Source organism: Mirounga leonina, unplaced genomic scaffold, assembly GCF_011800145.1.
Source record: "Mirounga leonina isolate KUSES-001 unplaced genomic scaffold, KU_Mleo_1.0 Mir_53, whole genome shotgun sequence".
NCBI classification, from domain to species: domain Eukaryota; kingdom Metazoa; phylum Chordata; class Mammalia; order Carnivora; family Phocidae; genus Mirounga; species Mirounga leonina.
This window is the reverse complement of record NW_023270807.1, coordinates 60,957,381-61,079,276: the sequence shown is the minus strand read 5'-3', so window position 1 is coordinate 61,079,276 and position 121,896 is coordinate 60,957,381. Positions and strand designations below refer to the sequence as shown.

The 121,896-nt window shown below is 37.1% G+C and overlaps 1 protein-coding gene and 2 pseudogenes across 6 annotated transcripts; 2 read left to right on the top strand and 1 right to left on the bottom strand.

Annotated features, from left to right (window-relative positions):
• The first annotated feature begins 752 nt into the window (after positions 1 to 752).
• HACE1 (HECT domain and ankyrin repeat containing E3 ubiquitin protein ligase 1) lies at positions 753 to 99,398 on the top strand. 6 transcript variants are annotated; one of them, XM_034991672.1, is made up of 25 exons: positions 1,008 to 1,044; positions 6,737 to 6,791; positions 7,874 to 7,962; positions 8,385 to 8,474; positions 9,235 to 9,339; positions 14,248 to 14,323; positions 25,708 to 25,839; positions 34,148 to 34,230; positions 37,863 to 37,959; positions 39,160 to 39,261; positions 40,367 to 40,473; positions 47,341 to 47,491; positions 54,033 to 54,367; positions 54,875 to 54,943; positions 55,187 to 55,274; positions 68,873 to 68,984; positions 69,074 to 69,171; positions 69,339 to 69,426; positions 73,415 to 73,564; positions 74,084 to 74,280; positions 82,430 to 82,561; positions 89,594 to 89,692; positions 89,969 to 90,039; positions 97,893 to 98,006; positions 98,549 to 99,398. In XM_034991672.1, exons 3-25 carry the CDS (start codon positions 7,934 to 7,936, stop codon positions 98,649 to 98,651), a joined length of 2,628 nt encoding a protein of 875 aa, XP_034847563.1. In that variant the 5' UTR covers positions 1,008 to 1,044; positions 6,737 to 6,791; positions 7,874 to 7,933; the 3' UTR covers positions 98,652 to 99,398. The 6 variants fall into 6 exon arrangements, with proteins under 6 accessions (XP_034847561.1, XP_034847564.1, XP_034847565.1 ...); XM_034991671.1 differs by lacking the exon at positions 7,874 to 7,962 and adding an exon at positions 2,848 to 2,890 and having other exon boundaries at positions 1,023 to 1,044; XM_034991670.1 differs by lacking the exon at positions 7,874 to 7,962 and having other exon boundaries at positions 753 to 1,044.
• Positions 99,399 to 101,088: 1,690 nt separating this feature from the next.
• On the top strand, positions 101,089 to 103,201 carry LOC118001262 (annotated as a pseudogene).
• Positions 103,202 to 115,026: 11,825 nt separating this feature from the next.
• Positions 115,027 to 118,901, bottom strand: LOC118001343 (annotated as a pseudogene).
• Positions 118,902 to 121,896: the final 2,995 nt, after the last annotated feature.

The following is a 121,896-nucleotide window of genomic DNA, read 5'->3' as shown; positions in this document are numbered from 1 at the left end:
CTCATTTCCTCATGATTCATTTCTTCCACACTTTGTTGGTATTGTCAAATTTTTTTGCAACTCACAAAAGTCTGGATTCCCCACTGGGATCTGTTATCACCTTGACGCTTCGGCACTGTACCAAAGAAACCATAATTTTCTTTCAGGGTGTCATCATCTATATCTTCCTTAAAGTTTCTTCTTTTTGTCAGGTGGTAAGTATGGGAGTACAAGACACAAGATAGAGTGGTGTTTTGCCCTCATGAAGTCACCCAAAAGGGGAGACAAATAATTAAGCTACTTGCAGTGAGAGAAAATGTGTATTCTACTTTGCATTTGTTTGAGTTTATTCTTTTTTAAGTTTGACATATAAAAATATACTCTTTCAGCAGTTCATGCATCTGGAAAACAAATGTACCCAAACTAGAATGAAGAAGAGGATGGATTTATTTTAAGAACAACTGTGCAAAACCCCAATCTGCTATATAAGAGAGTGACAGAATTAAAAGAAGCTGCTCCTCTCCTGTACAACTTTGGCGGGCCGGAGAGGGCGTGGGGCCACACAGCAAGTCTCTCCTCGAACTTGGGGGTACGCCCAGTCTCGGCCTCGCTTGCCGCACTCATTTCTCTACCACGGCGTCTGCGTCGTCTGGGCGCGGAGCCACCGGCGCACCCAGCGTGGCCCCGCCTCAGGCGCGCGAGTCCGCCGGCTCTGAACTACTGTTCCCAGAAGGCCGTGCGAAACCGGGAGGGAAGCGGCGGCAGTGGCAGGAAGGGCGCGAGCGGCAGCGGCGGGTGTCCCGTCAGTGGTCGGTCCGGCAGTCCCTGACCCCCGGCGGAGGACGCGGCCTTGAGCGGCCCGTGCAGCTCCGGGCGTTATCCGGGGCGAGCCGGTGCCTCCGCCCGCCGAACGGGCCCGGGGCGGGATGTAGGGTGTTAGGCGCGGAGGCCGCCGGCGCGGCGGGGTGGGCGCGGAGGGCGCGCCGAGGATGGAGAGAGCGATGGAGCAGCTCAACCGCCTGACGCGCTCGCTGCGCCGCGCGCGCACAGTCGAGCTGCCCGACGGTGAGCTGGGCGAGGGGTTAGGGGTGTCTGGGGCAGCCGTGGCGTGGCGGGGGCGGGGCTCGGGCTGCGGCGAGGTCGGGTGGGTAAGCTAACCCGAAGCCGAGAAAACGCCCACATTTACTTTCTTTAGCTGGGAGGGGCCAAGCTGGAACCCCGGCTACCCCTCTACCGCTGCTCCCACCAAGGCAGGTGGGAGTTTGCTGGAGGGTCTGGGTTCTGCGGGCCCCGGTGCTGGAAGAAGCAGGGCAGAAGCATCTCCCGGGTGTGGATCTGGGGTTTTGGCAAAGGGGCAAAAATATCAGTCGGATGGCGGAGACCCGGATTCAGAAAACATTACAGTTGTGGGTCATTGTACAGTCGTTGCTAGCCGGGGCTAGAGAGATGCACCAAAATAGTATTTCTATTTTAAGCTGCAGAGCGGGAGTTAAGTAGCCTTTCTTTTCTTTTCGGAAATGGAGAGTACTGTATTTTGATATTTTGACAATAAACAGACAAATAAAAGGGTGTTAAATATCAAGTATGTACTCTTAAAGTACTGTGCGTGTGTGTATTTATACACTTTGAAATTATGCCTGCCTGTCTTCATTTATTCGTCAGACATAAGTGTGGGTTGGGGACCTTCCACAAAGAGGAATAAGGCATGATCCTTGTAGTTCAGGAATTTTAGTTCATTGTGCCAGGGTTTCTTTAGAACAGGCAAAGAAAGCACTAGCAATAAAGAAGGTGAGAAATAAAGCCGTTTTGTTTGCAGCCTCACGAATTGCTACGTTTTAGTGGCAGTGGGATATGGCCTTGCTGCCTCTAGGAGGCTTTCCGTTCCATTTGCCCGAGAGAAGGTGTAGGAGGTTAAGGCTGGAGATATATATATATTTTTTAATGCATTGTATTAGTGTATCTTTAATTTTTCAAAACTTTCTTTGAATTGCTGCTGGAGAGGTGATTTGTAGGTTATAGGAGACGTTAGGAGAGAGCCATCTAATAAATGTGGGAATGGGAACTTTGTGGATAATTTTCATGAAAAAATTTCCCCCTAGTCTCTATTTAGGATTAAGAATAGGGATGATTTATGTGATTTTCTGAAAAATAATTTTCTACTTGGTACTTTGCTAGTATGAAGTAGTTGACTGAAAATAATTATGATTTTAGTAACTATAGACTTCCAGCTTGAACTTCTTTCTGTGTTTTCTTTCCAACTTTTACCTTTGCGTCCATTTCTTAAGTGCTGTCCTCATTCATTTTCCACAAATTATTGGTATAGGTTAGTGAAGAACACAGCGTGCAGTTTCATTGACTTGGCAATTGTGTTGCTTAGTTTATATCCCACTATTTTTTACAGAAATATGATTTAGAAGACCTTGATAATGTTTCCTGGTCTTAAAATTAAGTGATATATTTTCATTGTAGAAAATTTCAAGAAGAAAAATTCAAAAATTGGTTATTCTACCACTCAGTAATAAACAATGTTAGTATTTTATTTCCTTCTATTATTTTTTTCTGTCTTTCTCTACCAAATTAAGATCATACGGTATATGGTCTATTATTTTGCTTTTAGAAAACATCACTTTTAAAATACCTTTAAATATGCCTAATAACCTTTCAGCTTTTCATAGGATACATGTAACAAATACTGAATTTAATTTTTGTTTTGATAATAGATTTTATGAGGAGCAGCTTTGTAGTTTTTAAGTCTTAGTCTTTCTCTAAGTCTTTCCTTAGGATTAGTAAGTGGAAGAAGAATTATAGATCTAATTATGTCAACATTTGTAAAGCTCTGAGTATCAGCCTCTCAACTTACTTTTTTAGAAGGTTCCACCAACAGTCTTGAGAGTCCCTGGAAACTAGAATAGTAAGTAAAAATGAAACATTGTCCCATATTGCTAGGCAAAAGTGGCATCTTGGCTTTCATTTGTTTTTTTTTTTTAATTATAATGAATTTGCTCATCTTGTTTCTTTAATTTGTCTTGGTCCCTAAGTTCTGATAGATCTTTCTTTTTGAATTCTCTGAGATTCGCTCTTTCAAGTGCGTATGTGTATGTGTTATAAAAATCTAGTTATAAAAATCCAGATTGTTGGGCTTGCATTTTAAAGACTGCACAAAAGTTCTGAGATCTCTCTAAATTTAGGAAATATTCAGATACTTATTTTGCCATGTTAGAATTCACTGATTAATAAGCATCTGATTGGAACACATTACTAAGGTTAGAAAGTTTTTAATCAGCTTTTACTCTAAAATTAACTTTGTTGCATAGGATTAAACTGCAGATTTGATTGACTGAATTGGATTCTGGTAGAGCACATTTATATTTCTTTGGGATGATGAAAACCTGAGTATTACCACCAAGTATTATCACTAAATAATGGAGTGCAGGTTGTTGAGTCATCCTAGGCAGGGCTAACATAGGAATATTCTTGTGAGAGAGGAAGTGAAGAGAAATAAATTACTCTAGGGATATGGATTCTCAGTGGACTTTAAAAATTGGTTTATATTGTTTGATTATGTGGAAAAAATAGTCTTAAATTACTGAATTTACAGTGAATGTAGCTTGTTTCATAAGATAATGGAACTTGAGCCCATATTAGCATATATTTGAGTGATGATGAGGGTGATAATCAGTTTTTAAAAAATTGTTCCCATTTGATGGTTTAAAGAGAAATAGTATATGTTATAATGAATCTGAGCTCCCTGTTCTTCAAGGTTTTCCTTTTAGTTGTAGAGTTCTGGAACTTTATCAACTAATCAAATGGCCAACATATCTGAAAAAGTGAGAGATTAAACTTTTTTTTATCACTCTGGAAGATTTTAATTATATACCTAGTTCTTAAGGTGTCTTCCTGAGCGTGGAGAAGGAAGCAAGTGAGAAAAAATTTTATTCTCTTCTTTCATAGTATACCTTTTCCTGGATAGTCTCCTTGTAGCATCATAGTTGTGGTTTTATTTATTTCCTCATACCATTTGGTGTATGAGTTATATTTTTATAGGGTTATTTGTGAATTAAAAAGTGAGATATATATCTAAATTTTGTCTAAATAAACACCCTATTAAAACCCATGCGAACCTTATGAAGCTTATGCTCACTTAAAATTATGTACGAACTTGATTTATAAGTTTAAATTAAAAATAAGGGTCCTTCTTGTTTATGACTTTGCTTATTATGGAGAGACTTAATGAAATTGTCATGGCTTGGAAGTTCAGATGTTTATTGGGGCGTGTATCATATGAGAGAGAAAAAATGTTGCCATGCCCAGGGAGGCTTAAGTGCAGTATTTTGAAAAATACCGGTGACTCACGGTAGTTAATGAGAACAATTTATTGCAGTCAGCATTTTAAAAAAGGAAATAGAAGAGAATAAAACAAATTAGAGGGGTGCCTGGGTGGCTCAGTCGTTAAGCGTCTGCCTTCGGCTCAGGTCGTGATCCCAGGACCCTGGGATCGAGCCCCGCATCGGGTTCCCTGCTCAGCGGGAAGCCTGCTTCTCCCTCTCCCACTCCCCCTGCTTGTGTTCCCTCTCTCACTGTGTCTCTCTCTGTCAAATGAATAAATAAAATCTTTAACCCCCCCCCAAACAAAAACAAATTAGAATGTTTTGCACATAAAAGACTATTGTATTGTAGACCTTTTGGATACTATATGTAGTATACTGGGTGTACTGTAAGATTTTTATTGTGTGGGCTCTGGAATCAGCCAGGTTTGAGTTCAAGCTTAACGACTTAGTGCCACCATCACACAGCTTGTTACTTAATTTAGTGCTCAGTTTTTTTGTTTGTAAAATGGGGATAATAATAGTACCTACTTCATAAAGTGGTTATGAGGATAAAAGAGATGATGCATGTAAAGCATTTAGAACAGTGCCTGTAAGATAATGGTTTAAAACATGTGGGCTGTTAGGACTAGGATTTTTTTTTTTTTTTTTTTTTTTGTAGTAAAAGAGTTGTTGCCTCTGCATGCTGAAACTTCAGAATAGTTCTACTAGGACTAAATTGCTTTTCATGAATATACTTACAAATAGTGAAGTAATGAACAAAGATGTGAAGAAATGTTGATAACTTTTTTCCTTCTTTTTGGTATATATTTCTTCAGTATATATTTCTAAATCTATAAACTGCTTTATTCAAACATAACCACAATACTATTGGTAGAGCCAGCACAAATGACAGTGATTTTTATTATCATCAAGTCCCTATTGAGTTTTCTTCTCCGAGAAACATCCTCTTACAGTTGATTTGTTTGGATCAGTACCCAGAGTCCACATATTATTACTTGGTTGATCATCTCTTAAGACTCTTTTAATGATAACAATTCCCCTTTTTTCTTCTTTTGATAAAACTTTTTATTTTTAAGTAATTTAAGACTTACAGAAAGGTTGCATAAATAGTACAGAGTTCCCATGCATCCTTCTCCCAACTTCCCATAATGTTCACATTTTGTTACAACCATAGTACACTTATCAAAACTAAGGAATTAACATTATCATAATACTATTAACTGCATTACAGACTTTATTAAAATTTCATGAGTTTTCTCACTAATGTCCTTTTTCTAATTAGCATCCAATCAAGTTACTACGTTGCATTTAGTCATCCATGTTTCCTTAGCCTCCCCACACTGTAATAGTTCTTCAGACTTTTCTTGGCCTTGAGACTTTTTAAGAGGACTGCTTGGGTATTTTTGTGGAATTCCCCTTAATTTGGGTTTGTCTGATCTTTTTTCTATTCCTGGTGGATCGTATCAGAGGCTACATGATATTACATGATATCAATATGTATTATATCTGGTGACATTATCCTTTATCAGTTGATCAAGGTGGTATCTGCTGGGTTCTCCACTGTAAATTTACTGTTTCCCTTTGTAATTAGTATTTTGGGGAGATACCTTGATACTATGCAAAAACTTCCTCCTAAAACTTTAATTTTAGCATTGGCATTAATGTTTTAAGAGTTGTTAGAGTTACTTCTCTGTAAATAACTTAAAAAAAACCCATAAACCTCTAAAATGCATTGAATTGAGATGACCATTAGTAATATATAAAAATAAATCCAAACAAAGCTGAAATTTATATAAGTATAGTCCAATATCATAGATATTGTTGACTTTTAACCTTTTCTTTTGGATCATATTTCTGTGAGCTTCATAAAAGATATGAAGGAAAATGTGCGTAAGTGTAAAGTAATGTGGAAAAGTAAGATTTTAATGCTGTTTTGTAAAAGCTTCTAAAATAATTCCCTTTGTTATAATATTGTCAAGAAGCAAGTATTATGTATATTTAATGTTTAAAAATTATTTTAGCATATATATATATCTATAATCGCTATATATGCTTAAAATTCCCCCAAACTACGTGTAAGTTTGATAAAACATGAACTCGGTAAACACTTTTTTGGAAGTAAAAGAAGTTTCTGTTGTTAAAGCTACGGAAAATACTAGGTCTCATTTTCCCCATCAAATCCAGAAGCTAAGCACTTTGGTGATGATGTAAAGGGGTCTAGCATTAGGATAAGAAATTCTGCATTGTTGCAGATTTTGAAATGCCTCTGGTATTCCACACTATCTTTAATCTTTCTCCTCTTCTCACTTTTTATATGGAATTAGGAAAACTCTGAGGTAGTTTTAAGTTTCACCCTTTGGAAAAACATAGGACATAAATTCTTTTTCTGTTTTTTGTTTAGTTTTTGTTTTGTTTTGTTTTTTACTCAGATAATGAAACTGCTGTTTATACATTAATGCCAATGGTTATGGCTGATCAACACAGGTGAGTGCCTATTTCAAATTTATGCTTTTTGTATAAATATAAAAAAGAAGGGCGTCTGGGTGGCTCAGTTGGTTAAGCATCCGATTCTTGATCTCAGCTCAGGTCTTGATCTCGGGGTCATGAGTTCAAGCCCGTGTTGGACTCCACAATGCATGTGGAGCCTACTTTAAAAAAGAAAGAAACAAACAAAACCTCTCAAAAACTAAAAAAAAAAAAAAAATACAAGAGAAGTATAAATTTACCTATGTTGTATACATATACATGCACAAACACAGTTTGGACATAGATGTTGTCCTGGGACATGCTGTTTAACCTCTTTTATAGTTTATTGTCTGTGAAATAAAAACCAAGATTTTCTAAGATCCATCTCAACTGTAAAATTCTATGGTAAGAGATGTTCTGAATGAATTATCAGTTATTAAGTCAGTTATTTGGTTGGTCACTGACAATTAGAACAACATTGTGATGGTTTCAGTTAGAGGTCACTACTGATCTTTATTGCAAAAGGTTAGGGCTGATGGAAACTTACTTCCTAATGTTCTGCTTTGATGTTCTTTTTATTGATGTAGTGTGGACACTCTTTACAGGGCGCATATGAGATACAGTTATCTGGCTGGGTGATGAGATGTTTATACTTGTAGCGGGCAGCTCTGCTGTGGTTAGCCATTGGGTAGTTGGTATAATAAGGTGACAAGGAAACTATTTTGAAACAAGTTTAAAATATAAATAATTTTTTGCTTTAAACTTCCTGTGTGATACAACTAAAACATGTTTAAATCTGATTTTTCTTTTTTTTTTTTTAAAGATTTTATTTATTTATTTGAGAGAGAGAATGAGAGAGAGAGAGAGCATGAGATGGGGGAGAGTCAGAGGGAGAAGCAGACTCCCCGCCGAGCAGAGAGCCCAATGCGGGACTCGATCCCGGGACTCCAGGATCATGACCTGAGCTGAAGGCAGTCGCTTAACCAACTGAGCCACCCAGGCGCCCTAAATCTGATTTTTCTTAATTGGCCAAAATTAATATAGGGAGGCTATACTTTTTGCAAGGGGAGCAGCTAGCCCAACTCTCTTTGTTTCTCAAGAATCTAGGGAGAACTGAAGCCAACTTAGGTATCTTCGGAGCAGATGATATAGATCAGCAGATGAGGAAACCTTCAACACCAGTTTATAGGTCAGTGCAGTTTTGTTTTTTGTTTTTTTTTAAGATTTTATTTGAGAGAGAGAGAGAGTGAGAGAGAGACAAAGAGAAAGAGCACAAACTGGGGGAGAGGCAGAGGGAGAACCAGACCCCCGCACTGAGCAGGGATCCTGATGTGGGGCTCCATCCCAGAACCCTGGGATCATGACCTGAGCCGAAAATCAGACACTTAACTGACTGAGCCACCTAGGCACCCCAGTGCAGTTGTTTTTTGGATGAAACTGTTGGCTACTATGCTGTGCTTAGAGAATAGTGCTTTGTTTTTTGACTGACTTGGGACAGAACTTTTTGGATAATTGGTTAGAGTAACTAAAGGGCAATTAACTTGAGTTACTATGTTTTTTAAAACTTTTTTTTTTTAACATATTGATTCTTTTAATTTTCTTTTGGCTTAGGTCTGTTTCTGAGCTACTATCAAATTCAAAGTTTGATGTCAATTATGCATTTGGACGTGTGAAAAGAAGCTTGCTTCACATTGCAGCAAAGTAAGAAGGAGGATATTTTGGATTAAAGTCTGGTCTAGCACAGTGATCAGTAAGCTTTGGATCAGTGTTGTCCCACAATAGTTATGGGAAGAGATGAGAATAGACTGCTGAACAGTTCTTTATTCTGTTTAGAGCATAGTGTGCTGTGTTTGCATTCTTTTTCTAGATACGTCAACCTTGAGATCAGACTCCAGTCTCACATCTACTATCTTAGCTTGTTCTAGGTCAGATCAGTAGTTTATCTTTCCTGGATGTACTTGAGAGAGTACATTCACTGAAAATTTTCTCTCATCCAACCAGTATGAAATTTTATATGTTAACTGCACATGAAGCCATTGGCTTTATATTTTTTACTTAGGTATGAGAATGATTTTAATCCATAATCTTCCAGTTACATATGTAATCAATCAATTAATTGATATCTAACTTCCTTTCAGGACTTAGGTAGATATGTTAAAATTAATTTTTCATAATGAGTTTGGCTTCTGGAAGGCCAAAGAATTGAGAGTACTATGTGGTTTCTTTTATGTATTAATACTTTATTTTGCTTTATTTGAACATCTCAAATACTTCATAGCTTTCATAGTAGAATGTACCTTCTTGAAAGTAGAGGATATTTACTATTTATGACAAGTTAAATCAAATTGTAGGTTAATAATGGACCTTAAAAATGTGTTTAATGGAGCTTTTTGTTTTTTTAATTGAGGTGTATGTCAACTGACTGTTGAATGTATCTGAACTGTTTTTAATATTGTTTTAGTTGTGGTTCGGTGGAATGCTTGGTCCTGCTATTAAAGAAAGGAGCAAATCCTAACTATCAAGATATTTCAGGTTGTACGCCCCTTCATTTGGCAGCTAGAAATGGGTAAATATTTTGTCCCTTGAGTAGCTTAAGTTGTATTATCAGTTATGACTGACAGTATTCAAGGCTTTGTGGATTTGGTGATTTTTTTTGACCAATATTTGCCTTGGGAAGAGGGTCGTGGGTCATTGTATTCAATATTTAAATAACTGTCATATTTAATAATTTATTAAATTGTTTACTAATATTTTTTCTTGAAAATATACTTAAGTTCATTTTTACTTGTATTATAATGATATTTTATTTTCTAAAAAGCATCATTGTCACCCTCTTTGTTTTGGTGTCCTTTTTCCTGCTCATTCTTTTTCACATCTATTTCCATACCTTATTTTCCAAATCACTTGTTCAGTTAATTTTATTAATGGAATTAAAGACGGAGTAAATATATTATACCCAGCTTATTTATATCTTTTTGAGAATGGGCTATACTGTAGTAAACTTTCTAAATTAGGGTAACTTACTCCTTTCAGTACCAAAACTTACCTTTCCTTTTAATTATGACAAAAAGTTTTCTAAATAAATAATGTATTTACTACCCTTCCTTTTGAAATTTTTTATTAAATAATTTTTCCCCTTATAATAGTGTTTCTAAAATGTAAATATATTTTTGCTTTTTCCTGATAACTCTGGTCTTCATTATGAACATCTTTATGTTATTCTATGCTGGTTTATTTTACTTTTATATTATATATATATATATATATATATATATATATATACATACACTTTTATATAATATATGTAATATAAAAAAGCTCTATTTACTTTTTTAAAGTTTTATTTATTTGAGAGAGAGAAAGAGAGATGCTTGAGAGATAGAGTAAAGGCAGAGGGAGAGAATATCAGACAGACTCCCTGCTGAGCATGGGGCTCCATCTCAGGACCCTGAGTTCATGACCTGAGTCGAAACCAAGAATCAGACACGTAACCAACTGAGCCTCCCAGGTGCTCCATTGTGTGGTATTTTAAACCCAACTATACTTTTTTATGGCTTTCTTTCTCACTTTTTTGTTGAGAATTTCAGATATCACATCTCTGTGTCTGCCTCTACTTACTACTATTTTTTACTATTTTTTTTTTTTTAAGATTTTATTCAGTTACGTGACAGAGAGAGAGAGCACACAAGCAGAGGGAAAGGGAGAAGCAGGCCTCCCACCAAGCAGGGAGCCCAGCACGGGGCTTGATCCCAGGACTCCGGGATCATGACTTGAGCCAAAGGCAGATGCTTAACCAACTGAGCCACCCAGGCGCCCCTGTTTTTTTATGTCTTAAAATTCTGTTGGACTGAGGGGTGCCTGGGTACCTAGGCTCAATCGGTTAAGCGTCCGACTCTTGATTTCGGCTTAGATCATGATCTCAGAGGCCTGGGATCGAGCCCCACATTGGGCTCCACACTCAGCAGGGAGTTTGCTTGAGATTCTCTCTCTCTCTCTCTCTCTGTCCCTCCCCCCCCATCTCCCCCTCCCCCCTCTCTTGTGCGGGAGTGTGTATGTGTGTGTGCTCTCTCTCTAAAATAAGTAAATCTTTAAAAAAAATTCTGTTGGACTGAGAAACCATACCAAATGGCTGGAATTATGTTTAAAATGAAAAAAGTAGTTTTTGACTCAGGGCTTGAAGAACTTATATTTATAAACATGTTTCAAATATATAAAAGTATATTCCTAGGGCACCTGGTTGGCTCAGTCAGTTAAGCTTCAAACTCTTTGATTTCGGCTCAGGTCATGGTCTCAGGGTCATGAGACCGCTTTTGGGCTCTGTGCTGGACATGGAACCTGCTTAAGATTCGCTCTCTCCCTCTCCCTTTGCTCCTACCCTATCTCTCCTTCCCCCTGTCTCTCAAAAAAAAGGTATATTCCTATGTCTCTTTTTTTTGTTTACTTTTTTTTTTTTTTAAAGATTTTATTTATTTGAGAGAGAGAGCATGAGTGGCGGGGAGAGAGGGGCAGAGGGAGAGGGAGAAGCAGACTCCCTAACGCACAGGGAGCCTGCTGCAGGGCTCAGTCCCAAGACCCCAGGATCATGACTTGAGTCGATGACAGAAGCTTAACTGATGGAGCCACCCGTCTGCCCCTCTTCTTTTGATTACTCTTGAAAATATTTTTGTTTCTTGTTTTGACCTGAGATTCTAGGTAGTTGAGGGAGATGCCTGACTGAGATATGGGGCTAAAATTGTGTACTGCATCATTCTGAGACCAAATTTTTGCATACAAGGATTAAAGTGGAACCAAAAATAAAAGAACCATAGTGATATCTAGGTTGGACAGGGAAAAGGCATACTCCTTTGACCCTGTTTGGTCTGATCCAGTTCTTGATTTAGCATGTGAACCAGTTGTCCACTGTTCTGATAGGTAACAAGGTAACAATGTGCTAATTAAACAACTATTTTTATAATAGCCACACTGGTGATGTTTGTAGGGTGTCACACCCAAGGTCATAGATCTTGTTGAATTCATTCCTTGCTGAATTGATCTCAGATCTAGATACGTTATCCCAAGGGTTGGTAAGCTAGTGACAAATCTCTTTCAAAAAGTTACACGTAGAAAAAAAGCTCAGTACTCTAGATCAACGACTGTAAGTGAAAGGAGAGATTGGTGCACAGTGGGGATAAAATGTCTATTGCCATTGTAGTCAGAGACTTAAGTCATTTAGGAGATCATTACTTTTTTTTTTCTAGTTTTGTTGAGCTATAACCAACAAAATTGTAAGATTTTTAAAGTGTACATCATTAAGATTTGATAGACATCTACATTGTGAAAGGATTCCTTTCATTTAGTTAGTAAACACATCCATCACTACTATCACCTTACATATTTATCTTTTTTTGGGTGGAGGTGTGAGAACATTTAAGTTGGAGACTTAATGTCTCCAAGAAATCGCTTGATTTACATGGCAAGTCAGTGAGGAGAGAAGGAATAAGAAGAGTTTGTAACCTTAACATAACATCTAATTTGGATACCTTTCTGTTTCTATAAAGATTGTGATATTCAATACTTGACTATTCTAGTTTTTGTTACTGGGTGCCTTGTACAACTTAGAGTGGCTCCATAAATGTTTACTGAGTGGCTTGAGTACATGTTACTCCTTGTAGCTTCTGATATTTTCAGAAATAGCTTTTTATTATAATTTCTTTATGAGTTCAAATTTGTCTAGGCTGAAGCGGAAGTCACAGGGGACTTATGCCCCTTTTGCTTGTCCATCCGTGTTTGGGAGTTTGTTTTTTGTTTTGCTCCCTCAGTTACCGTTAGATGAGTAGTAGAATTCTCCTGGCCTGCTTTATCATTCCTCTCATTAACTGGTAGTACTGGGTGCGCTGGTACTGAATTGCCCTCCTTCCCAGTAGAAGACCCATTGAGCTACCACAGAGCACTAGGATGATTTGCCCCTGTGTCATTTGGGTTACCATAAGCTTCCCGTAATTGTTGCAATATCTGGGCAGGAAAATAGTTGCTTCCTGTACAGGAGGATCCAGTGTTGCTCATGATTATATGAGATTGTTAAAAAAAAATAAAAGACTTCAGAATTGTTGTGTATTCTTAGGTTGCATGTTGGTCAGATTTGAAACACGATTTTTTTCTTTATATTTTGGGCTAGGTTGTGACCTCATAAAGGGCAGAGCCCATGTGTTAATTAATATTTTAGCTCTAATTCTTGGCAAAATAAGTGCTCATTTAGTGGATTGTTTTGACATCCTGAGATTCTATAAAATATCAATAATGATTGTTAAATGAGAAAAAAAGGATACATTTCTCATACTGCTGTCTGTCTTTTACAGTTCATTTTTGGTTTGGGAAGCATTATGGATTTTTGCTTTCCTTCAGCAGCTCCCTCTAAACACCTCCTTGGGACTATTTCCCTGGCCCATTTCCACCTAAGTGTTTGTTTTGGCAATAGGCAAATGGTCTAAGAGGCTCTTGAAGATGTTTTAGAAATCCAGCAATATGGGTATAGGCACACATACACATATTTTGAACAATGTATTCATTTTAATAGGGCTGTCTGGTCTGTTGTCTCAGGATTGTTGAAGATTTATTTCCTATGGTTTTCAGAACAGTTTATTAGATAAGCTTTATAAATGTTGAACTTACAAGTTTCTCAGAACTTTTTCTTTCTTTTCTTTGACTATAATGCTGATTTTAAATTACATTTAATTTCATTTCAGATACAAAAAGCAAAGCTAGAAAAGTAATTTGTTCCCTTTTAAAAAGATCTTTTCAGTTAATAAAAATTTTAGCTATTAACTTAAAGGATTGAATAATTAATAATCAGTCAATAAAGTTTTACTGAGTTCATTGAGAGCACCTAGCTATGCTTAATACTGAGTTTATTAAAGAAGTATACAATTCATGGCATGAGAAATTTTTTTTTTTTTTAAGATTTTATTTATTTATTTGACAGAGACAGCGAGAGAGGGAACACAAGCAGGGGGGAGGGGGAGAGGGAGAAGCAGGCTTCCGACGGAGCAAGGAGCCTGATGCGGGGCTCGATCCCAGAACCCTGGGATTATGACCTGAGCCAAAGGCAGACGCTTAACGACTGAGCCACCCAGGTGCCCCATGGCTTGAGAAATTTATGATCTAATTGAGTGAATGGTAACACATAAACATATATACTCTATTATATACTATCTATTTTGTATATAGCATATATAGTACTACAAATGTAGTATATCCATATGTTAATACTGTATATGTAACATATGGTATATAATACGCTATTACATATACACTGTTACATATTTTTTATATGTCACAGTTTTTTCATTTTATTTCAGATGTTAAAACATTTGTTTAAAAACCTATAGATTGATACTTGCCATCAACTAGTATTGAGTGTTGTCAATATTTCAGTAAAATAATTGTCATTGGCTTATTTTTCTTGTACCAGTTATCTCTGTCTCTTTTTTCTTTTCAGGCAGAAGAAGTGCATGAGTAAATTATTAGAATACAGTGCTGATGTCAACATTTGTAATAATGAAGGCCTTACAGCAGTAAGTGCTAAGAATTTATGTGAGAGCTTTAAAATACTTTTTAGAAAATAATATTGAAGGTGATAGTAATGCAAAGTGCAGTACAAATGTTTCTGCAGGTTACTTCTGTAGAAAGATTTGAGACATAGTTCTCTACTGTATTTATTAAGAGAAGTTATGGGTTCACTATGTTTCTCCTTTCTCCTTTTTGTTTGTGACCTTTCATTTATTTTGAAGCCTTTTTCCTCTAGCTTTTGTCACTGACTTTCAGGTGATTTTTTAGGAGCATGTTATGAGTTCATTATAGGAGAGCTATTTTTTATTATGTCCTTTAAAATTATTTTAATATGTACATTTCAGAAAAATTGGATGGCTAGGTAGAAAGGAAAAAGGTAATGAATGGAATGATCACTCACTATATCCTCTGCACTCAGAGATAATCACTGTTAATATTTTGGTCTATATCTTTCAGACTTGTTATATCTTACCTAAACTAGTATTTTTATCCATTTTGCTGTGTCACTTTCTTTTTAAAAATAAGTTAATATATTTTTGATCCATGTAGATGTTATTTGGAGGTAGTGTGGGATATTTCTGAAAAGATTGTTGAAATCCAAAAATTTTTTAAAAATTTATTTTTATTTTAATTCCAGTATAGTTAATATACAGTGTTATATTAGTTTCAGATGTACAAAATAGTGATTCAAGAGTTCTATACATGAAATCTAAAAATATTAATCATTATCATTATTTAATGGAGCTTTATTCATTTTAGAAGTAGATATAAAATAGAATTATGTGATTATTGAGAAATTATTTTGAAGTTGTGACAGAAGATGTTAAATTTTTTTTTTTTTAAGATTTTATTTATTTATTTGACAGAGATAGCGAGAGCAGGAACACAAGCAGGGGGAGTGGGAGAGGGAGAAGCAGGCTTCCTGCCAAGCAGGGAGCCCGATGCGGGCCTTCATCCCAGGACCCTGGGATCATGTCCTGAGCCGAAGACAGATGCTTAACGACTGAGCCACCCAGGCGCCCTGTGGATGTTAAATTTTATATATTAAATTTTACCTTCCTGTATGTGAGGTTACGCATGTATGAATTAAGTGGATGTTGAGAATCCTTTCATGATGCCTATCAAATCAATATGTTGTATCCTTTAAATATCCTACAATTTTGTCAATTATACCTCAATAAAGTTGAAATAATTTTTTATTAAGTTTTTAATTCTAATTCCAGTATAGTTAACATACAGTATTCTATTAGTTTCAAGTGTACACTATAGTAATTCCACAATTCTATACGTTATTAAGTGTCCATCATGATAAGTGTACTCTTAATCCCCTACACCTACTTCACCCATCCCCCCCCGCCCACCTCCCCTCTGGTAATCATTAGTTTGTTCTCTGTAGTTAAGAGCCTGTTTCTTGGTTTGAAAAAAAAAATTTTTTTTTTTTACCTTTCTTGGTAGTATTTGTAGATTCTGAATCTTTTAATTTGTGGATAAAGAATATTATTTACATACCATGCCAGTTTTCAAGGCTTTCTGACTAAAATGAAGGTGGGGATACTGGGCATAAAAAAACAGCTTCCCTAAGATTTGCTTTGTTCTCTGTGAATGACTTATTTAAGATAAAGAATAAGCTCAATCATTATTAATATGGAACCCACAATTCTTGTGATAATCTAGATTTTGTTTTATATATATGTGTGTGTGTGTGTATTAAGATTTTATTTATTTTTTTTGAGATAGAGAATGAGAGAGAGTACGAGCCGGGGTGCAGAGAGAGAGGGAGAAACAGGCTCCCCATTGAGCAGGGAGCCCGATGCGGGGCTTGGTCCCAGGACCCTGGGATCATGACCTGAGCCGAAAGCAGATGCTTAACCAGCTGAGCCACGAGTCGCCCTGATTTTTTAATATATTAACAACATAATGCCATCTGTTCTGTAAAGAAAAGCTGTAGAATGAATATTTACAAGATGCTTAGTGATATGCTACCTACTACTGAGGATTATAAAATTATGGAACTAACATAGACCTATCTTTAGGACACTATCTAGTATAGGCAAGATAAGATGTTCAATATTAACATAATCTAATCACATAAATTTTTATCTGCTAACTTCTCACTTTCACTCCTGAACTTTAGGAGAAGTAGAGTAGAAAAGTTTTTTACCTAAAATATTATTAATGCATCTATTTAAAGAGTCAAATGATTCTACAAAGCTTACTGTAGAAAAATAGTTTCTGCACTCTTTCTGCCTGGGACCAACCTTGGTGTTTTCTCCTATGGCCTGAATGGTATAGTGTGCTGCCTCCTCTTGGAAACTATTCTGGCCACCAACATGATTCTTCCTAGTCCCAGACCACCATGATGGAGTTAATTCAACAGCTGGGCCCATTGACCCGATCAGCTGAAGGAAGCTGGGATGGTGAAAACGTGTTGCTGCAGAACTGAATAGTTGCCACCAAACATGTGGGACAGTAAAGCCAATGGCTCCTGACTTGGAAGAAACTTTCAATGAGGAGCCAAGAGCCCCAGGATTTTTCTTACAAAAAGAGAGAACTGTTGAGTGCATGCTTTCTAGGCTGGTTATCCTCACAAAGGACTCCTCATATTTCTTCATTTGTTGTTTCAACAGGAATTTCTTGAATACCTACTATGGGCTAGGCACTTTGCTATTGTGGGATAGAGCCATGAATATGGTCCTTGTTGTCCCCAAACGTATAAGGAAGACAGGGAAGTTTTTTTTTCTTTCAAGTTCTTATTAAAGTTCAAGTTAGTTAACATTTAGTGCAGTGTTGGTTTCAGGAGTAGAATTTAGTGATTCATCACTTACATACAACATCCAGTGCTCATCACAAGTGCTCTCCTTAAAGCCCATTTAGCATGTCCCCTCACCCACCCCCCCTAGTTTGTTCTCTGTAGTTAAGAGTCTTTTATGATTTGCCTCCCTCCATGTTTTTATCTTATTTTTCCTTACAGGAAGACTGGAAAGTTAACAGGCAGTGGTAACACAGTGTAATGAATGTCAACATAGGAGAAGGAGATGCTATGGAAGTCTGGCAGGGGACCCATCCTCACTTAAGGCATTAGAAGAGGCATCCCAGGGACATATCACATGAGCTGAGGCCAGGACAAACAAAAGTTAGACTGGTTAAAGTGGTGGTTGTGGGGCTGGGGGGGGCGGGAAGAGAGTTCTGGCTCTACGGAATAGATTCGTGAATGCTTGGAGGTGAAAGAAGGCATGCTACATTAGAGTGGTGAGCTTAACTGGTGTTCAGGTACCCCAGGGGTTCATGGAGACTTTCCAAAGGTTTTTGGCATGGATAGTTACAGGGATCACTTTCCAGGTCTTTAGCTTCTAGATGTGCTTTTTTCCCCCAAGATGATGTGCTCAAGAACATCCTGCAGTAGAGAGCCTACCCTTCCCACATTCACCTTCAAAATCGCTCTCCCACCACTTTTTTTTTTTAAAGATTTTATTTATTTATTTGATAGGGGGAGAGAGAGTGAGAAAGCACAAGCAGGGGGAGCGGCAGAGAGAGAGGGAGAAGAAGGCTTTCTGCTGGGCAGGGAGCCCGACATGGTGTTTGTTCCCAGGACCCTGGGATCACAACCTGAGCTTAACCGACTGAGCCACCCAGGTGCCCTCTCCCACTGCTTTTTTTTTTTTTTTTAAAGATTTTAAAAATTTATTTGATAGCACGAGCACAAGCAGGGGGAGTGGCAGGCAGAGTGAGAAGGGTAAGCAGGCTCCCCACAGAGCAGGGAGCCCAATGCAGAACTTGATCGCAGGACCCTGGGATCATGACCTGAGCCGAAGGCAGACACCCAACCCACTGAGCCACCCAGGCGCCCCTCTTCTGCTGCTTTTTGAATGAAGTACATTTTATGCTTATCCATCCTGAGTATTACTAAGGCACATTGTCTAGGATGGCCTGGGGATAGTGACAAGCAAAAGAACAATTCAAAGTATTGGTGTCGGCAAAGGCTGTCATTCAGTACCATAAACCATAAAATCATGGTAGGATTTCGTAGACTTTTCCCTGCCTTATACATATTGCTTTTAGGGGTAAGGTCATTAGACTTAACTCGGTTTGTTCTGAACTCAGCAAAATTATAAAAGTGAAGAGGTGGGAGTGATGGAATATTTGGTTGGCGATGCCGCCTATATCATCCCCCAACAACTGTCAGAGAATTCATTGCCTCTAACAGAGATCTACAAGAACAAAGAAAAGAACATTAGTAAAAAAATACTGCAGGCAATGTTGACTTAATCAGGGTGAGACATGTATCTTACCTATCTGTATCAGGACAAGGGAGGAAATAGGCAGTGACTGCTAATGGTAGTGGGTTTCTTTTTGGGGAAATGAAAATGTTCTAAAATTGATTATGGTGATGAATGCGCAACTGTGAATATACCAAAACCGCTAAGGTGTATATTTTAAATAGATGGATTGTATGGCATTTGAACTGTATGACATTATACCTCAAATAAATACACATCTGTATTGTGATCCCACCCCACAAAAAGGACATATTCTCTTGACTTTCTTCCTCAGGCTCTATAAACTTGTAACTGTAGTTAGCTCTTCTCAACTATTTTAATAGATGTAAAAATACTGTTTCCTTACATCTAAATAACATGCTAGTATTGCTATTTTTTGATTTTTCAGTTTTAGGCATCACCAATTGACTTTATGGAAGATAAGGTTATTTGCTCTCTTTTTCAGCCCCACCTCCCCTTATCCCATCATGTACAATCACATTTCCCTCACACCTTTCCAATATAGTTGTAATTTTAATTAGATCATTTTTCAGTATTTTGATTTTTAAAAAATTATATACATACTGTTCATAGTTAGGCCAAATAGTTTGCTATAGTTACTTTATTACATAGCATTTTGATTTTCATGTAGTTAATAATGGCATTCTAAAAAAATTGAGATAATTTTACATTCATATGTACCGGTAAGAAATAATACAGAGGAATGCCCTCTATATATTGCCCAGTTTCCCTCAATGGTCACATTTTACAAAACGATAGTATAATATCATGGCCAGGATATTTATACTGATATAATTTGTCTTGTTCCAATTGCCCCAGTGTTACGTGTTTATTTGTACCCAGTTTTATCTGTGTGAGTCTATGTATAGTAAGTTCTATACAGTTTTATTACCTGTATAGGTCCATGTGTCCACTACTATAGTCAATATTCTGAACATTTCCAACTCTACAAAGATGTTTTGTGTTGTTCTTTTATAACCACACCTTTCCTCCCCTTCACCCCATGCCTAACCCTTGGCAACCACTAATCTCTTCTCCATTTCTAAGATTATGTCTTTTTAAGAATGTTATATAAATTGAATTATATTGTATGGAACCTTTTAGGATTGGCTTTTGTACATTCATCATATTCCATGGAGATTGACGTAGGTTACTGTATGTATCAATAGTTTGTTCCTTTATATTGCTGACTGGTATTCCTTGGTGTAGAGGTACCATTGTTGGTTTAACCATTTACCTGTTGAAGGACATCTGGGTCATTTCCTGTTTGGGGCTATCTTGAATAAAGCTGCTATAAATGTAAACAGTGTACAGGTTTTTGTGTGGATGTAAAACTTTTCATTTCTCTAGAATAAATGCCCAAGAATGAAATTGCTGGGTTGTATCGTAGTTTCATGTTTAGTTTTAAAATGTACTACCTAACTTTTCCAGAGTGCCTGCAACATTTTATACTCTGAGCAGCAATATATGAGTCATCTAGTTTTTCAGCATCCTCACCAGCATTTGATGTTGTTACTGTTTTTTATTTTAGCCATAATACGTGTGTAGTTGCTATCTCATTGTGGTTTTAATTTGCATTTGCCTAATTGACATCTTTTCATGTGCTTTTTTGCTATCTGTGTATCTTTTTTTTTCTTTTTTAAAGTTTTTATTTAAATTCCAGTTAGTTAAGCTACAGTGTTATATTAGTTTCAGGTGTACAATATAGTGATTCAGTGCTCATTACAGTAAGTGTACTCCTTAATCCCTATCACCTGTTTAACTCATCCCCTTACCCACCTCCCCTCTGGTAGCTGTCAGTTTCTGAATCTGTTTCTTGTTTTGCCTTCCCCCCCCTCCTTTCCCCTCTCTTTTTTTTTTTTGTTTCTTAAATTCCTCATATGAGTGAAATCATATAGTATTTGTCTTTCTCTGACTGACTTATTTCACTTAGCATTATACTGTCTAGCTCCATCTGTGTTACTGCAGATGGCAAGATTTCATTCTTTTTTTTATGGCTGAGTAATATTCTCTTATGTATATATATCACATCTTTATCCATTCATCAGTTGATGGACACTTGGGCTGTTTCCATAGTTTGGCTATTGTAGATAATGCTGCTATAAACATTGGGGTGCATGTATCCCTTTGAATTAGTATTTTTGTATTCTTTGAGTAATTTTGCTATCTGTATATCTTTCTATGTGAAAGGTTGATTCATGTCATTTGCTCATTTTTTAATTGGATTACTTTTAACTCTTGAGCTGTGAGAGTGCTTTATATACTGATGATACGGGTCCTTTATCAGGTATGTGATGTGCAAATATTTTCTTCTATCTCTAGTTTGCCATTTTAATTCTTTTTTTTAAATTTTATTGTGTTATGTTAATCACCATACATTACATCATTAGTTTTTGATGTAGTGTTCCATGATTCATTGTTTGCATATAACACCCAGTTCTCTGCCATTTTAATTCTTTTTTTTTTTTAAAAGATTTTATTTATTTATCTGACAGAGAGAGAGAGACAGTGAGAGAGGGAACACAAGCAGGGGGAATGGGAGAGGGAGAAGCAGGCTTCCTGCCAAGCAGGGAGCCTGATGTGGGACTTGATCCCAGGACCCTGGGATCATGACCTGAGCCAAAGGCAGACGCTTAATGACTGAGCCACCCAGGCGCCCCTCTGCCATTTTAATTCTTAACAGGATCTTTTGTATAAAAGTTTTCAGTTTTGATGAAGGCCAGTATATCAGTTTTTCCTTTTATGGATTATGCTTTTGGTATCAAATTAAAGGACTCTGTCTAACTCTAGATCTGGAAGATGTTTTCAGATTTTTTTTCTAAATTTTTATTATTTTATACTTTACATCTAAATCTATGATCTATTTTGAGCTAATATTTGTGTAAGATGTGATGCTTAAGTTGAGGTTCATTTTTTATTTTAAGATTTTATTTATTTATTTGTCAGAGAGAACACAAGCAGGGGGAGCGGCAGGCAGAGGGAGAAGCAGGCTCCCTGCTGAGCAAGGAGCCTAATGTAGGACTCGATCCCAGGACTCTGGGACCTGAGCCTGAAGGCAGATGCTCAACCAACTGAGCCACCCAGGCGTCCCTTTTTTTGCTCATCAAGTCCACTTACTCGAGCACTGTTGTTGAAAAGTCTATCCTTCCTGCATGAAATTGGTTTTTCATCTTTCTCAAAAATCTATGGGGCATATTTATATGGACTTTTTTCTGGGTTTTTAATTCTGTTTCAGGGATCTATGTGACTGTCCCTTTGCCAATACCACAGTTTGGATTACTGTAGCTATATACTAAATAGTAAGCCTTAATATCTGGTTGAGTAATTCCTCCCACTTTATTTTTCTGTGTCAGGATTATATTAGCTATTCTGGTTTCTTTGCCAGAAATTTATAGATAGAATAAACTTATTTATAGAATAAACTTGACTATGACAAAAAAACCTTGCTGGGATATTTACTGAGATTGTATTAAATATAGATCAGTTTGAGAATTGATATCTTTACTGGAAACACAGTATGTCTCCTCATTTATTTAGGTCTTTGATTTCTTTTTGTAAATGAAATTTTACCTCTTGTACTGTTCACCATACAGATCTTGTGCATGTTTTAAGTGTATATGTATAGCTAAGTTTCATTTTCTTTGGAGCAATACTGAATAGTAGTATGTTTTTAATTTTGGTTTCTGCATGTTCACTGATAGTTTGTAGAAATGCGATTCCTTTTTTGTGTATTTATCATGTATTCTTGTGACCTTGCTGAACTCACGTATTAGTTCTAGGAGTTTTTTATAGATTCCTTAGGGTTTTCTATGTAGACGGTCATGTCATCTGCAAATAGAGATAATTTTATCTTTTCCTTTCTAATCTCTAGGTCTTTGTTTCTTGTCTTATTGCAGCTTAAATTTTTTTTAAAACTTTTCTAAGTACTTATTATTAATTCATTGTGAAACTTTATCTGAGCTTTGTAAATATCCTCATAAGTATTCAGTGTCTTTCATCTTCTTGATTAATTTTGAAAGGAGTCTTTTATGGAGACTTCTGTCCTCTCTAAGCTGGTTTGGGTGATTTCTAGGCCTCCTTCACAGTTTTTGTTTAGAATATCTCTTCATCATCCTGGAGATTTCTTTTGCCTTTCTCTTGTTTTGGGTTCTTTTTTATATGGATTCTGTGTCTGCCTTTGCAGATAACTATTCTGTCACTTTGCTGGAGCACATTTTCCAGTAGTTAACTGACAAAGAGTTAATGGGAAGTAAATTCGTTTATACTTCGCATTACTTGAATTTTGAGTCTGATTATGTAATCATTAATAATGAGTTAGCTGGTAATAAGATTCTGGGCTGCACATTGTTTTCCCTTAGAATTTTGAAAACGTTGCTTCATTGTCTTCTAGCTTTCAGTTTTGAAGTTTGGTGCCATTTAGATTTTTTTTTTTTTTTAATTATTTGAGAGATGGAGAGAGTGTTTGCATGGGGTGGGGGAAGGGCAGAAGAAGAGGGACAGAGTCTTTTTTTTTTTTTTTTTTAAAGATTTTATTTATTTATTCATGAGAGACAGAGAGAGAAGCAGAGGGAGAAGCAGGTTCCCAAGGAGCAGGGAGCCCGATGCGGGACTCGATCCTAGGACCCTGGGATCATGACCTGAGCCGAAGGCAGACCCTTAACCATCTGAGCGACCCAGGTGCCCGAGAGAGTCTTTTTTTAAAAAAAAAAATTTATTTATTTGACAGAGAGGGAGAGAGCATAAGCAGGGGGAGTGGCAGGCAGAGGGAGAGGGAGAAGCAGTCTCCTAGCTGAGCAGGGAGCTGTTGGGCTCATTCCCAGGACCCTTGGGATCATGACCTGAGCCGAAGGCAGCCGCTTAACCGACTGGGCCACCCAGGCGCCTGAGGGAGTCTTAAACAGACTCCTCACTGAGCACAGAGAGGGATGTGGGGCTCGAGCTCATAACTCTGAGATCAGGACTCAAGCCAAAACCAAGAGTTAGATGTTTAACCGACTGCACCACCCAGGTGCCCCACCATTTAGATTCTTGACTCTTTATGAAACCTGTTGTGTTTTTCCTTTTTAGAAACTTATTGAACCTACTTTGTCTTTAGAGTTCTAAAATTTTAGGATTATAGGTCTAGGTTTGGTTTAATTATATCCATTTGGCTGGGTAATGCTGAGGTGTTATCCTGGAAGCTCATGTAATGGGAACTCAGGAAAAATTTTCGTAAAATACTTCTTTGATGATTTCAGTCTTCTGTTTTGCCTGTTCTCTCCTTTTTGAATTCCTGTTATTTGAATATTGGACCTCTTGGGCTAACCTTTTAATTTTCTTACCTTTTCTCTTGTTTCTCCCATTTCTTTGTCTTTTTGTGCTTCTTGGAAGGCTTCCTCAATATTCTAAATCTTTTTTGAGTTTGCATATCTCTGTCACAGTATTAAGTTCCAGGAGTTTGTTTGCTTTTCATTGTCCTTTTAAAAAAAAATAATAGCCTGTTCTTGTTTGAAGGATGCAGTCAGTATGTTTTCTCTCTGAGAGTATTTTTTTTTTTTTCTTTTTTTATTTGACAGAGAGAGAGCACAAGCAGGGGCAGCGGCAGAGGCAGAGGGAGAAGCAGGCTCCCTGCTCAGCAGGGAGCCCGATATGGGGCTCGATCCCAGGACCCCGGGATCATGACCTGAGCCCAAGGCAGATGCTTAACCGACTGAGCCACCCAGGCGCCCCTCTCTGAGAGTATTAAATATAGCTTTTTCTTTTGAAGTTTTTTCTTTGAATATTCATGGTTCCTTCTCTGCTTTTTTTTTTCCTTTCTTTTTTTTTTTTTTTTTGTATTTTGTGTTTCAAACTAGATGCATTTGTCAAATGTTTGGTGGAATTGGAAAAAGCTATTTGAAAGCCCCGTTTGAATGAATGAGGTTTATTCACTATGGGCTTCAGTGTTCTTGGGCATTTGCCTTTTGGATCCTTCCCGATACCAATTTCTTTAGGCATTTACTCTCAAGCTGGTTAGATTCCTCAGCGAAACCTCTAACAATTGCCAGGAGGGTGTTAGCATTCTCGATGTTAGGTCGAGGAGAATTCTTTGGGATTTCAGTATTCAGTATGTAAACGACTTTGTCTCCCTTTTGCAATGTGATATTCTTGCTTCATTGTGCCGGTTGTCACTTACTAGAGATTGTTTTCAAGATTCTTGTGTTCTCTCTGATTGGGAAGGGGCAGTTATTGGCCTGGAAGAGTTGGGGAGGGTTGGAGATATAAGGGTCTAAATCCACCAGTTTTCATCCCTACTTCAAGAGGTGCAAGTTGCTTATCACCGATTCTTGAGCCTTTTGGGATTTTAGTGATCTGAGTCACCTTCCTTGGCTTTTTCTATTACTGGTTTAGGATTCAGTTTTTTGTTCTGACAAGTCAGACAAAAACTTTTAACTTGGAAAACTTGTTGCTATTATAGTATCTTTTTATCTTTATCGTAATGGGTCTGTCTTTTGAGGAAAGTACTCTTTATTGTCATTTCAGTGGTGTTTGGGGAAGAAATAGAAGTCGATGCATGTGTTTAAGCTGCCATCCTAAAATAAGTTTCATGATACAGTTTTTAATGGAAAACAGTCAATTGAAAAATGCATGGATAGCATAGTCCAGAGTTTTAACATTGATTATCTTTGAGTGGTAGAGTTATAAATATTTTATCCTCCCTATGTATTACTATTTATGTATGATACATGAGTTATTTGGAAAATACAAGAAGTAAAGAATATGATGTCTGTTGTGTTAATTACCTTTTTATTCATGTTTACTTCTGGGGAAGGAAAAGTATCCAGTACCTTTTCTTTAGAGACAAGCTGTGCATAGAGTCCAGGATCATCTAGGAAGCAGGGTATTTGGTGATCCTAAGTCTAGGGTATTTAACTGTTGTGATCCATGAAATGCTTGATTTTGAAGTACATGGTGGTGTAATCTACATCTTGATGCATATTTTCCCCATATAAAAAATAGGAAAATATATGGGCTTTTATTTTAATCTTTAGTGTGTATATCATACTCACGTTTGAGAAATAATAGCGTTATTTATCTGCTGTTTTTATGAAACACTCCTTGCACAAATGTTAAGTAACTAAATGGCTGTACAGATACACTGGCTGGCCGTGAATGGGCGGACAGAACTACTCCATGACCTTGTACAACACGTCAGTGACGTCGATGTTGAGGATGCGATGGGGCAGACAGCGCTGCATGTGGCTTGCCAGAACGGTCACAAGACGGTAAATTCAGCCATGAGGACTTTAAGTTGCATGTATTTATTTTTGAAAACTTTGAATTCATGAAAAGTTTTTCACTGTGCATAATTGGGAACATGAAGCATCGTAGCAAAATCTTAAAACATTTTTTGCATCATATGGACTTATGATTAATATATATTTGTGGATAAAAAGAATAGAAAATAGTGCTTTTAAATCTGTTTAAAGTATTTGGATTTCAAATTTATTTCTGATTCATAGATTTTGATAGCTGAATATACTAAAATTTTAAATGTATGTTCACATGTAATTTTTTTTCTTTTTTTTTAATTAACATATGATGTATTATTTGTTTCAGGGGCACAGGTCTGTGCTTCATCAGTCTTAAACAATTCACAGTGCTCACCATAGCACATTACCCTCCTCAGTGTCTATCACATGTAATTCTAATAATGTTCTTATTCTCAATCTTATTATCACATAACTTTTTTATATTTTATTTTTTACCATTATGCCTCAGTTACTGGGATTAGGTAGTAAGAAAGTGAGCACGGACATTGCTTAAATATTTCAGCTTAGATTATCATATTTTTCTGCTGTCTTGGAATATGATGCAAGACTAGAGTGATGGTTGTTTTCTTTCTTAGATTTCTAAGATCATGCATTTGTTTTACGTCAGTACTTTCCTCTTGCTTCCATGTACAAACATTTAACTTTAAAAGTTGCTAATAGTTTTTCTTTTATTAGGAGACTGCTGCCTTATATAAAAATTGTTAGTTTAAAATTTAAAATCTGCCTTGTTATAGTTTCCTGTCCTGGTTACTTTTGAGTTTTTTTTTTCCCCCACATTTAACATTGTTGTTAATAGAAATTTATTTACTTGTTAACCGTAACAAGAACAACAAAAACCAGCCGAAAACAAAAAAAATCACCATCAATAACGGCAGATACAGAAATTTGTGTGTTTAATATGTATTTTTTTTAAAGATTTTATTTATTTATTTGACAGTGGAGAGCACAAGCAGGGGGAGTGGCAGGCAAAGGGAGAGGAAGAAGCAGGCTCCCCACTGAGCAGGGAACCCGATGTGATGTCAGGGCTCAATGTGGGGCTCGCTCCCAGTACCCTTGGATCATAACCTGAGCCGAAGGCAGAGCTTAACCGACTGAGCCACCCAGGCGCCCAATATGTATTGTTTTGGACACACTCTCTCTGAGTCTTATCTTTGTGTTCTGAGAATTCCTACTGGAATCTTGATTTTCATCTCTGTACTTTTTTCCTAATCTGGGTTCAGGATGTAGGATGCTACATGTTTAAATGGATTTATATGTGATTATAATTTAGAGTATTGCACTTCTTTAAGATAGTGAGGCCAAGAGTAACATTGTCTTATGTTTAATGAGTTGCATAAGAGGAGGGATATAGAGTTTTTTTTTCTTCCCTGGAATTTCTTCTGAAAACTAGTTGTTCATTTTTATTTTTTATTTTTTGTCCTTTATCATCTGAAAACTAACCCAATGTTTTCAAGTAGTATTTCCTTCTCATTAGTTTTTACTTTCTGAGAGTCAGCAGTATTAATTTAAAAAGTATTCTGTGTGAAAAAAAAAATGATCTGAAATGTCCTAATCTTGAATGGCCCAGGTTTTTAAACAATGGTTGCACATTAGAGGATGAGTCCTGCTGGTAGTTGTTACAGGACAGAAAAGCACCCACTTTAATATAAACACTTTGCCATAACAGGAGTGGAGTGTCATATATAAGATTATAAATCCTACCTGTTGGCCAAGAATTTTTATACAAAAAACTGGGATTCAGATCAGAAGTGATCTATGAAAACTAATTTTAGCTGCCTTGAGCCAGTGAAGAGACAAGAATTACTAAGAAAACCCTATTTCAAAACATGTGCATTACAGGCTGCATTGAAAATTTAGAATTGCCTTCTGAGGTCATTGAAGAATAGTTAGTATGAGTATAATATACTCCATATGCTTTACAACCTAAAGCAGGTGTGGTGAAGTAAGGGAGAATTCCTCATAGTCAGATGCCTTTGAAGAATTATAATCTCAAAAGATTTATAAGGGGGCCTGACTTCACTGCGATGATGAGTTTCACAGAGTGAGGTTTTGCAGATATAGTAGAGGAGGAAGGGTACAAAAAGCCATGTTGACTTGTGGTTGATTGTATTGGTGAGTGAGATTCCATTTTATTATAGTTGGTCAATTATAGTTATCTGTGAGGATCATGAACAGATAAAGAGTATGTTTAGTGTTTTATGAATCATTGTATGCATCTTTAATTCTTCCTCGATGCAGGAAGGAATCTTGAAAAATTAGTCTATCTTTTAGCCTCCAGGCTGAATTATACTCCTAAAAATCTTTGTTGGTAGTTGTGCTAATATTACCTATGCCTTATAATTACTTATGTATTTCTGGGACATGTTCAAATCTCATTGGATGAGCATAGATATGATAAATTATTACAGGATAGGGATTATTGATTTTTTTTTAACTCTTTGTATATCTTTCCATAAGTTGAACACTGAGTATAAAATGCTTTGTCAGGTATCCTACTGACTTACTTTAGCTGCAAGTAAAAATGGCCTTTTTATTGTCTCAAAGTCAGTTCATGCATAAATTCATTAAAAGGTCTTCAGAACTTGGTTCCATATAGACATGTAGCAGTGCATATAGGTTTCAAGATTTATTTTTAAGCTTAAAAGCTTGCATATTGATTATATATGTTTTACAAAATAAAATAGAAAACTTTAAAGGGAGAAAGAAGCTCCATTTAAAGAGGGATTCTTGGGTGGCTCAGTCGGTTAAGCATCTGACTTCAGCTCAGGTCATGATCTCAGGGTCTTGGGATCAAGCCCTGTAGTTGGGCTCCCTGCTCAGCGGGGAGTCTGCTTGTCCCTTTTCTTCTCCCTCTGTCCCTCCCCTGCCCGTGTTCTCTCTGTCTCTCTCAAATAAATAAATAAAAAATCTTAAAAAAATATTTTTAAAAGGTATTAATTAGTAGCACTTTTCAGATTAAAGAGATATGATAAATCCTCTTAAATTTACTTTCTAATCACTTTAGGGTAAATCTCAGGAGTGCATGAAAAGATTTTGATCAACTGGTTAAGAGCTCTAAAGCTTTGTAGAATTTGTAACTGAATACTGCTATTTTCGCTTTGGTAACAAGAAGTGCTGTTCAGATTTACATTATATTTTAAAAGACAAAAGATTTAGAAGAAAAATGCAGTTTTGTTGTAACTAAGAAATTGAATAATCTTTGCCATGATTTAATATAGATGTGTTGGTTTTGTTAGAGGTAAACCACGATAAAGGTCTTGTTGAAAGGAAGTGGTTTGGGTAGTTGAGAATGCATTTTGACCATTTTATGTCCTTGCAACATAATAGCACTATGAGTTTTTTTTATTTTTTATTTTTGAGAGACGGGGCTAGATCTCATGACCCTGAGATCATGACCTGAGTCGAAGTCAAGAGTTGGATGCTTAACCAAATGAGCCACCCAGGTGCCCCAGTAGATTTTAAACTACTCTCTGTTCCTATTTAAAAAGGATCAGATGAAAGAAATGAGCATAACAACTCCTTAGGAATTTAATTTTTTATAACTTTCCTTAGGTCAGCTGTTACTAGCTTTACAATAGCAAAAATTATGGTTTGTCTTGGGATATTGATTTTAAAAATCACTTCAGAGTTTGGTTATTTAGCTGGCCTATTATATAGTCTTTGGCAAATTTTTCTTCCCCTGCCCATACCTACCTCCTATGGTATATTCTGTTTACTGTTTATGTAATTAAGTAAAGCGTTGTGAACACTTTGGAAGACACTTAAGAGCAATAATAGTATTGGTACTATTACTTCCTCCCTCCCTCTCTCCTTCCCTTCCTTCCTTCCTTCCACCATTATTAATGTGTATGATGTGATTCTGCAAGGAAAGTACAGAGAGCACTCTATCTGGACCCTTAATTCATTTAGTCTTGTGCAGTAAGCTAGGACCAGTGTGTTACTTGATTTTTAATCTCATTTTTAGAAAGTATGGTAAAACCTAATATTATTCTACATGGATATAATTGACTCCAATTATTTTGGCCATAAACTGAACTTACTTTTTGGTGACTTTTTCGTTTGTTATTAGTTCTTTAAGATTTGTTAATGTGTTAAATTGCCACAAATGGTTGATTATTGTTTTCCTAGAATAACTTGGATTTAAAAACCCTAGTGAATTGTTGAATGGTTTAGTCATAGTTTGTGTAAATTAGAGTACACAGCGGGATTAGATGTTGCTAAATTTATATAGCTAAATATGAAGCTTCACAAACAATATAAAATGATAGTTGAATCCTGCTTAGGGTATATTTAAGCTCCTGAAACTTAAAAGAATTGTTTGACATTGGTATTACATACACTGTCTTTGAAAGAACTGACTGCATGTTTTACTGAAATTGTAAACTTGGTAAGGAACAGTGTTTACCTATGTTCATTCAGCTCTCCTGATACCTTTTAGTAAGCATTCAAGCTTTTCATCCAGAGAATTACAGGACAGCCACGCAAACTTAATTGAAAGCTTTTGCAAAAACATTTCATTGGATTCAGCCTTGAGGCACAAAGGTAGATAGACTAACATTTTGGATTGTATTTTTATGTTCAGAGTAATTTTATTTATTCTAATGTTAGAATTCTCCTTTAATCACTTCTGGGAAATGTGAGCAAATAATAGTTCTGTTACTGTAATTTTAGACACAACAATCATTATTAAATGATTTTTACTAGATGTTATATAATACTTCAAAGTTTTGATAGGTTTAGGTGGACAGGTTTCTATAGAAAAACCTATTTAAACCAGTCATTGATTAGTGAGTTGGCTATTTTTCTTAGTGGATAAGTAATTCGTGCATTGCTGTCAAGTCATATCAGAATTATTTTTAATAAAAGATAAAGATGCTGTTTTTGTTGTTTTGTCTTTTAGCAAGTAGAAATACCACAACTCAGATTTTTACTTGTAATTTTAATATTGAATATCTGTTCCTTTTTACTTGGATCAGTGTTACTTAGCGAGTTGACGCCGATAAAATAGATCTGCCTTGGATTTCTTGCTTTGTAATTTTTCAGTGTATTGGGCACAGGTGGTCTTGGTTAGTCACTGCCTTCAATTAAATGACTTTGGAGATTGACCCAAACATTAGCTTTGCACATTAGTTTTCCACTCAGAATATTGTTTTATCACTTGAAGGGTCACGAAGTCTGTTGAAAGTGTGTTGTTTCTTCTCAAGGGTTTCTTGAAGCCATATGAAAATACCCTTTCAGTGCTTTTCTTTCAAGGATCTTTCCTAGCAGTTTCTTATACTGTATGGAGGAAGGACCCCCCCCCCCCCCGCCCCCCGCCAGTAGATTATCTAGGAATAGGAGAATAGTTTTTTGTTGTTGTTTTTTGTTGGGGGAGGGGGGCAGATACTGGACAGTTTCCTACGTTAAGAGTAGAGAGAATATGTTTCCTCACAGGATGTATTAAATTTATTAGCACAGTGTCCAGGCACATGTTAAGGTTACTCATATTATTATATCAGTATGTATTTTAAACAACTATATAATTTTTGTAAATGCATAGTATGTTTTTTAATAATTTATTTCTGCTTCTGGGACAACTGGCTGGCTCAGTCAGTGGAACATGTAACTCTTGATCGAGCAGTTGTGAGTTGAAGCCCCACGTTGGGTGTAGAGATTACTTTAAAAAAAAAAGTCTTTAAGCTAATAGTAATAATTTATTTTGCTTCTATGTGAATTGCTTGGTTTTAATTGCATATTAGTATATGTTTTCAATATATATAGTGCTTTCATCTCTCCTGAGCCTTTTGAGTTACGGCTTTTTGTCTAATTTCTATAACAGCTAATGAACATTATTGCTGCTGTCCATCTCATTCTTGTTTTGGGCCATGCAGACACAGCTTCCAGGTCAAAACTCAGAAAGGAGAAGGCCATAATCAAAAGGCTCAAGTAGGCCTTGTCTTATAAAATAGTATTTTTCTTATATTTGAAAGCTGTGCTTGACCACTTGTCCTCAGTTTAAAGGAATTCTATAGCTGATAATAAAATTTTATGTAACAGTGTTTCTATTCCTCTTGGGTTAGAAGTGAATTCAAGTAGTAATACATGAATACTATATCTTAAAATATTTCACTTTTATCAGAATCTTTTCAATAAACGATAGTCCCTTAAACCATCCTTTTTTGTCCAGTCATGAATGCCAGGCAACAATTTTCAGCACTTTTAGTTTTCTTTCTGGTATCTATTTCCAAATAATATGCTTCTGTTGCTCTTTCTTAACTTTCAGATATCGCTGAATCATTTCTTGTCCTGGTGAGTGAGGATTTAACTCATTTAAATCCTCTTCCCATGCCTTCTTCCCCATTTCTAAAATTAAATTGTAAATTTTGACAGAAAAGATTAGGTGTATATATAGTTAGGTAACTATTGTTTACTGCTGAGTCAAGTAATGAATTATAACATTTTCTGTCTAGGGTGACTATTTTTTTTTTTTAAGACTTTACCCATTTATTTGAGAGAGAGAATGAGATAGAGAGAGCATGAGAGGGGGAAGGGTCAGAGGGAGAAGCAGACTCCCCACCGAGCAGGGAGCCCAATGCGGGACTCGATCCCAGGACTCCAGGATCATGACCCGAGCCGAAGGCAGTCGCGCAACCAACTGAGCCACCCAGGCGCCCAAGGGTGACTATTTTTCTTAACGTTAATAATTGGCTTTGTTCAATTTTCTTTTTATGAATTAGTAATTTTTTGTATATGCTCCTACAGAATATCTCAGGACTATTTTCTACAAAGAAAGATTCATTAGATAGTATCAGTTCCTTTTTTTTTTAACTTGGGAATTTCTTAGTTTTTCCACCCTTTCAGGTTTAGCCTGGCTACTGGATTTCTGGGAGCCTAGTGGAATGTGGGGGCTGGAAGTTTTCACTTAACTGTGTTCATCGTGGCTCCTTATCTCTGCTTTACCTAGGTATCTTGCTTGTCAGTCTAGAGCCTCCCTACTCACTTTGTCCAGATGATAAACCTCACTATTTTGAGACACTGTAGGGAGAGATAGTGGCTAACTCTGTGGCATGGGGATAAAGGGTCCAGTGGTAAGGTCCAGCTGTTTCTTTTATAGGCTTTCACTAATATTCCTGTTTAGGGCTCTTTGTAACTATTCCTGTCTTAGAAGGTACCTGGTACTTCCAATCCCTGTATTTTGTATGTGTGTTCTACAGGGAGAATTTGGTGGTGTGTTGGAATCCACGTTTGCAGGCACTTAGACTTCAGCTGCTTTTGATCTGCTGAGTTGGTTTCTATTCCTCCACTTGCTTGCCACTTTCCCAAAACTTACTGACTTGTCTTGTATGCTGTTGTGTTCTTTCCTGTTCTTCCTTGTGGGCTTATAGCCTTATTATTTTACTGACATTGTATTAGGTTTTAGAACAGCAATAATGAACATATGTGTTCAGTCCAGAAGTAATATTAAACAGTGTAATTCCAAAAACTTTTGGGTTTTTACATGTTTTCTTCCTTTTTGCAGGAGAAACCCAAATGAAGATCAAAGGAATAGAACCAGAAGAGATTCTTTTCTTTTTTTTAAGGCTTTCAGGAGAGCCACATTCTATAGATCTAGTTACCAAATATGTGATTTTACATTAAGATTTTACATTAACTTGCTTTTTCTTAATATGACTCAGATGGTTGCAGAAGTGAGCTTAGGAGTCAGAGTGTGTATAAATGAGACTATCAGAGAAACTGAGTTACCAGAAACTGGTTACTGGTACTAGCAAAAGGACTTCTTAGCTTTTTAACATTTTGAACTTTAATAATTATGATTAATAATTATGTTTGAGTTTAAGAAAGTGATAGTTCTGGTACCTATTTTTTGTTTTTAGAGGCAAAATTCTGGTTTCTAAATTCAAATATCTAGAGGAGCTGTGCTAACTTTACTAGCAATATGTGGCTATTTAAACTTAAGTTAATTATTATAAAATAAAATTAATTCAGTTCCTTAGTTATTCTAGCCATTTTTCAAGTCCTTGGTAGCTACGTGTGTCAGCGATTTTCTAGAGCCTTCCCGGGTTAACACAGGTTATATTACATTGATAATTCCACATATATTGTTTCTAGAGAGTTAACCAAAATATTGAAGAAGTTCAGCCATCATAATTGTCATGTTCCTACTTGTTCTACTTTAAAATTTCAGGTAGTGGCAGGAGCATTCCTCATATCTATTTAAATTGTGATAATTGTGTCTTTGTTTGACTTCTCTGGCTTTACTTTTTGTTTCTTTTTCCTCCAGACAGTGCAGTGCTTGCTAGACAGTGGTGCTGATATTAACAGGCCAAATGTATCTGGAGCTACTCCATTGTACTTTGCTTGCAGGTAGGATATTTTCTATTTCCAGATGCTCTCATTAATGTATTTATTGCATTTCCAAACACAAGCATTTCTGTATATTTTCTAAAGTTCTCTTGTTTTCCCACAAATACTGTGTTCACCTAACTGCACAAGGAAAAACATTTTCTATTATATTGCCAGTGTTTTTATATGTTATAGGTGGGAGCTTTTGATTTACTTGATTATTTAAATTTTAAATTTTAGACTAATTACTTAATAAGTAATGAAAAAAGACATCTCTATAATCCAGTAATTTCCGTTAAGTACTAGGTCAGTTCCAGAGGGATAAACTATTAAACTATGTTTTGGACCAGAGCCATCCATGTCTTTGCTTTCTTTGGATTTGTAACTTTAAAAAAAAAATCTTGAATTTGTCTTGTTAGATATTAAATTATGCATTAAGTTGTTTTTGTGCTTCTGTCTTGGTTCATTTTCTTGAAGCATGTATTTTCGTTGGTTCATTCATGTAATAAGCAGACATTTAGTTAGCACTCTGTGTGTGCCATATATTATGGCGTTAGTGATACAGTAATAAACCTAAGTCCATAAGGAACTAACAACATAACAATTATACACGTACTCCACCCCATACATACACACCCACATATATACATACTATGTTATATAAATGTAGTTTGCAGTTAGAAGCAGCTTACAGTAAACCACTGTTTCTTGTCTTTGGTTTAGATTATATGAAGTGCAGTATTTATTTACGCTCTTAAATGCAGATATGGAGTTCTCCAGAAAGCTCCTCTTTTCTTTTTTTTTTTTTTAAAGATTTTATTTATTGGGGCACCTGGGTGGCTCAGTCTGTTAAGCGACTGCCTTCGGCTCAGGTCATGATCCTGGAGTCCCGGGATCGAGTCCCGCATCGGGCTCCCTGCTCGGCGGGGAGCCTGCTTCTCGCTCTCATGTGCTCTCTCTCTCTCATTCTGTCTCAAATAAATAAATAAAATCTTTAAAAAAAAAAAAAAAGATTTTATTTATTTATTTGAGAGAGAGAGAGCATGAGAGGGAGGAGGATTGGGAGGGTCAGAGGGAGAAGCAGACCCCCTGCCGAGCAGGGAGCCCGATGCGGGACTCGATCCCAGGACTCTGGGACCATGACCTGAGCCGAAGGCAGTCGCTTAACCAACTGAGCCACCCAGGCGCCCCTGTTATAGGTTAGTCTTAATGTCGTGCAATATTGTCGGTGAGGCACTTGAAGCCCTAATTGGGTTATGCAGATTTTATATATATTTTAGTTCTTGTTTCTTGCTTTTAATTTATTTTTGAAATGAAATGTTACCTGATCGTAGATGAGATTTTAATGTAGTTTTAGAAATTACTCCAGCTTTCTAAAAATGTCAAAATGGTATTCTTTTTCCTTCATGATAATTATCCTTTTTGCTATATATGATAAATAAAATTATTTGGAGACTTTTTAAAACCACATATATTCAACAATGTCCCATTTGTACATGGTGATCTTGTCTGTCCATTGTGTGTGATCCCCATTTTATTTTTCTCATAGCATGTATCCCCTTGCACCTTGTACCATACTCTCTTGAGTACTAAATTGTTTACTCTTTGAGGGCAAACTCTGTTTATTCATCTTGGTTGAATAATATGTAGATGAAAGATTTTGGAGTTAGACTGACCTAGATTCAAATTCTCCTCTGTCATGTAACTGTGATCTTGAGTAACTGTGGTTTTCTCAAGTCATGGTTTTTTCAACTGAAAAATGGAATGAATACTTATTTTATAGTAGTGTCAGGATTAAGTCAGACTTTGTACAAAGAACTGAGCATTATGCTTGTCATTTAGTAGATCCTAAATAAACTGTGATTCAGGTCTTTTTTTTTTTTTCTGTAGTACATTACCTTATTTAATGCTTATTTGTCAAATGAATGGTACCTGAAGTTAAAAACTATAATTCAACATATGTATTGAATATATGTTATAAGCCAACTACTGTGCTTGGTGCTATGGAACAAATATATTGTGAAGAAGTTTATAGTTTAATTGGAAAGATTGGACACATGGATATTAAATAATTATAGAAGAAATGTCATTAAAGTTGAGCAGACTAGCTTTGCAATTTTGGGTTTTTCAGAACCAAGCATAGTAGCAAAGATAACACTCTCTCTAAATAAATTAATAAGTTAGTTTCTTTTCACTTAGCTTTCATTTTTAGGTATTACAAAGAATAGAATGGAGTTAATTATAAACTCTTGCTGTTAGCTTTAATATATAATGTGTTGACCAGTACTCCCAGCTTAATGACAAATGATGCTCGATGAAGACTTTTCTTGATGTACAATAGTAAAACTACCTACTGTTTCTTTTGGAGAGATTGCTGATTTATTTGGTTTCTTGGTTTTCTGGAATAAATTAGGTACTGTTCTTAAGCCAGTTTTGGCCTCTTGATATTTGTATTAAGCTAAGTAATCAGTATGACAATAAAGTATTGGGAGAGTGATGTATCTATAATATCTGCCATCACATTCATAGTAGGGTTTATTAAATTTAAAAAATTTTAAATTGTTTAATGCCATTTGGTTATAAATTACACCTTATGCAGTGTCATTTTGTGGTAAAGAATGAGTGGTATTTTTTTTTTTTTAACTCTGAGAAGTCTGTGTGTCTTTCTCTTTGGGAAATGACATACTGGTTTGGGTGTAATGGTATCGTCGAAGAGTCTTGTTTTGGAAGACGGGGATCTGAGTTCTAGTTTCACCTGTGCTTGAGTTAGTAGCTTTTGTCATCTACAAAATACAAATTTTTGATTAGATACTCTTCTAAACCGTATGACTTCTTTGGGCATTTCGTAAAATTCAAACTGTAGTGTCTGTGGATTGTAACTTTATTTTTTATTGTCTAGAGTATCTTGGATCAGATTAGCTCACTGAATAATGAGACCTAGAGTCTAGTGGTTACCATCTTCAAATTAGCTTCCTCCTAGCTGAAAGAATGATGGTTACTAATTTTACTCCTACTAGAAAGAGAATAAGTAGAATGGGCATGTGGATAAGAGCATTGTTCATTCTAGATCAGATTAAATAGCTGTCAACAGAAGCCAAACTGAGTGGGTTGATAAAATGAAGGTTGAAAGCTAGATAGTATTTTTGGATAATTAATCCCTACCCTTCCCTCATTCTCTTATTTTGATAGTTGTATTTTCTTCTTCCTTCCTTCCTTTCTTTTTATTTATTTTTTTGCCAAGTATTAAAGTGCCATAAAATATACTCTTGTTTTGAATATTGAGGTTTTTTTTGACTAAGAGGTCTAGAGACTTGGATGGGTGTGGTAGGAAGAAGGTTGGAAATGATTGAAAGAAAAAAATGGAGCATAAGCCTGAGTAGTAGCTGTTTATCCCTAAATGTTATGATTTATTGTAGGTAATGTGTTCTAAGTTCAGTTCTAAGATTTAATAAGTCAGTTTCCTATCTACATGGTGAAGGTATGATTTAACATTGGGAAATGTTTTCCTGGATGTTGAGGATGTAATTCAGATCTTCCTCTCAATTTTTAAAAATTGTTAGTCTTCTCTTGATTCATATTGACTGTCCATAATTCATAGAGAAAGACTTTAAATTAAAAAAAATTTTTTTTAACATGGTTTTACTTCTGTACAGTCATGGTCAGAGAGACACAGCACAGATTCTTCTGTTACGAGGAGCTAAATATCTGTCAGATAAAAATGGAGTAACGCCTCTGGATTTATGTGTACAGGTATGTTGTTAATGTATATTCTTAGCCCTTTACTTTATAATAGAGACTGAGACTGGTAAAATCACCTTTTTTCCTCAAATGAGAGGGTGGATGCAAAGATTTTTATTCTGTAAAGAATATGATTTTTTTAAAAGAATATGATCTTTTAAAGGAACTGTGATAGTATAAGAAATATATATTGGTCTTCATCTTAGTTCCTAACACAAGAGCTTCTCAGGCACTTGGAATCTCCAGAGTGATAAAAATGTCTTTTTGTACATTAATGAGATGGCTGGTGGCTTAAAGCCTCTGAGAGCTTCAGGATGGGTGCTGATTGCCTGGGAAGCCAGTCATGTGACACCCAGGGAGGTGAGAGGGACTGGAGGTTGAATTCAGTCATCAGTGACCAATAATTTAATCGATCATGGCTATGTAATGGAACTTCCATAAAAATCCTGTATACAGTGGGGTTCTCAGGGAACTTCTGGATTGGCAAATACATCAAAGTTGTGGGATGGTGGCATGCCCAGAGAGGGCATGGAAGCTCTGTGCCCCTTCCCACATACCTTACCCTGTGCATCTCTTCCATTTGGCTGTTGCTGAGTTGTATCCTTTATAATAAATAAAGTGTTTCCCTGAATTCTGTGAGCTGTTATCAAACAGCAAATAGCAGATTATCAAACCTGACGGGGTGGTTTATGGGAACTCCTGACTTAAAGTTGGTTAGTTAGAAGTATGGGTGGCCTGGACTTGTGAGTGTCTTTTTTTTTTTTTTTTTTAAGATTTTATTTATTTATTTGAGAGAGAGAATGAGAGAGAGCACATGAGAGGGGGGAGGGTCAGAGGGAGAAGCAGACTCCCGGCCGAGCAGGGAGCCCGATGCGGGACTCGATCCAGGGACTCCAGGACCATGACCTGAGCCGAAGGCAGTCGCTTAACCAACTGAGCCACCTAGGCGCCCTTGTGAGTGTCTTCTGAAGTGGGAGCACTTTCATGAGACTGAGCTCCTAACCTGTGGGGTCTGTGTTAACTCTGGGTTAGCGTCAGAATTGAATTAAATTTTATGACACTTAGTTGTTGTCCACAGAGAGTTGGAGAATTGCTTGGTGTGGAAAACCCACACCTTTAGTGTGAGACTGGTGTGTAGAGGAAATAAGTTTTCCATTAGGAACTTCTTTTGAACCTAGATAATTAAAAAAAAAATTTTTTTTTTTTTTTTAGGGTGGTTATGGAGAGACATGTGAAGTATTAATTCAGTATCACCCTAGGCTTTTCCAGACAATTATTCAAATGACACAGAATGAAGATCTCCGAGAAAACATGGTAATGTAATTGTACTAGTAGCTTGTAAATGAACAGGTTTTTTGTTCATGTTTGGCATATATGGCATTTTAAAATGTGCCTAGTAATTTTATTATTATAAATATTTTAATGATTCAGATTTGCTTGTCTGCGTTATAGGAAAGTATGAATTATATACTAATAAACTTTGTGCTGCTATTTAGCCCTACGAGTCTTCTGCCCTCAGGGTCTTTGTTTTGTTTTTAAAGATTTTATTTATTTATTTATTTATTTATCCATTCATTCATTCATTCATTCATTCATTCGCACACGCATGCGTTGGGGGGCGGTCAAGGGGAGAGGGTGAGGGGTAGACTCTCAGGCAGACTCTGCACTGAGCCCAGAGCCAACCTGGGGCTTAATCCCACAACCCTGAGATCATGATCTGAGCTGAAACCAAGGGTCAGATGCTTAACCAACTGAACCACCCAGGTGCCCCGAGGTCTTTGGTTTTTGCTTAAAATAATTGGAATTTTCCCCATAGGTAGGGGAAAATAATCTGAGGAGGAATATCATAATGTCATTGGTAATCACTTGTTTATTGAGCTCTGTATTATAATATCTTTTCTCTGAAAAATTGCGGAGTTTATACTTCTCTTATATTTTAGAAGTTTGGAATTAAATTTCTGTAAATGAACTTGGTGATTTCTTTTTTTTTTTTTTAAGATTTTATTTATTTATTTGACAGAGAGAGACACAGTGAGAGAGGGAACACAAACAGGGGGAGTGGGAGAGGGAGAAGCAGGCTTCCCGCTGAGTGGGGAGCCCGATGCGGGGCTCGATCCCAGGACCCTGGGATCATGACCTGAGCCAAAGGCAGGCGCTTAACGATTGAGCCACCCAGGCGCCCCTGAACTTGGTGATTTCTATTTGCATTTTTCATTGCTTTAAAAACTGGGTGATTTTGAAAGGATTTTATGTCATGTCTATATTAGCTTTTGAATTTATGCAAGGCAAAATAACTGTAAAGGACTTGATTTCAGCTAATTGGCTTTGGGATACTTTTTAAACTAATAGGTATATAATTTCTTAATAAAGTTTAATGGATTATTGTATAATCACATTTTTTTATTTGTAAAAAATTTAGTTGCGGCAAGTTCTGGAACATTTGTCTCAGCAAAGTGAAAGTCAATACCTAAAGATTCTAACAAGCCTTGCTGAAGTTGCCACAACAAATGGGCATAAACTGCTTAGGTAAGTGTTTCAAAATATAAGCAAATCAATAGGTAGCGGTATCTGTCACCTTTGTCTCCTTTCAGGCTTTTCTGGGAATGGTTTATTTTGTTTGATGTTTTTGTCAGTGCTAAGGTGTTTTAAAAATTTGCTGATTTATTATTGTTTCGTTTTAAAAGACCAGGGCAATCAAGTATTACTGAGAGACTTTAGTTTCTCTAGAGGGACTAAAAGTAGAGAGTTACTTAAGTGGATTTGGACATAAGTGTCTAAAATTCTATAAAATGATAGATTAGTCCTAAGTAAATTGTACATGAAAAATAATCAAGCAAGTTTAGGAGTCTTTTTTTTTTTTTTTTGGTCCTTCCCCCAAGAAAATAGTTTAGGAATGTTGATCACTAATTTATAGAACTCTGTGTATGGGCTACTATTCAGCCTCTCAGTATACCCTCATGATCCCTTATAAAGTTTTTGCCCTAAACTGTCCCCCTTCATTCAGTTCTTTATTCTTTCCAAAAGATGCTATGGTTTTAATGGCTCATTGCTATATCCATGGAGGTAATGCCTTTATATTACTTGCATTTATATGTATTGTATTTTCCTGCAACTATACTTCACTGTATATGGTTAGCTGCCCCAATTAGGAATAAACAGCCCCAATTAGGAATAATTGGGCACTTAGGGGCACCTGGGTGGCTTAGTTGGTTAAGCGTCTTTTGATTTCGGCTCAGGTTGTGATCTCAGGGTCGTGAGATTGAGCCCTATTTGGGTTCCATTCTCTGTGTGGAGTCGGCTTCGGATTCTTTCTCTCCCTCTCCCTTTGCCTTTCACCCTGCTTGTGCTCACGCACACATGTTCTCTTTCTCAAATCTTAAAGAAGGATAAATAGTCATTTAGAAATGGTTAATGTGTTTTTTCTTAGCTTATAAATTTGGCCTACTTCTAATTTGGATGCTTTCCCCTTTGCAGTTTTCTTTTCACTTTTCTTAAGACATTGACAGTCTTAGAATGGGTCATAGTCTTCTCTCATCTCTGTGGTTGCAACTGGAGTTTCTTCCTCCCAACTCCATGCTGTTTTTATAAATTGGCTACATTGTTGAGTCCATTATGATAGCCCTTTGTTTCTGTCTTCCTTTAGACCAGAATCACACTGGTCTGTTTATTTAAAAGGATCTTTGCTAGGCCCCTTACCCTTCATGATACCAGGGTCACCCCCATTACATCTTTCTTCAGCATTTCTACTCACTATACCATTTGCTGTTTTTTTTTTTTTTTTTTTAAGTTTCTACCTTTGAGACTACTTTAGGTTCTGTTTATGGAATTCATTGAATTTCAGCTTTATATAATGCTCTTGTCTTATTTAGTCATTTCTATTAATCCATTTATTTGATGAGGACTTTCTACAATTCAGACATACTAAATAAAGGCATGGCTTTTGGGACTCAGCCAGACTCAGGTTTAAATCCAGATATCACTATTTGCTATGTGATCTCAGCAAGTAACTGTTTTGAGTTTCCCTTTATCATTTACCCATATATCTAATACATGTTTCTGAATGCCTGCTATCCACCAGGCCATCTGGTAGGTGATTGTGAATAAAACAGACAAGATCTCTCCCTATACTTAATTTACAGCCTGGTCAGGATTTTAGTTCCTTGTTGGAAAATGGTATTAAATATCTTCTTAATGAATTATAAAAATACAATGGTAAGGTACTATAAAGTGCCAAGCATATTGTCTCGCACATAGTAGAGATGATGATGATGATTATATAAATGGAAAAATCCCGGAGATAATGATTATGGTTATTATAAATACTCTACATTTCTTTCTTTCTTTCTTTTTAAAGATTTTATTTATTTATTTGAGGGAGAGAGCGAGAGCAGGAACACAAGCAGGGGGTGTAGGAGAGGGAGAATAGGCTTCCCGTGGAGCAGGGAGCCCAATGTGTGACTCGATCCCAGGACCCTGGGATTATGACCTGAGCCAAAGGCAGACGCTTAACGACTGAGCCACCCAGGTGCCCTCGTTTTTTTTTTTAAAGGTTTTATTTATTTATTTGAGAGAGACAGAGAGAGCACAAGTGGGGGAAAGGGACAGAGGGAGAAGCAGACCCCCCACTGAGCAGGGAGCCTGACGTGGGGCTCGATCCCAGGACCTGAAGGCAGACGCTTAACCAACTGAGCCACCCAGGCGCCCCAGTACTCTACATTTCTTACATTAGAAAACTGACCTGTTTTTTTCTATTTAAGTCTTTGTCCTATTTTTTGCTTTTCCACAGTAATGAGAAAGCCTCCGTTTTTATGTATTTATGTTTTTAAGTTTACCTTTAATACTTATTAACCAGGCACTAGCTAAGGAACATTCACATTATTTCATTTAAACCTCACAGTAATTTTGTTATTTAGGTAGTTATTTCCATTTGACATAGAAGAAAACTGAAGTTTAACCATTTACCAAGCTAACACATAGAAGAACCAGGATTCCTATTCTCACTAATAGAGAGCAGATTCTGGGTTACAATCTAGCTCTTAAAAGAAACAAGGAGATTAGTGGAATGGAAATAGAATGGGAAAAAGGGAGCCATGACCATAACAGGTTTTAAAACTATTTTGCCAATATGTACTTGCCTCACTGCTTATAGTGCTACTTTTCGTATGCTCTGTGAAATCTGTTAATTATTTTAGAGCCATTTTGGGGCTCTAAATATCTTTTTTTTGAGATTGGTAGTGAGTATTGGTTATTAGTATTTTATTAGAATTTATTGTATTGTTTACTCTTTTGGGAAATCCTGTGTTTCTCCTTTACTCTCGCACTTCTGCCGTGCTCACCAGATGTGTGGGTTTTTTATTCCCCCATAGCAAGAAATTCTTTAGACATCAGCTGGTGTACAGTTTAACTCAGCTTTGACAATTGTCCATCTAGAGATATATCAGATCTCATAGGTTAAGGGCTCATTCCTGTGAGACTGCTCCCACTTTCAGATGCCAATTGCAAGTAGTAGGTCCCCAGGTTACCCACACCTTCTGTCTGACTTCACTTCAAATCAGAGATTCTCATGACCTCTTTCCTCTTAGATTTGGAAGCTCCCCGAACCCCGTATTTTGGCTTTTTGTGGAGGCTTTATCTTGTAGGCATGTTGGTCATTAACTGCATTTCCAGGCCCTCTCCCCTTTTTGGAGAATGTGGTGTGGCGCTGGAAATTCCAAGCTTCTAATCATGACTTCATCCAGGAGCCCACAAAGAGTCACCTCAGTAGAACAAAAGACACTGCTGTCACCCAGGAAATTACAAAGGATTTAGGAACTCTGTGTCAGGAAATGGGGTCAAAGACCAAATATTAGGACAAAAGATGCTCCTAGTGCTCTTATCACTTAAGAAATTATGAGGGTTTTAGGAACTCTGTGCCAGCAACCAGGAGTAGAGACCAATATATATGTTTTCTATTATCTCACAATTGCCAATGTATAGTCTTAAGAGGATCTCAAATATAAATTATTCTCCTCTGCCAGTTTATGTTTCATGGTACTTCAGCAAATTGTCTCCCTTTTGTTTATTCATTTGTGAATCATTTTATGTTTCTTAACTCACAATGTGATATAATTTTGGCCACATACTTTATTTATTTATTTATTTATTTTAAAGATTTTATTTATTTATTTGAGACAGAGAGAATGAGAGACAGAGAGCATGAGAGGGAGGAGGGTCAGAGGGAGAAGCAGACTCCCTGCCGAGCAGGGAGCCCGATGCGGGACTCGATCCTGGGACTCCAGGATCATGACCTGAGCCGAAGGCAGTCGCTTAACCAACTGAGCCACCCAGGCGCCCCTTGGCCACATACTTTAATAGAAATTTTAATTAAGGAAACTGATTCAAATATGTATTTAGTGATAACAGATGTTATTTAGCTTACTCTTGAGAAAGCTGAGCCTTTTGTCTAACTGATTCTAGGAATATTTACTAAAGATAATAAATATCTACTGAAGGCCCTTTTGCACATAATGTTGTGTTTCACTAAATAAGTTAGTTATCTTGCTTTCTGTATACTTTTGATTAAAGATAAAGATAGTTATCAGTGTGCAAATGAACAGAGAAATTATAGCTGTTTGCTTAGTGAGACACCGAATGAAAGTATACTCTTAACGTAAACCAAAGGTAAGTATATCGATAGGGCTTTGCATTAGGAAACTAATGTTAAAACTTTTACATTGAGACACCTCACGGCTTGGGAAGAAATTATCATTTTATAATCAATTGGAGAAGGATATAATGTTTGGATTTATGATCTTTTTGTTTAATACTAAAGAGATATTTCACTGGTTGTAAAGTGAAAAATAACATTTTTTAGATCCAGTGAATCAGCTTGGAAGAAGTTTAAAGGGTACAGTAAATAAAATTATTAAACTGTATTAATAATTGATAGTGATATTCAGATTCCACTGTGTAAGAAAATACTTAAGATAACTCATGATGTGTTTCCTAGATCAGTACTTAAATCTTTATGTATATGGTAATTTTATAGAGGAAAGTCAGATTCACCTCTTTCTCATGGAAGAATTTGAGTCATCATAGTTAACTTTTCCAGGAGTCACAACACAGAGAAGGAAATAGTTTCTATTTTGTCATTCTCATCAATCTTAGGATATAAAATTAGAAACACTTCATAAAGACAAATACGTAAAAATCAGTGCAAGCTAAAATAGTAATTCTATACCCATTTGATTCAAAGTTACTAAAGCAAGTTTTGCTAATGTGATAGAGCTGTTCCAATTCAATACAGCATGGATAGCAGTAACTGTTACATTTTACTAACACTTGTAACTGTTAGCTAATTTTTGTTGACCGTTTTTAACAATTTCATTATTCTTACAATGAGAAACAACATGAATATTGAAGTGAAAATGTCAGAAAATTGTGGGTTCACATGTCACCAGGATAGAAAATACCCTCTATTTGGCACTTACCACACTGGAATACTTTTAGCAGTAGGCATTTGCTATTTCCACATTATTAATTCCTTTTTTAATTATTATTATTGATGTGTAGTTGTCATACGTTATATTAGTTTCAGGTGTACAAGATACACAGTGATTCAGCAATTCTGTACATTACTCAGTGCTCACCATAAGTATAGTCACTATATGTCACCATATAACGTTATTACAATATTATTGAGTATATTCCGTATACTGTACTTCTCATCTCCTTGACTTATTTTTATAACTGGAAGTTCGTACCTCTTAATCCCTGTTATCTGTTTTGCCCATCTCCCCATCAACCTAATCCTTAACTTTTTTTCTCTCAAATTTTTTTGTTATGTTAATCACCATACATTATTACATCATTAGTTTTTGATGATTCCTTGTTTGCGTATAACACCTGGTGCTCCATTCAGTACGTGCCCTCTTTAATACCCATCACCAGGCTAACGCATCCCCCTACCTCCCTCCCCTCTAGAACTCTCAGTTTAATCCTTAACTTTTTTTAATGTTAAAGGATACCTAAAAATATCGTAGAGGAAAATTTTAGAGAGCTAAGTAAAATACACTTAGGGAAAGATAGGGTAAGCTTTGATAATTAATGTATACAAAGACAATCATACCATTCTGCCCAAAAGTTTATGTAACTCTTTACTCTGCTTTTGAGCAACTGTTGTAATACAAGATAACTGATTAGAGGGGCGCCTGGGTGGCTCAGTCGTTAAGCGGCTGCCTTCAGCTCAGGTCATGATCCCAGAGTCCTGGGATCAAGCCCCGCATCGGGCTCCCTGCTCAGTGGGAAACCTGCTTCTCCCTCTCCCACTCTCCCTGCTTGGGCGCCTGGGTGGCTCAGTTGGTTAAGCAGCTGCCTTCGGCTCAGGTCATGATCCCAGAGTCCTGGGATCAAGCTCTGCATCAGGCTCCCTGCTCAGCGGGAAACCTGCTTCTCCCTCTCCCACTCCCCCTGCTTGTGTTCCTGCTCTCGCTGTCTCTGTCAATTAAATAAATAAATAAAATCTTTAAAAAACAACCCCCCCCCAAAAAAAACCCAAGATAACTGATGTTAGAGATTTCAAAATAAAACCACCCTCTGAGCAACAACGAATACTTTTTTTAAGATCTGTCATTAGATTCAGTAAAGATTTAGCATAACTCCTACAGTTTCTCTGTGGAGGGGTAGTTGATTGATATTTGTAATGATGAACAATCCCCAGGCACTATAAGATTCTGAAGGGCTTTTTGATTTGTCAAAGAAGGTCGATATTATAGTCAATTGGATTTGAGTTTTTCTTTTTTTTTCATAGTGGGATGTATATCCTATATTTATGTAGAGTCATAAGACTCCCCATTATGTAGAGAACCACCCTTGCTGATAGTAACTTTAAGATTATTCAATTTGTAAATATTCTACTATACATGAACAATTGGTTACTGTTCTGGGGAGAGGTGGGGAAATGAGGTTATGGATAGGAGAGTAGAAAGTTCAGCTTCAGTTGAGTTGTGGGTTGACTTAAGAGCATAACATTTCTATCATTGTTTCTCTGTGAAATGTTCTCAGAGTTCTAAAGACTCAGTATAATTTACATATATACTTTTGGAAGTGGAAATTGGAGATTGCCTTAAGTTGGTGCCTCAAGAAACTGTTTAACAGTGGTCCTTTACTTCATATTTTTATGCTTTGATTATCAGTTATATTCTGGTTGCTTAAACATTAATAATTCATTCATATGCAATTCAAGTAATGTATAGCAACTTCCTATTAAAAAAACATTCGAACCCTATCATGATAGGAATTTTGCTAGTTATGTTAGGAAACCCATGGTCAGTGTGACAAAAAGGTCTTAAGTATTTTAAAATATAACTTGTTTTATTCCACCTAACCTGTTCATATTTTAATTTCTATTTTCAGCCTATCTAGTAATTATGATGCTCAAATGAAGAGCCTTTTAAGGATTGTGAGGATATTTTGTCATGTCTTTCGAATTGGTCCATCCTCTCCCAGTAATGGAATCGATTTGAGCTACAACGGGAATAAAACTCCAAGAAGCCAGGTGTTCAAGGTCAGAAAAGTACATGATGTTGTTAGGAAGATAACTGAAAAAGAGATGAATTTGATAAAACATGCATTCTTAGTCAGAAACCTCACAAAGTTCGATTCATACTCATACCACTTTTAAGTTAGGCACACCTTTCCCCTTTCGTTTCTGTCTAATCAGCAGCAATCTTAAGTGGTGAGTTTTCTATATTTTTCTTACAACTAACATTTTAATTCTATTAGTGTTGTATTCTAAAGGGTAAAGATATTTATTATTTAAATCTACATTTTTATTGGATTAAAGGTTTTAAATGTGACCGTATGCGGCGTCATGCTTTTTTTAAAAAAAAATTCTTCAGAAGGAAAGAAAATATCTAGTTTTCTTTTTTTTCCTTGTGTCCATTTATTTTTTAAGTTTTTTATTTTAATTCGAGTTAGTTAACATACAGTGTTAATGTTAGTTTCAGGTATACAATATAGTGATTCAGCAGTTCCATACATCACCTGGTGCTCATCATGACCGGTGCACTCCTTAATCCCCATCACCTGTTTAACCCATCCCTTCACCCACCTCCCCTCTGAAAATACCTAGTTTGTATTTAGAGGTTATTATCATATGTATGGTATGTGTGTGTGTCTGTGTATGTGTTTTTGAAGTAAGATTACTTTCATTTCCTAGGTTTACTACCAGTTAATTCTTGAGATCACTTCAAGGAAAAATCATTGAGATATTTTCTTTCTTTCTCTTTTCTTTTTTTTGAAGGGAGAGAGAGCATGAATGGGGGGGCGGTGGTGGCGGGAGGGCAGAGGCAGAGGGAGAAGCAGGCTCCCCACTGAGCAGAGAGCCCGTGGCGGGGCTCCATCCCAGGACCCCCGAGATCATGACCTGAGCTGAAGGCAGATGCTTAACCAACTGAACCACCCAGGTGCCCCATATTTTCTTAAAATATTTTGTATTGCTTCAGCTGTTTCCTGTAAGACCCAAGACAATGTTGCTACCCAAATTAAATTACAATTTTATGAATTAAGCAAAATGAACATGGCTATAATTGCTATTGTTAAGGCTTTTTTTGGTGGCATTATATTTTTAAATAACTCAGATGTTGGACAAATGTGTAACTTTATAACTTTTCATGTTATTTTTTTAAAGGTAATTTATCCTAAGAGATTTTCATCGTATAAAATTTGCTTTTGGGTTCACAAAGGCTTATATTTCTTTAGTCTTTTGAGTATAAATATAGGTTGTCTATCCAAAAAGTGATACAATTATTTTTATGTGCCAGTTCCTCAAAAACTAGTTATGATTGACAGCTTTACTGTCTCTAAAATTTGAAGTAAAACTAATGACCTTTGCTAAATGATTTTTTTCTTACATGGAAATTTTTTTGGCAGACACAAATAAGTGCTTTGTAAGCATTTTGACACTAGTAGATTCTTTAATAGAGTCTACTAAAATAGGTATGAGAGGCTTTTAGAAAGGTATGTGTAAGTGTCTTGCATCTGTTTGTCTGCTTCACTGTTTTTTAAAGAATTAGTGTAGGAAAGAGTTTTCAGCTGTGTGTGAGTGAGTGAGAGAGATTCTTTTTCCTTCCTTTTTTTCCCCTATTGTGCCACCTCCTGGAAGAAGTCAGTTATACATCTTCTTGCAATTCAAATTTTGGCTTTTCACATAACACTTCTTCAGCACTAGTTTGGAGTGATAATTTACTGTCTTTGCAAAATTTGAATCTAATTATTGATCTACTGTTTTGTCAGTGCTGTTTTAAGTGACTTTTACTGCTTAAACATTCACATTACTTGCAGTTGTTCTTAATGTATTCTGGTGTGGCCCATGCTGTTAGTTACTTAAATCTAGGCTTGATTGGATTTTCTGCTTATCCTTTCTACTTATCTGTAATGATGAATAGAAAATCAAATCAGGTGTAGATACAGTTACTCTTACCTAAATTGCGTGTAGATTATATATACTATTGTCTGATTTTTTGTTGTTAAAATTTAAGTCTGCTGTGTGTTTCCTAATGATATCAGAAAATAAGTAATGTGCTAATTCGTAGCCTCTGTATAGGAATTTAGTGCTTGATTTAAAATGTTAGTTTTCTATCTGGCCCATCAGTACAGGTATAACAGAGTAGGAAAGGGTGTCATTGGTTTTCTTTGAGCTTTTCTTTTATGGTATCTAAACTCCGTTTTGATTGTGATATATCAATGACATATATAATACAAAAGTTCTTTTTTTCTGTTTTTTTTTCATTTGTTAGTTTCTTTTTTTTCTTAAGCTTTTGCTTTCTGCATTATTGACAACTTCTTTTGCCTCTGACCACTTATTTTCTCTTAAATTTTGACCTTTCACTTTGGTAAAATATTTTTATTACAAAACTCATCTAATTTTTTTTTTTTTTTTAAGATTTTATTTATTTTTCGACAGAGAGACAGTGAGAGAGGGAACACAAGCAGGGGGAGTGGGAGAGGGAGAAGCAGGCTTCCCGCTGAGCAGGGAGCGCAAGGTGGGGCTCAATCCCAGGACCCTGGGATCATAACCTGAGCTGAAGGCAGACACTTAACGACTGAGCCACCCAGGTGCCCATAACTCAGCTAATTTTTTAAAAAACATTAGCTGTTACTATTAAAAACTTATAGTCTCTTTCATATAATTTTATGAATTAAATGTAGACGAGGATGACAAAATGATCTGCCCTCCAGCTTACAAGGATAAAAAAGAAAAACTACATTGTCCTCTATTTATATAAAGTCTTCTGTTCATTGTGGGGTGATTCACAGTTGTAAAGATCATAACCATTTCCTGAGTTCCTGCAATGCTAGACTGGAAATACCATTTTAATTTTTACCACATTTTGTCTAAGGTAGCAATTGATCCCTACTTTCCATTTCATTAACGGTACTCTAACATGTCACTTTATTGTTAGGATTAACTAATGGGTTTTCCATTAAGAATGAGTGGGTTTATAGGCCATGTGGTTTTAGTAGGTGAAATTGTTTAACATCCTGTTATTAGTTTTCTGATTTATCTTATAAATCCTTTAAGTTAATCTTAACACTCAGCCATTTTTTTCAGTGTTAAGAGATTTTTATCTAGTGCTTTGGGAACTTTGGGGCATCTGAAGGAGAAGGTAGTTATGATTATTGAAGCAGTGTGAGCATGGGGAAGACAATTTAGGTTTCCTGAATCTTGATATGCTGTGTGTGTGTGTGCGCGTGTGTGTGTGTGAATAGTAAGCTGTGACTATTAACACTTTTGTAGAGTTATAATTGGGGAAAATTTGGAAGCCCGGAAAGATTGAGAAACTTTTAACTTTAAAATCTTATCTTCTGGGTTATAACATTTGACATTATCAAATTGAGAATAGACTAACAGAAAACTTCAAGTTACTATTAAAGAACTTAAGTTAGTAATACTTTCCTGTCAAATTTGTATCTCACTTTGGTATATGGATTTTAAATTTTTTAAAATTGTCCGCTAAGTCTGAGATTATATGTTATAGTTTTGAAATAGATCTTAAAATGTTTTGAGAACTGTGTATGATTGTTATAACATTGTTACTATGTGTAGAATATATTTCTGTAGTGAAGACCATTCAGTAATATGAAATGAAGCAATATTTCACAATGCCAAGAAGCCTGCTAATGGCTTCCATAGTCATTGACTCATTTTTCAGTAATAGTTGATACATATGTTGCTTTGTATCTTATCTAAAGTTTTCTTTTATTACTTATGGATATAGAAAGCATCATAGATAAGCTTTGCAATGGCTTATTTTTAATTTTAAAAATTTATTTTAATCCTTTTTATCTGTGGCTGCTACCACAGTTAGAAATTAAAGCTATTTTCACAGTATTCTTTTGGTTATTGAGGCATGAACTTTCTGAACAAATCTTCCAAGGGACAACTCTTTAGGTAAAAATACCTCGAGGTTGGAATTTGGTTTTAATGCATGTGTGAATGAAGAAAGAAAAGATAGGAAAAAGAGAAAAGTAAAGAAAGGCCTAAGATGACTTACTACTTCTTTTTTTCCCTTATTCTCTTTTTAATTTTTGCTGTGTTCCTTTACTGAAAACTCTTTCTAGAACTACCATTTTTACACAGATCTGAGTTTAAAAAAATTATTTTTGGATTATTCAAAATTTGCCTTTAATTTTTACACATTGTCAGTATTTAAAAATAGGATTGCTGTTGGTTCAGGCTCAGTGCTCTCATCTGTGTGAGCAGCAGGTTTATCATTTCCTGCCTTAGGCTTCATCTCTATCCAGTGTGTTGGGTTTCAAGAAGTTACCACCTGTTCTTTCTGTTTTGAAAGTTCATTTTGTGATGTAAAACTGAAAGTTTTGCTGACATAAAAAGTTCTTTTTCACCTTTTACAGCATGTTTGCTTTGCTTATGAGGAGAATTAAGACATTTTTGGTGCATGTCAGTGTTTATGGCAGCTGGTGGTGCTTCTTGCCCTTCCTTTAAGCAGCTCAGGGATCCTGAATCTCCCAACTGCTTTGCCTAACCATGGAAAAGCCCTCTTTGTGGGGGGCAGGGGTGCTTATTTCAACCTCAGAGAGAGTATAATTAGTTTCTCACTCTGCTTACTTGTTACCAAGTATGTACTAACTAAATACTTGTTGAATGAAAGAAGTAGGTTTTTGTTGGTGATAGTGCGGACTTTTTGCTTTATTTTGTTTTGTTTTCTGCTTTTTGGTTTAATGTTATTGTGAAGACTTAGGGCTGATTTAATTGTTTGCAAATTCAGTAAGTCAAATGCTCTCAAAGAGAATGTTCTGGAAACCTGAAGAAAGACTGTGAACATATAGCAGAGGAATTTGTTAGAAAATAATTGTGAAGAATTTCCTGGAAGAACAGGTTATTTAAGTATTTCCTAAACTTCCAAATATAGTTGTGGAATCTGTTTCCATGAAGTAAGATTTTAATATTTTAATCTTTAAAAGTAACATTATTTCTTTTGGTTGAAATACTGTAGGCATGGGTCTTTCTGAAGCACATAGTCTAATTTGTAGCATTCTGTGATCCTATAAGAAACAAAAAGTAAGATTAGCTTTTACATTCGTTTGCAGAAAGACAGTTTATATTCTCAGTAGGAGTATTTAGCACCTGGAGGCTCACTTGGTTAAGCGTCTGCCTTTGGTTACAGGTTATGATCTCGGAGTCAATAGGAATATTTAAAATAGTGTAGGAATGAAGGAACATTTAACTGCTATCCTTGCCCCCCCCCCCCCCGATAACTGTTAATTTTTATTTGGGGTTAAAAATGTTCTAGCAGGTCCTTCCCTCCCTCCCCCAGTTTTATTGAGATATAACTGACATATAACATTGCATAAGCTTAAGGTGTACAGTGTGATAATTTGACACGTGTGTACTGCAAAATGTTTACCCCAATAAGGTCAGTTAACACATCCTTAACTCACATTACCATTTTCCTGTTGTTATGGTGAGGACATTAAAGCTTTACTCTCATAGCAACTTTCAAGTAAGCAGTACAGTATTGATAACTAGTAATCTAATATTGTATATTAGATCCCTGGTAGCATATCTTTTGATAATATTTCTCCTTGTTAAAAATTACTAATTATTAGGGATGATGCATATATTTCATCTTCTTCAGTACTTAGTCCTTTTGTAGCTTTTGTGATTACATAATATTTTAGAAAGGAAACTTCATTTGCTGTTTATTTACAAAAGACATTTCATTATTCCTAAAAGGAATATTTTAAATAGTGTAGAAATAAGAAATAGTTTACTCTCTCCCTCCCTTTTTCTTTTTTAAGCTGTTAATCTTTAGTTGGAATTAAGAATTTGCTAGTCAATATTTGATAGTTACTAGTTATTAGAGATGGATTTTGTGTATATGTGTGTGAAAACATGTATATATGTATATATATAAATACTACATCATATTTTTAAATTTCGTACTATACATTTTCAAAACCTGAATTACATGTAAAGAAAAGAGCACAGTAAACTTTTTTTTTAAGTTTATTTATTTCTTTTAATAATCTTTACATCCAGTGTGGGGCTCTGAACTCACAGCCCTAAGATCAAGTTGCATGCACCACTGACTGAGCCAGGCAGGCACCCCAAAACTAAGCTGTTTATTAAGCTTTTTAGGAATTCTAATTTTTTTTTTTTTTGGAATTCGAGTTTTTTTAATTGAGAAAAGATTTATAATTGAAAATTGTTAACACATGAGTATAGTAAAGGTTGGGGATTGTATATATAAAAGTAGTATATGTTTTTAAAGCTAAATATTTGAAAATTTTAAAAGAGGAAAGATTGCTTATAAATTTTTTTGTTAGATTTTAGTTTTACCTTTTTATTCCAAGGAATAAATAAATGCAAATTAAATTTTTGCTATAAGCAAAGAAATTGTTATTTATGTGGCATTCATATGTTTTTGTTACTTACCTTTAGGCATTGCTATCACATTAACATGGGAAAATAGAAGTATCTAGGATAAATTTTCTCTTTTATATTATTCGTTTGGCTGTGTGAGTTTTTTTTCCTGGAGTTTAAGAATGATGTTTAAAAAACACATCTTTTTTCCTCCTAGCCTCTCGAATTGCTTTGGCACTCATTAGATGAATGGCTAGTTTTAATAGCTACAGAACTGATGAAAAACAAAAAGGACTCAACGGATATCACTTCTATTTTACTGAAACAAAAAGGCCAAGATCAAGATGGTACTTCCATTCCTCCATTTGAACCTCCAGGACCTGGGAGCTATGAAAATCTATCCACTGGCACAGGGGAATCTAAACCAGATGCTCTTGGAGGGAAACAGGAAGCCAGTGCAGACTGTCAGGATGTTATTTCTATGACAGCTAACCGGCTAAGTGCTGTCATTCAAGCTTTTTACATGTGCTGTTCTTGTCAGATGCCTCCAGGGTAAGAAGGTTTCTGCTTATTATTTCCTTTTCTGATAGATGAAGAAAAGCTATGATTTTTTATAATTTCAGTAACAACAAATAATAATTTGTGGATTTTCGGTTCCGTTTTGATCTTGTTGTAGGACACTTATACTATTCTTAAAATATTTGAGTTTTAAGCATTATATAAGTTACTAACATGTAGAATGGTGAGTGTCACTTTGTATAGGATTACTTATGTATTCAAAATGTATAGAGCAGAGACGTTTAAAATCTCAAGGTTTTAAAAAATAAAATAAAATTTCAAGGTTTTTAAAAAGTCACTGGGCATATCCTCTGTTAAAGAAAAGTTATCTATTTTTTAACCTTATAAATTGACTGGGCATGCCTCAGTTTCTCAAATTTAGTCCAAACCCAAATCTTTTTTTTTTTCCTGTCTAGAAGCCAGTCCAATTCTATACATAGTTATCAAATTTGCTGTATCACCAATTTCTGTGTGTTCTGATTGTTTTTTTATCCTCCACAGAATGACTTCACCCCGTTTCATTGAATTTGTCTGCAAACATGATGAAGTTTTAAAATGCTTTGTTAATAGGTAAGGCTTTCTTGGATTCATGGATTGCCCTTGTAGACTCTTCTTTCTTTACTTACAGTTTTTGTCTCAACAAAAATAATGTTATTTCTGTTACTATTCAAAAAATACTACATGACAAGTAAAAGTATAGTAGGTGTGGATTAATATTTTTTTCTGTTTCAGTATCTGTATATCTGAATTTGCATTTCACTTAATGCAACTCATTCTTCCTATCCATTTAAACAAGTTATATTTTTCTTTTAGAAATCCCAAAATTATATTTGACCACTTTCACTTCCTCCTTGAATGTCCTGAGTTGATGTCAAGATTCATGCATATCATAAAAGCGCAGGTAGAGATTTCTCTTAATCTTGTTTTTATTCTGTCTGATGAAAGTTAAGTTTTTTAATTTGAATACTGTTTAGTGAAGTAATTATTATACTTGAGACCTCCTGCTATAAGAGGAGTGAAATGACCTTATTCTTTACTTTAGTATGTGGAATTACATTAGTATGTTACTTTATTTATTTTTTTAAGATTTTATTTATTTATTTGACAGAGAGAGAGACAGCGAGAGAGGGAACACAAGCAGGGGGAGTGGGAGAGGGAGAAGCAGACTCCCCGCGGAGCAGGGAGCCCGATGTGGGGCTCGATCCCAGGACCCTGGGATCATGACCTGAGCCGAAGGCAGACGCTTAACAACTGAGCCACCCAGGTGCCTCAGTATGTTACTTAAGTATGAGGAGCATTTTTTAATCTTAAAGGAAGTGTGTATTGAGTGCCCACTGTTTGCAAAGACAACAGAATACATTGTCACATTTCCTGAAACGAGTTTACTGGAGCATTAGTCCTATAAGGCTGATGGTCCTTGAGAAAAGGATTTTATCCCCAAATGCATTTGGAAAATATAATATCCCTGTTGGAGATTTATAAAGCATATCAGCAACTTGTTAAAAGGTTTTGAGAAACCCTCTGCTAAAAACAGTGATTTAACTTTGTTAATCGTCCAAATTTATTTAACCTGAGAGTCTTTTCCCCGGCAAGGTTCATTCCTCATATCTCATGTTTCATGAAACATGCTAGGAAAAAGCTTGTTTTGCTACTTACCAGCTATGTAATTTGGGGCACATTTCCAACATCCTTGAGCCTTGCTTTCTTCATCTATAAAATATACATAATGACACCAAACTCACAAAACTATTGTGAAGAATAAATTTTATCTTATTTTTTTAAAAGATTTTATTTATTTATTTATCTATCTATTTATTTATTTATTTGACAGAGAGAGAGAGAGCGAGAGGGAACACAAGCAGGGGGAGTGGGAGAGGGAGAAGCAGGCTTCCCGTCGAGCAGGGAGCCCGATGCGGGGCTCGATCCCAGGACCCTGGGATCACGACCTGAGCCGAAGGCAGATGCTTAATGATTGAGCCACCCAGGCGCCCCATGGAATAAATTTTAAATAGTAACTGACATATATGTTCAATAAATGGTAGTTATTTGGAGATAGAAAGCATATGTCTTTTCTCCAAAAAGATCTTAATTCACCCTAGCAGGGGAGATAATAAATGTACCTATAAAATACTAATTACATAATTACCTGTTGTTTAGTAGTTTAAGGGAGGAAGACCTTGCTGCTGTATAGTCAAGGAAAATTTTGAAGAGGAGGTGGATTTTATGCTGGACCTTGAAAAGCACTGCAAAATTTTGTTTGGAATAAATGGGGAGGGTGAACATTCTATGTCAACATATAGGCCAGGGCTTGTAAATGGAAAAGTGTATAAAATTACAGTGGTTGAAGCAGAAATTTTGTGTAGGTGAGGAATGACATATAATTCTGGAAAGGTGGGTTGGGGTCACACTGTGTTAAGCCTTGATTGTCAGATTGAAGAATCTTCTTTGTTTTTTAGGCTGTTAGCAGCCCCTGATAACTGCTTCAGGAGAATGATATGACCTTGGCAAAAGTTTAGGAAATAATTTGTCTAAAGTGTAGGATAGACTGGAGGCTCTGGTTTGGTTAGTAGTTGTAAGATAGATACTATAGGTGTTTTTAAGTGTCTTTAGGGACACCCATCCATTCAGAAGTTAAAGAAAACTAAGAACTAATTTTTATAAAATTATACACATGTATATGGATATCCTTTGGCATCTGTTAAAAATGATAATGTAAACGAGAAGGTAGAGATAGTAACTTACCTTTATTAAATGCTAATTTTAGGTCACTTACCATAAATTTATTTGCTTTACATGGATTATTTTTATAGCAATCATGTGAGATAGGTACTCTTTAACTGAAGAGATTAAGCAACTTGTTTAAGTCATTCAGCTACCAAGTGGGAGAACCAGAATTTAAGAGTGTGTCTGTTTTTTAAATTCATTTTCTTAATCTAAACTATGTGACTCCGTTCTAGGGCAAATGAGATAATATGTGAAAGAAGCTTTTAGTTTTTGAAAGAGATAGTTTGTTATTCTTAATATTATCTCTGCTTTTCACTTCTGTTTTCCTCTTCCCTTCCTGAACAATTTAGTCAAAAGCATCTGCATTAAGCTATCCACCTTTTTTTACCCACATAGGAGGTTTTGTTGCCTGACCAGGGTGAGAAGGGTGTTCACATGCATAGTGGTGGCCTAGTGTGGGGGTTGGAGCTTGGGTATGTCAAGGAGGTTGTCTGTGTAGTAGAGTATGTGAGTTGGAGCACCGTTTGGCGGATGTCCAGTGTAGAGGATGGTGGCAGTTGCTCAGGGTAGACTGACAGAGCCCGAGTAGGGTAGAGGGCATCCATGCAGTAATGTGTCCATATCAGTGACAGGAGATTGGTTATATACAGGGTGCGGCAGTTCATCAAGTAAGGAAGTATACTTATTATGGGAGCCTGATTTCTCAGTATTGGAGAAAGAAGTTACAGAATGGAGGAGAATAGAATGAACCATGCTGTTGGATTAGAATTGGAGATATCAGTGTGAACCTAAAGTTTTCAGGGTGGATTGAAAGATATAGCAAATCTGGCACCCAATTCTTGGCCTGTTCTCAGTTAACCAGGGCTCTTCGGAGAAATGGCTAATTTCAGGGCCGGGTCAGGGAAAGTACAAATGAGCCTGGAACCTCTTATGATATGATAAGTTGTTCGGAGAGTGATAGGGTTATGTCAGCATGACGCATAACCAGTTTGAATGGACTCCACTGGCCAAAGCTGAACAATTTGAACATCCAAATAAATTATGATGGCAAAATACTATAAATAAAATTGGAACCCATAAGTCTGTACTATACTGAAACAATTAATGAATAAATGGGAAGTTTGATGAGGGGTGGGGTGTGTTTACAGTCTCAAAGTATCTACTCACAGAATACTTCAGAATTACAAAGATGAAAAACTACAGTGGAAAACTTGGCAGTGACCGAAACAGACATATCAGCATGCCGGCTGATAGGATGCACTGAGGAGAATATGGCATCACTTCTTTGATATTCCTGCTAAAGATGTATACCCGAATTTAATCATGAGAAGAACGTCAGACTAACTCCGGTGGAGGGACATTCTCCACAATAACTGACCTACAGTTTTTAAAAGTATCAGTCAAGGTCATGAAAATGAAGAACACACTGAAGAATTGTATCAGAGTGAGAGACAGGACAACTAAGTGCCATTCTTACACTGTGAAGGAAGTATTAGGAAACGGGCAAAGCTTGACACGGGGGTCTAAGAATTAGCTATAGTAAAGCATCAGGGTTAATTTCTTGATTTTGGTGGTATCTGCTTATGTAGAATTCTCTTGATTATAAGAAATACACACTGAGGTATTTAAGGGTGACTGGACATCATGTTGGCAGCTTACTCTCATATCAAGGAAAAAATACTTTGTACTCTATTATACTTAGAAATTTTCTGTAACTTGGAAGCAGTTCACAAAAAAGCAAAGTGTAAAAGAACAAAAACAATTACCTGTGGTAAGGGATTGATTTCTTCTTCTATTGGTGGCTTTCAGGTGGCCTGTAGTTAAAGGGAGAGACATTTTGTATTGCTGTACAAATGCATTAAGAGGAACCTCTGTGATCAGTCTTGTTTTGCGAATTATTTTATGGAAATGCAGGTACTCAGAAAGTTTACATACAAAAACATGCCCTTTGGCTTTTTAGGTGTATATAAATGGGTGTGGATGTTTTGATCTTACATGTCTTACTAGCTTTTGAAGGTAACATTGTGTACGTTTTAATGTTCCATTTGAATTACTTTAAAAAATGACATTTGCTTTTATTTCTTGGTTCACATTTTGTAAAGGATACAGTTTAATAACTTACAACGGTTATGAATAAGTTTCCTGTCATTTTCTGTCATGTTAAATAATTTTAGCATTGTTCTGAGTGATAATAAGAAAACCTACTTATTGAGCATTCTGGGTATTGAGTATTTCCACATGTTACTTAACCTCTTGGTACTGCATTTTTCTCTTCTGTGAAGTGGGGATGATACGAGGCCCTTTTTCTCATAGTATTGTGAGGATTACGTGTGAAAATGCATGTAAAGTGCTGAAAACAGTACCTGGCTTATAGTTGCTTTAATAATTTTAGCTAATTAATGATTGTAATTATGATTATTATGTTCTGTATTTGCATTATTTCATTTAATCCTTACAGTTAGCCCGTGAAATAATTTTCTTATTTTATAGATGGGAAAACTAAAGTTCTGAGAGGTTTAGTAATTTCCCTAAGATCACAAACCTAGTAGTGACAGAGCCAGGATTCCAAACCATGTTTATCAAGCTTCAAAGCCCCTTCGTTCTCTGTAGGAATAGGACTCTGGTTATGGCAGTTACCTTCACTGCATCTTCCAGAGAGATACAGTTTTACCTTATGTGCCTTTTTCCTTGACTCCCTTAGCCTGGTGTGCTCTCTTCTCTCCCTGCTTGAGCAAGTCTTACCCAGCTTAATGTCCTGGTTCACACTGTGACCTCCTGAAAGCTTTGTACTCTCCTTATCTCCAGTCTCTAAATTCTTAGTGCACTATACCACAATAGTGGAACTCTGTACTTCACCATTTAGAACTTGATATTATATACATATTGTTTGTTCTGTTAGTCTTACCTCTTTAGCTGTATTAGTTTTTAACAATGAAATTGAGATTTTAAAGCTCTTATGTTAGCTGCAGTAACAGTGTTGGCACTTACTTGGCATGTAGTACTTCCTGATTAATCATAAAAATTACAAGTCACTTGCAGTTTGCTTATCTGTCAAATGACCAAAAGATAGAGACTTCTTTGCTGTTCAGGAGATCCTATTTTTCAGTTTTTAGGGTGGAGGAAAGGAAGAAAACAGGGTAATTGTTCCTTTCTAGTTGCCATATGTATTCTGTTGTGTGTCATTCTCAGCTTATCAAAAACCAGTGTTGTGGCTGGACCAGCTCTTGTGGTTCTGAGTGATACGCTTCAACAATAACCATCAGGAGACTTTGAAAATATAAAGGTTTATTACTTACAGGACCTGGAAATTAATCAGCATACCTGGGGCCACACTGAGATCATGGGTAGAGAGAAAGAGCGCGAGTGAGCACTCCTGAGCTGGGGGTTCTGCTTTTATTGGGGTTGAGGTGGGGGCCTAGGGTTTTGAGGGCTCAGTCTTTATTGGTGAATTTAAAAATAAGAGCAGGAATTTAAAGCATGGGAAGAGAAAGAAAAATCAAATGGCCCAAATGGTTAGTTACTAAAATTAACCAACATCTCTACAACAAAGGAACTTCAGTGTGGGGAGGTGGTCTGGCTCTTTATCTAGTTTTGTGGCTGGCAGTGTGTCCTGCCCCCCACCCCTGCCCCAATCTCCCTCCTCCAGATAGCCCATTTTTAAGTGGCTGCCACAGCAATCGAAGTTTAAGTCAGGCACCTGCATTATGAAAAGAAAAAAACCCCAAACAACTGTCAGTGTTTACAGCCCATTCTGAGGCATCAGAGTCAATGGTGAGGACCTTAACTGCCTGGGTAGCTGATAATAATGCTCAAAGTCCGGGGCACCTGGGTGGCTCAGTCAGTTAAGCCGCTGCCTTCGGCTCAGGTCATGATCCCAGGGTCCTGGGATCGAGCTCCACATCGGGCTCCCTGCTCAGCGAGGAGCCTGCTTCTCCCTCTCCCTCTGCCTGCCTCTCTGCCTACTTGTTCTCTCTCTCTCTCTGTCAAATAAATAAATAAAATCTTCAAAAAAAAAAAAAAAGCTCAAATCCGTTGCAGGGCATGTTGTAACCCGGAATGTATACACCTAAATAGAATTATAATAGCAAAACTTAATAATTATACAGGTAGTAGTCTGAAATCCAGTCTGTAGCTATTGTCCCAAACTTGAAAGGTCCAGCCATGAAAATAGGTCAGTTAATTAAACAGTTGTATCTCATTTCAGGAGGTGGTCTTGCAAGTGGATTCCCAAAGTTAGGCCTGTATTTGCGAGAAATCAGGTATTTAATAAGAGGCATTTCTATGGAAACAAAGGAAAAATAAAGGCTAATGGCCGGAGTAAATTATAAACTAAATCTGAATCCTGAGGGCAGGATTTCAAGATGTTAGGCTCAAAGCAGCTTTGCAGTTTGAATTTTTCTGTTGATGCCCTCAGGTGTTCAGGTAAACTCGCTATTGCCCACTCAGCAACAGGGACAAAGATTGTCTGTCTGTGAGGTGTTGTGATGATTTCTCTGAAGTTTATATCGAGTTGTTTCATTCTACCTCTTGTGGCTTTAGGAAAAAGGTACTTTTAAGTTCTCATTGATTCCAAGTCAGAAGGGTGAGAGAAAAATTGGAAGTGTTAGTTTGGAGAGTTGAAGCCAAATACTGGAAGAAACTAGAATTCATGATCTGGTTTAGTTTACAGGTAAAAAACAAAACCCCAAGCACAATTAAAAGCACTAAAATCTGATATCCACAAAGGTGTATTACCAAAACATAATTTGTTCTGTATATAGTCATCCTCATTTCTATCAGAGATAAGGAAAATAAGGCTAAAGTGTTTGTAAAATAAGTCCAGTCTCTTTAAACTTGGCCTGCTTATTTATGTACGTGCAGCATGAATCGTGATTGATCCTCTAGACTCTTTTAAGTCAGCTTTGCTGGAATTTTTCATAAGGAGTCTCAGATTGAACTTTTTAAAAGCTGCTCAAGGCTAGGAAGCCAAACTAAAGACTTGATGTCAGACTTCATCTATAATACCTATAGATTTGGGTGAATTCCTCATTTTTTCAGGTTCTTAAAATATTCTGATATTCCTGGGCCTGCCAGGAAGTGACCTTCCTCACTCACCTGGTAAGGCTGCTGGGAACCCTATAAATAAGGTACCAGACTGATTTTTCCTAAGGGGCTTAATTGGTTCCATAAAGTCAGCCTTATTTTTTTTAAGCTGTCTGGTCATATCTGAATCTGTGCATATCTCTCAAATACGACATTCCATTCAAAGCCTTGGTAATGTAACCAGTGTTTCCAGTTGTGTCCTGGTACAAGGAGAACAGATTGTCCATTGAAATTATGCAAATAACGATACTGCTATGAAAATAGAAGAATACTCACTGAGAGTTTCCAGATTCTGGAGGGATCAGATGGGGGGGAAATAAGTGATTGTTTCATCTTGGTTCACAAAGGTATACTTTACCAAATTGCTGTAAGTCATAGCTATCTTAAGAGAAAAAGTTTCCTTAAATCTGGAAAACAAAAGATTAAAGAACCAGCAATGTTTCGAACAAAACTCGTAAAAAATTATAATCATTCTTATCAGTTCATCCAGTCCTAGTGATTCTTGATCTTGATCTTCTGTTAGCAGTTTTATGAATCTAGTTTTTCCTTAGAGTTCTGTCATTTCTTACCCAGTTCAGTATATGATCTGAAAGTTATCAGAAACCTGGGCTTGTCAGAGTCCTTTCCAGGAATCTTCTTGAAGATGAAGCATTTGTGCAAAAACATCAGAGTGAAACAGTAACTGTTTGTAAATGATAAAAGACTTAAAAATGCCCATGTTTAAAGATCTGATGAGAGTTAATTATAACACAGCTGACAAGGAAATTTGACTGTTTCTTAGACACACATTTTAAGATGATAACTGGAATGATGACTGATAACATTTTGTATCAAATTTTTAGGAATTTGATAGAATTTCTGGAACACTTACATTAATAGCACATATCCATACAAAGATATCCATGAAGAAGGTTTAGCATTGTTTCTTATTTGACAGTGCTTCTCATATAATTTTGCCTATCAAATAAGCCTAATTAGTTAAATGTTTCTCTTTTTATAGAGTGAACAGATCTTTTGAGATGTTCCAGGGTTCTCTAGAAAATCCCAGAGTTATTTCCAGGTCAAAAAGATTTTATTTAGAATTTGATTTTGGGAACTTAGTCAAAAACATCAGAGGATTTTGGACACTTGACTAAATAGGATCACAGATTAATTATGAAACAATACTTAATTATCTACTTAAAGCGACAAAAGATTTTAAAGGCATATACAGAAGATTACATAGTTCTGAGCAAAATTCAGCTCCTCTAATATTGAGAAGACTCAGTTTGCTTTAAGTAATCAAAGACCTGGTTAAAGCAATATGAAACACAGGTTAATTATTTTGATAAAACACAGAATCTTTGTTTTCTAGCTAGATTACTTAAAAGATAAGGCAAAACCTTTTTCTTTTTTTTTTTTAAGATTTTATTTTTTTATTTGAGAGAGAGAGAGAGAGCATGAGCAGGTAGAGGCAGATGGAGAGGAAGAAGCTGACTTCCCCGCTGAGCAGGGAGCCCGATGCGGGGCTTGATCCGAGGACCCTGGGATCATGACCTGAGCTGAAGGCCGACGCTTAAATGACTGAGCCACCCAGGTGCCCCAAGGCAAAACCTTTCATAATCTGTTTTCAAGAGCCGACCAATACTCCCAAGAAAACGTTGTCCTTTTAGCAGAGGAAAGAAAATTATATAAGCATAGTATTGATATTAAAGTTTATAAAAAAACAACAAACCCTTATAACAACGATTCTGTTTTAGCTAACTCAACCACACAAGGTAAAATTCTCTTTCTTCTCAACTTTCTATACCATTTTGTCTTTTATTTTCTCTTTCCCATTTTGAAATAACCAGTTTTACTTTAGGACAAATTTACTTTCTTTTCCCTTAACAAAAATACATCTTCATACCTCATACTTTCTCTTAGCTAAAGACACATGCTACTTTCCTTGCATGCAGAGATGTTTCCCATATTTAGTAGTTGTAATTACATATGTTAATTAGAATTCTTAGCCCTTAGAAGCCTTAATTTCTAACGAAAAGCAAAAAGTAAAATTTGTGAATTGTGACACCAGCATTCTTTACACTGGCAAATTTATGAGCATATTTTATAATTTCTATCAACATACATTTCCTCATAGTACAGCTTTTCAGTGTGTCACAAGACATGCGTACTAACAGACCCAAATATCTTTAGTTCCTCTGTGGTAAGTGATCAAAAGTAGGTAAACTTCAACTAGTTTTGCAATTACTGTTTCAGTATTTTATCTTATTTGGAAATGATTTAGACATTCAATGAATTTCCTTCATTTAACTTAGCAAAATTCTAGGGCTGGAAGTTAACAAAAATTTTAGAAACTGGTTTTAAGTAGACATATCATAACACATAATTATTGCTGAAAAGTTCACCTAGAAACTCTTATACCATTAAACATTTATTTAAATCTCTTGATCACAGCAATTATGTTTAGACGACCATGAAAAACTTCATGCATCATCCCAAGTTGTTTTTCCTGCTGACAAATTTTGTAATAGAGATAACATGAATTTATTTGACTAGTAAACCCTGGTAGAATATGTTTTTTTATCTGCATTTTATTTAGCATAATTAGTTATATTAATATGATCTCTGTTATATTTAACGTATAATATGTATTACATGTGTATAATATTATGTTATAGATTATTATATATATTAGTTACATATAATCTGCATTATATTAAATATATATATATATATCTGAAGACCTACTTTTTTTAATTACACCAAATTTAAACTAGCTTTTACTTCCCAAAGATTATCCCAGATCATGTGAACTTGTAAAAATTTGGGTTAGTTTTGGGGGCGCCTGGGTGGCTCAGTTGGTTAAGCATCTGCTTTGGCTCAGGTCATGATCCCAGGGTCCTGGGATCAAGCCCCGCATTGGGCTCCCTGCTCAGCAGGGAGTCAGCTTCTCTCTCTCCCTTTGCCCCTCCCCCTGCTTGTTCTCTCTCTCTCTCTAATAAATAAAATCTTAAATATTTTTGAGTTTTAGGAATATTTAATTCATAAGTGCTTATTTTTAAGCCAATTAAATAGAGTTCTTTTACAGATTAATTTTGGCAGTACATCTGGAGGTTGAGAGAAGAAAATCACATATATAACATATCCATAGACATGCATAAATATGCAGACAGACACAGAGACCTGTAGCTTCAATTCCAGCATTCTAGTCATGAATCAGGTACAACAATATAAAACTCACTAGTGTATAAATAACAGCTGAATCCAAATTGGCAGACAGAATAAGTTAAGGTTGCCTGCTCCAGTGGCTAAAGCTTTTTACTAATACCTGTGGAGAAGACTTTGAAGATTTGTATTTATCCTTAACAAATAATCTTTAAGGAGTCTGTGGACTAGAGTTTGGGCAAAAGAGCTTTTTATAGCATTTTGTATTTTAAAAGGCCTCTTTCCCCTCTTTTTCCTTTAGTCTCAGGCAATCGTGGGCAGAGTTTTAGTTACCTCCTGGGGTGTTTACTTTTCAAAGACATTGAAGGATTTACATCTTCAAGGGACAGAGAAAGGATGTAAGTTTTCTCCTAGGAGTTCTAGGGCTTTTACAATGGTTTCCGAGGTCACAATAAAATGTAGTAGTGCCACCCTGTAATTGGGGGAGTGCCTTGTAAAAGTAATTCTCTGGACTCAAGGTCAGATGAGTCCTCTTCAGGTTGGAAGGGGTTATTTGGATCACTGTGGTCATGGAAATGATGTACCCATTGGACTGCGGGAATTTTGTGCAGCAGGAGATGGGCTTCCTCTGTGAGCCTTAGCAGTGATCACTGCGATGGAAGGATGAGTACAGTGCCAGGTAGTGTATATCCAAGTGAGGAGAGGGAGGGCTCGGGTATGAGTATCAGTGGCTTTAGCAACCGTTGTCTTCCCAATTCCATCTTCCTCAGGAGAGGCCTCGATAACCCGGTCTGCTCTTCCCTTGGCAGCAGGAATACCTCGTGAGGTGTGCTTGTAGTTATGCCCCCATTCAGTAGAAAGCTGAGGGGGCTTAGAAAATGTGCTATCTCAGAAGGAAGGAGCATTATAGTCCAGATGGATCTGTAAGAAAGTTTTGGATTTTAGGGTCTTTAGAGATGGTAGCTAGTTGATGCATTTTAGCTGCCATGAGTAACAATTAAAAGCCTGATCCAGACAACCAAGAAAACCTGCAATAACCAGTTAGTTCCCTCTCTCCTACCTGCTGCATAAAATATTTAAGAAAGGTTTGAATTTCAGTTAAGGTATAGCTTTTCATCTCAATTTCTACTAGTTTTTATCCTGTTGCCTTAATCTTACTCGAAAATTGTTGTTACCAGAAAATTTTGGATGACATCACTGTCAGCCCTCTTTGTAGGTGGCTGCTTTACTTTTCAGGATGTCCCAGGAAACCTCTCCTGGATTGGAGTCTGCCTTCAGTAGCATGATATACACGGGGTCTTGGGAAAAGTCCCTAGGCCTCTGGAGCATAAGCCAGAGCCTTGGCATTTTTGTGTGCATAATTGAGTAACACCTAGGAAGCACCCATGGGGTTTTACATTTATCAAGGAGCTGGTGTGCCTCCTCAGGGTTCTTAGATTGTTCAGGACATTTACATTTGTCCATTAATTTTTTAGCCATACCACACCAGGGATTGGACCCATAGTATCCTATTGGGTCAGGGGACAAGTAGCAATGGTAGTGAGTGAAGTGGTGACACAGACTGTAGGCCTCTGCTGTACGTTCCCTCTGTGGTGCCATTGGCTTCTGTTTGCAAGGCTATTTCTCTTTTCTGGGTTAGGACATGGGTGATTTGGGCACAACCCACTTGACTCAGTGGTTGCAAGTGGAAATTTCCAATCCTTCTCACCTAAGGAATCATTTCTATCTACCTTTGGCCCAGAACCCTCCTTGGCAGTGGCAGTAGCCTTGCAGTCTAATCCACCCTCCCTTGCTCTCCTTGGCTTTGGAGGTCCGTTATACACATTGATAGTCAATTAAGACCTTTATAATTAGTAGTCTGATCATCTCATTAGATCATATGGCTTTGATCATGCTGCTCTGGGGAGATTCTTGAATTATTATGGCAGCTGTGACCTTTTAGGTTGGATATTGCAGGCAACACAACGACAGAAGCAATGTGTGAAAGCACAGAGCAGCATGGCAGACCCCCAGCTAAAGGTGCTCCTTTCTCAGATGGTGAGTTTGGCAGTTAGTAGGCAGGTTGCAGGTAAAGACATTCCCCTTGGTTAATTGCAAGGCCTGACAGATGCAGTCCTGCCATCTATGCCAATTGTGTGTTGGTCTCAGCCTTTCGATAACCGGTCTTGTGCCTAGACCAGCCCTTGTGGTTCTTATTATGATTGCAAGATGCCCTTCAGCAGTAAAGGAAACTGAAAAAAATAAAGGTTTATTACTTATGGGACCTGGGTATTACACAGCACACATGGTGGAGGTGAGGGAGTGGGCGAGTGTGTGCGTGCGAGCATGATAATGCACATGGGCCTGAGGTTCTGCTTTTATTGGGGTTGAGGTGGGAGCCTAGGGTTTCACAAGCTCACTGTTGGTGAATTTAAAACATTAAGAGCGGGAATTTAAAGCACGGGAAGAGGAAGAACAACAAGTGGGCCAAATGGTCAGTTATAGAAATCAACCAAGATTTCTAAAACAGAGGAGCTTCCCTGTGGGAAGGTGGCCTGGCTCTTTATTAAGTTATGTGGCTGGCATTCCATTTATTTGAGATAGCCATCTTTGAAGTAGATGCCTCTTTGAAGTGGTTGCCTTGGCAATCAAAGCTTCAGTCAGGCACTTACATTAAAATAAGAAAAAATACCCCAATTGTCAAGGTTTACACTACATATTCAAAGGATAGAAATAAGAATAAAGTTAGATAGGGGTGCCTGGGTGGCTCAATCAATTTTAAGTGTCCGATTCCTGATTTCAGCTCAGGTCATGAGCTCAGCCCGGCGTCAGGCTCTGGGCTCAGTGCAGAGTCTGCTTGAGATTCCCTCTCCTCCCTCTGCCTCTCCCGGAGCTCTCGTACATGCTCTTTCTCTCTCTCTCTTTCTCTCTCAAAAGAAAAAAAAAAAGAATAAAGTTAGATCTAGAAGACTATTTTCACAAAAAATTAAATATAACATGCAATGTAATTTTTCTGGATTTGGAAATTCATTCTTTTTTTTTTTTTTTTTTAAAGATTTATTTATTTATTTGAGAGAGCGAGAATGAGAGAGAGTACATGAGAGGGGGGAGGGTCAGAGGGAGAAGCAGGCTCCCCGCCGAGCAGGGAGCCCGATGCGGGACTCGATCCCGGGACTCCAGGACCATGACCTGAGCCGAAGGCAGTCGCTTAACCAACTGAGCCACCCAGGCGCCCTGGAAATTCATTCTTAAAAGCATTGTTGGGCTTAAAAGAAATTAGGAGTAAATTGTGTCAATTCATATCTGATAATTAAGTTTAGATATAACCTGATTTATCAAGTCTTTTCTGCTAAAATGGGAATTAAAAAATATACTCTTTGTAATCAAAGTATTTCGGCTAAGATCTACCTTTTTGTGAATAGTTTTTGAAATGTCAGAACATTATCTAGAACTATTTATTATAAATAAAGGTTTAAGAATGATTATTTGTAGAAAGGGCATTAGCAGGCTCATGAAGTAATCTGATAGGTAACTGCCAACATATTTTACCGTTTTTTGTTGGGTTAGCCGTTTAAAGATCGCTGTGAGTGGTTCTATGAACATTTGCATTCAGGACAGCCAGATTCCGACATGGTGCACAGGCCAGTGAATGAAAATGATATCCTGCTGGTTCACAGAGGTATGTCTAAGAAACTGATGTGTGTGAGGCCCCAAATAGTAGTTACTGTAAGTTTTCATACATGAAATTAACTAATGCTATATATTTAGATTCTATTTTCAGGAGTAGCTGTGAAGTTGTGTCAAGAGCAAATTGTGCAAAGCTGAAGCAAGGAATTGCTGTGCGGTTCCACGGAGAAGAAGGCATGGTGGGCATAAAGATCAGTGCTGGGCGCCACCCAGTGTGAAAGATGGGGATGCAGTGTGCTGCATAACTGATAAGGGAAGACATCTGAAATGATTTTAATTTGTTATTACTCAGAAAAAATTTCCCATGTATTTCTGTTGATGCTTAATTTTATTTTCTTGAACTCAGGGTCAAGGTGTTGTGCGTGAGTGGTTTGATATTCTGTCTAATGAGATCGTCAATCCTGATTACGCATTGTTCACCCAGTCAGCTGACGGTAAGTTGTACAGTCTACAGGACTTTCTCTGTGGCTCTCATAGTTTCCAACTACAGCAGTGCATTTTCTCCTTTGATTCCCACAGTAATCGTGTGAGCTAGGTGTGGCATAGTCCCATTTCCTAGAAAAGAAAGTTGAAATTCAGAGGTTTTGTTAACACAGTTAATGAGTGGTAGGATCATGAGTGGAACCTGATTCAGTCTAGCATTCTTTCCTCTAGATAGTTGGTTCTCAAATATTTGTCTCAAGGGCCAGTGCTGGCTCCACGGAAGTTTTCATCAGTCCTTTGTAAAATAAAACTAAATTTATACAATTTTAAGCATTGTCCTTAGACTTTTTTGAGCTAAAATTTCCTTTTGTGAAATAATGCTAGTGTAGATGGACTTAGAAAAATACTTATTTGGAAAAATTAAAATTTGCTAACCCTATTTGAGTTTCCAAGTCTTAAAATTTATTGGTCATATAAAAAACAGTCTAGAAATCATGGTGTTAAATCTTAACTTATAATCTATGTATAGTAACTTAGTTTTCAGTCCTTTTAAAAGATTAAAACCTAAAAAGCTCTTATTATCTTATAATACAAATAAACTATTTGTTGAAATGGTAATTTGGACCTGCACAATTCTAATTTGATATTGTAGGCTGAATGGAAATGGTTACCGCCTCATCTGTGTGAAGAATACTTGACAGTTCTCTAACTTAAGAAAAACACACAAGTGAAGGCGGGATTTCAGTTTTTAAATGCTTTACACAGTTGCTTTTATTTCCTGAAGATCTTTTCTTTCCCAGTGTTTAAATTTCTTTTTTTTTTTATAAGGAGAGAGTGCATCATTAATTGTACTTTCTGATTATCTCCAACCAAACCGGTAGGCAAATCTCCATTGAATAAGAAGGATGACTTTAGGAGAGAGGCAATGGGGCGGTGGGCTGCAGGGATGCTAGGGAGCTGTAGGTATGCACCTATGTATTCACACATGGTGTATTTGAAGTTACTTAGGGATATGGGACTGTCTGCTTTAATTTAGAACTTCTGATTTTTTTGCTCTGAGGTGAATTTGTTGTCTTTGTTGTTTTTATGACAAGTTTGATGAGGTGCTGGGTTTAGTTAGGCCTAATCTTTGAAGCAAGATTTAGCATTAGAGCATTATATTTTAGATTTATTTCATTTCTTTATAGTCCATTATTCTGTGTCTGTTTAGTTTCATAGCTGAAAAACAGATTTGATGTGCAATTATGAGTCAAGGTAATTCCTAACACTATGAATATATTAGTAGAGCATATGCTAATGCACAGAGATCATAAAGATTGTGATTTGTCCTTTTTGTAAGCCTTCTCTTTGGGATTACAGTATTTATAAATTAAAATCTTGGTGAAATATTTCCTTGTTCTTATGTTTAATTGACACGAAGGGAATTACGCTGAAATTTTGAATTAAAAATTCCTGAATGTGGGAAATGTTTGGGTAGCCCTCATGTCTATAATAATTTCTTTAAAACTTGCTTTCTAATTAAATTAAGATGCTTACCATAGAGTTTGGTCTTTGGTCTTACACTGGATGTGAGTCCTGGCTCTGTTCCTCTTGTTGTCATCATTTTGGGCCAATAAATGTAACCTTTCTGGACCTCAGTTTCTCCATTTGAAATGGTGATAATGTATGTTTTGTAATGTGGTAAGAGAGAAATCAATTAGCCGTTATGTAAAAAATGCTTAGCCTAGTGCCTAAGAAATATAGAAAGTAGAACTAATTATTAGAAGCTATTATTATGTGGAAAATGGTATTTTCTTGTTCACTAGGATTTTTCTGAGGTGATGAAAATAGCTGTGTCACAGTTACATTTATTTTGAACTTAAAACAGAACCTAAACTTTGTGTTCTGTTTTAAGTAGTTTTCAAATTAAAAACTATTATTATTTTCCCTATTTGTTTCCTTATTTATTTTTTGATTTTGATTTCTCCTTATCTGTTCTTTTTAATAACCTAGATTTCCCAGAAAGTACTTAGCAAAGGAATTATAAATTACAGACCTAGGGGTGGAAAGTTGGGTCATCAAAAATCTTTGCTGATTGATTCATCAGTAACCCTAAGCATTCACTATTTTATTTTATTATTGTTTTTTAAAGATTTTATTTATTTGAGAGAGAGTGAGCATGTGCACACACGTAGGGAGAGGGGCAGAGGGAGAGGGAGAAGCTGACTCCCCACTGAGCAGGGAGCCCGATGCGGGGCTTGATCCCAGGACCCTGAGATCATGACCTGAGCCGAAGGCAGCCACTTAACCAACTGAGCTACCCAGGCGCCCTAAGCATTCACTATTTTAATAGGTAAAAATATTTGTGACTATTCTTAGATTATTTATATCTTTGGAATTATTATGTTTGTCCTTGAAGTTTTTCTTCATCTCACAAAACTTTCCTGTGACTTTTAATACCCAGTCTTACCCATGACTGGGAATTATTCTCAAAAGGTACTTGACAGTGAATGACTAGCTTCATGTAGCCCTTTTAAGTCGTTCAACCATAAGCTTCCACAGTTGTACCTTGTATCTAAGTAAACTGGTCATGGCAGTGTAGTCTAGTGCCAACAGTGAGAAATCAAAGACCCTCAATGAACAAAGTGAATCATTGTCAAAATATGTATACGAAATGATCAAACATCTCATTTTTCAAAACTTTCTACTTTTCCTTTATTTTATTTTATTTTTGGATCCTATTTCATTAGATTTAGCAGTTTATTCTTTCTTCTAGTGTAAGTGCCTAGAAGAGTAGTAAATAGCTTGAGCTCAATAAATATTTGTTGAAAGAATAACAATTGTCTTCGGAGTTAGTGATCATCACAGAACAGTACAAAAAGTTCTTTAAAGTTGAAGTCTTGGTATTAGGTTTTTCCATTGCACTAGATTTTTTTTAGACTTTTGTTTTCATTGTGATCAAATATATAACATAATATTTACTATTTTAACCACTTTAAAGTATACAATTCACTGGCATTAAATACATTGACAGTGTTGTGTAACCATCACCACTATTTCCGGACCTTTTTTCATATAAGTGGAATCATACTAGGTTTTGACAGTAATTGGTAACTATTGCCTTTGCCATTTTTACTTTTATACCTCAGTGGTGCTTATTGAAAGTTGATTATTTGTGAGGTGCCTAGGTGGCCAGTTTGTTAAGTGTCCAGACTCTTGGTTTCAGCTCAGGTCATGATCTCAGGTTGTGAGATTGAGCCCTGAGTTGGCCTCTCCTAGGCTCAGTGGGGAGTCTGTTGGAGATTATTTCTCTCCCTCTGCCCCTCCCCCTGCTTGCACGTGCACTTTTCCCTCTCTCTTTCAAATAAAATCTTAAGAAAAATAAAGTTGATTATTTGTTGTGAGGAATAATTGGTTGACTTGTGGATTTAGGTGATTTTCTGATAATTGGTAAAAGGCATCAAGTTCATCACTTAAGAACAGTTGTACATTTAAAATTAGTTATTCTCTTGTAGTGCTCTATTCCATAAGGAGCAAAAAGTAGTGAAAATACTGCACTGGGCATGTATAGATGAATGAAACAATGCCTGTCCTAATTCACAGCCTAGTATTTCTACATTGCTGAGGAAAACATGTTATGTATATTATCTTTTAATATATTATTTCCAGAATCTCTTTGACACATCTTCCAACTACTTTCAGTTAAAAGTAATTTTCTCTCTGCAAAGACTTACTCTCATAAGTATGTGTGAATTAATGATTATCTTTTGACAATTCCATTGTCTGTTATATATTTCACAAAGAACATTCTGGTGGAAGTTTATACATAATGTAACCTTGGTTTTGCTGAAGTTGTATATGAACAGTTGTACGTTTAAAATTTTAGTTATTCTCTTGTAGTGCTCTATTCCATAAAGAGCAAAAAATAGTGAAAATTTCAAATTCAGTTTCTGCATTGAAGCGATCTTTCTTCTGCATCTAGATTCTTAGAAATAAATTATTTTGTATTTATTTTAATAGGAACAACTTTTCAGCCTAATAGCAACTCCTATGTAAATCCTGATCACTTGAACTATTTCCGGTTTGCTGGACAGATCTTGGGATTAGCTTTGAACCACAGGCAGCTTGTCAACATTTACTTCACAAGATCATTCTATAAGCACATTCTTGGTATGGCTCTGTTGTTATTTCCAGAGGCACTTATTTGAAGTGTTTTTCTTAGAATCTTTAGGAAAAACTAAATAGGTAAGTGGAGGCATTTTGATTGAGGTAATTTTTCTTTCAATTGGAAACTGTCTGTGTATGTAAGGCATTTGGGAGCCTATGAGGTAGAGAAAAAAAAATCTACTTTTTTGCTAAAAAAATTATCATTTTAGTGTGTAATGTTTATGCTAAGAGTGCATTTTAATATGAATATACCTAAGTGAATTGGCACTTTTTGAAGTATATATAATTTTTCTGTATAGCTATTTCAGAGAAAGATTACATTATAAAAATGTGGAAAAAAACCACAAGTTTAAATTAACAGACTTTCAAATCCAGGAATTAGCCTCCACTTAAATCATGCTGTGAATTGGACTATATTTTGCAGTTTTATGGAATATCTGTAGAGGGCAGTATTTTACCATTAAACAAACAAGGAAAGGCAGAAACATTTAGAATATAACTGCTCTATGTTTGCATTTTTAGGTATTCCTGTAAATTACCAAGATGTGGCATCCATTGATCCAGAATATGCCAAAAATTTGCAGTGGATTTTAGATAATGACATTAGTGATCTGGGTCTAGAGCTAACCTTTTCTGTTGAAACTGATGTGTTTGGAGCAATGGAAGAGGTGCCTTTGAAACCTGGGGGTGGAAGTATTCTTGTGACACAGAATAATAAAGTGAGTATTTGAATATTTATCTTAGCCATTGTAACTTGGCCCTGATAGTTTGCTGATTAGCCTCCTGACACTAGCTAGAAAAACTTGTGCTGTTACAGAGTTTTGTAACATTTTATAACAGATAAAATATTTAAATTAACTAAAACATCAAGTATCAAACTTTTGAGTTAGAAAGGGTCATTTCATTATTGTGTTAGATAGCTGAGGCAGTTCCTGAAGCAGCCTAAAGCACAATTCAGTCGATTGTATAAATTGGGCATCTCTTTATTGAAAAATTAGATTAGATATAGAAGTTTACATCAAAATCATATTTGCATTAGTCACTGTTTCATGTTTTGAAGTACGATGTTAAGAGTTCCACTAGAGAAAAGAAGAATTTCCTGTGTTAAACTTTGTACATGCTTTTGGGATCCAGTAAATCTGTTAGACCTCTGAACTTGATTTTTTTTTTTTTAAGCTTTATAACTTGATTATTTTTATTTATTGTTCTATCTTCTGTTTGTGAATTTTTTTCCCCAGTTTTATTGAGAAATAATTGACATACAGCTGCACATATTAGTTTTAAATTTTGGCATATGTTTTAAATGTCACTATTGAAAAATATGTTATTTTAATATATAATTCAGTTTTATGTTATATTTTGATATGTAGGAAATTGGGAGTCAGGAAATCTTGTTTGGGAACTCCACTTCTGTCATTTACCAGTAGCAACTTCTGGTTAAACAAGACTAAAACCTTTTTCCTTTCCATTAGTTGTATTATAATTCCAAGACAGCTTCAGAAGCAACTAACTTTAAGGAATAATGTCCATTGATTTAGTAAAATACAGATTTTTTTTTTTTTTTTAAAGACCAGGAGACTTGGCTGCATTTTAACCTCTTTGAGCCTCAGTTTTCTATTCTGTAGAATTGGGATAATAATAGCTCCCATACAGAATCATTACTAGGATTTTGCAAACTGAAAACCACAACACAAAAGTTAGTTCTTATTGGCTAGTGCTCTGTAAAAAGAGGCTCTTAGTATGAGATATGTACAGGGTATTGGAAAGTTATATTATGCTATATAGTTTTATTTTTTGCGACTTCTAGGTACTATACATATAAAAAAAACATGAAGTTTAATTTTTGAAAATAAGATCAGAAGCTGTTTTTGCACATATATACTTAGATGTTTTTTAGTTCGCCCTCTCATTTTACACATGAGGACACTGAAGCCTAAAGAATTGTAAATCTGGGGCCAAAACCCAGGTCTCCTAGTTTCAAGTCTCATGTTCTTCCTTCACAAAATTAATCATGTTAAGGAAGATCTTACTTGATTTTTAATATAATGAGTCCTGTTAAGCTCTAGAAGATGAAAAGAGTAAAATGCTTTATTTTTAAAACATATATAAGCTTGCCAGTGAATGAAAATACTTTTTAAAATCTTCTAATTATTAGATTGTGCACCCTATAGTGCATTTATTATTTTACACTGGAGACCTATTTTCAATTAAGGGTAATGAAGCTATAGAGTCTTTTTTATAAGAAAGTGATTGTTTTTCACCAGAGAAACTCAAACATGATTCTTATCTGTGAATACTATGGTGAGTGGACTTGTCACCCTCTCAGATATGTTTTATATGACAAAGTGGAAAGACCCATTAACAATTGCATGATGTATAGCTATATTTATACTTGTATCTCCTAACGCTCTCCCTCCCATTATCACATGGTTTTTGTTTAGATTTTTAAAAAGACATTTTATTAGTTCTTTGGCATTTGTGTCTTAAAATGAAATCTAGAAAGAAGGAAGATAGTAAATAATATCAAGAGTATACACACCCATTGAGGGTGTACCTTTCATTGTGAGTCCGGTTTGAGACTGGAATACTTACTATTGTAATATTAAAGAGCCTGAAACTTTTGCTTCTAAGTTAAATATTTTTATTTAACTATAGTCACTAATTGTTTGGTTGATTATAGGCTGAACCTTTTTTTTAATGATTAGCTTTGGGTAATAAAAGCAGGATCTTGATCACTAATATGTTAATTCTTCTCAGCTTTCATTTTCGTGATGTAAACATTTTTCAGAATAATTTTCTAGTATTACCAGAAAGAGTCGAGTATAATTGTTTTTTTTTTTTTTGAGTCAAGTATAATTGTATATCAAATTGTTGATGTTTAAACAATTAATGCTCACTCAATAAGCAACCTGATTAATTTTTAAAAATAAAAATCTGTAGAAACATAACTGCATCTTAAATTGATCCCTTGCTTTAAGACTGTTAAAGTATTCAGTTTACAAGTAAAATTTTCAATTTTTAGAGATATTGTTATTTTTTAACATACATTTCTTTCATGAACTTTTTTGTTACGTTAAGGTTAGCCATTTACTTACTTATCTCTATAGGTATAAAGTTAAAATTGTCACGTTTGGAGTTCAACTTCAAAATCTGTAAGCATGTTGAAGCTTAAATGAGTTACCAAGCTTGTTAGTACGAGAAAATCTGTGTAAGCTGATCTCCACATGGGGGAGTCATTTATTCCTAATTTTTATGGAAAGGCTTTGGTCTCCCATCCAAGGCTTTGGTAATTATAGAGGGAAACCAAATAGATGAAAATACCTTTGTTTAAAAAGGAGTACATTAAATAAACACAAATGATGTAGGCAGAAGAATATATGTACATTCCACATTTGAAATATAATGCTCTTTTAAATTTAATATTGTTATCAATTTGTTTAAAAATCTTAAAAAATAATAATAAAACTAAACTCTGGTTTCACTTTTGAAAATGGCTGAATTACTAGGAGCTGAGCATTTACATTTAAATAGTATTTTCATCTTCCTTTAGAAGTTTTGCTTTTACTTTTCACTTTTTTATTCCTTTTTTTTCTTTAAAGGTTTTATATATTTATTTGTCAGAGAGAGAGAGAGAACACAAGCAGGGAAAGTGGCAGGCAGAGGGAGAAGCAGGTTCCCCACTGAGTAGGGAGCCTGATGCAGGACTCGATCCCAGGTGCCTGGGATCATGACCTGAGCTGAAGGCAGACGCTTAACCGACTGAGCCACCCAGGTGTCCCCTCTTTTTTTATTCTTGACTGAAAGCTGGAATCATGGAACCATAAAATTTGAGTTAGAAGTGACAGATTTTCTTATATCTTCTGTTCTATCTCCTAGAACTGAAGAGTAAGCTACATGAGCTTTAAATGCTAACACTTTTGTAGTACTAATCATGAAGTTCATTCAGGCTGGGAGGGAAATAGGAGTGGGTAAGACAGGGTATCAAGGAATGGAGGAGGTGGTATGGAAGCTGAATTATAGAGGACAAGCATTAAGTGGTCAGATAGGAGTAAGGAGGGGGAAAAGGAAATGTTCTGGGCTTAGAGGAAGTTAAGGATGACAGAGTATGATGTGTTCAGGGAACCACAGGTAGATCAGAGTTGTAGATCTTAGCTTGCAAAGTAAATGAGTGGTAAAAAATGAGGGGAGTAGACAGGGGCCAAATTCTGAAGGACTGTATCCACAATTAAGAATTTGAAAATTATTCTGAAGACTGTAGGGATGACTGTAGCTGTTACAGAGGTAAGTTCCATCAATGGATTCTGTTTCTTAAAAACACACAAAAACAAACTTAGCTTGCAGTGTGAAGAATGAATTGAAATGGGGCAATACTGGAGTCAGGGAACTGATAGGTGGTTGTGGTATTGGTCTGGGGAGCATGCATGAGGATTTTATAAGACAAAGGCAGTGAGGATGGAGAAAATGAGATAGTTTCTTGCCTTTTTGGTATATCTGCTTATTCCTACAAGAGAAACCTGGTTATCCTTTGGAGTTCTCAGTGGAAAAATTTTCAATGAGAACTCTTACATACCAGAGCAGTAATAAGTGGATAAACTCAGGAAAGAAGCTTTTATATTCAAACAGTAAATTGAATTATGTCAATAATAATGCCATTTAGACTGTTAATTACTAAAAAAATAACTATTCCAAATTGTTTTACAAATGTGGCCCAGTTTATTCCTCTGCTTAGAGGAGGGAAAAAAAGAAACTCTTGTTTTCACTAGTAAAAGTTAACTATTATTTAAGTAAATATGGTTTATTTAGATATCTTTCAAGAAATAATGAAAAGATTTTCAAGAAGAAAAATAGCTTAAAAATGCATTTATATTCAATATCACCACCATTTCTTATAAGAAGACATAATTTAGGTTCAAAGCCTGAAGAGAAGTTAAAATTTTAAGGAAGATTTCGGAGAGATGAATATTTATTCCACAAATTCAGAAGACTAGAGATTATTAAAACAAAATGTTTCTGTAAATGTAGACATATAATTTAACTGGAACATACTGTCCGAAAGTTCAGTCTTCTTTTTTTTTTTTTTTTTTTAAAGATTTTATTTATTTATTTGACAGAGAGAGAGATAGCGAGAGCAGGAACACAAGCAGGGGGAGTGGGAGAGGGAGAAGCAGGCTTCCCGCCGAGCAGGGAGCCCGATGTGGGACTCGATCCCAGGACCCTGGGATCATGACCTGAGCTGAAGGCAGACGCTTAATGACTGAGCCACCCAGGCGCCTGAAAGTTCAGTCTTCTTAATCTCAGTGTTTTTATGTTTTTCGCTTTGCAGTTTCTGTTTTACTTAACTATTTTATATCAGTTACAAGGGTCAGAGGTTAAGCCAGAAAAAAGTTGCTGAGGCTCTTTTTTGTTGCTGTTGTTGTTTCTATGCTGAAGCTTTCTAAGTTGAAAGCTTTCTATGTATTAACATAATTACTTCACCAGTACAAGTACTAAGATTCTTTAATATGATTAATTCTTCAATTTAATTTTTTGGCATCTGGTATTATTTAATGCCTTCAAAGAATAGACAATAAAACTCAGGTGGGAGCAGACATGACTCCTAGGATATGCCATCTATTAGGGATAAAAGAAGATCCCCTGACCCAAGTTATATCAATCTCTTGTAATAACTTAAAAGGAAATGATAGTTTAGGTTTGGTTTATATTTAATGTTTGATTGTGCAAGTCTTTATGCCGGTGTTTTGTGGACTGATTGTCATCTGCATATCCACTGTTTCCTTATTAAAGCATGTAAGATACTTGATGTAGTTACGCAGAGCATAAAGTGTGGGGAGGTGTGAGTCACTTGGATGCCTGTAAAATGGGAATGTAGCCAGTATATTTCTGCACAGTATGAATAGTCAAAAAGTTAGTGTGTAATAATAGTGGATGTTCATAGTAATAATTGTATCATCAAGAAAATGTTAATTTGTGTTACTCTCTTTGAGGATGTATAGTGTTTAAGGAAGCAGGGAAACATTTTAGCTCACTTGGTTTATATTTTCTTCTGTTAACTACAGTTATATTTCAGCTACATGGAAAACTTTATTTTACTAAACATCTCAGCAGGATTTGTGATGGCTAGGATTTTATTATTTTTCTGAGAAATAATTTAGACCAAAATTCATCTACATTTAAATTAACTTAACATGGAAATTGGTATTTGAAGGAGCTGATTTCCACAAATTGGTATACAGTGACTATGGGTCAAAGTTATAGAAATAAATGTGGAAAACATTTAGAATATTAGAATAATATTCCATATTAGAAGAATAGAAGGGAACATGGAAGGAAAGATTAGTATACTTGTAGAAATTAATTTTTAAAAAGAGAACGTGTGAGGAAGTAATAGGAATTAACTGATTGAAAACAGAATGTGTACTACTCTGGTAAATACGGAATGCAATGGCCAATTAAAATTGGTAAAGTGTACTTTGAGCAATTCACAAATATTTTACCCTTTTTTTTTTTTGAGAGCACGTGTGCACATCTGAATGGTGGGGGAAGGGCAGAGAGGGGCAGAGGCAAAGGGAGAGGGAGAGAGAGAATCTTAAGCAGGCTCCACACCCAGTGTGGAGCCCGACACGGGGCTAGATCTCACAACCCTGAGATCATGACCTGGGCTGAAATCAAGAGTTGGATGCTTAACCAACTGAGCCACACAGGTGCCCGCAAATCTTTTACTTTTATGCTTCATAATTTAAGGTCTTGAACAATGATTGTTGAATAGTACCATAAGATTCTAAGAGCAAAACCTTTTGGGAAAAAGCTGTTCTTACTAAGGGAACATAGGGTCTCATATAGCATCTTAAACAGTAGTGAATAAGTGGAGCAGAAAAATTGTAGCAGTTGAGTAAGTTTAGGTAGAGCAGACATAAAGTAAAAGATAATGATGTGCTAATATTGAAATCACTGCTGGTTATCACTTGGAAGTGTGCTATATATATTATTTCTTGGATGTGAAAATCTAGTTTATGTTTCTGTTTGATTGTTTGGCACACATTTTTGTCTCCCTCTCTCTGGTAACTACCTAAATGTAGTAACTGATAATTCCTGTACAGTGGAGGAAAAACTTGTGGGTGGTAGGGAGTGTGATTTGGGCGTGGGAGTAGACTGAATAGCAGAGATGACCGCTTTCCCTGTGCTAGATTGCACAAGGGGCTATGTGGGGCTTGGGGAGAACTATGGGGAAGCCACCATGACACTTCTATAGCTTTGACATGGATGGAGAATTCATAGCCAGTGGTTATATATAACTTTCTAGATCAGTACTTGTGGGTTTTTTCCCCCCGGTGTAGAGTTAGAAAGTGGGAGGTGGCAGAGTTTCAGATTAGTGCCCCCTCAAAAAATAAAGGAAGGAACCTAAAATTGGCTTTCTCTACTCTCTTTAGAACATTCATACCTGGGAGGTAAGAACTATATTAGGAGGTATATTACTACCCTGGTCCAAGCCATCATCATCACCTTCACCTGGATTACTGGTAGTAAAAACTATTGCTTTTAAGTCACAAAATTTCACTTAGATGTAATTTAAAATATATAAATGATAACAATTGATAGAGTTGATTGATAAATATAATAATTGATTCTTGTCTGAACCAAAATATATTATTACCAGTTAAATTTTGAGTGACACTATTTTCTGTGATGATGTATTTTATTTTATTTTATTTATTTATTTATTTTTAAAGATTTTATTTATTTATTTGAGACAGAGAGAATGAGAGAGAGCATGAGAGGGAGGAGGGTCAGAGGGAGAAGCAGACTCCCTGCCGAGCAGGGAGCCCGATGCGGGACTCGATCCCGGGACTCCAGGATCATGACCTGAGCCGAAGGCAGTCGCTTAACCAACTGAGCCACCCAGGCGCCCTGTGATGATGTATTTTAAAATGACGTGTAAAAATAGTTTACCTTAATTCAGAATCAAATAACTATGCTTAAGTGACCCATTTTATCAAGTTCTAGGTCTGTATTAAATGCACTTGTTGAATGTATGCATTCATCCAGTATTTGTTGAACATTTACAAAGTGACAGCCAGTTTTTTAGGAGCTGGGAATATATACTGGAAAACAAAACAGAGCCCTTGCCTGCAGAGAGGTTACATTCTAATGAGATAGTTGAGTCAGAGACATGAGGAAGTATAGACACTAAGGCCTGAACAAGCTTATGTTTGGGGAATAGAGAGAATGAACAAGGGGGAGAGAAGAAAGAAGTGAGATGAGAGCGCAAAGAAAGGCTGGATCATTTAGGGCCTTATAATTTGTTTTTTTACTTAAGTCAATGTAGAGTTGTTTTGTTTTGTTTTAGGGAGGGAGAGAGGTGCTTAAGTGACTGAGCCACCCAGGCACCCCTCACTGTAGGGTTTTGAGCAGGAGTGATGTGATCTGAATTATATATGAAATTGTATGTAAAATATATATTTATATATTTAAAAGATCACTTGGTGGTATGGAAGAAGCAGTACAGAGACAAAAATGGAAACTGGGACACCACATGTTACAGTAATCCAGGTGAAGGTGATGATGATGGCTTGGACCAGGGTAGTAGTAGTGGAGATGGTGAGACAGGGTTGGATTGAGAATGTTTTTTGGAGGTAGTTCTGATAGCACTCACTGATACAGCGTGTGAGAAAAATCATGGGTGATTGATTCCTAGGATTTTGGCCTAAGTAGTTAGTGATTGGTAGATTATGGGTTTACTGAGATATTTGAATGATGGTGCCAAATTAATTCCAAACCTTTACCTCTTAAATGAGGAATGATCATATCAACAATATCTTAAGTATGTGAAATTGAAAAAAAATCATCACTTTTTTTTTTTTTTTTTAATAGGCGGAGTATGTTCAACTTGTTACTGAACTTCGAATGACAAGAGCCATTCAGCCTCAGATCAATGCTTTTTTACAGGGCTTTCATATGTTCATTCCACCTTCCCTCATACAGCTTTTTGATGAATATGAATTGGTAAGGAAAAACATCAGTTCATTTGTGGTTACAAAACAACACAAAACTCCATTTGCTATAATTCAGAAATAATTTTGGAGTACTATGATAAAATAATGTATAATAAGACATTATGGTTTAATGTTCATGTTTAGAGATTTCTTACAAGATTTGTGATTGTGCTTCTCTTAAGCTTAATAACCAGAGTAACAATTCCTTAGTGAGAAATGAAAACAAAAATGGAATACATTTTCAAAGTATTTTACATGGGAGATGTTGAAGGCCAGTCTTCTCAAAAGCAATAATCATATTACAGTTAACCCTTGAACAACACGTGTTTGAACTGTGTGGGTTCAAACTTAAACATGGATGTTTTACAGTATAACACTGTAAATTTTCTCTTTCTTTTGATTTTTTTTCTTTTTTTTTAAAGATTTATTTATTGAGAGAGAGAGCGGGCACGTGCATGCAAGTTGGGGAGGAACAGAGGGAGAGGGAGAAGGAAGAGGGGAAAGAATCTCAAGCAGACTCCACACCAAGCGTGGAGCCGAAAGCGGGGTTCATTCAGTCTCACAATCCTGAGATCATGACCTGAGCCCAAACCAAGTCAGATACTCAACCGAGCCACCCCAGACACTTTTTGATTTTGTTAATAATATTTTCTTTTCTCTAGTCTACCTTATTCTAAGAATAGGATATGTGTAATACATATAACATACAAAATATGTTTATGTTACCAGTAAGGCCTCTGGCCAACAGTAGCCTATTAATAGTTAAGTTTTGGGGGAATTCAAATGTTACACGTGGATTTTGACTGCATGGGGTCAGAGTCCCTAACCCCTGCATTATTCAAGCAAGAATCAACTGTACTTGTGAATTTTTTATTTGACCATATGAGGTACAAGATAATGATAACTTACTAACTTCTTGTCATTCCGAAAAGAAGAATTAGGGGTTTTTTCTTAATTGTGTTTAATTTTCTCTAGCTTCTTATTTACCATATATATAATTGTCATTTTCCATTTTAAATCTATGTGGAGTCCTCTGTCAGCCTCTAGTTTCTAATAAGTGTTTTGTACTTTTAATTTGCCTGCCTTTTACTATGACCTAACAGGATTTCTAATTTTATATGCTTTATGTTTACATTTTCCCTCATATCCCTTTTCTCTCTTATGATTGGTAATAAATTATTTTCAAACTCTTGAGTTGTCTAACTCCTTAATTAAACACAGTATTTTTTTAAAAAGATTTTATTTATTTATTTGAGAGAGAGAGAGCACATGAGCAGAGGCAGAGAGAGAGGGAGAAGCAGACTCCCCACTGAGCAGGGAGCCCAACGTGGGGCTCAATCCCAGGACCCTGGGATTGTGACCTGAGCCAAAGGCAGATGCTTAACTGACTGAGCCACCCAGACCCAGGCACCCCCACTGTTTTAAATAGAGTATAGCTAATTTTTTATTTAAAAAATTATAATTTAGAATAATAAATTTTAGATCAATGGAAAAGTATCCTTTGGTTTTTATTCTTTCCTATAAAATTAGTTTTACCCTATGCTTTTCACTTTACTATATGAATAAGTACACTGGTTTATACCTCTTAATTTTACATAATATACCAGTATTTTTGGCTTATCATTCATAGTATATCTTAGTATAGTAGTGAATAAAATTTGCAAGTTAATTTTGAAGTCCATTGTGACTTAGTTTCATTAAATGTCAGTTTTGAGGGTTTTTTTTTTTTTTGCTTGTATTTTTAGGTTTAAGATTAATGGTTTTGTTTAGTATAGACTTGTCTAGTTTTTGCATAGCAATAAGTTATTTTTAGCATTTAAAAATGGAGGAGTACTTATGAACTATTATTAAACATGATTGAAAGCTGACTTTCCTGTACTATACTTACATTAAATTGGCCTTGTGACGTTCAAAACAGAGAATTTTACATTATTTTCTGGACCTTTGTGTAAAATAACAGATAGCAACAATGTAATAATTGACAAAAACTTTGCCTCCTAATTTACTGATACTGCTAGGTTTTATGATATCGATTTACAATGTATGTAGAGAAAAGTATATACATCATAAATGTATAGTTTGATGAATTTTTACAGACTGACTACACCCCTAAAACCAGCACCCAGATCAAGAAACAGAGAAATCCTAGCACCCCAGATGTCCACTCCTGTCGTTTTCCAGTCACTATCCCTCTTCATGGGGAACTGCTCTTCAGACTTTTTTTTTTCCATTAACATTATTTTATTTTTCTTGTTTTTACATTTATTTAAATTCAGTTAATTAACACATAGTGTATTATTAGTTTCAGAGGTAGAGTTCAGTGATTCATCAGTCTATTTTTTCTTTAAGATTTTATTTATTTATTTTTTAGAGAGAACCTGAGAATGGGGAGGGGCAGAGGGAGAGAGAGAATCTCCAGCAGACTCCCTGCTGAGCACGGAGCCCAATGTGGGGCTCCATCTAATGACCCTGAGATCTTGACCTGATCCAAAAACAAGAGTCCAATGCTTAATGGACTAAGCCACCCGGGCTTCCCCTTCTGAGTTCTAAAAATACCATAGATTAGGTTTCCCATTTTTGAACGTAATGTAAGTGGAATAGTCACCTAGAATAGATCTGCCTTCCTTAGCTCAACTTTTTGTGAGAATCATACGTATTATTGATGAAGTTATAATTTGTTCATTTTTATTGTATTATAGTATTTCATTTTGTCAGTGTATGTGTGTATGTATATATATATGTAGAGAGAGAGGTCTGTTCTATTGTTGATGAACATTTGGTGGGTACTTTTCAGCTTCAGGTTATTTGAAATAATGCTATTACAAACATTCTAGTACATGTCTTTAGAAGGATATATGTATGCATTCTTGAAGTGGAATTGCTGGGACATAGAGTGTACATTTATTGTATTATAATAGATATTTGCAAATAGTTTAAGTGGTGTGTCAGTTTATATTCCCACCAATAGGTATGAGAGTTCTGGGTATTCCATATCTTCACTACCACTTGATATTTTCTTTTTCATTTTTACCATTTTTGTGGATCAGTAGTGGTGTTTCATTTCCCTAGTGTGTTTATGTGTTCATTGGCCACTTGTACTCTTTTTTTTAAAGTGTTTGCTCAAGTAATTTGTCCATTTTTCTATTGTGTTTTCTGTTTTTTTGTTACTGATTTATAGGATTCTTTATAGGAGTGTTTATTATTTATATATTGTGAATATTTTCTGCTCTGTTATCTTTTAGTGAATAAAAGTTTTTAGTTTTAACACAGTTCAGTTTATTACTTGTTTTTTCTTTTTTTAAAGATTTATTTATTTGAGAGAGCGAGAATGAGAGAGAGAGAGTACATGAGAGGGGGGAGGGTTAGAGGGAGAAGCAGGCTCCTTGCCGAGCAGGGAGCCTGATGCGGGACTCCATCCCGGGACTCTAGGATCATGACCTGAGCCGAAGGCAGTCGCTTAACCAACTGAGCCACCCAGGCGCCCCTGTTTTTTCTTTTTTTAATGAATGGATCTTTTTTGTGTCCTTTTTTGTGTTTTAGAACCTGTTTCTTTTTCCAAGGTCATGAAGGTGTTTCCCCATGTTTTCTTCTAAAAGCTTTCTTTATTCTTTTATCTTTCATATTTAGGTTTGCTACAGTTAAGTCTTCGGTTGTGGTTTTATTAGAAGTTAGGTCAGGATTCCTCATCTTTCTTAGACTCTGGCTTTACTACCTTGAGCTGATTGAGATGGAGGGATTATTTGGGAAAAGCAGTGTTGTCAGCATAATCCTGATTTATGCAGTGATGAAAATTATTATTAAAAACGCAGTATTTGCCAAGCACTTTATATTTATTAACTTTTAAAATTTTTACAACAGACCTCTGATGTAGGTATAATTTTCTCATTTTATAGATGAGGAAAACTAATCCAAAAAAGGTACAGAACTTCCTCCTGTTCATAGAGTATGTGTTAGAGCCAGACTGGGAACCCATGTTCTGTGACCTAGAGCCTGGTCTGTCTTCATCAGTATTGCCAAACTGTCTCTCAGAGGCATAAGTTATAAATGGGACTTGGTTTTAGAACCTTTTGTATGACTTTATGTCTTTCATAGGAAAGGGCTGTGCTACATTAGGATAGGAAACTTTTTAAAAAAGTTGGCACAGGCATCTAAGCTAGATGTGCATCTGGTATTAACACATTGAGCCCTATGAATACTGGGTAAGCTAATGGCTATGAACATTTGCATGGCTCCATTGCTGGCCATTCGCATGGGATTTATATGTTATAGCCATTGCCAGCAGACTAATTCATTTATTTTGTCATATTTTTAAAAAACAATTATTGATTGGGACTTGAAATCTTCTTGCTGTATGTTCTTTTGATTGTGGAATTCCATTTTATCTACTTGTTTTTAGTCAGTTTAATAATTTTTTTTTTTTTTTTGCCCAGGTGTTAAGTGGGATAATAAAGATCTTTCATCCTCTTCACAAAAATCATAATAATATGATATTCATGAAATGCTTCAAATTTCTTGAGAGAATATAGTCTCAGTCATTTTTATTCATAATTATTAATAATGAAAGCATACTTAATATTATTAAAAGCTTATCTTCAGTCTAGAAGGGAAGAGGATTAAACAAACTCTCATGGCTTGTAAGAAATGTGTAAAATTCATCCCTTACTCCCTTTAGGCAGATCTGTATCAGTGTCTTGCCAGGGAACAGAATTTCCCCAGATGGCTCAGATCGAAACTTTAACAAAGGGGCTATTACAGAGGTGTGGCAGTGTTAAGAATAACAAGAGTATAGGGAGGCATCCAGAGACTAGCAATTGTGGAAAGCTTTATCATCCGTAGAATTGAAGAAACAGGTGGAGGAATTACAGTAGTGCTCCCTTATCAAGAGGGAATCTGTTCCAACACCCCCAGTAGATGCCTGAAACCATGGATAGTACTGAATGTTGTATATACTATGTTTTTTCCTAAATATGCATACCTAGGGTAAGTTTAATTTACAAATTAGGCATAGTAAGAGATTAACAACAATAATAATAAAAACTGATAATATTTATAACAATTATAACGATGTACTATAATAAAGTTATATGAATATGGTTTCTCAAAATATCTTATTGTGTGGTACTCACCCTCGTTCTGATGATGTCAGATAAAATGTCTATGTGATGAGATGATGTGAGGGGAATGACATAGCCTATATCATGACCTAGCGTTAGGCTACTATTAACTTTCTGACGGTATGTCAGAAGGAGGATCATCTGCTTCTGGACCACAGTTGACTGTGGTAACTGAGACCACAGAAAGCGAAATTGTGGGTAAGAGTGGGGGGCTATTGTATTGTGAGGACCCAGTGAGAGCCTGAAATACCAATGAGGGGGAATCTGATAATAGCTATAGTTGAGGATACATGGCTACTGCAAAGATGTGCTGAAGCAAAGTGGGAGCAGGAAATATCCTCACCTCCAGAATCCTGCCTGTTTCCCAGTGATGGAGCCCAACCTAAAGCTGATAGGCAAGAAAGCCAGTCTGCAAGAATTGGTCTCCTGAGGCTCAGAATAGTGCAAAGAATGGTGGAGAATATATTTGGATTGTTAAATGGAGACAATCAGAATGTCCATCTAGTAAAGGTATTTTATAATACTATGGAAAGGAGGATTAAAATATACCGTAGGCCAGCAGTTCTCAAACTTTTTGGCTTTAGGACACCCTTACAACAAACGTTTTTGTTCATGTGGGTTATATTGATATATATTGCATTTGAAATTAAAACAAAAATGTAAAATATTTACTTAATGTAGAAATAACAATCCATTACATATTAATATGAATAGCATTTAAAGATTGAAAATTGCATTTTCCAGGATAAAGCTAAAAATAGTGAGAAGAGTGGTATTTTACATTTTTGTAGGTTTAATATCTACTTAATAGAAGACAAGTAGGTTCTCATATCTCCTTCTACGTATAATCAGTTGTAATATGTTGTTTGCTTGAACTAAATGAAGAAAATCCAGCTTCAGATATGTTGGAAAAGGGAGAACCTTGTAGACTCTGAATAGATCTTAGAAACTACAAGAGTTGTCAGAGCCTCTTACTAGCCTTCATTAATTTTCTTCAGAGCACACTTCTGTACTAGTCAGGTGTATGCATGAGTAGTTGTTGTAGGAGACGTGATTTTGAACCACACTGTATCTGTGTCTGTGACACCAAACTCTTCTGATCTGGCTTGTCAGTATTTGGTTAAGTGTAGTATAGTCATTGCCTTATCTGTCTGTGTAAACACATCCAATCGTGAGATATGGGCTCATTTGAGCCATCTGGACAAGCTCTTTCCATGTTCTCTTTTCTCTTGGAAAACATAATGGTAAGTATTTTTGACATTCTTAATTTCATTTTTATTTATTTGATTAATACTGTGTTTGATGATCTTCACATTAATAAAAAAAAGACTACCAAAAGTCATTAGGAAATTGCATTTTTTTCTCACACTGGGGAATTTTGGCTTTAGAGGATCCAAATCATTCCAAAATAGAGTTCTTGAAAGGCCTGAATCTGTTGTTTTTTTTTTTTTAAACAACCATTTTTATTATATTACCTCTTTTTATTATATTACTTCTTTTTCCTAGTGACTAGAGTTTCTTGATGATTTTTTCCTTTGCTTATTAACCCAGGACTTATTCAGGTCTTTGTTATCATTTTCATATGTTGAGCATATGTGGTCTCTTTAGAATTTAACAAATTCATACAATTAAACATAAACCAAATATAATAACATTCATAAAATTGTTGCAAATGTAAACTTGTTGCATGTGTTTATTTGTCTCATGTTTTAATGAAATTGTATCGTGTGGAGACATTTCCACATCTCAGCAATATTTGAGATTATCAATATGAAAAGTTCTTGTTATTGATGACATGCAGAAACTGTCACAAAAATAAATCAGTTTTACATGGGATTAGTTTCTAATTAAGGCAAATTTACTGTTTTATTGTAATAGCTTTTTTTTCCTAATGAAGATTAATGAAATACTTTTCTTCTTCCCCAAAGGAGCTACTGCTTTCTGGCATGCCAGAAATTGATGTGAGCGATTGGATAAGAAATACAGAATACACAAGTGGCTATGAAAGAGAAGATCCAGTTATTCAGGTAAAATCTCTCCAGAGCTTAGAATGAAGTTAAGTTTGCCATTTAATTTTATAAGCTTTTCAGCACTATTGGATGAAAACCTACATTAATTAACAAAGTGAAATTTTCCCCTAAATTCTTCTCCTGGGAATATTGCATATGAAAGCTTTGTATGAAAGCATTTTTGATAAATGAGTTTCATAGAATAAAATATGTTTATGAATATTACATATTTCTTGGGTATTAAGAAGTCTACAATTACTCTGTCTACAATTACAGTTTTTTTGTTGTTGTTAGTGGTTCTGGGAAGTTGTGGAAGACATTACTCCAGAGGAGAGAGTTCTTCTCTTGCAGTTTGTTACTGGCAGGTAAGAAGTGTTTTTATGCTAACGTGGAAAGAATTTAATGTGTTGCAGTTTTGATGGCTTAAACAACCAAAATGCATTATTACTTGGAATTGTCAGTTTCCACCTCCCTTTCCATTTTTTAGGTATTAAAGATTTATTTAGCCATTAACGATAAAATCTGTGGTAGTGCTCAAGTGTTTATTTAATGTATATTAATGTATAAAAAAAAAAACTGTTCCAATCAGGACAATCAGCATATATATTGTATTTTATAATTTGGTAATCTTTTCATTCTGTAGGTAAATCAATGGTAGTGCCAAATTTTTAATATTTGTGTGTTGCTGGACACACACACGCACGCATGACATCTATAATATCCGTACTCAGCTGTTTTTCTCCAGTTCTTACCAATTTTTTAAAAGATTTTATTTATTTATTGCGGGGGGCAGAAGGAGAGGAAAAGGATCCCAAGCATACTCTGTGCTGAGTGCAGAGCCTGATGTGGGGCTTGATCCCACAACCCTGACTGTGACCATAACCTGAGCAGAAACCAAGAGTCGGAAGCTTAACAACTGAGCCACCAAAGCGGCCCTCTTACCAGATTTTAAAATTTCAAGATTCATGGCCTAAAAAATAATTTGTGATACCACATATCTTTGAAAAGTCTACTTTTGGACTGATTAAATATCACAGATACTAGGAAACTAGATGATTTTAACCTCCTTTAAGTTACATTTCTGAAAGATGTTTAAAAAAAATCTGATTTTCATTCTTAGCATCTTAGAATTTCATCTGTGCCCTCCTCTTTATGGAAATATAGTTCATTTGTTCCATTATAAATGTACATGGTTCTTCTAGGAAAGTTGGAACACACATAAAATTAAAACAAATAAGGAACACCACTCCCTGCCAGCAATAACTATTATAAACAATTTGTGTATTTACTTGTCTATTTTTTCTATTTTAAAAACATAATTGTGAGTGTATTTCTCTATAAAATATATATGTTATTTATTTATTTATTTATTTATTTTCTAAAGATTTTATTTATTTATTTGACAGAGAGAGACAGTGAGAGAGGGAACACAAGCAGGCAGAGTGGGAGAGGGAGAAGCAGGCTCCCTGCTGAGCAGGGAGCCCGATGCGGGACTCGATCCCAGGACCCTGGGATCATGACCTGAGCCGAAGGCAGACGTTTAACGACTGAGCCACCCAGGCGCCCTAATAAAATATATATGTAATTTAAAGTCCAGTATTTTCTTATCTTAAAAGTAGTCCATAGCCATTATAGAAAATTTGGAAAATGAAGAATATAGATAGAAGAAAATGAAAATTCATTAAGTAATTCCACTATTCAGAGATAATAATTTAACATTTTGCTTTATTTTCTAAGTCCTTTAGCTACATAATTAGAAAAATAGTTGGTATCACACTATAATCTAAATTTAAACAATAAATAAAACATGAATATTCATTCAGGGTACCTGACTAGCTCAGTTGGGAAAGCATAAGACTCTTGATCTTGAGGTTGTAAGTTTGAGCCCCATGTTGGGTGTAGAGATTACTTAAAAATAAAATCTTAAAAAAGAAGAGAGAACATGAATATTCACAGATTATAGGCTAAAGATATGAAAGAAAACCTTGTTTTAGTGTTGTGTTGTTTTTTTTTGGCTTCTTAATGCCAAGAAATACCCAGAGATTTGGGTAATTTAATGAAAAGAATTAAAAATTATATATTCTATGTAGGAGGATTAGACAATTTCAATAAAAAAATCACTTCTAATCTCAAGTGTCTGAGATTCCAGAATTTTTCCCACATACATAAATTTTTTTACTTTCTCTTTTTAAGTTTATTTAAGTAATCTCTACATCCAACCTGGGGCTCAAACTTATGACCTGAACAAGAGTCTCATGCCTCTCCAACTGAGCCAGCCAAGTGCCCTAAATTTCTACTTTTTAAAAACATTGTTCCTCTTTTATAACTTTTGAATTTAGCCACATATTACTAAAAATTGTTCCATTTATAGATCTGATTTTTTCATGGCTACCTATTCTTCAGTTTATGGACCTTCCTTCATTGATATTGTCCTTCATTGCTAAATTTTCCTGCTTATAAATAATGCTAAACAAATAAGGAATTCTTGCACTTATACACTTGTGGGCTAGTTTGATTATTTATATAGCAAAAATTCTTAGGAGGGAAATTTTTGGATACGAAAGTATATAAATTTTTATAACCTGATACATATTGTTCATTTACCCTTCAGAAAGATACCAGTACTCATATCAACAGGGAATGAGAGAGCCTATTCCTTTTACTCCCATCAGTACAGGATGTAATCATTTCTTTTTCTTTTCTTTCTTTTTTTTTTTTTTTGAAGATTTTACTTATTTGAGAGAGAGCATAAGAGACAGCGAGAGCACAAGCAGGGAGGAGGGGCAGAGGGAGAAGCAGGCTTCCTGCCGAGCAGGGAGCCCGATGTGGACTTGATCCCAGGACGCTGGGATCATGACCTGAGCCGAAGGCAGATGCTTAACTGACTGAGCCACCCAGGCGCCCTCATTTCTATTTTTATATAATTTTTTATTTATATAATTCTTATATATTTATTTTTATTTTTATTGCCTGTCTTAATTTTTATGCATTCTATTGTCATTTATTTATTTTTAAAGATTTATTTATTTGAGAGAGAGAGCCAGAGGAGGGGCGGGTGGAGAGGAAGAGGGAGAAGGAGAGAATCCCAAGCTGACTCCCCGCTGAGCATGGAGTCAGACACAGGGCTTGATCTCATGACCCAGAGATCATGACGTGAGCTGAAATCAAGAGCCAGATGCTTAAATGACTGAGCCACCCAGGTGCCCCATTGTCATTTTAAAAAATTCAGTTCTAAATGTTATTTATGTGGGACATTAACTGCAAATAATTTTCCCAGTTTATCATTTGCCTTTTAACTTCATTAAGTTAAATATGCAGATTTCCATGTATTTTCAATTATAAATTTACTTTATAAAATTTATAAAATCAAAGTATTAATTTTGTAAGTTGAGTATCAGTACTTTTCTTTGTGGTTTTTATAAATCCTTGCCCACTCCCAAGATTATATGTTTATCTACATTTTTTTTCTGTTAACTTTTTATAGTTCCTGTTTTTACTTTCCAATTTTTAAGCCATCTGGATTTTATTTTGGTTTATGTATTGAGGTAGGGCTCTTACTATTTTCTAAATGATTTATATCTAAACACCAATTAATAGGTTATTGTATCCCCACCACCATGATTTGGTTGGTATGAGTCTTTTAAAGTGCAGATAACAATTACAATTACTCAAGTTCTCTGGTACTAAAAATGTCTGTTAAGTTGCTGCTCTTGTAGAATAAAAAGCTCTTGTATTAGTAATACAGAGTGCCTCTCCCAGGTCAATCATATAGTCATTGTTAGCAGTACTGAAAAGAATTGCACTGTTTATTATTTAACTGGACATGAAGTGTAGCTTGTGAATCCTTAATTAAACTGAGGTGAGGGATGTGAGTAAAAAATAGAAGCCAAGGAAGCTGAGGGGAACAACACAGAGCTAAGCTTTCCCATCATGCCAAAGAAGCCACCTTTCAACACTTAAGTCTACAGAGCCCTTGTTTTGAATTCAGACTGAGTAAATTTTAAGTCTTTTTAAACCTTAACTTTCGATTAATTAGGCTTAAGTGTAGGTATAGTATTTGCCATTCTGAACTTAGTTTGTATTTTTTTTTTTCAACAGCACTTTCTGGAAAATTCTGATTATCTGTTTATATTTAGATATTAAAATCTGCCTTACTCTGTGTCCATAGTTTAGTTTAGTGCAACCTTACTGAAAAGTCAAATGTGTTCCAGTTATTAGAACCAAGAATCAATGCCAAAAGTAATTTTTAAGTGTTTTATGGTGTAACATTATTTTGTTGGTCTATAAGACCATCTTAATTAAATGACTTACTACGCTATTGTTTCGTTACCCCTTAAGAACAATGAAGATCAGACTTGATGATTTCTTTGTGTATAAAATAGAAGTATGTCTTTTTATTGAGTGTAATTTTACATTGTATAATCCAAGTGTCATAATATTCAACCAAAGACCATTTCATTTATTTTTCTCATACATACTTAAGCTTGATGAGCCATGATCTTAAGATTCACTGATTATTCAAGTACGGAGCCGAGTCATATTTGTTTGTAGTTTAGAAGAAGAGGAATAAAGTTTCAGAGATTGTTTGTGAATATCAGTTTACAGTATAATTTTAATTTAGATCTTAAAATTGGGAAATCTTTAGATTTTTAAGCTTATTTTTCAAAATTTGGTGACATGAAAAACATTAGATTGATCATTCAGATGTTGAAATACTGTATTTAATTTGTGTAAGAATCGGTATCAAGTCTCATTTTCTCATCTTATCCTGATAAAGTGGTGTACTTACTTTTAAATTCTACCTCTACAGGAAATTCAGAACGGCTTGGCTTTTTATCCCTTTTCATTTTTGGTTGCCTTTTTAATAGGCATAGACTAATGTTGAATTTTATTTCAGTTTACACACATGTCCAGATCTTCTTTAGCTATTCTTTTGCCCTAGGTAGGAATTGCTCATGCAATTAGTGTTTATTAACAAGACTTTTAATATTCACTTGGATTTCTAAGGTAAGTTCAGGCATTTCATCAGTAAAGCATTTAAGAGCAACCAAACAACTTCCCAGCTATAAAAGAAAACTGCTCTTTTTTAGAGATTTATTTATATTGGATTGTTATTTTTTTCCCCTGTGAATGTGTAGATATCATTTATGATTTTATATTTTTTAAAGATTTATTTATTTATTTGACAGAGACACTGCGAGAGAGGGAACACAAGCAGGGGGAGCGGGAGAGGGAGAAGCAGGCTTCTTTCCGAGCAGGGAGCCCGATGTGGGACTCGATCCCAGGACCCCGGGATCATGACCTGAGCTGAAGGCAGATGCTTAACGACTGAGCCACCCAAGCTCCCATCATTTATAATTTTAAACAGAAAATTTTGGTCCATTTTTCCACAGTTTTTATAGTGTATGTGGCAGAAAGTACATAACATTTAACGTTTTAACCATTTTTAAGTACAGTTCTGTGACATTAAGCACATCCACATTGTTGTGCAACCATCACCGCTATCCAGCTCCCAAACCTTTTTATCTTCTGCAGCTGAAACTCTACCAATTAAACACTAACTCTTCATACTCCCTCCCCCCAGCCCTAGGCAACCAGCATTCTATTTTCTGTCTCTATGAATTTGACTACTCTAGGTACTTCATATAAATGGAACCATACATCATTTGTCATTTTGTGACTGGCTTATTTCACTCAGCCTAGTGTCCTCAAGGTTCATCCACATTATAGCATATGTCAGAATTTCTTTCCTTTTTTAAGGATAAATAATAATCCACTCTATGTATATACCACATTTTGCTTATTCCTTCATCCATGTATGATCACTTGAGTTGCTTCTGCCTTTTGGCTTTTGTGGATAATGCTGCTATGAACATGGATGTACAAATAATCTTTTTTAGTCTCTGTTTTCAATTCTTTGGGCTATATACTCTAATTCTGTGTTTGTTTTTTGAGAAACAGCCATACAGTTTTCCACAGCTGATGTAAATTTTACATTCCCACCAGCAATGCATAAGCGTTCCAGTTTCTACATATCCTTTCCAATACTTACTGTGTTCTGTTTTTTTTTTTGTTTGTTTGTTTTTTGTTTTTTTAATTTTTGTATTTTTTCTTTAAAATGGTCATCCTAGGGGTGCCTGGGTGGCTCAGTCGGTTAAGCATCCAACGTGATTTTGGCTCAGGTCATGATCTCAGGGTTGTGAGATTGAGAGCCCATGTTGGACTCCATGCTCAGCGGGGAGTGCGCTTGAGATTCTCTCTTCCTCTCCCTTTCCCTCTCCCCCTGCACACACTGTCTCCATTGAATGTTAGGACTGTAGTTGAAAATCATTTGGCCATATATGCAAGAATTTATTTGGGATATTCTATTCCATTTCTGTATATCTGTCTTTATGCCAGTGCTACATTGTTCTCATAACCATAGCTTTGTAGTTTAAGTTTTGAAATCAGGAACTGTGAAACCTCTAACTTTATTCTTCTTTTTTCAAGATTGTTTTGGCTATTTAAGGTTCAACAGTTGTTTTTTTTGTTTTTTTTTTTAAATGAACTGAAATATGCTTTGTACTAAGAATGCTATGTTAGAAGACATTTCTAATACTAGTCAGACTTCTGAGTATACCTTTAGTACCTATACATTAAATTTTTTTTTTTTTTTTTTTTTTTGGTCATCATTCTTATTTAAAAAACACCATAGCATCTCAGTTTAAAAACAAAATGTTTTACAGGATCAGTTTGTTTAATCATGATACATACAAAAGCTAATTTGAAATAATGTCTTTCAAATGTGAACAATAGAATTTAGGAAGTTGCAATTATATTCTCTGTAGCCATGTACCCAAGATTAAATTTTCTAGTACTCTTTATGCATTTTGTTGGGGTTTTCGAATTTGAATGTGGTCTTGTCATGTTTATGTTAGGTGACATTAAAAAAGAAATACATCTGATATTGTGAATCTTTGGAACAGAAATACAAAGAATATTCTAGTTTTCCCACAGTGAAAAAACAAAACAAAAACCCTGTGACCTGTTGGGGAGGAAAAATTTTCCTTTTAAAGTTATTCTTCTTGGTCTAAGAATTAAATTCACATGGACAGATTAACAGGTAGAAAACAAATTTAATCCATATGTTTTGGAGCTTATAGAAATATGAGTCTCAGAGAAGTGACCAAAGTAAGCAGGGTTTACACCTTTTAGACAAAGAGACAATACATTTTTGAAGAATTGAAAAGACAAAGAAGTTTATGCTTAGGATAGTAAATTGGTGAAGAAGTAATGAGGTTTGTTTCTATAGCCTTCTCAGCCCTGAATTCCCTATCTCTGGTCATAGGATGTTTCTTTACCTTCTGGTACAGGGAGAGTACCTTTCACATGGGAGATTTATTTCCTGCTTTCAAGGAGACAGAGGAAGGTTAAAGTGTCCTTTTTGCACTGGTTGTTTTTAAGTAACTTTAATTTGAAATAATTAGTATGCCTAAGTGGCATATTTGGGGATGGCCTGCCCTGAACCCCATCAGACCCTAGATATTTTTCACATGTAGGAAATTGTTTGGATTATGTCTACGAGCCTCTATATTGCTTGAATTAATCAAGCAAACATTCATGTATTTGGCAGATATCTAATGAATGAATGTTAGATGCCAGTCATTTTGCTAACCCCAGGGGTACAAATACAGATATGACACACATTTAGGTCCTCAAATTAGTCCCAGTTGAGTAGGGAGAGACACATAGAAGAAAACAATTGTACATGCAGTATGCTATGTGCAATAATAGAGGTATGTGCAATGGCCAATTGAAAGCATAGTATGGCTTATAGAAATGTGGAGGAGAGGAACACCTGGGTGGCTCAGTCGGTTAAGCGGCTGCCTTCGGCCCAGGTCATGATCCCAGGGTCCTGGGATCGAGTCCCACATCGGGCTCCTTGCTCAGCAGGGAACCTGCTTCTCCCTCTCTCTCCCTCTGCTTGTGCTCTCTCTCCCTCTGCTTGTGCTCTCTCTGTCAAATAAATAAAATCTTAAAAAAAAAAGAAAAAAAAAAAAGTGTGGAGGAGAGTCTCCATGGAAGCTTGCTAACTGGCCACAAAGTATCTTTTAATAATGAGCTGGAGTTTTGCAGAACCAAAAATGTCACCTTGTCAGTGCCCTAGAGTTGAATATATTTTATCTATCACAAAGATTTTTGTTTCATGATTACAACTTACTAAGATATGAACTCTTAGTTCCAGGGTCCCACATGGTGGATTTGCTAATATCATGGGTGGAAGTGGATTGCAGAACTTTACAATTGCTGCTGTGCCATATACCCCAAATCTCCTACCAACTTCAAGCACATGGTATGTTAAATTGTTTATTTAAATGCATTGTGAAGTGTCTTGATTAATTTTGAAAGATTAAAGGTCTGACGACTGCTGCATTGAGAGGAAAACCTCAACAGTAACCTGTTTGCAGCATTTTGGAATCACTGATAAATAAGTAGCAACATAATCCCTTGCCTGTCCCTTTTTTGGTAGGGAAAATATTTGAGGAAACTACCTATAATTTAATTGAATGTAGTTCAAGTATCACTGAAGTTATACTGTCATAAGTATCACTGAGTTACACCATCACTTCAAACTAAATTCCCTTATTGCTTATTTATTTTAGGCTGAAAGGAACTTATTTTATTCCACTACATTTGCATGCTAAAGGAAACTGCAATGCAGCAGTTTTTTGTTTTTTTTTTTCTTTTTAAATACTACTTCAGGGTTTTCCAATTTGAATGCAAATTTGAGAGGGTGGTTTTATGTTAATTTTGAGTAGTGTTTTCACTGCTAGACAAAACAATCAGAAATTTCATAGATTTCCCATTTAATGGTGGTATATTTGTCTTTTAAAGCATCAACATGCTCAAGTTACCTGAATACCCAAGTAAAGAAATACTCAAGGACAGACTTCTTGTGGCATTACATTGTGGCAGCTATGGTTACACAATGGCATAAAGAAGTCTGGGAAATTCATCTGATTACTGATGCGCAACTCAAGAGTGGCAGAAATAATTTAGGAAACTGTCAACAGGAAAGGAGCCTAAATGCAGCCCATAGGCGGCAGGGCTGATGTTTAAAATTCATAAAGGGGATCATGCTTTCTCCCCTACCTTCCATGTTTTCTGTTTGTGATACAGTTAGAAAATATAAAATCACAGTATTCTTCAATTTAAAAAATGCTAATTGAAAGTAGTAGAAATTGTCCTTTTTCATATTTCTTTACTCTTACCCAAGATTGTGTTAAGGCAAAATCTTATTCTACATTCCACCTCCACTGTGTAACTGTCTTGTTAAAAAGGTGTTTTCTCTTTATTTTCTCTATATTAAATTATATTAGGACACCCAGCCTGGTATGTTCTGTTGCATGTAAAGTGCCGTTTATATTTTGGAAAACTATTGTATAGAATGGATTAATTTAGATTGTGTATAAAAGCCACAAATATGTATTTTCCCATATTGAATCTATATTGCAATGATGTTTTTTAGCTTTTTAATATTTTAATATATAAGGTAAAGTTTAGACTGATGTGACTAACAGCTGATGAAATGACATTTAATTTATATATTAAAGCTTATATTGTATGAATTATTTGCATCTTTCAGTGGTCAGTTTTCCATATATGTATTGTGGTCTCAAAGTTTTTCTTATGCCTTATTTTAATTTATATTTTAGGTAAAATTAAATGTAATATTTTAACACAATCTTTTTATTACTTTTGTTTTATCTGTGAGTTCTGATAACACATTTGAAGAAGTAATCCAATGTGCACATTACAATTTAAATATGTAATTTTTTATTCTTGTTTATTTTTCATGATTAGAATGTTGAGATAAATGACATGTGCCTAATGTAGAGCTTTGGGTTTTTAAATTTTTGGGTGACCTAATCAGTTTTCTTTTGAAAGGACACACTTGAGTTGTTACAGTATACCTTTTAAGGGGAAGTAGGAACACTCACTTATTTAGAAGTGCTAACAGAGGAACTTGTAATGTCTAGGACTTTGCCTTTGGAAACTAAAAGTACACACAGTGGCATCAATGTTGGTAAAATGATTCATGCAGATTTTTTCCTATGAGTAGCTTTCATATTTTCAATATATATTGAAAGCTTTGTTGCATTATAAAGCTTCTTTAATACATGTCTTTTGGTCTTCTTTTGTTATTGCGTATATCTATATTTATATTTATATATTATATATCATATATTTACTTATATAGAATATGTATTTATATTTATATATTATGTATAAAAATTTCTGAACAAATTAATATTAAAACTAGGAATTCTTTAAAAATGACAGCTTTAAAATTAAGACTCATGCATATTTACAATAAATGAAGCTAATAGTTTTTAAAATTTGATTTTCAAAATTCATTTGTATAAGAGATTGTTGCCTTCTGAATTTTCAGATAGGTAACTGACCTCATATATTGCTTATAATTTTAATGTTTACAAACATTTCTGTTTATAATCGTGCAGTGCATTGGGCTTTGTCAGATTGGTCCTTTTGCAAGTATTTATATAGAAGAGATAATAAAATATTAAAAATTTCATGGTATTTTACCCCTGAATTTGAATATTTTTTGATACAGATTTAGCAACTTCAGGGTTTATTTTTTATGTTGTCTTTATTTAACTATAAGCATGTAGTTAATATATTTTTTATAGATTAAAAATACTATTTAAGTGAGAGGCAACAAGTCTTTTTAATATACTCTATTCCCACAATTTCTTCTGTAGGTAGATGGATATGTTGAATGCAAAGTAGTACAGAAAAATGACTAGAGATTTTTATCCCCTTTGGGTAAAAGATTACGCTCATAGGAAAATGACTCTGCCCTTAAAACATGTAGTGATTCCATATAATGGAGAAAACAGGAACGCAGCACTCTAAAGGAATAAAAGTATAGGGCAAAGGACCATAATGTAGGAAACATTAATAAAAACATCGGGGCAAGAGTAGATTAAATTGTTCCCATAGTTTGAGGGAATAGTGACGATGTAGTTCATAAAATCTTCTAGTTTGTCCAGAAATAAAATGAATCTTAAGGAAATCCCAGCTTTAAAACCGTATGCTAAACGCAGCCTACAGCCGTGACAGTCTTTGTTGGTTGGATATGGGGGCAGAAATGAAAGCTTTAAAGTGTAGGTCACAATTTGGAGGCCCAGTAGATGATTTCCACTCACAGTTTTGTTTGTCGTGCCAATTCTAAAAATCTAAAATGAGTTGTCAACATTTAAAAAATCTGTAGGTTTCGGGCACCTGGGTGGCTCAGTTGGTTAAGCGACTGCCTTCGGCTCAGGTCATGATCTTGGAGTCCCTGGATCGAGTCCCGCATCGGGGCTCCCTGCTCGGCAGGGCGTCTGCTTCTCCCTCTGACCCTCCCCTCTCTCATGTGCTCTCTCTCATTCTCTCTCTCTCAAATAAATAAATAAAATCTTTAAAAAAAAAAATCTGTAGGTTTCATGCAGAAGTCTAGATTTTAGGCTTTTGAGAGATCAAGACACTAACAGTATTGGGCACTGATTCCTAGAAGGCATAGTTGGCTGCAATTGAGGAGAAGCCACTTCTTTCAGTGACTGAATATTCATGCTCTTCAGTCTACTGTCTTCTTACCCCATCCTGCTTCCCTCATTTGTGTTAGCTTCTTGGCTAATGACAGCATTGGAATATGCTTTAAAGAATCTGTATTGATCAGAAATGTTACCCTGGAGTATAAATTGGTACAAATTCTTTGGAAGGCAATTTGGCAATGTCAGATTTTTTTTAAATGTACACATACTCTTTGACTCAACAATTCTAAGAATTTATTTTATGGATAATCTTGTTCATGTACATAAAGATATTTGTACAAGTATGTTCCCTGAAGTCTTGTTTGTTATAGAGAGAAACTGGAAATAATTTAAATGTCTATCAGTAAGGGGTTACAAATAAATTACAGCCATGAGTAGAATATTAAATAGTATTTACAAAGAATAAAATGGATTTATACATACTGATACATAAATGTTTCTGAAGTATGTTAAGTGAAATAAAGTTATAGAAGAGTGATTAGTGTATAAATACAATATACGTGGGGCACTTCTACGCAAGACTGATTTCTGGGCCATGGATTACTGCTATATGTGGGAAAGTGTTGTAGGATGGGATGAAGACTTTTTCGTTATATAACCTTTTCTTCCTGTTTGTCAAAATCCCATGTCTGTGTTATTTTCTATGTGATTCATGTAAAAAGAAACACTGGTCTCTTTAATCAAGGGAAGTAAGCATCAGTAATAGGTTTTATTGGATCTATAAAAATGGCATAGCAGTAGCAATAAGCAATATTTTCATAACCACAAAACTTAGTATTTTATAATGTGGTTAACTGAAAATAAGTCTCTCTCAGTCCTTCCAGCAGCAGTGGCAGTGGCCCTCCTCTCTTCTGGCTCTCCTTTGTTATCTCCGTTTCGCTTTCAGAAACATGGCCTCTGAAATGGCAGTCTCTGATTGCATTTTCAAGGTGTTCAGTGACATGAGGGTAAGTGCATAAGTCCTCAACACCAGAGGAGCTGAGAAGTGCAAGGAGGCAGTACTCCTCTGTCTAAGCCAGGACAAGAAGAAGATCCTACCTGGAGCAGGGCAAGGAGATCCTGGTAGGGGATGTGGGCCAGACTGTAGACCACCCCTGTGCCACCTTCGTCAAGAGGCTACCAGACAAGGCCTGCCACTGTGCCCTTTATGACACAACCTATGAGACCAAGGAGACCCAAGAAGGAAGACCTGGTGTTTATTTTCTGGGCACCTGAGTCCGCACCCCTTAAGAGCAGAATGATCCATGCCAGCTCCAAGGACGCCATCATGAAGAGCTGATGGAGATCAAGTGTGAATTACAAGCAAACTGCTACGAGGAGTCAAGGACCGCTGCACCCTGGCAGAGAAGCTGGGGGGCAGTGCCATTATTTCCCTGGAGGGCAAGCCTTTGTGAGCCCCCTCCAGCCCCCTGCCTGGAGCATCTGGCAGCCCCAGACCTGCTCATCGGGGTTGCAGGCTGCCCCCTTCCTGTCAAACCCAAGGGGCTAGGGGGATCCCAGCAGGGGGAGGGCAATCCCTTCACCCCAGTTGACAAACGGCCCCCTGGTCCCCAGACCTTCCTCCTCCCTCCATCCCTGACGGTTCTAGCCTTCCCAAACCACTTTTGATCTGATTCCTCTTGGGTTGAAGCAGACCAAGTCCCCCCACCCTCCCCAGGCACCCCAGTTTGGTGGGGGGGGGGGGGCTGTATGTTTTTATGACACTCCAATTCCCCACCTGTTCCTTTTCCTATGCTGGTAACTTCTAACTTCAGTAGTGACTCTGTGCTTGTCTGTTTTGTTCTGTGCATAAATGGAATGTTGTGGAGATGACCCCTCCTTGCCCACTTGGTTCCCCTCCCCTTTCCCCCTGGTGGCAGCCACTCATGGAAGCAGGACCAGTAAGGGACCTTCAGTTTAAAAAAACCACACACACACACACACACACACACACACACACAAAATCAAATAAGTCTAATTAAATTCTTGCAAAGTTAAAGGAATGCTCTTTTGCTCACAAAGCTCTATTTCCACATTGCCTGATAATTGGCACTATTTATAGCTCTCTAAAATTCTACTAATTAGAGATTTATTTGAATTTATACTTTTTTCTCTGATTTTTTTTTTTTTTAATTTTAAAAAGATTCTATTTATGTATTTGAGAGAGAGCCTGAGAGAGAGCGAGCGAGCACGAGCAGGGTGAAAGGCCGAGGGAGAAGCAGACTCCCTGCTAAGCAAGGAGCCCGATGCAGGGCTCTATCCCAGGACCCTGGGACCATGACCTGAGCTGAAGGCAGACGCTTAACCAGACTGAGCCACCCAGGGCCCCCCCCCCGCTTTTTTTTAAATGCTTATTTGATATGGAAAAATCTGGAAAGCATGGATTCATGTATTAACTGGGAAAAAGCCATAAATTACAAGCCTACTACCCAAAAGTTTTATTAGCTTCTAGTCTTAATGCATTTTTTCCATAATTGAGTTCATAAAGAACATAGCATTAAGTATCTTTTTTATTTATTCAGCGTTATATTTTGTATATTTCCTATGTCATTACAACTAACTTTTAAACATTTTTTTAAATTTTGGCATAATCTATTGTATGAACGTATCATTTATTTGAACATGTCTCTAAAGTTTTTAACAGATTTCTAATATTTTTCTTTTATAAGTAACAGATGGTCTCTTTCAACACTAGTTATAGTTTAAGAGTGGTAACATTTTCTGGGTTATTTGTTGAAATGTCTATCAATTGCTCCATGGTTGTAGAATTACTATTTGAAGGTTCAAGGAAGGGCTGTTGAAACTTAAGGTAGGTAGGACTGGACAGCATTGTTCCAGCAGCCCAGTTAGAGCTGTATGCCTTACCCGAGTGTAAAAAAGGTTAGAGGTAGAAGGGTGTGACAAAGGTAAATCAATTTTAATCATTGCTTACTTGAGTCTTCTTTCCAAGAGCAGGGGAGGAAACTCATCTACATGACACAAACCCCATTCTCAGGACCCAGAATTTGAGCGTTTAATATTGTTACATAGTCCAGCTAAGTCAACATTTATACTCTCATGGCTAAACTACAAATCTAGCTTCCATTTACAAAGTTTTCCAAAAATGGACTTAAGCTTTTGGAATGTAACCCTTTCATCGATTGCAAAATGTATAACAGCTGCCTCTGTGAGTGGGTTTTTAGCTAAAAGTAAAATTTTGGCTATTTTCAGCACGATTTAGGCATATTAACATGTATTAGTAGTCACTGTTTTTCTCATATGAAACAAACTCCTCTGTCCCTGTGCACATCCACAGTGGTTAGGTAACAGAATTTACTTTTAAAGTTAACTAGTAACAAATCTCAATTTTACACTTTAGCTTAAGCTATTTTAATGTAGAGAGATTTCTGTTAGAATGTCCTTTGTGAAATTCTTAGGTCCTGGGTTATGGTTACTTGCCTACTGATCTGGTATAAATGGCACAAATGCATTTATTTCATTTATAATAAGTCCTCTCGTTTTACAGATGAGAAAATTGTGGAGATCAGAGAGGTGGTGACTTGCTTCAGGCTTCGGGGCTACTTTAGTACTAGAATTTAAAACCTAGGTTTTATGATTCTTAGTCCACCAGTTTTTCTTTTACTCCATGCCGTCTCTTTATGACATAACTGCATTATAAAAAGACTCTCTTAGAAAAACACCTGCAGCCTATTAACAGTCATGTAAGACAAGCCTGTTGGGAAACTATAACTTAATAAGCTGATAGTTAAGGGTGATTAATAGGACTATATTTCTTCTCTCCCACTGTGCCACAATAAGCAAGGGTGGGTATTTTACCATTTCAAGATGAAAAAGAACAGCTGTATTGTCAGATCATAGATCATGGGTAGTCATTAAGTTTTATTATCTTTATAAAAATGTTCAATTTCAAGCACACTTGGTGCTTGGAAATATGTTATGAATCTAATGTTGCAATACCATTAAAACTATAAACTGAGAATATATTGACTATTAGTGTATGCTTGTGTGAATTGAATTAGCTTGAGTGAAATGGAGGGCGAGTCATCCTAGGTGAGTGCTGGATATACAGTTAGCAGAGACAACTTTCCGAATGAATTCAACAAATTCCCCTTAATTGTATTCAACACTGGTTTAGGGACTGGGTCACAGTCTTTACCCTCAAAGGAAATAAAATTCATTTGGGCAGATGGAAAGCATATTTTGAAACGGTGCAGTATAGCATATGATTAAGTGTAAAAACCAGCACAGAAATGTATTAGTGTAGGGGAAGAAGGGATTAACATAAACTGAATATCCAAGGAACTTCAAATATTTGGCCTGAATTATTAAATTGCTCTCTAGATTAGAAGAGAAATAAATTGATCACCCTGTTGACTGAACAAATGACTGAAAATCAAGTTAAAAATGATAAACTTAATAAGGCTAATGTGTAGCAGTCACTGCGTTCTCAGATTTTTTTTTTTTTTTTTTTAAAGATTTTATTTATTTGACAGGGAATACAAGCAGGGACCTGAGCAGGGAGCCCGATGTGGGGCTCGATCCCAGGACACTGGGATCATGACCTGAGCTGAAGGCAGATGCTTAACGACTGAGCCACCCAGGTGCCCCATGTTCTCAGATTTTTAATTAGTGAATTACTAGCTTGCTCAGTTCTAGATTCTGGTCATTCCTTGAGAATTCTGATCTAGTTTTCATAATTTGGAGACTATTATGTCCACATACCAACTATATTTGAAGATGGCCCTATATTTTTCTCGGCAGAGTGGCAATATCTGATTCTTTCTGAGAGCTTACTGGAAGAGTGGGGAGGAGTGCCTAACTTAAGGTGGTGCCTGCACAGTATTCTCTAATACAATATTTCTCTTTTCCTAATATCTAGGAATAGAGAAAAAAAGTAAAATTGATACTCAAATTCCAAAATTCCATATGAGTGGCCTACGTGACACCTTCACTTAAATATTTATTAAGAATCTGAAACCTTAAATATACCCAGAGAGGATCTCTTGTTTTTCCCACTGTCTCCCTGCCACCTGTCGCCCCATCCCAATCTTTCCTGTCTCAGCAAATGGGCACCACCATCTACTTCATTGCTCTTAGCTGAAGACCAAGAAGTCATCCTTTATTCTTTTCCCTTTTCTTATCTTCTACATCCAACCCATCACAACTCTTGTTGAGTTTACCTGTTCCGTATACTTTAGTCAGCTTCTATTGCCCTGGACGAGAGTGGTCTAACACAAAGGGAGGCAGTAGAGCAGACCTTGCCCGGATTTGAATTCTAGCTTTCCTACTATTAGCTGAGCTGAGCTGGGGAGGTGAGCTGAGCTTCAGATGTTAGAGTAGCTGATTAATGCAACAAGCCAAAAATGAAAGAGTTAAGCCTTTAATCACCTGCAGGGATGGTTATATATAAGAGTCTAAAATGAGAAGGCACTGACTCCGCCTCTTTTATTTCCCTCATGGAAAATCACACTAATCCAGGGTCAGGTGCATCAACAGAGACATGGGAGATGTCCCACTCTTGTGGGAGCCTTGAACTGAAGGCTCTAGCAATTTTATGGACCCTGTGGTTGGGAGGGTGAAGGAGGTGGGTTAGGAGTGGAGAAGTCAAAGTGGAACCAACTGTTTTGAAGATGTCCCCCACTGCCCCTCAAAAGGAGGACTCAGCAGAAGCATCTGAAGGCGGCTTCTGCCCCAGGCCTCAGATAGACCCAGAAATGAAGGCACCAGGCTAGGAATGCAATTATATGAAGAGCATGACTGGGCAGGGGAGTCTTTGAGTTGTTGACTGCAATTGCCTTCAGAGACTGCAATGCCCTGGCTATGTGCCAAGTCTGGGTAGGGGCCTTTTTCCCATGAGGCCTGCCAGGTAAAGACTTTGTAATTGCCCATAGACACATCTGAAAAATCACACATAGGTTTTTGTGTGTTTTTTTTTTTTTTTAAGGTTTTTATTTACTTGACAGCATAAGCACAAGCAGGAGGAGGGTCAGAAGGAGATGGAGAAGCAGGATCCCCGCTGAGCAGGGAGCCTGATGCAGGGTTTGATCCCAGGACTCCGGGATCATAACCTGAGCTGAAGGCAGCCACTTAACCGACTGAGCCACCCACCCAGGCGTCCCTACACACATAGGTTTTTAACCAGGAGCCAGACTCCTCAGCCGTGTGAACTTGGGCAAGTTTCTTAACCATTCTCTGCTACAATTTATAAAGGAGATGTAGAATTATGAGAATCACATATTGTATGTTAGTTTTCTATTGCTGCTGTAACAAATTACCACAAATTTAGTAACCTAAAACCACAAACATTTACTGTCTTAACAGTTTTTGAGGTCAGAACATTATTGGAATAAGGGTGAAAAATCGTATGATTACATCAATAAATGCAGAAATAAGCACTTGATAAAGTTCAACTGTCCCCCCCCTTTTAAGAGATTTTTATTTATTTATTTAGAGACAGCACGCAAGTGGAAGGAGGGGTGGGGGGAGAGGGATAGAGAGAATCTCGAGCAGACTCCATGCTGAGCATGGAGCCTGATGTGGGGCTCGATCTCACGACCCTGAGATCATGACCCAAACTGAAATCAAAGAGTCAGACGCCCAACCGACTGAGCCACCCAAGCACCCCAAAGTTCAATCCCTTTTGATAAAAACTGTCAAAATTCAAAATTTAGAAGAATTTCCTTGATTTGATAAAGACATTGTATACCAAAAATTCTACAGCAAGTATCATGTTAATGGGGAAAATTTGTTCTCATCAAGATCTGTCTCAAGACAGGAATACTCAATACTACTATTAATGTTTGACATAATACTGAAGGTTTGGCTAATGTTATGTAAAGAAAAGAATTAAAAGTTATCAGGATGGGAAAGAGATAAAGTTACTTGCAGATATGATTGTGTACATAAGAAATAAGTGGATTGAACAGAACTATTAGATCTAATGGGAGATAAGAATGATAGTATTTGTCTTTATCAGCAATAATCAGAAAATTTAAGTGGAAATTAGATACTACCTACAATAGCTGCTAAAACTGTAAGATGTAGTCTCTCAAAAATGCAAAAAAATAATTTACAGATAAAACCTTAAAACCATTTAAAGACTATGGCCTGAGGGTGCAGAAAAACTTTTAAGACCCAAACAACTCAAATGAAGAATTGCTTGCTACAAAATTAAGAGGTTCTTTTATTTAAGGACATCATAGAGAAAGACAGATGACAGATTGGGAAAAGATATCCATTATGTCTAAGTCCAGCTTATATATTTCTTCTTATAATTCTTTTAAGTTTTGCTTTATATAGTTTCAAGCTATATTGTATAGAGTTGTTTGGAATTTTTATATCTGATGGTGAATTAACCTTTTCTCATTATGTAGTTTATCTCAATGCCTTTTGTCTTAAAAGTCCATTTTATCTGATATTAATATAGTAACATCAGCTTGATTTTGGTTATCTGCACTCTGTATATATTTTTTCATCTTTCTAATTTCAACTATTTGTTAACCTTATGTCATAGCATTCTTTTTAAAGCAACCTATAAGTGGATTTTATTTATTTTTACCCAATCTAATAATCTTTACTTTTAAAAACATTTATTTTTTTCATTTAAATTTACATAATAATTCATATTTTGTATTTATATCCATGTGCTATCTCCTTCAGGAATTCCAATTTGACTTTTGTAGATGTCGATATTTCTATCACTTGTATATTTTTTATGCTATGTCTCTGTTCTGCATTATGCAAAATATTGATTCATCTTCCAGTTTATTCTTTCTTATGCTGTAGCGATGGTAACATCATTTATATCATTAGTAAGTCACAGAACTGAGACTCAAACCTCAGTCTGATGGCTTGATGTTTTGAGGTCTTCCTGATGCTGTAAATCTTTTTTTTTTAAGATTTTATTTATTTATTTGAGACAGAGAGAATGAGAGACAGAGAGCATGAGAGGGAGGAGGGTCAGAGGGAGAAGCAGACTCCCTGCCGAGCAGGGAGCCCGATGCGGGACTCGATCCCGGGACTCCAGGATCATGACCTGAGCCGAAGGCAGTCGCTTAACAAACTGAGCCACCCAGGCGCCCCCCTGATGCTATAAATCTTGTCTTTGGAGCTTTTGTTCTAGTGTTAGGATTACTAGGATAGTGTGGAATAGCATTGTTGAGAGTCTTGTCCCCAAATAGGGCAGCCCTGTCAGGTTCCCTCTGCTCCCCACAGCGAACCCTACCAAACTTAAAATAAGGAAACAGAATAGATGGGGAGGCAGCAATAATGAGTGGGATCTCATGGAGCGCTGGGCTGAAAATTTTCCCTAAGTGATGGCACAGGTGTTCTTTGAGAATGACCTCCTCTTACAGTTGGAGGAGAACTTTAAGAGAAATAATGACACACAATTCAGAGGGCACTGAAAGAGTCACTTGGCTAGAAGATAAGCTTGGAAGAATAATATATAGTAATAGTAAGAATAGTAAGAATAATAGTAATATAATTGCTAATGTATATTGAACACTTACTATTTTCCACTATTGTAAGTGCTGTATGTATATTAATTTATTAAATTCTCATCACAACCCTGTGAAGTAGGTAACTGTTACTCTGATGAAAAATTGAGACAGGCGCCTGGGTGGCTCAGTCGTTAAGCATCTGCCTTCGGCTCAGGTCATGATCCCAGGGTCCTGGGATCGAGTCCCACATCGGGCTCCCTGCTCGGCAAGAAGCCTGCTTCTCCCTCTCCCATTCCGCTTGCTTGTGTTCCTGCTCTCGCTGTCTCTCTCTCTGTGTCAAATAAATAAATAAATAAAATATTTAAAAAGAAAAAAGAAAAATTGAGGCAATTGGGGGTTGACTGACTTACCTGTGACCACACAGCTAGTAACTTGGGGAAACTGATTCTCCAACTTGTGCTCTAATTATTGTGTAGTAGTAATGATGAATTTGAAAAGACTTCCTGAATTATGATAAATTTCATTTACTTTCCTGACTTAAGGACAATAATGTGTATTTCCATCTCAGGCAGTATTTCAGCCTCGAAGAGTCTGACTGACCCTTCCATTCGAAAACACCCAAAATTGATGCATAATATTAAAAGGAAAAAACTTTTTAAAACATGCTAATAAGCTGGCAAGAAAGTGAGGAATACTGAGGTGGCTAAAGTCACATGAAAATGTGGACCCACTGGGATCGAGCCAGGCATCGGGCTCCCTGCTCAGCAGGGAGCCTGCTTCTCCCTCTCCCACTCCCCCTGCTTGTGTTCCTGCTTTCACTATCTCTCTCTGTCAAATAAATGAAATCTTTAAAAAAAAAAAAGAAAATGTGGACCCAGTTTTTACTCTGATAATATTCAATGATCCTGTAGACCTTGATCTTTAAAATTTTAAATATAAATTTTAAGTTAAAATTATTTTATTTTTCATTTCTAGAAGTTCTATATGGTTCTTTTTCTGAGTCTTCCTTCTCATGTTTTAGTCTTTTGTTCCTTATTCGTATTTAAAATTCTCAGGCAAGTAGGCAAGTAGTTTATTGGGGAAGTGAACGCAGGGAACAGGAGTGTGAGATTGGAGAAAGGGAAACAAGGAAGGAGGGAAAGCCAATATAAGGATGCCGTATGGATTGATCTTCACTGTGGGCAACTGGGACTCAGTGCCATCAGCACCTTTTGAAGAGCTGGTATCTCAGAATTGTCCACTAAGAGAGTGAAAGATGAGAGCATTTATCCATTAGCTTTCATAGTCCATTGGTCAAAGGTTGCCCCAGGGAAGGCAGTCTTCCATACTTCCAGACATGTGTGCATGAGTGCCTAGAAGATTTCTGAATACACCCTAACTGACATCAGAGAAGCCCAGGGATAGGGAGCAAGAGATAAGTGGTACAGTTGAAGCAAAATACTACCAGGTTACACCTGTCATTCTCTATTGCATAATTGTACTATCTGGTGTCTTCTGGGGTCTAATTCTTATGATTATAGTTTCCAATGGCCCTATACTCATGGTCCTTTATGTATTTTGTGATACTCTGCTCTGAAATTTTATTCTTTGGTAGTTTGTGGGATTTCTTTGGGAATTGACTTTACAGTTGGCCCCTTTTGAGTGGGGTTGCTTTTGATTCTGCCAGGCATCTGAGTGCATTACCAACCCAGTACAATTTTAAACCATATTCTTAACCTGAAGTTTCTTTGGCACCACTCTAGTGGTATAAATTTGGACGAGAAACACAAATAAAGGTCTGTGGTTATGAATCTTAGAGGAGAGATTTTTTTCTCCTCTACTAGCACCTGGGGATTGAGAATTTTTTTTTTTTTTTTTTTTAAGATTTTATTTGAGAGAGAGATTGAGCATAAGCAGGGGGTGGAGGGAGGGGCAGATGGAGAAGCAGACTCCCCACTGAGTGGGGAGCCCGACTCGAGGCTCGATCCGAGGACCCAGAGATCATGACCTGAGCCAAAGGCAGACACTTAACTGACTGAGCCACCCAGATGCCCCAAGAAATCAGCTTTTCTTATTATCTCTAGTGTAGGAAGTAGATCTATGTATGGGTCACTGAAGTCTCCTATTAGACTCCCCACCTCAGTCAGGCCACTTGTGGTCTCCAGGCCCCATGATCCTATGAGAAATCAAAGATCAAGGTCTACAGGATCATTGAATATTATCAGAGTAAAAACTGGGTCCACATTTTCTTTTTTTTTTTTAAAGATTTCATTTATTTGACAGAGAGAGATAGTGAAAGCAGGAACACAAGCAGGGGGAGTGGGAGAGGGAGAAGCAGGCTCCCTGCTGAGCAGGGAGCCCGATGCCTGGCTCGATCCCAGTGGGTCCACATTTTCATGTGACTTTAGCCACCTCAGTATTCCTCACTTTCTTGCCAGCTTATTAGCATGTTTTAAAAAGTTTTTTCCTTTTAATATTATGCATCAATTTTGGGTGTTTTCGAATGGAAGGGTCAGTCAGACTCTTCGAGGCTGAAATACTGCCTGAGATGGAAATACACATTATTGTCCTTAAGTCAGGAAAGTAAATGAAATTTATCATAATTCAGGAAGTCTTTTCAAATTCATCATTACTACTACACAATAATTAGAGCACAAGTTGGAGAATCAGTTTCCCCAAGTTACTAGCTGTGTGGTCACAGGTAAGTCAGTCAACCCCCAATTGCCTCAATTTTTCTTTTTTCTTTTTAAATATTTTATTTATTTATTTATTTGACACAGAGAGAGAGACAGCGAGAGCAGGAACACAAGCAAGCGGAATGGGAGAGGGAGAAGCAGGCTTCTTGCCGAGCAGGGAGCCCGATGTGGGACTCGATCCCAGGACCCTGGGATCATGACCTGAGCCGAAGGCAGATGCTTAACGACTGAGCCACCCAGGCGCCTGTCTCAATTTTTCATCAGAGTAACAGTTACCTACTTCACAGGGTTGTGATGAGAATTTAATAAATTAATATACATACAGCACTTACAATAGTGGAAAATAGTAAGTGTTCAATATACATTAGCAATTATATTACTATTATTCTTACTATTCTTACTATTACTATATATTATTCTTCCAAGCTTATCTTCTAGCCAAGTGACTCTTTCAGTGCCCTCTGAATTGTGTGTCATTATTTCTCTTAAAGTTCTCCTCCAACTGTAAGAGGAGGTCATTCTCAAAGAACACCTGTGCCATCACTTAGGGAAAATTTTCAGCCCAGCGCTCCATGAGATCCCACTCATTATTGCTGCCTCCCCATCTATTCTGTTTCCTTATTTTAAGTTTGGTAGGGTTCGCTGTGGGGAGCAGAGGGAACCTGACAGGGCTGCCCTATTTGGGGACAAGACTCTCAACAATGCTATTCCACACTATCCTAGTAATCCTAACACTAGAACAAAAGCTCCAAAGACAAGATTTATAGCATCAGGGGGGCGCCTGGGTGGCTCAGTTTGTTAAGCGACTGCCTTCGGCTCAGGTCATGATCCTGGAGTCCCGGGATCGAGTCCCGCATCGGGCTCCCTGCTCGGCAGGGAGTCTGCTTCTCCCTCTGACCCTCCTCCCTCTCATGCTCTCTGTCTCTCATTCTCTCTGTCTCAAATAAATAAATAAAATCTTAAAAAAAAAAGATTTACAGCATCAGGAAGACCTCAAAACATCAAGCCATCAGACTGAGGTTTGAGTCTCAGTTCTGTGACTTACTAATGATATAAATGATGTTACCATCTCTACTGACCTCTCAATTATTGTTGCAATATTTAAACAAGAAAAATTACTTAAAGATCCTGGTAACAGGAAAGCCCTAAATTGGTAGGAGCATTTTTAAGAGGTTAGGAACCCTGTTTAAAAGATAGGTGATTTTTAAAAATCACAACAAACCTTTATTTACATCTAGAGGAATTAAACATACTGTTGATAAATGCTTGTGAACATTATGCAACATGAAGCCTAGGGGATGTAACATCATCATTAAAGATGGACTGAGGGGTGCCTGGGTGGCTCAGTCGGTTAAGTGTCTGCCTTTGGCTCAGGTCATGGTCCCAGGGTCCTGGGATCGAGCCCCACATGGCACTCCCTGCTTAGCTGGGAGCCTGCTTCTCCCTCTCCCAGTCCCCCGCTTGTACTTTTTCTTTCTCTCAAATAAATAAATAACATCTTAAAAAAAAATAAACATGAACTGACATCACCACATACATTATTCCTCCCCAGACCAAATGCAGTGATCATTAACTTATGCACGAGAAGCTAGAGTTTGTGTGTCAACATAGAGTTCAGCTGTATGTACTAATTCCTCTAAGTACTTGTGACATTATGTCAAGAGTTCAGCAGCTGAGTTTCACATAGAGCAGTGTGATTCATCGGGATTATTAGGATCCTCCTGGAATAACTTCCCTGAGTTGATTGCCTTTGACAGATCAGTTTGCTTAGATTAAAAAGCAATTGCTGCTGTCTAGTCAAATTTAAACACTTTGGCTAGAAGAAGCTGAACTCTAACTCTGTCCAGTCTATAGAAACACCTTGATGTGAAAAATACATCGAATGTAGTGATACAAAGAGAAAACTGAGTTAACAGTACTCTGGGGTACAGTTTTGTAATAATGTGATGGAGCATACATGCCAAACAAAAGTAACCGCAGGTATATGGGAGGGAGGGAAGAGTACATTGCTTTTAATAGCAATTATGTACTGCTTTTAATAACAATGTACTGCTAAGTCAGTAGCAATGTTTGAGGTACCACTCTGCTCCACATTCATACAACATTCACTACCATTAGACTTGGGGTAAAATGGATCCATCTTCTGGGCTGAACAATGGAAAGTATTTGGGGATATAGACATCTCTCCCTTTCCCCTTTCTGAATGGACCTAGTAATTTAATAGAAGAAACAATACTATCAAGAGGACTAAAATAGCAGTATGCTAAAATTTAAACCATCTTTAAAAAAACAAATGGAATATCTGATTTAAGTGAAATTTAAGCTTAATGCCTGACATTGCATTCCCAGCCTGCATTAGTTGTAGATAAAATGAGGCTTGAGATGACATTAAGCTGACATCCAACCTATCTCTGGTGGATCAGCAAATAGAGTACTGAAACTAGTGTTAGAGGAAAGACTCTTTTAGCGAGTTTAAAGTGAATTCTTATCGACAAAGAACACCGTTACCATGTCATTTATTAGTATATTTGTGGACTTGTGCAACCATCATGATGATCTAAGTTTAGACAGTATTTTATCACCCAAAAGAAACCCAGGTATCCATTAGCAGTCCGTCCAGTAGAACATTGTGTTACCAGTAATCAATGCCAGGGGGGTACTCCAAGGACATGCAGGATAGAAAAGATCATTACAGTTGCCAGCCACCCAGGATAAGAGTCCAAACACGTCTGTCCACTGCATCCTGGTATCAGAGTCACCAAGGAAAACACAACATAACCAAGCACTGGATGGAACAATGCTTTTTACTCACACAGAGAAGAGCCAGCCTGGAACTTCCAGAGGGACTTGGCCAAATGCAGCACCATGGAGTACACCATGGACCTGTGCCCCAGCAGCAGGATGCAATGACAGCAAGCTGGCCAGCACCTCGGACAGGTCAGTAATCATCCCCAATCTCTTCCCCAAGTGTATTTCTGCACCCAACAGGCCTGAAGCCAACCCTATAAAGCAGCTACAGCCCAGAGGAGGGTGACTGCCACGACATGTGCATCTAGCTTTGGAGGGAATGTGTGGGCTCAGGGTTTTGCTGGCTTCCTTGAGTGGTGGGTCATCGAGCTGCCAGACCAGCTGCCACCTGCTGCGGATATACACACAGGGCCAGGGACAGACAGAAGCAGCTCTGCAGGTGGAGCCCAGTTGCCCTCACTCTCTCCTGGGGGTGACTCCTCTATCCCCAAGCATCTGCCTCCCTCTGCTCCTGCAGGTCCTCTGGGTTTTGGGCCCTCCCAAAGAGAGCCATGAGCCGCACCAGGTCATACCTGATGTAGCTAGCCTTCAGTCTTCTTCAGGCCCAGCATGCATGAAACGAAGTAGGGCTTGTTCTCGTAGTGGCGCATCACTGCGTGACTGTTCCAGGGAAGGAAGTCAAACTTCTTGGTTCCGAGTGGGCGGCCGCACACTGGTACACGGCCCGCAGCAGCCGCAGTGCCCGGGCCTGCCCTGCTGTGAACCGCTGGGCCTCCTCCAGCTCTGGGATGCACAGGCCATGCGTGACCGGATGCCTGTGTTGGCTGGAAGCTCCCAGAGCCGCACAGGAAGTCCTGGGCTCGGCACCACCTCCTCGCTGCCGCTGTGGGTGTTGCAGCCGGTGCTGAGGGGACTGCTTGTGTTGTTGCTTGTGCTCGCCGGAGGCTGTGCCTGGCGCAGCACGGGCCTCCGAGGGGCCCTGCAGCGCGGCCTGGGCTTAGCTCTCCTAGAGCCGGCCCCGCACGCGCCAGCGCCTCTCTGCCCTCGGGAGGAGCTCCCGGGTGCGGAGGTGGCCGCCACTGCGCACGCAGCACGCAGCACGTGGCTCGCGGCGCTGGGGCAGGCGTGCAGCCAGTGCGTCGCGCGTCCACCCGCGCACGGCCCCTCACGCACAGGAAGCGCGGGCTCGGCTCTCGCTGCGTCCCGGCCTTCCGCGGGCTCCGCCTCCGGCCGCAGGCCGCCTCCTGTGGGCAGCTAGGCTGCCAGCTCCGGCCACCGCCGCCTCAGCACGGCCAGGACCTTGGTCCCCCCTCCCTGCTGTGCCATCTGGAAGGCGCTCTGTGCTCACTGCCTGGGGTCCTCGGGCTGGGTCTTCTTCTCCTCACCGTCAGACTCGAACAGATAGTGGTCCCAGGCAGGAGTGGATGACTGTGACGTGGTCCAGTCACAGCCAGCACCACTGTCACTGCAGCAGGGAGAAGTCCTCCGGACTGCCCGGCCCTGGCTCCTGGTCTCCGGAGGGCCACCGCCCGCCGTGTCGTGCCTGTTGCTGCTTAGGCTTGGCGCAGCTGCGCCAGGGACTTCAGCGCTTTGTGGTGGAGGTTGATGCTTTTGAGGTGGGCAGCCCCGCAGAGGGCAAAACTCCTGCAGGCTCGGCCTTGGTAGTAGTGGCTGAGGAAGATGCAGTGCTGCCGCGGCGGCAACAGGGAGAGGGGCTGTCCCGGACGACCTGGCCGCCTCCACGCGCAGCCGGCAGTCCTGGCCCCTGCCCAGCATCTCCCTGGGGGCATGGTCACCTTTGATGCGGCATACGAGGCTGAATAAAAGTTGGATGGCCCAGCAGAAGCTGCTCCACAAACACACAGGACAGGAACAAGAGCATGTTCTCGAAGATGGCAGTGAGCTGTAGAGAATGAGGCCATCCCACGGCGGGAGCAGGCTCGTGTGTTCTTCCGCAGCTTGGTGCAGAAGAGCAGCAGGTATAAGCGGGCCAGTAGGTAGCCCAGCTTGAAGGGGCTGATGTGGGCAGCCCCCTTGACCAACACCAACAAGAAGAGCAAGCAGAAGATGGCCACCTTCAGCCTGTTAAGGTAGGACCTGTGGGGGATAAAGGTGGGCGTGGGGTGGGGCGCCCCCCACAAGTTCCGGGTGGTCAGTATTGATGTCAGCCACTCCTGGGTGTGCCTGGGAGAGGGCAGCTGCTCCTGCTGGGAGGTGCAGAGCAGCAGGGGGAAGTCACTTATGAGGTTGGTGGGGTTGGGGGCCCTGAGTAAATTGGGTAGGGACAGCCACTTGAGTGTGGAGTTCACAAGGATGGTCTTGCTTCAGGGCCACAGGTAGTTTATGCACAGGGCAGGAGGAATGCCAAGGTATAGCAGGTACTGGTAAAGCAGTAAGAGTATCAGGAAGAGGCTGGCAATAGCCTAGAGTGCTGGTGGGTGAGGATAGCCATGCGGGATGACCATGAAGTTCCTGCACAGCCCAAATGTGTGCACGGCCATCAGGAAGATCTCCAGTCCAAGTTTGTAGAAGAAGAATTTGAGGCAGTTGAGAGGCCCTGGTTCAGCCACTGGAGAGTGCTGTCATATATAGACAGCTTGGGCAGCTGGTGGGGCCAGCAGGTGCTATGGGTGGAGATCTTCCTGGCATCGGTACATGGTGGCCTCAAATGCCAGCAGCAGGGTCTGTAGGGGATTCCGGATGTAGCCCAGGTCAGGAAGCCCTTCTACACCCCAAACCGGTTAGCAGGATTGATGGGCCTCTGATACAGCAAGAATTGATTGATCTCTGTCTGCAAGTGGTGCTATTGAGGAAGGGCTCAGTACAGTTTCTGGAGTACTCATGGGGGCTGAAGATCTTGATAGACCCTCTTGGACATAATGATAATGCAGATCCAGAAGGTGGACTGGCAGGAGGCCAGAAGTGGGAGTAGGGTAGCAGGAGGTTCATCACCCACACCTCCTTCAGGGCCATCTAGATAGGACCACCAGCTTGAAGACATGCAGCTCCAGCAGGCATCACAAGAACACCACAAAAGTCCCAGAAGCCGGTGGCCAAGTCCAGCAGCTGCCTGGTCACCAGGCCCCACTTGTTGGCTATGGCTTCTGGGACTTGTGTGGCTTGGTGGGGGCCAGCTGTGCTCAGCCCCTTGTCCCCGGAGACCTACTCTTCCTCCTCCTGATGCTGCACCAGTGGGGTCCCACTCGCCACACCCTGCGTGTGAACATGTAGATGATCTTGCAGATGATGAGGCAGTTGGCAAAGCTGACCACGATGAGCATGCCAACAGAAAGGCAGATCCAGTAGTTGGCACAGATAGACCCCTGTGACTGGCTCTCCCAGTCTCTGGAGCAGCATCCACATGAGCTCTGTGTCTGCCATGGTGACCTCCATTGGTGCAGGGGGTCCTTCACCTTCAGTAGCTTCTCTTTGACAAACTGGTGTAGCAGGAGCCAGAAGGTCAGAGTGTACAGCACCGTGGCGCTGAGGTTCAGACAGAGGTAGTGGATGTTCTCTAGCCCCAGATGGCCAGGCTGACAGCTCCCAGGGTGGTGGGGAGCTCAGGACACTGCTCCGTGGCCCACATGTAGTATAGGCCACACAGTGCCAGTCTGTAGAGCAGGATGGAAGGTGCTCCAAGCACGGTCAGCCGGTGGCAGCTACACGTGGTCCAGATGAGGTAAGCCCAGAGCAGCAACATGAAGACATGAAGGCTAGCCGGCTATGGCAGGTGATGCTCCATATGATCATGGTGATAAGGGCACACCTGTACAGAGTGCTGGTCCATGATGGGGTGGGCCCACATCTCTCTAGGCTCAGCCAGCCTGGTGCTGCTGGATGGGGCTGTGGCCAGTCAGGTTGTGCCTGGTGTAGGTGTCCACCTCTGTGTCCGGCCCTGTGAGCACCATGTGCTGGGCGGCCTCCTCTTTCATGGCAGCAGGATCCCTGGCCTGGCCCTGGGCCACAGTCCACCTTGGTCAGCTCCACCTGTTGCTCTTCCTCACCCCTCATGCCACCTTGGACCCCTGGTCCAAGGGGTGGTGTGTGCAGAGCTTTGAGAGTGAAATTCAGAAGCTTCACTATAAGACCTCTGAGGCCCTAGAAGAGGTCTTTAAGAGGCTGCAGTTCAAGGTTGGGGGTCTGGAGAGATGAACCTGGACAAAGATGGCCTTCTTGGCCTTGTTCACCATGATTGAGTACTCTGAGTGGGCCACCCTTCTCAAATGTCCTTCAGTAAGCACATTGGCAGTGGGGCCTGGCAGGCTGCCACAAAGGCCTGGGGTGGTACACCTGTCAAACAGTAATGCAGGTGTCCTAAGGTGAGCTCAGGAAGGTGAGCTCCCATGGTGCAGGACAAACACTCACTTGATCTTGATTTTCAGTATGAATACACATTATGAAAGCAGGCCCTCAGCATCCTTCTGATCTTTTGGGTTTTAAGCAGGAAGTGTCAGAAGAGTTACCACAAAGATAACTGGCTTGTGGTGGCCAAGCGTTCATAACAATGTTGCTTTATGATCCTTTGATGTTGTCTCTTCCTATCATTATGAAGCAGAATTCACCAGGCATTGGATTGTTCATTCACTAGTAGGAAAGGTGAGCTGGGATTAGACCATAATGGGATAGGTTAGTTTTACTTTACTGATAATGTGTTGTTGCCATGGTAATCCTGCTTAGTACAAGAGGAACCTCCCTGTCATTTTTAATAATCGTAGTTCTGAAATTCACTTTCACTTCAGAGAAGTGTTCTGAGCTTCACACTTATGAATTCTATTTTGTTAATGCTATTTGAAAAAAAGTTTAACAACTAAGTACACTCAGAATTTTGTTCTTGGAAGGATTTTGGAGATTATTTGGTCCATGGATTAAGCAGTAGCTACTCATGGCCAATCAATTATTGCCAGACTGAAATGAGGGCCCAGTGATGCTGGATCCTACAATTAAAAAAAAAAAAAAAAGCTGTAAATCTGGATATTTATGGGAAATATCCAAATTTTAAAATGGCAACAATGAATTTAAAACTCTGTTAAGGTGAGAGGCTCTGCTGTTTTAGTTTCTTTGTATCCTGCTTTGTCCCTCCTCCGTGCTGTGGATTGGTGATGTTGCTGAAGAGTTTAGTTGAAAGAATTCTAGGAGATTGTAGATCTTGCTAGATCTTAAGACTGATACAGACAGGAAAAAAGTTATTAGCTTTAGCCTTTTAATATAGATATTGACTATTTGGAACCAGATAGGTATTAAGAAGCCATGTCAATGAACTTTCTTCCCTTTTTAAGCTTTCTTTTGATTAACCAGTTGCTTATAAAGTTGGATCTTCAAAGACGGCCCTGGGAGTTGTCCCTTCTATTCAGCTAGAACTTGACAAAATGCTTTAAAATCAAGCCTCTATTCTGTTCAGCTCAAGTTTTAGGGATTGGTTCTTCTGGAAGTAAGGCTTTCCTAAGGAAGCTTCCTGAGCAATTTGACATTCAAGGAAAATGGCCTGGGAAACACACCATGGAGAATCCAGCACCATTATTCAAAGCAAAGCTCTCAATATATTTAAAGCTATACTTGGGGAAAAAAATAAAGCTATACTTGAAAGTGACTAAAGATACTCACATTTTAAAAATTGAGAGTGAGTGCCATTTTTTTTTTTTTTTTTTTTTTTTTGAGATAGAGATAGAATATCCCTTTTGATCTTTTTCTCCTTGGCTGGACTTGGGATTTGATTTCTCTGTTTAAAAAAAGAACTTGGGGCACCTGGGTGGCACAGTCAGTTAAGTGTCTGACTCTTGGTTTCAGCTCAGGTCATGAACTCAGGGTCATGAGATTGAACCCCAAGTTGGGCTCTGAGCTCAGTGTGGGGTCTGCTTAAGACTCTGTCTCCCTCTCCCTTGCCCCTCCCCCCACTTTTTCTCTAAAATAAAAAATAAAAAAATAGAAAAAGAACTTGGTTGAATATTTTGCTCTCTGAAGTATTTTGAGCTCTTTATAGATGACTGGCATAGTCCTTAGTTTCCTGATAACTTTCTTACTTAAGATTTCCTTCCTGAGGAAACTTTGTCTCACAGCTGAAGAACAAAGCCTCTGGCCACATCCTGATGTTCTGTTGTGTGGTTGATCAGTCTTTTTCAAATCTCAGGAAAAACCAGGGTGAAGTAGACTCCTAACACTTCTCTTTTCTACCTATAAGTATTTAGAACTAGAAGCCTTTGAACCAACACAACTGGGTATCTAAATATGTTTTGCTAAGAAGGGTGATCCTTTTAAAATGGGACCATTTAATGGTGAGAATGAAAATCATGAACATTCAGCATGAGAGAATGTGTGTTGCTGGAAAATTCTAAGAAATGCAGTATAAGAATTTCTCTACTGGAAAATTGAAGTGCTTTTACACCTTTGTTTGTGACTTCTATTTTGTGCTTTGTTTAGGCAATATAGATTTTTTCCCTTTAATGAATCACAATTGAACTATATGTTTTACATATGGGTAGTTGACTAAGAGACACTTCTGAAAATTAGTGACTAGCAAGTGCATTTCATGTGTGAAGCAACATTTTGGCAGATGGACTTAGCCTGAAATTGAGACTGTCCTGAGTTGGCTTTTAGGATCACAAATTAATTCCATGTGGAACCCCACCAAACCTTTTGGTATTAAACAGAGCATGGTAGAAATACTTGAAATGTACATCACACTTGATGAGATGGTTCCTGATAAAAAGTAAGTCCAGAGGCTAGACATCTGGTGTTGTGGTTTATGCAAAATACATTGTCGAATTGCAGCATATAGAAAAACAATG

Excerpts from the sequence above, each read along its gene's own strand:
- HACE1 (XM_034991670.1), top strand. The coding sequence starts at position 969 with ATGGAGAGAGCGATGGAGCAGCTCAACCGCCTGACGCGCTCGCTGCGC. Across the intron at positions 37,960-39,159 it reads CTCTGGATTTATGTGTACAG|GGTGGTTATGGAGAGACATG; the intron begins GTATGTTGTTAA and ends TTTTTTTTTTAG. Across the intron at positions 74,281-82,429 it reads TTGTGACACAGAATAATAAA|GCGGAGTATGTTCAACTTGT; the intron begins GTGAGTATTTGA and ends TTTTTTTAATAG.